We start from the raw sequence: 144,179 nt of genomic DNA on the forward strand, positions 1-144,179 counted from the left end.
TGAAGAGCTTTACCAAGTACATATGTGAAAAAGTAGGTCTAGGACTGAGGCAGAAATTAACAATGATTCAAAAATGACTACAGTATTGAACACAGTCTGGAAGTCTTAAGCACGTGGTAAGAAAAGATGAGCCACTAATGTAAGTAGATAAATGCAAGTAAAGGAACACACGAGGACCTTCACATTTGAAGGAAGTGCTGGGAAAATAGCATTAGACAGCTTTCTGCACTGCTCAGTATTTGGGGAGAGCAATCAGTGAAAGGAGGAACCAGAAAATAAACCCAAAATATAAAAATGGTTTTGAAAATTAAAGTCGGATTTAAAAAGACACTTTCAAGCCATGATCCCCAAAAGTATATTTTTAGTATTCACAAAAAATGCTGCCACTAATCTACCAGCACAGTTAAAGTAAATGGATATACTGAACACAACACTAGAGGTAGAAGACATTTTCAGAGATCAGAAATTATGCTGAGGAAAGGCAAATCTGGAAAGAATTACAACTGGCTTGAACCGAGTGAAAAATTTTAATGCTTTTTTAATTAAAACAAGTTTCATTCCAAAATTACATTTTCATTTCCAGTCAAAACGATACATTTAACACAGAGTAAATCCAAACAATTTTACATCTGATTTTTATGCTTGCCCCACAACAAAATCCATTACTCATATAGGTCTGGTAAGTACCTTTCATTCTGACTAAAGGAAGGAGTAATTAAATATTCCCATGTGTGATGACACCTGAAACAGAAACTCCTGCCCAAGGTTAAAGCCTGGATGGTAAGCAGTTAAGCCAGTTTGGTCAACAGGCTTCTCTGATTTCTCATTTGATTGCAAGGCAATGGGTTGAGGCATAGAAGTTTTTTAGCTCTGCATTATTAGAGGCTAAGGGAAACCAATGGGCTAAAAGCAACCCAGCAGATGGCACAAACTGTATTCATCAGCAGAAAATGCAGGGCTTAGTGTTGTACAGGACCAGTTGGAAAGTCAGACTTGGCTACCATAAGCTAAAAAGATAGTCGTGGAAGTCTATTTGTAAACTGTGTTAGACAATTAAGCACACAAAGTTGCAACAAATAAATACCAAGGATGATCAAATTCTGCTATTGATAGAGAGAAGCCAGAAGAGCCTCCAAATATTGGCAAACCATTTGTGCCAAAGGACAAGAAATTACTGTGAAGCCAATGTTTGGAAAAAAATCCCTATGAAAAGGCACAAAACCAAAGAAACAGAACCTTGCGGTAGTCATCTGAACTGGCTTCCCAGGGCACAAGGCCCTCATGAAAATAAATGCTGAGGGGGGGAAGATACATCTACATGCATAGAAGATATTTATACATATATATGTATGTATAAAATCCTTACTTCTGTCTTGCACCAGGCCTTTGGAAAAAGGCAATTTGCATTAACAGTAGCCCTGGTTATGCAGCACCATTCAGGTTTCTATGCCATTCTTCATGCCACGCTTTCAAATCATAACACAACAAGACAAGGAAAAAACCAAACACCACAGCATCTGTCATGTACAGAGCCCATCCTATTCCTCCTGATCAAAGTTGCATATGCGTTCATTCATCAAGTCTGTGAGCTTTTATATGTGAAGGCAGGCCTGGAGTTCCTCCTCTACCTGGCACAGAGAGTAATGAGATCAGAAGTGATCCTGAATCAGTCTCCAGGGAAGCACTGCCTCATCCCCTGACTTTTCTGTTGTGATAGTCAGATTCATTGTACCTGGGCTGACAGCTGCTGTCTTAATCCAGATGCATACCATAAAATGTCTTTAAGGGCCTTATAGAAGAGGAAGGTGATCTTGAACACAACATTATATTTATTTTGCAGAGAGAAGTCGGACTGTGAAGGTAGGACAAGTCACGTGGAAATTTAATGGAAATTTCTGTACTTGATGAGATATATTTGTGACAGCACTGAAGAAGTCAGGAGAACAACCCAACTTGCATTATAAAAGGTCCCCCTATCTGGGACTCAGCCATCAGCAGGGCTGGAAAGGCACCTCAAGTACACAAAACACTGAAGAGCAGCAATACTCTTTACTTTCTGCAAGCTCCCACTTGCACCACTAGAAACAGATCTTTCACATCATTATTCCTGGCTTTCTTGTAGCTTGTGTGTAATAGATTAAATGCTAGGAAAAGGATGGCAGTAGAGCTTCAATGCATCTGACCTAACTTAATGTTGCTTCTCTCTACAAATAACATAAAAGAAAGCTCACAATTTATTATGTTCATAAATATTTGTTTCCTAGGAAAAAAGTCCTCCTCAAAAGGAGCAGTCAGTAATTGAAACTTTGTTCAGCTTTTCAACTTTTTTGAAACATGCTGCTTTTCTCATGTAAAGACCTATAAAAATAGTGTCTTTTAATTCTCTCATTGGATATTTAATGAGATAATAATTATTTACTAACTACTTACACCTAGAAACAAAAAATTTTACTTCCCGTTATCAAGTCTTTCAACTACTTAGTCTCCTCCTGGTTTGGTGCAAAACTGGGTTATAATATCAGGTAATTTAAAGACTGTATATTTTTCTTGGCATTAGCCACACAGCCTCTACTCGTACATTAGAGCAGCATTGAAATGCACCTGACATCCTTTTGGTATTTGCCATCCACAATGTTTCTATCTACAGAAGATGAGTTAGAGATGTCACATCCAAGGACAGAGATCAGACTAGGTAAGGGTCTGATTTTCCCAAACTGTTTGTAAAGCAGTTGGGCAAATATAGAGATTAGATAATTCATACACACACTTACATAAAATAATTATGGGGGGGGTTTTTTGGCTCACGTTATAGACAAATCAAGCATTTTTATGCAGTACATACTAAAACCACTGTAAACAAGCAGCATGTGAAAACTTTTAATCTGTTTGGAGTTAGCAGATGCATCCACTCTGGCAACTCCTAATTACATCATCAGTTGTTTGCCTGGTTTTAATCTAGTATGTTCACATCTTACTATACTAAGCAAATGGCCAAATACCTTGAGCTAGCAAACATATTGGTCTGTAGTAACCTACCCGTCTACTAATACTTATTTCTAGGCCCATGTTTTTAGATAAAGCACATTTTGTTATTGATATACTGATATCTCTGTGCATGGCTATACATGAAAAGAAATACATATTCCTCATTTATGTTTGCTCAGAAGTAGTAACTCACATGCTGTACAATTCTGGAAAAGAATAACTTGTATTTTTTAGACACACTGGCAGACAAGTTGATATGGGGGAGTCCATTGCCTACCATCATCCTGGTTTTGATGCATCTGACAATTTTCTGTGATGCAGGAAATATCCCCAGATTTTCTTTCCAGACTTAAATTCCTTTGTTATTTCCATAGGAATGATTCTCCAAAACCTTAGGATTACTGCCAGCTATCTAGGATTCCAGCAAATTTTCAAAATCTTTTTAAACCTGGACACAGTATTCGCAAGTGTAAGCAAAGCTGCATGAAGCAGAATTATCTTCCTGTCCTTAAAAGTCACACCCTATTTATATATCTGGTACAGTACCCATTTTTTGCAACTTCATCACATTGTGAACTCCTGTCTCATTTGTTCTGCATCACCCTCAGGTCTTCCTCTGCATTACAGCGTTTTAAAACTTATGATTAGAGAACTGGCCTTAAGTAAAAATAACCAATTCAATCAGCCCTTGCCCAGAATTTTGAGAATTCAGACAATCCAACAGAATATTCCTCTACTCTCCTAACCCCATCTTCCCTAGTCATACTGCAAATAAGCATGCTTTCACCACACACCAATCCTATTAGAATTACTTCTCAGAAAACCTTTGCTGTGGGTTGAGAGGAAATGGAGGAGAAAATAAAAAACTGTGCCAGAGGCTCCAGTCCTATCAGGGAAAGGTAAGTGTTCCTTCCAGCGCCTGGTGCAAGCCTACCACTCTTTATACCTGAGGGTGAAAACAGGAACTGCTGCTTTGTTATGATCACCTTTGCTCCAGCATCTTTTCATTAGCAACACCTCTCTGAAGCATTTCTCTACCATCTCTGGTTTCCCTCAAAGCTTCACACAGTTGGAAAACTCCTACTTGGTGGCAAGTGGCCATTTTCTTCTGCATGGCAAAGGGGCTCTAAGCTATTTAATATGGGAGTATGCTGAAGTGACATTTTACATTACATTTCTGCAATCAGTACTGCTAGAAACTTCCACATAAAGCAGAGTAACGTGACATTCTTAGTTGATACGATGCTGAAAGTTGATGCTTCGTGAAAATCACCAAAATAAAACAAAAGCCATGCACCATATTACAGCATGATTTACTTTGTATCAACAAGCTTAACTGCTGCAAAATTAGCCTCCTGATTTGAAAGACAGGTTACTCAGTCTCTCCTCTGCTGATTGCATTCTTACCAAGCAGCAAACTTGTGAAAAAGGAAAGCCCATTGTCAGCTTCTATTTCTACTCATGTTACACTGCACATACTGAGAGACGCTAAGGGACCTTCATCTCTGGAAGTTTTCCAGACTCGGCTAGACAAGGCCATGGCTGATCTGATTTAGTGCCAGGACGAGTTCTGCTTCAAGCAGGAGATGGGCTAGATGACATCCACAGGTTCCTACCAAACACTTCTGGGAACCTGGTCTGTGAAAGCAGCAGGAAAGTCAGTTGTATCTCAGTGCTTTTTAGATGTCAGATACTGAATAAGGAAAAAGGAGAAAATGCATCTAAAAATAAAAATAGAGTCAAAGGATGCCTTGTTTTTCCTGTCTCACAACAGCAACAAGAGCCAGGAGCAGGCAGAAAATACAAACGATCTTTTTCTCTCTGTCAACTTGGGTGGGTGACTCACAGCCAGTAATGAACTCTCTGCATACTGCTCCTGTCAGTGCCAAGTGAATTTGCCTTCTGAGCCCTGACCTGGGCCATGAGACTGCGGACAGAAAGAGGGAGCTTGCCTTCCTCCTAGTTTTGTCAATAAGACATAGTGCCAAGGACAGCTGATGACAGCAATCACTGAAACTTAGACTTTGCAAAGCAGCTAAAAACCAAGTGACAGGAAAGCAGGTTGAGAAAATCCCAGCACTCTCACATCCCACAGCTGCTCTGATTTGCAGTAAGCTGAGTCTCTCCCTGGACTTTTCTTCCCAGAACTTGGGATGCCTTTGGATTCCACTAACCTTTACACCTACCTATTGCCAGCCAGAAAAATTATACGTGTGTTCTTGTGCTTCTCTATCAGCTAAGTTCCCCACCAAAACCTGTAGTTTTCCTTGTGACTTCTAACTCGCAAACCAAACCTAAAGGTTAAACAAAGGCAGCTTTTTCATGTGGGGAGCAGGAAACAGAATTTGAGGATGATTTTGCAATTGTCCAGTTACTATATATTGTAATTGCATGTAAACACTGAGGCATTGATGGCCTATTTCACTTAGAGTGCCATGCATGTTCACAGTGCTTATATACCCAGAGAAGGCTATTCATGCTCTTCCAGAGTAACAGGGAGACAAAGTCTTGCAGTAAAGATTTGGTTTTCAACTTTCACTTATGTTTCGCAGAACCGATGGATTTGTATATCAGCTAAACTTACTATTACATTTATTAGACCCAGAAAGTTTAACTGTATTTCATTTGACCTTCACCTATGGATACTAGCTTTTGGTCTCCATAGCTCAGCCAGCACTATACTGGTGTCTTGCTTCTCCATGTAAATAGGTTTTTTTCATGTATCTTACACCTAAAGGCAATGAGCATTATGGCTGTAACATCTGCTGCCAGTGCAGCTGTGGCTCCAGCTGGTTTTCTTCCCTGGGGTAAACGAACAGCACAATACTTAGATTCTGAGGGGGGGTTAATTTATTGTAGACAATATCATTATAATCACCAATCATATCAGTTATTGTTTTTGAAACAAGTTGTTTCACAAGAAGTATGATTTAAGAAGCATTCCCAAGATTTCTCAAGCTTGAGAATGACAAACCTGTTTTTTCTTGTCTTTACTGTATACAGTGTGTTACTGCTCGCTTGTACACCAGGCAGAACAAGAGCATCTTATGCCTGCTTCACACAGCTCGAGGCTAAAAAGAACCATCTCCACATTGCACAGGCTTTATGACTGGATGTTTTTCTTGTTGAATTCACCAGCACAAGGACCAAAGTGATTGTTAATATTAAATGTAGAGTTGGTGGAAGCTTTCAGGTTCATACCCTGGGAACAGATCCTTCTTAGCCATATTCTGGAAATGGCTCAGGAAGCGGCAGTGTACTTTCCTCTTTCCTGAGGTCTTCGTCCTTTATTTTAAAGAATAAGGTCCTTTGATACTGCAAGAGGTACTTTTATTCCATGCTGAAACTGTCCTTCCTAAGAAGTCTCTTCTTCCCTTATACTTTCTGACCTTCTACTTCAAGTCTAGTTCAGTTCAGTTTTAATCGCAGCAAACTCACAGTTGCACGTGACCATTTGTGGATGCTTGTGAAGTACACACATATCACAGCTTCTCCTGTGACTGTGGTGGATTAGTCCTAGTGAATGTGGTGGTTCCTTGCACCACTCCTAAAACAACCCACAGATGCCGTTAGTGATCTAGTGCCACGCAGGCACTTGCCCATTAGGAACTGTCCCTGACAGATAAGAAACTACTGAAAATCAGTCATGAGAAATTAATTGTATTTAATTCCAATTAGGATAGATCTGAATCTGTGACTTCAGGGTGAAGGAGAATGAGTTCTGTGAATGAATCTCCTACTGTAGGATGTTCTGAGGAAAGATGCATGATGCCAACAGTTGACTCCTTTCTGACAGCCAGTCTCTGCTCAAGGTCAGGTAAAGGCAAAACAAGTGAATGCAAAAGTAATTATTTAGGGAAAAAAGAGGCAACATCAACAAGACTTGGAATTTTAACTGACGTGAAAGGAGGTTATGCTTACCTTAAAGATGCAAATGTTGGTAAGTAAACACATTTGTTTTCATTTGAAGATAGAATGATTGATCTCTTTGCCTTTGCTGTGTTGTCTAATTGATCACTTAACTGGCTGATTGGATTGAAATGTGTTCCTGGTATGTGCCTTTTCCTCCTCTTAGTTTCTATTTCTTAATTTTTTAGAGCATATTAAAAATCAATTTACAATTCTTCTTCTGATTGCAGACCACCCTTATAGTATCTCTTGTCATTTGAAACACATTGTGAGCTTTAGAAAAATGTTGTATTCCTCTGTTATGTTTTCTGTCTCTAAGTGCTGTATTTACTTGGTCACTTCCCATTTACTGGTAATTGGTTCCTGTAAGAAATCTATACTTTTTACTTACAGGAAATCTGCAAGTACCAAAATTCAGCTTCACTAGTATAAATCAAACAATCTTTGTGAACCTGCAATCTCATAGATATTATCTTGACTTAGCCTATAGTCTTAAAATCAAAATGGTAAAATCTAGAAAAACAGATATTTAGTATAATTATTAATTTTTTATTTCTTCTGTGATTCATTAGGTCACCTCCCATCATGTATGAGTCCTGTAATTTTTTAAAAAATAATCAATACTTGGCTAAAGTTACCATTTCAAAGTATGCACTTTTTAATTATGAAGTAGTATTTTGCAATTAAATTATCAAATTGGGAGCCGGGAACCATACAGTATCAAGACCAAAAACCTGACTTATGGCCCAGTTCTTCATTACCTTGCTCTGCCTTAAGGGTCTATCGGCAGGCAGCAACTTCTTTCTCAACTATTCAAAGATGGATGGCTCAAAACTTGCAGTGCAGGTTAGGCCCCTTGATTAATTTTGGAGGGTGTCCTGGGAATTACAGGATCTCTGAGGCACTCTAGGAGAGGCTACCCTGTGCCAAAACGGCTGAGAGATGAGAGTCTTTGCTTCATCTCCGCATTGAAACCAGGTGGCAGGAGGAACTTGAGGACTTAAACGGCCCTCTGAGATAGCAGGTCTAACACCCTATATAATGCAAAGGATCATTTTTTTTCTTAGCCTGTGAACTGTGCACAAGTGACTACACAAAGTGTGTGACTTGACAAGAAACAGATGACTCAATCCTCTTGAGTTATAAAAGGTGATGGAACTAGACCCAGTTCCACCCCCTGGTTGCTCTTAAAGAAATCTGCTTTCTTAAAAGTGATATTCTGATCAACACTAGATTGAAGCGTAGATGCTACAGGCCAATTTATCTATGGCTTCTAAGGTGATGCATTTGCATCGACATCTTATTTTCTTCAAGAATATATCATTTAAAATATAGTCTTGCTCTTAAATTCTTCAAAGTCTGAACCACATACAATGAATGATGATTTTTTACCTGGAAATAATCTCAAAGGACAGTACTGAAGAGGGGAACTGCACTTGATCTAGGGCTGTAGTGTACTCAGAGCCCAGTTTGCCCTAATCCCACTCCAGCTGTAAACCTCAATTTATTCACAGACCTGTCAGATTTTCTAGGTTGTGTGTGACCATCACTTAACAGGTCTTTGCCTCATGCTTCCTTGCGCTGGTGTCCAAATTTCATTAATTTATAGCACAATGCTTCCCTTCCATGCTGGTAAGCCCCATGCTAGCAGAGCTGGGCAAGCTGTGTTTGCTGTGCTGGCATAAGAGGTGGTGGAGCCACGGAGGGGCCACAGTAGGATGGCAGGGGGTCACCCTTCAGCGAGGCCAAAACCAGAGAATACTTCCTACACATCAGGATTTCCCCCTACCATATGATCCTGAATATGGGGTCTTGCACATTGGCTGACATGCCCATTTTAAGGCTTGCAAGTTGCTCCTATGCCACTCATGACCACATTCAATAAAATTACAAGAATGGTAAAAAGTAGCGTAATGTGCCAATTAATTTGTATATAAGATAAAAAAATTGGTTCTTTATTTTTGGCTTTATTCAGTTTACAGATCTCTTCTGGGTGCAATCTCATCTGGTCTTCTTATTTAAGGACTCAACTCTACAAGTATGTTTAGAAAGAAATTTACATCAGACTTCTACTTATGTGAAATTATGAAATCACACAAGAAAGAGTGAAGGACTGAAGTGAGAAAATACTTCCTCTGAGCACACTGACTACTATTCCTGCAGTGAGAATTACAGCCTGTTCCAAAACTATGCAGCTATTTTGCCCATTTATCAATCAAGATTTGCATGTTTACACACCAGATGCCAACATGCGATCCAATGGCCATTACTGTTTTTGTGTTAGAGGAAAGACAGATTACATCATTAGTCTGGAGCCAACTGTTTTGAAACTATTGTAAAAAGAGTATATGCAGAGTAATAGTGATCACAAATCACTTACTAAGCATATTGACCCAAGCCTTGCTACTAAGTTTAAGGGATTCAAATTTAGACCTGATAAGCAACTGCTGTCAGAAGTGGTAGCTGTTTATGTCAGTCATCTCTAAGACCCAGCAAGCACATGTGAATTCAGCATTCTCAGTAGCAAAAGAATACTTCAGACTATAGCCATTTCCTTGTCACCTTCATTTAGGTGCCAGGTTCCATAGGAAGAGGAGTCTCAGAAACATTCACAGATGACCTGGTAGCTTGAAATATCAGAACAGCAAGTATTATAGTCACTGAGCATATACCCCAGAGTGGAGAGAATGTAGAAGATAATTTATTCGTAAAAGAATTCCATTAAAACCAGCACTCACTGAGGATTAGGTAACTCTTTTGGAAGTCTCTTTACACCATGCCAATAACACAGGCATTTTGGAAAGCCCCTCTCTTTACAGTTTTGAAAATCTCATCAAGTTGCTCAGATTGCAAAAAGGAAACCCTAGCACTTCTATAGAAGTCTCAGCAATGGAGAGCTTTAAAAGCTCACCTTTGTGTTGGTGTTTCTCTTATTGAGGATAATAGAGGAAATTATGCTGGAGTACAATTCAAAATAATAACAGGATCAACCTCAACAGCCCAAAGATTACATGTTCCCTTTACCTTTGGGGTGTGTTAGAAAAATCCCTAGTATGCAATTTCCAGCTAAGCTTCTTCAGGAAGAAATCTAGTTCCTGTCCTCCAAAGGCCTTAAGTGATGTAACTTAAAGAACATCAAGCATAGGAGATTCATAGGCAAGGCCCATTCACATCATAGAAACATTTATGGAGTGCTCTTAACCGCTAATGTAGGCAGACCCATTCAATCCCCGGGAGCAAAACGTTCCTCCAGCAAAAGAAAATTGGCCAGGGTCCCATTTGTGTTCATCTGCATGAAGAAGCTATTGCAAAACAACAAACCAGGTGTGAATTTAAAGTACAATAGCCATTTGTCTTGCTTCTTTTAGTGCTCTGGCTCCAGCAGGTTACATTGGGGTGGCTACAGAAGCTGCTGTTTGCAGCTGGACCCATGTCCCTTGTTCAGAGGTTTCTGCCTCCATTATAAGGCTAGTTCATGAAGCAGCTACTGGACTGCCACAAATTACAGACTAAAATTAAGGAGAACCATCAGGCGTAAAACATGATGAAGAATGCATCTTTGTCCTAGGTAATCCTAGGCATCCCAAGCAACATCAAGGCCACAGAATAAATGAGATGTGTAGGTAGCCTGAAAAAAATCTGTCAACAAGGATTCATAGGATGCCTTGTACTGGATCTGGGAACAGGGTGAAGTTCCGAGTGCCTCCAGGAGTCCTTGCCAAACACGATTTAAATAAAACCAGTGTCCATACCAAAAACAACGTCTTTCACACCATCTAACTTGAGCTGCTTCTCTCATAAACAACCCTTCACAGACCAACAGAATTCTGTTTGTCCCACCCAATTGGGTTTACAGGCAACTTCTTTTGAAATGGTGAATTGTGTAAAAATAACTACACACATGGATGACCCTCCAACAACTGCGAAGGCCAGCTAGATCTTTCTATGTATGTATGGGTCTTTAGACTTCAGCCTGAATGGTTAAAAGATGGAGGTAGCCTTTTACCAAAGGGAATTACAACCTGAAATACTTTTAAACCAAAAATTTCTTCCCACCTTTTCACACAGGTTTTAGTATTGTTCAGAACAACAACAACAACAAAAAAGTTAAAGAACAAGCAGGCTTCAAAATTATTTTTAAAATACATTTTTGGTCATGCTTTTAGTTCTGGTTCAGGGACCTTTAAGTAATGATGGATAAAATTCACCTTTATGAGTACAAATAGAGCTTGAAAGGTCATGAGTTATGTAAGAAAATTGGCCACAATTACTTTTTTTTTTTATGCTTCAGAATTATTTCTGTCTTCTAAGAAAAGACTATTTCTATTTATGTAGAAAAGCCTCCAGGAGACCATTCTAGCTTCTGAAAAGGCAAGGACAGCAATGCTTCAAGTACCTGTTAGGCTGTGTGATAAGCCTCATGCTGCATTTTGCTGATCATGCCAGGCTCCAAAAGAGGCAAATATTATAACTTTACAATATTAAATTATATTCCTGCTGAGCGTATGACCTGGGAACTGACAGCCATTTCACCTGGATTTAAAGGAGTCATTCAGCAAAAATCCACATTTCACGTTCCAGGAAGCAGGAGCTCTGCCTCTGGTTCTTACAACCTTCTTACATTACCTCCTATGTTATAATTTTCCCCATTTTGTAGTATGTTGTCATTATGGCTTCTGAAATGATGTCTTTTCCCTGGTGTCCAGTGCAGAAAAGTGAGTAGCCTCATTTTTATTATAAAAGCATTCTTAATGTCATTTCTCTGTAATGAAGCCATCAACATTTATAAGGAGTGTTTGCACCGGTTTGAAAACTTTTCTGACAAAGAGTATCTACATGCGATGTGTTTCAAGGAACAAGTCGAAATAGCAAATGTGAGCACTTCCATACTGGATCCCCAGCAAAATTTAGATGCTTTTGAAAAGCAGAACTACATTTTCTGTAAAGACATAGGATCCACTTGACCACAAGAAATTAAGTATTTGCAGTTAGCTCTTCCCCTCCCCTTTTTTTTTAATTAATGAAAAAGACATGGCACCTGTAGGGGCTGAAAAATACGTTGTGGTTGCAATTACAGAGATCATACAGCTGGGATTCTGCCAAAGCCAGATGAAGATGCAGGCTGCCGTGAGGCTTGGAGGTGCTTCCTCCCCCTCCTGTTAGGATGCCAGTGAGATTACGGCCGTGCTCTGAAATGTTTTGGAGCTGCCCCAGAAGAAAGCACAGCAGTGCTGTAGGTCTCAGACTCCAAAGGTTCATGCTTTGTGGTGGCTACCCCAACTTTGTGTGTGTCTGCACGCGTCTGCCTGCTCCACAGTTTGCTGGACGTGTCTCTCAGCCTGCATTTCCACATCACCCCATCCTCCCCGGATAAATGAGCCGTCCTTGTTTTCAGCGCTGCGAACTCTCCTGACAGCAGCAGTTTGAACCCTGCCATGAGGCAGATGGCAGCTTTTCCTCATGTGTTTCCTCCTTCCTCAACATGGCTGCCGCCTTCCATTTTGGACAAATGGGTTTACAGCAGCCATTTCACCTCCGTGTTTCTCTGCATGACTGAAGGCCGGGCTTCAGCACAGGCGCTGCCCTCCGCTGCTTTTAGTGAGACTGGAGTTGTGCCCAGTGACAAAGTGATGGGAGCTGTGGAAATCCTACAGGAAAGCAGGAAAATGAGACCGGAGTGGGCGTCAGAAGTCAGACTGGGGCCTTGGAGGGATCTGAGGGGGCTGAGGCGTGGGGAGAACGGAGGCCTGGTGCAGCATTGCAGTCGCAGGGGATCAGGTGGAGAAGATGGTGGGAGCCATGCAGGACGCCCTGGGGGAGGGAAAGCACATCAGAACAGCAAAAAACTCTGCGTGACAGCCCCTGGTCTCGTGTGGGACTGGGGCAGAGGTGCTGCTGCGGCCCCCCACGCATGAAATGTCCAACGGCAACTGAAAGAAGGGCGTTTGAAGATAGATACTTCCTTCCTTGCTGTTTGACAATTTTATTTTTTTAACCTGCATTTGTTGTAATGATTTATGTTATATGTAGCTTAAACACACACATTTTAAATTATTATCAAAATGTTTTCAGCATGTGAGAATTCATTATTTTAACAAGACTTAAGGTTCCAACCATAATTACAGCACTCAATAACAGAAGCTTATTAGTCTAAAGTTATTCTAGGATTTAAAAAAGATGGTTAACGTCCAAGAGCACTCTTACATGTAGAGGGAGGTTATAGACATTTTTATTAGCCAGAAATCTGAAAGACTTCAAGTCTTAACTAAAATCTGAACATCAGTATGAAATGTATGTCTCCATTAACTGCTACAGTACCTTTCTGTTCTATTTCCTAGTTTTTGAATGTAACAGTTTATCAGTGTATCCTCAACAAATTGAAATGGTTATTTCATTTTATCACAACTCTACCTATCTTTAAATAAGCATTTCAGAACTGTTTTCTTCTTCTGCAGACCATAGTCCCACTCATACCTCAGGGCAGCTGCTATCAGATCATTCTTAATCCATACTAATAGGAGATAAAATTTAAAAAAAATCTAGTGTGGAGAAGGCTTACTTCATGTTATTTGTGTCACAGTTTTTTTATTAGATGTTCTGGAGAAGAAAAAAGAAACCATTCTTCTAACAGTAGATTATCTGTGGTGCTCATATGGGAGAACTATTGTGAGCCTTTGTGTACTTACTGTCAAAAATTCTGTAACAGCATTAATATTCGTGGTTTCATTTGTCCTACCACCAGCCTCTAGGCTCCTAAGTCCTCATCCTTCAAACTGATGAAGAGAGTACAAACTCTTTTAATTTTATTGATAATATCTTATGCATTAGCGTCACTGAGGCCAGATTTACCCAAACCTAAAACATGAACTGTGCACAAGCCGAATACTGTGTGTGCAGGGTAGGTAAGAGCTTTGGCATTCCTTGCTCTTCCTGAAGTATATTATACCGCCCGCAATATGTTGTCCCGAAGATAGAGGTCCGTTTGATGTTGTATGAATAGACTTTGTTGTTGTTCTCTCATCTTCTTAACTGAAAACTTGACTTGAACTTCAGTAGAGTCCCAAATAAACCACATGACAGTATTCAAGAGGCAAGAGAGATTAAAAGGAGTTGGGCAATCTTTGGAATAGACAAGAACAGTTTATGCATACTAGAGATGTATTTCCTTTATAGGTCATATCTAATGATACCCAAAATATCTTCTCCCACACTCTCCCTGGATTTAGGAGGGGGAAGAAAAAGTGAAATGACGCAGCATACCCTGATCTATCCACGACATCACAGAAACAGACTATTCTCCATAGATTTTTTTTTTTTTTTTCTGTCTCAAAAATTCACATGCAGCTTAGTCTTTCTCTGGGTGCTTTTTAGCACCCGCAACTCCAATCAGACTGTGAGGTCATCTTAGTTTATGAGTAAAGCTATCATACCTGCAATACAGGATTACAGGATACTGCAGTATTTGCCGAGTTGAAAATGACCTAATATACAGCTACATTGCGATTGAGCTGAACTGGAATTTGAATCCCAAGAATTGAGAACATGTTTAAGGCTATCAGGTTCCACAGACACACAAATAATCAAACATAAAAGCTTTCCTACTAGCACCGAATTTTCTTAAAGTTACTGTGTCTGAATTGATTACTCAGCAAGTTTATGCATAGCAGCTGACAGAAACATGAATCAGTGCTAAAACCACATACTATTTTGACTGACATTGGAAGAAAACCAGTTAGACCTGCTGGATGTTTTGACATCTCTTGCTAAATCAAAGTGATTTTATGAGTTAATCTTTTATGGCAGCAAGAAATCAGCTAAGAAGAAACTCCATCTAGAAAGAGTAGCTAGCAGTCTTTCTTAAAGCAATCATTATATTGACTCTCTTCATTTAATAATTCATACATTCCAAATAACAGGGGAATGTGCTCAGACTGAAATCAATGAAAAACAGATTTTTAAGGGAATTTGAGATTACTTTTCAATAAGTTATGTTTATATTTAATGATCTTTGTTAATAGAGTATTAAGTATGTTTGCGATGCTCATGTTGTAAAGAAGTTGTACGATGAAGTAAATCATTTGTTCGAAAAATGCATTATCTGTTCTCAGCATTAAAGGATCGTTTTACTTTCCACGCATGCACATAAAATTGAGAATAATTCAAGTATAAAGTACTTTGCTGGTTTTCAGTAAACATTTCAGTAGCTCCATGGAATTTAATTCCCACTTCACTATTACACAAGTGACAGACTGAAGGGATTAACAAATTCTTAACTTTTCCCTCCTGTGTCAAAAGAAACAGCTCCTTTCCATGGACAGATACAGGGAGTATCTGCTGGCCACAATGGAGACAGTGAATGTATTATTTATCAGAAATGCTGACTACTGTTAAAATTATTCCTGCCTCATTGCAACACAAGCTAACAAGCCAAAGACACAATTTCAATAAATAAAATTTCCTATCAGTACCTAATTCTTGTGGTCTTGAGGATACATAATTAGAGTCCACAATGAGCCCCCATGTGTGAAGGATTTTTCAGCCTCCTCCAAGCTGGGTGTCTTTGCCTACTTGAGGAGCAACTTCAGTTGGTCCTCCAGTAGAAGAATCCTCTGTTTTCCAGAAACAAAATATTTATTTCTGTAAATATTGGGACTTCAGATGCAAACCGAAGTCAATATCAAGCCTATTTTTTCCACTAAAATACACAGGGGACTAAGTAAGGGTACTGCTGATGTAAACTTACTTTTAGAGGTGTCAACCTCCAGGAATGGAATTCAAGATCTGTAGTTATAAAATTATTGTTATGGGGTAGCAGTTTTAATTACTATGTAATTTTAATTACTAAATTACTAAAGTGTGTAGTCTGGAGAAATATAATAATGGACCAGCTCTTAATAATTGCATCAGTGCAAATTCAGGGATGTGACTCCCACTTTGTAAATCAAATTATCTTATTTTTGTGGCTTATACAACTCCACAATTAATGAAGAAAAAAAATCTTAAGTTCAAACCAAATATGCGATTGCTTCCTGCTTGTCTTCCCTTTGGATACACATAGCAAAAACAGTTCTGCATCTAACAAAGAACGTTTTATTCCTTTTACATTACCACAGTGTTTCAGTGTTCCATTAAAATCATTACATGCTTTTGGTAATATTTTTGCAGATTACATTGCATTAGAGGCTCTTATGATGATGTCATAACACTGGAGAGAGTGTTGTCTAGAAAGGTTTCTTCTCTTTGATGCTCTGTCATTTTTTTGGTTCCTTTTCAAACAACCAGCACCTATAAGATAGAAGGGATGAGGAGGCTGAGAAAACTTGATTGTCAAAAGTACCACTGAAATAGAGATGGAAGAAGAACACTGCTGATTTGCACAGCTCAGAAAGTTTTTATGTTACTTTACTTCCACAGTTTCCCTGGGGAGAAAGACTGAAAATACAGGCTGCTGTCACCCTTCCCTCAGGAAGGAAGAGCACTTCCACTTTGTATAATCTCATAGTGAAGATGTGGGTTCAGATCCCCTCGGGCAGAGCAGGGATGTGAACTGGTTTTCCCACATCCTCAGTGAATGTTCCAGCCACCCGAGTACTGGAAAGGGCTGGGGTTATTCCTCCTCCCAGCCGGTGAATTAAGACTTTTGTTTCTAAAGCTATTCATGAAAAGTGATGGGCACTGAAATATTGCAGAAATTTCAAAAGAAACTGTTCTAGTCTGCCCTAAATCAGCTTTTTTTTATAGAAAGTAACTAATACACAGAGGATCATTCGGCCATTTTCTACATTGAAGATAGTAAGTCCAGCTGCTCAAAACGATTCTTTCCCAGATGGTCAAACTCCATTGTCCCCATCAGGACACAGGTAGTTTATTGTCTTATCCCCTTGGAGTAAGTGCACGCATCCTTATCGCTTGTTCTGCTTTCATGCCTCAGGGACAATCACAAGATTTATGTTCATCTTCATTTGTTCCTTGACTCTTCCTGTACTGTGTTCAAGAAATGTACTGAGCACGGATAGTTTTACTCCACCTTGACAGAGCACTGGGTCATCAGTTCCAGGCCTGCCAGAACTGGTCCTGCTTTAACCACCTGCTCCGTCACCCCCCTGGGATCTGCATGCAGCACTCTCGGGAAGCGCCTCCTTCGATCATTTTGCATTCGGAGTCCATCACCGGGACCCAACTCTCACCACATATTCTAAGGTAAGTATCTGTGTGTCTTGAAAGCATAAAGCCTCTTCCTCGAGTAGTCTTTCATTTTTGTTCCTGGCAAAACTTGACATCTGGTAAACGTTGTTTGCTTGCTTATTGAAGCTAAACTTCAAAGCTACTTCTTTAAGAAAGAAGAATGTATTTTATATCTTGGTCTATTTTCATATAGAACCACTTATGTTAAAAATTCGGTACTTCTCTATTTCCTATTTTTTGATGATAGCTTTTACACCTAGATGTGAGTGTAGTCTGTGCATTAAAGTACTGAGTTGGATTTTTCCCTTGTTGATATATTTCTAAAATACCAGAAAATAATCAAAATACTGAAAAAATAAAGCAACAACATCATTAACTTTTATAAAAAAAGGAGAGTCATGTAAAAACTGTACAGTGTAAAATCATAGTAATAAAGTATGCCTAATATTCACACTGTAAATTTTGAAATAATTGTGATAAATAAAAATCACTTTGTATTTAAAATGACTTTGTTAGTTTTAGAAAGAATTCCTAAGGACTCAAAACCAACAGTGGAAACATCATTCAAATAGTAACTTTTTATTATCATTCTGAGAGAGTATATTTCACGTAAGTGCAATTTTCCCCCAATTTCCAATTCTACAATTAGACTTCCAATTTTCCAAACCACAGATACAGTCATATTTTGACTGTGTACCCTACACTTTCGAGTCTGGAGGCTCGCGACTGGGGGTGGGGGTTGATGCCACAGCAACATCTGTTAGGCATCCTGAAAATGCCTCCACCTCTTTTCTGTCACTCTGGTACTCCTACTCTTCTGAGGAGGCTCCTTCAGTGCTCTCCTAGTATCATGCCACACACAGAAGACTGGCTCATGTTTCTTCTCTTCATTCTCTGCTTCCCTAAATTCTACACAATGTAAAAGTGGAAGGAACATCAACCACTGTGTAGGCTATCCCTTAACCAAAAGGTTCCTAGTAGTTATCAATGTAATCTCTTTTTATGCCATCTTAATTCTTATGTGGACTTGCACATAAAACTAGAAATAGAAATATTTCAGAAAGTTATCATTAACCCCAGCACCAAGTTTTCTTTCTAATTCAGATTTAACTTCCTGGATCAGTTCAGTGAATATGAAATACAGTAACCCTTATGAGAAGCTGTTTTTTGGATGTTTTCCAAGTCAAAGTAAAATTAATATATACTGGTATTTTTTTCATTAACACATGATAATTTTTTCAGTTTCAAAATTAAAAGAAAAATGCAACTAAAAGAATAACTCAATCACTACACTTCTCTTTCCTTTCTTAGTGCTGATGTCAGTAGCACTAAAAATTCAGTAAAAATTTAAATTCTCCTTCCATCATTCTCTTCTATTTTGAGAAAAAAACCCAACCTGAAATATTCTGACAATAAAATACATAATGGCGTGTAAATATAGTGATGAAAGATCCAAATTACGTTGAAGTTTTTTAAGCACTTACTGAAAAATAACAGTACTGAAAAAGCTGGACCTTTAGGCACAATGCACAACCCACTTTCAGGGAGATGGGTGTGATGTAGTATGTGCCTGCATAGCTCAGAGTAAAGTGAAAAATGGATGTCTTTGCAGTCAATACCGATGAAAATCTTTTGTTTGGACATTGCTGTTTTGTCTTGATAATTACACCTTCAAAAATAAGTTTATCAGAAAAGCGGAACTACACCATGCTCTGTGATCAGCTCTAAAATCTTTTTGGCAGGACCAACAAGAGTGCTGATAAGGACCTGTTATACAACCCACTGCATAAAGTCGCATGTGTCACTGACTTCTCATTAGCATGAAATCTTGACCCTACCCAAGTCAGATTTGTCACCAATTTAATTGTAGCCGCAATTACCTCCTTAATGTTTTTGAACATCTTCAGACAAGACAATTAGCTGCTTTTGGCCAAGTCAAACAAGCAAGGAACTTCATGGCAGATTTCCCTGCCATGATCTTGTGAGGAGTGGTTTTGCCTATCCTATTTCCAACGACAACTGAAAGAGAGAATTGAAGTACTTTGGGTTTGGTGACAGGTTGGAGCTGGGCAGGGAGAGCTGCAGATGAAGGTCTTCCCCAGCAAGGGGCAGTTTTGCTGGCTGCAGGTGTTGCTCCTGCTCCGGAGTTGCATTTCCACCCAAGTAACATCAGAAACTGTACTCTGTCAAGAAACGGGCCCAGCACCTCTGTGAAGACAGCAAAAAGCCTGTACAAACCCATGCTCTTCAAGTGCCCACATCCACACCACAGACATCAAGGTTCGCTTTACCTTATTTTGAACTCAGTTTGTTTCAGCAAGATCTTTTGTAGGTGGGGAGGGGGTTTTACCACCCTGCTGCAGAGGGATTCCCACCCAGATCTTTTACAGGAGTCTCTGGGGAAGCATGTGAACTGGGGAAACACCAGGAGGAGAGAGGAGCCCCCACCGCAGCGGTGCCCTGGAAGACGTGCTGCCCCTGTATTAGGTGTTTTTCACCTAATTTCTCTCACTAGTTTATTAAGCACCGCAGGGTGACTTGCTCCAGACGTGGGGTGTGGAAAGTTTTGCTGGAAATAACCAAGCCCACACCTCCGGGTGCGGTCAACCCCGAGCCCTCAAGGCCGGGAAAGCCCCCTCGGCGCCGGGCATCCCGAACGTCCCCGCCGGCGAGGCCCGCTGCCGCCCGGCCGAGGGGCACTCCTGAGGCGGCGGGGGCCGCTCAAGACTCCATCTCCCGGCATGCCGAGCGGGGCGGGGCGGAGCGGGTGGCGCGCATGCCCATTCTGTCATAGCGCTCGGCGCTCACGCCTCCCCTTCAGCCGGGCTGCGCGCGGCGGAGGAGCGGTAACACCATGGAGGCCGTTCCCCAGCCACGGCCCCGGCCCCGGCCCGGCGGGGCCGCCGCCCCCCTGCTGCTGCCGCCGCCCCCGGAGCAGGAGCGGAAGCTGGAGCAGGAGAAGCTGTCGGGGGTGGTGAAGAGCGTCCACCGGCGGCTGCGCAAGAAGTACCGGGAAGGTAACCGCGGGGGAGGGGGCCGCCCGCTCCGCGCCGCCCTGGCCGGGCCGCCCCTCTCCCCTCCCCTCACCGCGGGAGCCGGGCCGGGCCGGGGGGGCGGTCCGGCGGGCAGCCGCCGTGCCGCGGTGGGAGGAGGGGAGCCCCCCCCCCCCCCCGCCCCACGGGGGGCTCCGCGCGGATCGGGGTGTCCCCCCGCGGGCGGGGCGCCGCGGGGCGGCCCGGTCCCCCCAGCCGGAGCGGCGCGGGCCGGTTGGGCCGCGGACCGCTGCCGAAGGGGGTGTGTCGGGGCGAGGGGGGGTGGCTGGGAGCAGCGGGTGGGAGCAGCTCCGGGCTCGCTTCCTGCTCCTCCCGGGCGACCGGGGGCGTCGCTGCCATCGCGGGGAAGCCCCGGTCGGGTCTGCCGAGGTTTTGCCGCTTTCCATGGGCTCTTGGCAGCGGAGACCCCTTCGTGGCTCAGGACGGCTCACGGCGCGTTTCTAGGGGCTTTTCCCGTGGGATGTAGAAGAAGGGGATTGGTGTGCACGGATAATGCTGCGAGGTGAAAACATGCGCTTGGCTAAAGGTGTGCTACGCATGTGTATGGACATGGGTCCGTGTGGCCCTTCGTTACCACTCCATGTGACATTTAATAGCTCATAGGTATAGCGAGGCCTTTCGCCACAGGCAGCTTCCAAGTCGTACGGCAATGTTTTCCAAACTGGGAATCTGCAGGAGTGGGAAGGACAGTAGGTAATGAATGCCAAGAGAGATTGAATGGTGATCTGGAGAGGCACGGGTCTTTGTGAACTGTTCGTGCCTCCTGTCCTTGAGACATGGAGGAATAGTTAAGGCTGGAGCACTAAGCAAAAGAGTTGGCGAAAAGCTGTTATAAAATAAATCACTCTGAGTCCTTGAAAAATCTACTTTGCCATCAGTAGTAATGCCCTTACGCAAGGTTCTTATGCGTGGAATTGGAATGCTTAAAACCTCCCAGAAATGCTTTCAGATGAGTGTCAGAGTTGAGATTTGTTTATTGAAATTTGTAGTCTCCTCAGGTCGATTACAATGATCTGCCTAATCCTTGTAAGACAGGTTACAAAAAAATCATCCATTCATTCTTTCAGTGAGTCCACAGCTCGTTGCTGACCTGGTGCATACCTCAAGAAGGACGCTTAGGAAATGAGAACTCTCCTGTTGCAGGCACTAGTTCTTGCCTCTCCTTTATGTCTGCATATGACACTTCTGTTAAAGTAACAGGGACATTCTGCTTTCTGGACTTCAGAAGTCCCCATGGGAGCCCATCCATGGGATTTGGGCACAGATATCTACCTACGTAAACACTGATCAACAGTCACTGTTTATTTTGGCCTTGGTGAGCCAAAACTGAAGGGAGGATCTCCCTTGTTCTCCTGACATTTAGGTGAAGGAACATAGTACTTTTTAACAGTCAAATCCTGGCAAAAGAGCCGAGCTTTGAGCAGTTCATATTTGTCTGTTATTTCAGAGTGCCTGCAGATTAAGGCAGACAAACAATGGCCCTGTTAACCTTAAAAAAAAAAAAAAGTAAGCAATCTCTGTAACAACTGAATTTTTTTTAGATGAGAGCCTAAATTATATGGAAGTCTATGTAAGCCTACTTCTCAGCAAAGAGCAAGTTAGTGTGCCAGGGTAAGTGGTGTTTTATCTTTAGTTCAGTGTAATTGGTTAAACGAAAGAGCGAATAGTACTCTTAACTAACTTCTTACGTCCTGTAAATCATGTGTTATTGAAAACTTTACAGTGATTTTTCTAGTCACTCTAAATTAGCAACATTGTATGTATGCTCATGGACAGAGTTAAAACCCAAACAGGTCTATACAACAAGGAGAGCTCCACCCATTACCTGTTCATCCAATAGTAGGTGGTCTTTACAAGTTACTAGTGATTAGTCGTCATAGTACTTCATACATGAGGTTGTTTCAACTTCAGCATTTTATTTTGGGAGTCTTCTCTCCCTACATTTCTGTATGCTTCTAAAAGCAGACTTGAGAATCTCCTTCCTAAATGCCTTTAATGTAATTCTGAAACTGTAATATTAGTACGTGCTTGACCTCTGAAGAATCTTTTCTTGGGATTTATTTGTTTTGTTTTCTAATACTCAGAGACACTGACTGGCAAGTACGTTACAAAGTTCGATAAAGAGAAGTAAAAAAAAAAAGCAACAAATAATCTGTAATTTCTCAATATGAATTGAATTATAACTTGGGTGTGAAAAGCAAAGGTAAAAAATGCATCTTTGGTTATATGCTCACAGCTTATTACACAGGGAAAGCCTCTTGTCTCCACAGTGCAGTGCACCCACCTCCATGTGAAGCAGCGACAGAGCTATCTGTATTATTCCAGAATCTTGTATTGCCCTTTTTTTTGTTTTGTCTTTTTTTTCTTTGCTCTGTCTCTTCTCACATTTACTACAGTTCTATGAAGCTAGTTTCCATTTTGTCTAAATAAGCAAACAGTACTAGAATTGCTGTTGCATGGACTTCGGTGCTTTGTTTGTAGATACTAAAATAGAATTGTGTATTAATTTTGTTGGTAGAGGAAAAAGCATGTTGAGTATCCTTCTGAAAGCTATATGATTATGTTGCGCAGGGTGGGTAAGTCTAAGAAAGCCCTTGGTATTGTAATATGATCTTAAGTTACTGCCTTCTGCTGAAGTGTTGAAGGGAAATAGATGCTTCCTTGAGACACCGAGATGTTTGTTGATAGAAGTTTAATTTTAATAAACTCATTTCTTTGAGAATTCATTTGCCTTGCTGACGTTAGCAAGCCTTGAGTTTCAATGAGGAATTGTAAAAGGCAAGCCAGTATATTATCTGACTTGCTTATAACTGACAACATTGTTATAATTTTGTTTCATTTCTTACAATGGTTCCCCTCTTTTTTGAAGATAAGCCAGTGGAAAAGTAACAATATGCTTCAAAACTGCAAGCTAACATGTTTCTGAAGAAGTTGCATGCTTGTCAAAGTGCAAAAGCAGTATTTCTTAACTAGGGATGCATCACAACAAATTTTTTGCAGTTACTAAGGAATTACTAGAGTAAAGTTTAGTCAGCATCATGGTTTTTTCTTGGTGAAAAACTGTAACTCCTAAGATTCATCAAAGCTGTATCTTGGCTTCTTTTTTTTAAAATTTCTGTATTTGTTGAATCATTTTTACTTGTAAGTGCAGTGAATGGATTTTGTATGTACTTACGTACTGTGGTTCATGTCATATCATAGTCCCAGAGCATGCCAGTGTATTTATGACAGGCATTTGCCATCTTCAAAATGGTTCAGCTCAAATTCTTTTAAGTTTTCACTGAAGCGCACTTTTTTGTTTTCTTCAACAATTTTAACTTTTTTACTGTGTGACTAGTACTTACTTTTTCCTCTTTTCAGGATATTACTAATCTTATATGACTTGTAGTGGGAATATTTATATTTTTTTCTCCTTTTTGATTTCCTTCTCTCTTCATCCTTTTTGATTTCCTTCCCTTCCGCTTAGACCCTCTCTGTTGTTAATTAGTAAATAAAGGGAAGCATGTAATCATAAATGCCACGGCAGATTTGGTATTTTGCGATTGTAGGATACTCTTTTCCACTGTGGATCCTACAATAGTATTATATGTCATATATTAGAATGGTTTAATGAAGTTTAACAAGTGAGTGGGATTTTTAGTGTGGAAAAAAAAGTGTATTTTTTTAAATAAGGTGATTGGTCCTTATCCATGCTTGAGTGAATGTGACAACTAAATTAGCTAATCATTAATAAGTTGTTTCAGACTACTTTAAGGCAGTGATAGAGACAGACAAAACCTGTCTAGTGGTTCCTAAAAATACACATCATTCCTCAGTTTAGCCTATAAACTTTGTCTTCATGAAGAAAACTAAGTGAGAACAAAACACACTGAGGTGTAACATGTTCGCTTAGGAGTGTATCTCATTAGCATAAGACTCATGTTTTTCTGAAGTTTTACTTCTGTTTCCTCTCCAAATGGATTAGTTTAATCTTAATTAACTTGCAGACCAGGATAAAAGCCAAAAGCTGAAACAGCTCTCAAGTGCTCAGTTATTACTTACGAGAAACTTCAGGGTTCTGCATGCTTGACACAAGCACTTAGAAAGTACAGAAATTAGGGTTTTTCATGAGACTTGAATTTCTCCTACTAGCCTGTTACAACATGGGGATGGGGAAAAAACAATGTTTGCTTTAGTCTCTTGCTTTTGGTTCTGTTGCCTGGTACCACAGGTCACCCCAAATTCTACAGGAATTTCCTCTACGCTGCTTTGAGGCACCTGCAGCCATGGGCTGGAGCATGTTGTATCAGTTCCATATATGCATATATGTTGCATTTATTGCACGTATGCTGAGGTCTGTCAAGCCTGACAGACAGGCTTGTAAAAGCAGATTTAGTCGTTCATAGGGAACTAAACATGATGTATTGAACATCTGCTATGTGATATTAGTTTGTTTGTTTCCAGTGGCTTGTAGCAGCCAAGTAGGTTTAATTTTTACTGTGATAAAAATCCCTTCCCCTGGTACAGAGGCAGCCTTTTTTTCTCCGAGTTGTTTATTACCTTTGTAGTCATGCAGAGCTGTATTTATCAAGTAAACATTTTCTGTGGAGCATGACCCTCAGTTATAGATGGTTTTGTATGTAGTCTGGAAAGATCATTTACAGGACCCTGTAGTTCTCCTTGGAAATCCTGTAATGAGTACGAGTGGAAGAAATTTGCTGAGGTATCTTTAAAGGTATTTTACAAAATATTTTGCTGTGTGTTCACTGAAACATTTCATTTCTCCTTCCGTACATCTGTTAAGGCTGTTCAGGCTTAGAATTGCACAGAACTGCTATTTGTCCTGATATTAGTTACTGTATCACAGAAGCTGATAGAAACATTTCTAGGTGGTAGTTTGATTCCCTAGAAGAAAGATTTGTTGAAACTTCAAAGAAATGGATAATGACTTTATTAAGAGGTTTTCCAAATCCAGAAAATTAGGAAGAATTTACAGGACCCTGCCTGACGATAATAAGTAGCCTGAGCAGGTAAGTGGTTTAGACATTCATGTGAGAAGTGTTGTTCTGAAGTCAGTTGCCTTATGGTCCCTTCCTCTCTCATGTTTTTTGTGAAAAATCTTGAGAGGGCTTAAGTTCTTCCTGATGTGAAACAGGAAACATTTTGAAATAGTGGGCATTTTTCACAGGACAGGAAAGCTTTGCCACTGAACTCTACACGATAAGCTAACAGTTGTTACTCCTTTTTGTTAAATATAACTGGTTTACTGTAGAAATAAACCTAAGTTTTCAAGATCTCCATTTGTCTTTCCTCACTTGCATTAATTTCTTGGAAGAGGGGGACATTTTGTAATACTAACTGTTTCATTTTCAAGCAATAGAAACTAAATGCCATCTCATTAAAATTAAAATTGATGCTATTTTATGACATGGGCATTAAGATATGATTGCCCCTACTATTTGCACACCACAGTTTTGCAGCGAAACTTGCATTAGAAATCCCATAATATTTTACAGTTTGGGGGATTTAATCATTGGTGTCATTTAGTTAGTCCACAAATTTTGAAAACCCACTGGCTATGGCACAGACTTGCATCCGCTGAACAGCTATATGTAACCTCCTTCTCTGCTTCTTTATTGCCTTGGCGGAGAAGATCGTGTTCCTATTGCAGGGTCAGCATAATGAAATCTGTACCTGTGCCTCGGCTCTTTCTCATTTTTTTTGCTCCTGCATTTGCACAAATCTACCAAAATCAGTAGTTTCTGTTAATGTGTTCATCTCTGCATTGGTGGTGTTAAAGTGCAGCACATAGTCCATCTGCAAAGTCAGGTTTGGGGAAGAGGAGAGACAGGTGAGAGTTTCCAATAGAGTAGATCCAACACCTGGGGGCAGTAATTGCTTAAACTATCACAAATAGGCTCCCCACTGTTTGTATGACAGCTGTCAGAGATTTATAGCAGATTGGAGACATAGATCATTCTTCAGGGTCATATAAGCTGACCCCGAGTAAATGCTTTAAATAGCAGACGGATTGTACCATGGGAGTCTCTTCAGTATAAACAGATAGATAGGAAGTTTACCTGACAGGTCAGATGTAGAAATCTGCATTTGATCAAATGAATTTTTTCTATGTGAGTGGAAGGGAGGAACATTGATATTGAGATAGATAGAGAAAATGAGATTCTTACACTTTTTTTTAAAAAAGATTTTGTTGTGAAATATTTCAGGTAAATCCTAAGAAATGTAAAGCAAACACTAGTCAGACAAGAGAAGGAGAATATTAGCGCTGATTGCTTGAACTTTGTCCGAGTTGAACTTCATGTTCTGTATTTAGACGTGTAATATTGGAAAACAGGGAAGCCGAAAATACCTAACGTTTTTCACAAGAAATACTGGCTATGCTGTTTTAGTAAGGCAGATGTTAGGTTAAAGCAGTGTTAGGTTAACGGTTGGACTTGATGATCTTAAAGGTCTTTTCCAACCTGAACGATTCTATTCTGTGTTCAGTAAGTTTCTAGTTTATCTTGTATACAATGAAAATTGTGAATAGCATGGTATTAGCTGATACTCCTCATGTAAGTAATTTTACTAATCATTGCTACAGCATCCAGACATTTACTAGTACAGCTAAATTTCAACTGAGAAGTCACTGTCAGTGAGGAAATTTTGTCAGATATTCATATGAATTTGATTTCAGCTTTAGCCTAGTGGACAATGTAGGATTGCTTTTCCCATTTACTGTTTAGCGTGCTGTAGAAGCTAGTTTACTGTTTCCAGCCTGTAAGTGAGAGGCAGTTTCAGGAGGCTAAAAATGAGATAGATTTTTTTTTTTTTTTCATTCCACAGTGCATTGCCATTAACAACAAAAAAGAAAGCTCAAAGATCTTGCTAGGCATTGCTATGGTCAGCAGCCTGTCATCTGAAGTTATGCAGCATTGTTATGGATACTTGTTAATTGTAGGGATAGGTTTGCTTTTTACAATGAGCAATTCAAAAAGCTTTATTAATAACTATTGTACAAATACGAACATGTCACTTTTGCTTCTGTCTTTCATTGTTAGTCACTGTATTGAGCATATTTTCTCCTCTATCATAGCCATCAAAGGTGTATATAGGAAGGCAATGTGCTGATGAATAGAAGTATTGAAAAGGGAGTGGATTAAATCTGGGTTTTTTTTACATTGCCAATTTATATCAGCATGTACATAGCCAAGACTTCAAACCCTTAAACCATTTTTGGTCTTTTCTTATCCCCCCCCCCCCCCCCCCCCCCCCCCAATTACAGCTGCTTTGAATTCAGAAAATTGTAGCTTTCCAAAAGGAAATAATGGCTGTTCTAATTCCAGTTTTCTTCAAGTGTTAAAAAAATGTTTCTTTTGGGGGGAGTTGTTGATTAAGATCTAAACCCACATTGCATCTACCTGAAGCTTAAGTGCACAGTGTCAGGTAAATTTTGGGATGCAAAATCTTGTTTGTGTCTTGTGTGACGGATGAAGTATTTTGTACTTGTTTCTGAGATTGTCACAGATGACTGCTCTGTTTTTCTGAAGAGCACTAGTGGCATTAAGGAAAAGAGGAATTACAAAACTTGTCTCGTCGGTGCAGATACTACTTCTAACTCTATATGACTTAACTATTTTATTGTTTGATAAGACAGAATGATTCAAATCAGTTATTTGGGGTTTTATCCCATTCCAAAATGAAAAATATTGCCTTTTGCAAAACTGGCCTCTGTTTCTTTTATATAGAGAGGGTTGTGTTTCGTTTAAAATACCAATTGATATGATTTGTTCTGTCAGAAGTTTCAGATGTTGAAGAGTAATTAACTAATTAATTTTTCTATTTATTTCGTAAACATACCTTGAATGGTAGTTCCATTTAACACTCTATAAAGAAATGTCTTTTAAAAATAAAAAAGACAAACAAAAAATAGGATGGAAAAAAGCTTAAAAACAGACTACCTGGAGAGAGGAGTTATGGTGTGGGATTGTCCCGCCAAGAGTGGCAAACCTGGTCTTCTCACACTGTGCTAGGGACCTTTGAGATCTTGTAAATAAAAGTGGAATGAGGGGAGTTCTTACTGAGCTTGCATGATTCTTTCCTCTTTATTAAAATGTTTCCAGTTGTTGAAACTTACAGCTAACGTTAGGTCTCTATTGTTACCCACAATTAAAACTATCTTGTAATTGGGATCGTTTAAAAGTAACTTCTATGTGCCTGACCTGTTCTCTCTGTGACAGGATTTGGTAACTGCTGATTACTCTGTGGTTGAGTTTGGGGGTGTGATTTGGCTATTCTGTGGGCAGTATTAATGTGGGTGGAAATTATTTAGAGGGTTTCATCTGTTCTAGGTAAATAGTATTGGATTTTTATTATTGCGTTAGAAAAGGCTGTGTTACGAAGAACCTACAAGTTGGTCAGTCATTTACTTACTGACAGAATTGCTAGAAAGAGGTGGGCTTTGGACTTTTTGTTTTTACAAGAGTGAGTAATCTTCAAGGTGAAAAGTAGGTAATTTATTTATTTTCTAGGCAATTCTGGATAGAGAGGAGAGCAAACATTAAATAATTTTAAAATAATGTCACTTGAATGATTTGAGAGGTGTGCGAAACTTGTGTTAGGAGCCAGTCTTGCCAATCACACTTTTCAGCTGGACATTGGTATAACTGGTTCCTCGATGGGTATCTGAGGTGTATGAAGATCTCTGAAGAGTCAGTACTCAAAAGAGGTTTTAAGTCACATAAAAGATGATCTCCAAGTGCATTATAAGAGTGTCGAGTAGCCTTAAACTTTATATCATGGTATGGTCTTGAGTATGTGAGATGAAAAGTGTAATGCACAAAATCAAATATTAACTTTAAGATATGATTGCAGATGCAAGACATTTTTTTTATTCCTTTAGATTAGCCTACCACAAACTTCTGTTTAATTTACAGCATTATTGATTGCTTAACAGAAGATTTTACTTATCTTATTTCTTTAGTAACCGTTAGTTTTGCGGTGAAACCTTCCTGCATGTTTTACTGCCTCTTTGGTTACACAAGCGATGATTCATAAATAAATGTTTGACTCCAATAGAGTTAATGGAGTATTTGCACATGGATTATAATGTATTGTTTGAAAAATTTAATACATAGCTCTACTGTGTTCTGGGTATCAGTTTGAAATTGGATGCTGCAAGACCTGTTGTAGTCACTACCTCAAAATCTCAATAGATAGGAAGCATTATTTGCATTTTCAACTCAGTATTGGAGCATGATTCTGGAATTAAAGTTCCTGTAACTCCGTCTAATGTGCCTCTCTATGCCTTCTCAAAGCTCACTCTGGAGAAGAATGGAGGAAAAACACAAGAACAACTCACTGCCGTACTACTTGCTCAAGGAAGACTGGACTTCAAACGCTTCTTTGAAAGTCCCTGCACAATGGTGCCAGTGTCTTTATCTGCAGTTGTTTTGGAGCTTGCATTAATGAAAGGGCATCATATCAAACCAGCATTGACAGTGGGTTAACAGCAGATGCTTAGACAAGAATATAAGAAAAGTGCTGCAGAAGTATCACTGTATGCTCGCTTACCATTCTGTCTTTCAGTGCTTTCATGGTCTGGGAGCTCCTGAATTAGAAATAGCATCTTTGAATATGGAGTTTGTAATGGATTTTATTCCCTTTGTTTGGCCAGCTACATGAACTTTAAGCTTAATTATACATTTTGTGAAGAAATAACTTTCTTATTGTTTTGAAGCTGCCCTTCTATGCTTTTCCTGAATGTCTCCTACTCTTAGAACAACCAGAAGTTGTTCCATATTTACATTTCTTGTGTCACTCGTGATCTTGTGGAGGTCTGTGCTCTCCTGCTTTCATCCATCTTTTTCTTGCCTCTATTTAGGTGTTCCTCACACAGAAGTTATGCTGTATTTGTCCCATGTTGCCATTTTCTGTATCTCTCTAGACCTGTTGTATTGGTACATGAAAACAAACCAGAAGTGCACACAGAATTGAGTTGATATAGGATGCGTGACGGAATTACTTAGGTGATGAATTTTTCACTTTTGTTCTGCATGTCTCTTCTAATAGTCTGTATCATTGAGTTTTATTTTTCTTGTCAGTTCAGTGCCAAGAAGCTGTTACTGTCATAGGCAGCTCTGTTGTAACCCAAAGTTCATGTCCCAGAGTGCTGGTAGTCAGCTCTGGGTCTGTTGCTACATATCTAAATTTAAGATCCCTTATCTGTGGACTCTCTTGCCCCTCATCTGACTGTCAGAGAGAGGTGCAAATCCCTGCCTTGTTCAGAAGGAAATAAGAGGAGTTGCTTGAGAGCAGGATTCGGAGTTAGGAGGCATCGCTACTTTGCTGTAAGAAAGGACTGGCTAGTTAAGAACATCTGGTCTTTGCACATTTCTTCTTCCCCATCTGTCTTATTTCTTAAGTTTTAAGGAAAAGTGATATTTGGAAATAGAATAATTGCTTAAGAATAGACCAAATGAAGTAATGGACTAAATGAAGAACGGTATTAAACTTGGGATTTTGCATTTGTGATGTTTTCCCTTAGTAAGTGTTCACTTGTTTCTTTTTCCTTTCTAATTATTTATGTGTTCTTCAACAAACTTTAGCAACTGCATGTCATTTGAGTGTTTCACAGCTGTCTGGAGCATGCAGTAAGAATCAGAGTACTGTGGCAGAGAAACTATGACACTATCTAAATTGCACCAGAATTAATTGGCTATTGAGAATACACTTTCAACTTGGCTAATGCTTTCTGGCTTGGTGCTGTGTAGGTTCTGCACTTTGACATGAGAAATAAAGATTCATAAGAGTTGTTTCTGCACTTTGTTGACATCAGTAGATAATTTTTATTCTATGGTTTTATATACGTTTATACTAGATGGGAGCACACATTTGTGATTAAGAAACGCAAAAGAAATTAGCGAAGATCATACCAGTGAGCATTTATTTTTCTTTCTTAGGGCAGAAATGTCCTTTTAGTAAGGTATACCAAGGGTTTGCGTGCTGTAGAAACCACAATAGGAATTGTGGGTAGCCACAACTAGCATTTATCTTGTTTTTGTTTAGCAGTACATTATGTAAAGCAAGCTAGGAGAAGTGGATACTTAGCAGCAAAAGAGGGAAAATCATCATGTTTAATTACTTTGAAGTGCCAGAACTTAACCTCCAAGACTTCTTTTCAGCAAGGTGAGGAGCATGGAAGTAAATCTGTCCCTAGAGATAAGCAGATGAGTTTATCTGTCATTTCCTGACCATAGTCGGTGTGATTCTTCAGTACTGTCCTCTAGAAGCTAGTTCACTGGAACTGGCTAGATTAGACAGACATCAGTGAAGGCTTGAATTCCTTTTCCAATGTATTCAAAGAAACCTGTAGTCTGGGTTAAACTTCCATTTTGCCATTTTTGCATGTAATATCATCCACAGTATTTGCCACGGACATGAATGCTACTAGGAAACCTTTCAGTCTTTCATTTCAAAAATGTTTGTCATGTTAATGCTTATGCACAGAAACCTGAAAGCAAAACTTCCCAGGGACTCGAATTTCACAGAACAAACTGAACAAAATCAGTATACTGAGAATATAGCTAGTTTCTCAAGTACCAGATAGCCCCTTCCTTCTCCAAAACCTGGAATTTCATGTTTGACTGGAGAAAGGGGACCTTGTTTTTGTTACATGCAGGTAAAGTAATCTCTTGGTGTGTTATGTAACTTCTTTTAATTGGAAGATGGGGATTTTGCCATAGAGATAATGAGACACTTTGTATCTAATGTGCAGTTTTTTCTGTTGTTGTTTTGTTTAGTGGGAGACTTTGATAAGATCTGGCGTGAGCACTGTGAGGATGAGGAAACTCTGTGTGAATATGCTGTGGCAATGAAAAACCTTGCAGATAATCACTGGGCAAAAACTTGTGAAGGGGAAGGCCGAATTGAATGGTGTTGCAGGTAAATCTTAATGTATTTGAAAGACGCAATTGCACACTTCTACTTGCAATTATTTGTAATACAAGACTTAAGTGGTTTTTGCTTTTTTTGCCAAGTTTCAAGATTTTTTTCTACAACATGTTAATGATTTATTGCTTCCTAAAACAAATACCTTCTTACTGTTCCAACTTACGAAGGAAATATAGCTTATGAAGTGTTTTGTTGTAAGGTGACTATTTTTTAAAGTATTTTCAACAGACAAGGCTGTTTTAGGCTTTTTTCCTCAAATACTGAAGCTGTTTGCAAGTAAACCTATAGAGTAATTTTCTATACATTCAAACCTAAATTGAGCAAATGCAGTGAGCGTAGCTCAAGTTTAGTTTTCAGGGCTTTGGTTTGATTTGTACGTGTAATAGTGTTTGAGCTCCTAAATGCAAATCTCTGCTGCATAATTTTCAAGTCTTAATCTTGACTTTAACCTCTGTGAAACTTATTTCAAATTGATTTTAAACTTTAGAAATGCTATCTGTCATAAACAACTCATTTTTATTGGGTAGTCGTAATAGTAAAGTCATGAAGTGAATTCAGCTAAACTGTTTCAATCCTTGAGGAAAATAAACTCCTAAAAGAGAAATGTTGGTCACTCAGGATTCCTGAGTACAGCTGGCATCCAAGGCATACCATGGAATCTGTACAGCAGAATAAAACGAAATATTATTGAGGTCTAACTGGGAAGAGAATTTATCAATGGTCCTGCCTTTGGGAATGACTTTAGACAGGCAAAATGTAATGTATGCCGGTCTGTAGGTTCTGCAGGTGAGTGTTGCAGTGTGATGAGCAATAGGCAACAAAGAAAAGCAGGCATGGTACCACTAAAGTTAAATTCATTACATTGATTTATGCATTGATTTATGCTCATGGGTGATCCCCAACTGCCTGTTTCTTTTTTACAGGCTTCCTCAGTTGCTAGTTGTTCTCTTGTATTTGTGCTATTCATTACAGCCATGGAAATGCTGATATTCGTACTTCTTTACTGAATTACTTTCTCTTGAATCATACTGAATTCTAATACTGCGATTTCTTGCAGCATCTACTACCTGCCCCCACTTGGCATGATTAATAGACCAGTTAAGAGGAGTACTGACTGTTCCAATATTCAGGTTATCTGTGAAAATACTAATTGTACTGGACCCAGGACAGATTCCCGTGGAACATGCTCAATATTTTCTTACAATTTGATTGTCAACTAATATGTGAAACTTTTTTCAATAGATCTGTGTGCACTTACTTTAAAGTAATTTCAGGTAAACAGTATGTATTCCTTTAGCTTGTGGCCAATTTGTCTGTTACCCTGTAGGACAGGATAATGTTCCTGGTGGACAGGGGAGGAACAGTTGATGACCTGTGTATTGAAGTTTTTTGGCGCTGTGTCTCACTCATTTTCTGTTTGTAGTTCCTACAAGATTTACAAAGTAAACATTTAAATAAAGTGTCCAGTTTGGGCCTTGCAGCATGAACTCATATTGAAAAGAGAATCCACCCGGTAAGAGACACTAAAATGCTCTGTTTCAGCATAAAGCTTCAATTAAAGCATGTACCTTTTCAGTTCACAAAGTCAAGGGGTCAGGAGTTTAACATCAGTAGAAAACGAGGGGTACTTTTCACTTCTGTGTGCCTGAGATTAAACTGAGGCCTGGATGGCTAGATACCAGAACGTATCAGATTGACTTTGTGTTCTGCAATTTTTTTGTTCCTTCTCAAAGGGCCAAGAGGTGTGCCAGACAGATGGCAGGTCCCATTGTTGTTACTCCTCCTTGTGTCTGTTTGCATAACTGCATGCAAGAGAACTTGACGTGCCTGAGACTTCATTGAAAGCTTTTGCTCAATGCTTTAACTGTGTCACCATGACAGCAGGAAGGTAGCAGATGTATTAGATGAAGTTTAATTTGGGAGTGGAATGCTGAAAGTATTTGGGAATGATTGGTGTATCCCTGCTGAAGAAAGGGTAGTCTGAGCTTTTGTGTTTTTCTTTGAAGGAAGAGCTTTTCAGAGATCTGAAACTGAGGAGTGTTTTTTCCACTAGTTAAAGAAAAAAACCAAACTTTTTTCTTTCTTCTTTCTTTCATTTTCCTTGTATTCTCTTATAAACAAGCACCGGATAAAGTAAATCAGAGAATGTGGAATAACCAGTAGAGAAGCCATGTGTACTTCTCAGGATCAAGAATAACAATTTTCTTGCAGGGTTCTCCTTTCAAAAATCTTCCTAGCTGTTTAGTTGACGACACTGGAAAAATGTTTACTCTGACATTAATTCTTAAACCAGATGACATAAAACATATTATTTTACTTCTTCATTAGTTGTTGATTTAAACAAGCACATATCCAGACTTCAGAAACTGTAAAAGATGGAGAGCATTACATGATAGACTGTGCTGATGACCATATGCTGCGTTGTATAGGGCCAGTTTTATTTATTGTTTCAGGGCAACATTATACAACTGTTAGTTGGGGAGAGAGGTGGGGGGAAGAGGGATTAAAACTTTGTCCCCTTCCAGATGCAGGTTAAAGATCCTGAATGGTGGTGTAAAAAGCCTGGGCAACACTCAACTGTCCTTCCTTTGCTTTCTTTTTAGATCTTTAGAAAACTGAATACGGAGTAGCAAAGGGTATTTGAAAATTAACACTTCTGTTTCGCTTTCATTTATATTACAACACAAAACTTAAACCACAATAGGGTAAGATGATGTTTACCCTGAATAATTGTCCTAACTCTTTATAAATTTTTGCTGGCATAGGTAGGCTGGTGAGCCTTTGTATGGACAATGAACGCCAGCCTGTTCTGGTTCTAGTTGGAACAAAATAAGCTAGACCAGCAGGTTTGCTTCTTTCTATTGCTTTTGCATTGGTGTTAAGACTTGTGTTGACTTGGCTGTTTTTTTAAATAACAAAACCTAAAATCTGCACTTCTAACTATCATGACAAAGCACTCTCTAGACCTGCATTTTTTAAAAAAAGTCTTTTGACTGTTTCATGAGCAATCTGAAGAAGTATGGTTTTGATGAAGTTAATGTCAGGTGAGTGCAGACCTGTTTGGAAAAACTGGTGGAGAATAGATGTTAGAAGTTTATCTTAAAAATATTATCTACTGAGAAGGACTCTGTCAGTGTCTGTGTCTGCATCCATTACTAATCAATATTTTCATTAGCCATCTGCTAGAATAAAGTCTGTTTATTAAATTTGCAAATGAGACCAAACAGAAAAGAATTGTCACTCTGAGAGCAGGATTAAAATTAAGTGTTGTTAACTATACCAAATATTATCAACTATACAAATACAGGCCAGGGAGTAATTAGTTATATCAGTGTTTTAGAAAAGCATTTGGATTCTGTAGCAGGCCACAAGCTAAATACGAACCAGTCAATGGGATGCTTTTGCAATAAAGGCAAATATCATGCTGGAGTGGTTTAATGAGATTGTTCACAAGATATGTAAAGTACTTCTCTGACTTTATTTAATATTGCTCTTAGCCAAAATACTACCTTGGCCACTGCATTTAAAAAATAACAAACAGCTCGACTCCAAGAAAGATAAAGAAGATCAAAAATATTCGAATATTTTTCCACAAAAGCCTTGTGTTTTTTTCGGGAAGCTGGAGCTGTGTAGTCAAAAGAAGAGAAGGCTAAGTGATCTCTTACAAGATCTTTGAGAATAATGGGTCTCTTGTAGAACTGTAAAGCTGATCCTGTTTGGGTTTGGAAGATTGAATGAATGTTTGAAGTTCTTTCAACACTGTTTTGCAGCTTTTTTGATGAATGCAGTTAGTTGAGCAATTCACTTTCAGGAGAATGGAATTAAGAGGGAGGTGGCGTAATCAGGAGGAGCGAAACCATTTAAAATAGAAAAAAAGACTTAATTGTCATTGTTCATGTTTGTATGACAGTCTTCATTTTTGTTCTTAAATAATACTTTGTTCTGACAAAACCATATTTGTTTGTTTGAATGCTAGAGCTAATTAGACCAGTGATCATATGATAACTGCCACCTATTTTCAAGTTCTTGGAATCCTCCAGTAATGAAGGATGTTGCCTCCAGAAGCTGGCTTGGGGTGGAAGGGTGGACACAACACCAGAGAAACATCTGATTAGACCTAATTGTGTTTCTCAAAAGGAAAATGTCTCAAAACCCTAAAACTGAGACCAAATACGAAAAATAAAATGGAAAAATGTGTACAAGTTTCTCAACCTGAAGTTTAACAAAATATAATTATGATAATAAAAAAATAGAATACTTTATGTTGAGAAACCTAGTGCTCTCACCTATGCTGAATTCAGGATTTCCTTAACCTAAAGCTGGGTGCGCATGACAATAGCAAAATACTTTCCAGTCCAGAGGAAACTTTTCTCCTCTTCTAGATATGATTAATGTGTACAAGGGAAATTGAGAAATCTCCATTCCTTGATTTTCTTTGGAGGTTGCGGGGTGGATGGGTTAAACCTGTAGAAGAGGTTTTGTTTTGGGGTTTTTTTTCAGGCCAGCAGCTCTGTTAGTTGACATTAATAAACTTATTCCTTAGTGTGTGGGAGGAGGGGAAAAACATTTTGCAGACGGAAACTGTCACAAGAAGTCCAGATTTTCCTTCAGTGCTGAAGGGAAGTATGTTATTTCTCTGTACCCTCACTGAACTTAATCTGCAGTATTAGGTTTTGGTTAGTAAATACTATAAGGAACATAAGCTCACCTTTTCCTCATTATAAAACAGAAAGAAAGAGATGGACTGTATCAGTTCTTAGCCTGTAAAACTGGCTGCTTGAGACCCTTGAGCACTGGTAACAGCTATCAGAAATTGCTTTTTGCCGTGATAAAAGCTGACCACACCAGCTTTAATTTAGTTGTTTGTTATTACTTGATGAGAAGAACTACCTACTGATTCTTTTCATGGCTTTTAAATTTCATATAGTGTTTCTTTGGCAAGTCCCCCCTCCTTTTTTTTAATTATATATTCTATTGAAACCCTTGGGTTTGGTCACTGTCTTTGGAAAAGAAGCTTCTCTTTCATTGCGGGAGAGTATTAACAAATAAATATATATTTGTATTGGCTTTTACTGAAACTTCCTAGACGTCTCTAGCCCAAATGGTGGAACAGGGGCGTCCACTTGAACAGGTTGTTTACCATTTGAGATTTGAAGCATGGAAAACAAGTTTTACTGAGGATATATCTAGATTATTTTTTTTAAAGTAAAGACATGAACTGGACACTTCACCTGTCTTTCTGCCAGCAGTTTAGACCTGAAATGTTTATTTCGCAGTTTGTTTAAAATGTAGCAAGTGTTAGCTCAGGTAGCATTTACATTGCACAATTCTTCACAAACAAGTATGTTAATTGTAGAGCTATTATTGTATCATCAAAGACTGAAAGCTTAAATGTTAGTTAAAAATGGAGCCATGTCAGTTCTCAGAATTATAAAATAGATTCCTTAATTTTATTCCTCTTTGTAGATAATTAAGGGATGTTCTGTTCATTACTTGAGACAGTTGTTAAATGTAGAGTCTTATTTAACTTCATAATCAAAACCACAGTGTGATCAATGATAGCTTTTAATGGCCATGAAGTTAAACATGTGGCTACATCAACAAGTTACAATGGGGTAAACTGAGTGCATTACCCTTCTGGTTTGCTACTGAGCAGCGACTGCCTTCATGCTCACTGCTACCTCGTGGTAGGTGTGAGATCTGCTTCCATGAAGAGAGTACAAAGACAGCTCCTCTGAAACCACGGGAGCCAAAAGGGCAACATGTAGGAATCCTGCCAGAATTATTGGAACTTCAGAAAGGTGTAAAATGGAGATAACGCTCAGTGGTTATGAAGTACAGTGTTGCCTGGGTCTTTTTGTTTGTATGGGTGGATTTCGGGTTGTGGTTTTTGTGGGTTGTGGGTTTTTTTTTTGCTTCCTTGTGGTACTGCACAGGTATGCAGACTGGGATGTGAACATGAAGAATTTTACCCAGTCTCGGGCATTCTTGTGGGTCTGGCCAACAAAAACCCAGGAGTAGGAGATGCTTCTCCTCATGGTTGACTTTGATAGTGTCTTATGTACAGACAAGGAAGGTCAGTGAAGAAGTATATAGAATTATGAGAACTCAGCTGACATGATCGACAGGGGTAGAACGATGGAAAAAATACTGATTTGCACCATTACCAAGAATGAGGAAGAAATGGCTTCTTGGTGACAAGTGAAGCTTATGCTACACTTTACAAGTAGGTGGTTCTCCTGTGCAGCAGCTCAGTAAGTGTCAAGCTGGGCAACATTCCAGCTTCTAGTGAATTAAAAAGTTGATAACATCCATAGTTGAGAGAAAAAACAATACATTCCCCCGATTTTTGGGAACTTTTTGATGTGTTCTGACTTAGATGTCAGCATCAATGGCAGTGCAACACTATTTAAACTGCCATGGATTCTGGATGTTTTAAAAGATATAATGAGAAAAAAGGCTTAAAATAAAATTAGAGAGACTGCAAGATGCTAACAAAGTAGTAAGTTAGCTGATAAATAGTGAAGAAAAAGATGTCTTTTTTAGTTTCATTTATTTGACTAAATGGCACAGAACTAAATATTTAGGAAAGACATAATCCCTAGATTGATTACATGCTTATGAACAAATAATAAAATATAGTGTAAAACACAACTTCTATTAGCACACCAGCAATAATTCAAGTGTTTTTCTAGGGTTCTGGTTTGTTTACTGATGTTTTTAATCTCTTTCCTGCTAAGTTAAATGACTGACTCCTTCTACTCTAACTTTTGTTAATTTTAAAATTGTTGTCTTTCCATACGTGCAGTCTCTAATGGATGGAGTTGGTATGGTTTCACAGTCTATGTATCTGGGAGTATTGCAGCCTCGACTGCTATTCATGCTTCTGCATGTGATCTTGCTCCATACTGTTAAGATGTGGATTTTATTTTTTTATTCCACCTAGCTTCTCTTTGGTCTGAAAATAGCTTTGGTTACTGAGGAATCGTAACTATAAACTTGCTAATATAATATAATGTTTACTGAGTTTATTTTCATATAGCTGTGTTTTCTGCTCAAAAGTTACTGTTTGCATTTTAGACTTCTAATATTTAGTGCAAGAGTGCCTGCTTGAGCAAGTAAAACCTGCTTGTGCTTTTGAGTTTGTTAGACGCAGGTCAGTTTTGATCTTGAGGTCCTATCAGCATGTCAGCACAGAAGTGTGCCTGGAATAACTTCTGGCCCTGCCCCCGGCAAGAATTAGTAACCTGGACATAATGTGCTACTGTAATTATACATTTACATATTCAGGGTGTTCATTTCCTACCAGTGACTTTTAGCTGTACCTGTTTGATTGGGTATGTTTCCCTTTAAGAAACTCAACTCCAATGACTTTTTTTCTTTTTCTTTCACATCTTATATGGTGGAGAGGCTGGGTATATTTGGTGCCTGTAATATCACCAACCCTTAGATAAGGCCTCTGTATTCTAAGGCCTTGTCTCTATTTGTGATTTAAATGCAGCATTATACCAACATGTCCTTTCCTGAATCTGTGGTGTGAAATACCACGTTATCTTGATCCTGCTTTGTGTAAGGTGTTATTAAACTATACTTGAATGTATGTTTTCTGGAATGTTTCCTTCAAGCCTGTGCAGCTTTGTTAGAAGAAAACTGAGTGAGTTTCAAGAAAGCATCATAAAAGTGGGTTGTTAGAAAACATCGTTCAAACAAGTGCTATTTCTGTTAAACTTTCAGGGCAAATACTTGGCTGGCACATCTAATTAAAAATACTGCTTTGTGCTGGGTGAGTCAGGCTTTTTAATTTCACAGCAACAAATTGTTTCCAATTCTAGTTCTATTTTGTAGACAAAATTCAGTTATTCTCGAACTTAATGCTTGCTTCTCATACACTAATGCTGACTACTGGTTGCAGTATGCAGGTGCAATTTAACTTTTTTGATAACAGTCATTCCTTTAAACTGGTTAGCATTTCTGTTTGAGTACGACCAGATTATTTTGTTCTGGTTCCTATTAGCAAAATAATTAAGTATGGGAAAAAATTGAAAGCTAAAATAAGTCTTCCAGAATAATACAGCTACTGAGATATCTGTAACTTAAAAACAAAAACCACCCCAGGCAAACTCAGTTAAAATTAAAAACTGGTGTATGTAAATTAGCCCATAAGCCTGGATTATGTTTCTTCCCCCCACCGTTACGTGCCTTGCAAGACACAGATGTTTCAAAGGCCCCTGCATTTATGGGGAGCTAGTTAATAACTGTTTGTACCTTAGTGAAGAACTGTGGTGCTCAGGTGACAGCTGAAGTTCACCCACTGGTAATGTTCTAGCAAGACTTCTGCTGTCTTGCTCTAAAAGTCTATCCAGATAAAACTATTTTGAATCTGTTTACTCAGCTGACTTACGGCCTAATTTCTGGAAATAAAACACCAATCGACTCCAAGTGTGTCTTTGGGTGTACTGCATCTTTCCTAAAGCTGATGTACCAAAGTTGCAGTAAACCCCAGATTTGTTTAAAAGCTGACAGCACTTGTATCTCTGAAACCTCTGTCTTGTGTCATATCTACAGTAATGACCAAAAATAGCATTCTGTTTTTCTGGGGAATTTTTCTTTTTGTCTTTTCAGTGTATGCCGAGAATATTTTCAGAACGGCGGGAAAAGAAAAGCACTTGAGAAAGATGAAAAAAGAGCACTTCTTGCTTCTAAGACCACTCCAGCTTTAAATGTTCACCAGGCTCCCAAGATTGAAGATCCCTTGCCAAACTTTGGCTTGACAAGTCATGAAGCTTTGACAGAAGAGTAAGTTTTACTTGTTCTCCAGACTTTTTTTTCCCTTCCGTGTGTGATAAGACTTACCTGGACATTTTTTCCCCATAACATACAAGATCAGTCTGATGTATTTTTAATAGTTAAGAAAGGGCATTTTCATGTGAACATGTATACATGTTTCAAAAAATATTTATGTTGTAGTATATTTTGGTGGATGCCATAAAAAAATTGCTCGAGAATGACAACTTAGTCATCTTCATTTCAGTGTTAGAGCAATTTCACTTTTGTATGTCATTGGTGTGCAATGCAATTTATATTAAACCTTAAGGTGAAATAAGGGAGACGCTAATTAAGTTAGAATCTAATGGCTGTTCAGCATTGTTGAAAAGTTAGTTGCTTATGTAAGTACTAAGTGCCAAATGTAAATATCAGAGTACTTAAAACTTTCTCTTCATAAATAATTGCAGAGAAACTCTTGATTCCAATTATACACTTCAAAAACAATTTTGAATTATAACCCTTAATTTTAAATGTGCTAGCTTTCTGATGACTGGCTCTGCAGAAGTTGTAATATCCTTGAGGTATTTTCCTAATATTAGTTTTAATTTTGGTTTTGACCTTCACTCAGGTAAGAATTTTAATTTTGGCATTCAGGAGTACCTTTATTTCAGTTACAGTCCCACCCTCCCTTTTTTCCTAAATAACATGGGTTATGTTTGTGGCTATTCCATGTGTGATGGAAAGATTTAGTATTTTGGAAGTATAATGGAATAATGAATGCGTAAGCATATTATCATTAAATGTTACACTTAGGACTTGCTTCATATTCTTTATACACAAGTGCCTACAACTGTCTGCAGTAGTGTTTTTTCTGTACTGCGAAGAGATTTTTATCATTATTGTAGCATGTCTTCTGTGATCAGCACTTACTTTTAGATACAGTATTAGTTAGGAAAGGAATAAGCATGTTACTAATGTTATTAGCAGATGTGTCTGTGCCTACCAGCTGGCATCTTTTGTGGTTTCTCATGTTTGTAAAGTAACTTGCAAAAGGCATAAAGATCCCAAATGTGTATGTAGTTGAATAGTTACATGCAAAATGAAAACATTTTCCCCATTGTTGTCCTATGATGACAAGACAAAAGAGATGCTTCCAAAATGAACGTCATGGCTTCTCATAAGCTGACTTCTCCTACCAACTCATGTTTTTAGTGCTCATTTTGCTAAGTCAGCCTCAAAATGAATACCTGTTTTTAATGAGAACTGCCAGGCACTTTCGCAGAATAGGCTGATGAGATACTAATACCTTATAACATCTCAATAACGCTGGCATTTGTTAACACATAATTTTAGCATTACTATAAATAGCAATTTGTTGGTACTTGTTTGTTTAAATCAATAGGTTTGATTGTGCACTACTTAAAGTTGATTTTTCTTCCAGTGGGAGGCCTTGTCATGATAAAGCATTAGCTCTCTCTTTGCAGGTGCTCTATCTTCATACTTTGAACAGAGCTTATAATGGCTGTTGCGGAGCTAACTTCCCATAAGTTTCTTCTTGCTACCAGTAGTCTGTAGCCTTACCTTTTCTTGTGGTAATGTGTGCTGTTTTAACTTAAAGATAATTGTTGCACTCTTTGCCGTGGTGATGCTGGTATTTTGATAGATGTATCCTCTGGATATCTTCTATTCCATGTAGAAGCAATATCGTTAAACTTGGCAATGTTATTGTGGTGAATGCAACAAGAAATCTTCTCTTGCTTCTCCAATGTCCTCTCTGTGGTAGATCACTGGGAGTTTAGGGGGAGCACCGAGAGCCCAGATCTCTCTATTGCTGCCTAAAGATTTTTTTTTCCCCCTGCAGTATGCCTTACTGCTTTGTTGTTGCTATGAGTACAACCATGGCTTTGTTGGACTCCATTGGCCCTGCAGATCTGTTTCTGAAAGTTTTTGCAGTTATCTGTCTCTCTAGGGTTGAATCTTTCCCAGAAAGATGACAAATGGTATTTTGGAGATGCCAGTTGGAATTGGCTACAGAAACTTGAAGCAAAAAGCAACATTTGCTTGCTGGAAAGTTACCATTCTCCTCCCTGTGAATTCCCTTTGAAAGCTGTGAGTTTGCTTTTGTTTGCCTCTATTAATGGACTTTGGGTATTCCAAGATCTTACAAATCATGATGGAAATTTTCAGGTGCAGCCCTGTAAATGACCTAATAGAAAGAGCTCAAACTGGGTGCTAGTGGTGCTGTATGTTTTCTTTCTTTTTTTTATACGTGGATGCACTCATCAAGTTGTATTTTAGAGAACAGGCAGATGTAAAGTCTCTACTAGTGGACTTGAACAGAATTGTTTAACTCAGCATTTACAGGTTTGTTGCAATTGCAAAGAAAGAATAAACAGCAGGGGCCTCCAAATTCAGAATGCAAGGAAAATAAAAAATTAAAGAACAATGTCTTTGATTGTAGGATGTATTCAATAGCTAAGTCCTTGATATTAGTGATAACTGACTGCAACATTTAAATTCTAATTCTTTTAAGGGGGATAGCATATCAGGTTAGACAAACTAAGTGCCATGGCAAGGCAAAACTTTTAAATGATGACAAGATAGCCGACTGCCAGTACTTTTGTACAGATGCACTGATCTTATCTGATGCTATATTATATATACTGGTAACTGCCTTTGTCATGAAGAAAATGCCTGTGGTTGCAGACTTGAGGACCACAAATGTTCCTCTAGGTATTGGTCAAGGAGACTATCCTTTGGAAGATAAGAATGCTTTCAGAGGCAAGGCAGCACTCACTGTCCTCAAAAGTTGCCAGGCATGTTTTTTTTTCTTTTTTAAACTATATATTTAACTTAAAGAAAGAGCAATGATGTCTTTATCTTCATAAAGGCATTTCAGATATTGGTTTTGCAGTTGGTCACAGATGATATCAGAGCTTCCCAAGAAAAGGCAAATCTCATCTGCCAGCCTCTGGCATATCTTCTGCTGTGCTACAATGGGAGCTTCCACCAGACAGTACAAGAATGTCCTCTCTTCATTTCTTAAGTCTGCTATTTTCTTTCTGATCTCCCACTCCTTCAGTTTTTTTTGACCCCAGGAAGTTTTGGATTCTGGTTGAGAAGATGATGGGCCAGTTATTCAGTGTGGGGTTTTCTTTTTTTCATTTTCCATGATGTTTTGGAAGGGTACATGTGCATCTCTGCAGCATTCTGGAACTAAAGTATTAAAGTGTCCTCAGCAGTCTGTCAACCTCTTTCTATCAGTCCAAGCAGTAAGTCATGATTTCTCAAGGTGTCATGGTTTAGTCCCAGCCGGCAACTAAGCACCACACAGCCACTCGCTCACTCCCCCCAGGTGGGATGGGGGAGAGAATCGGAAGAGTAAAAGTGAGAAAACTCGTGGGTTGAGATAAAGACAGTTCAATAGGTAAAGCAAAAGCCGTGCAGGCAAGCAAAGCAAAACCAGGAATTCATTCACTACTTCCCATGGGCAGGCAGGTGTTCAGCCATCTCCAGGAAAGCAGGGCTCCATCATGTGTAACGGTTACTTGGGAAGACAAACGCCATTACTCCGAATGTCCCCCCTTTCCTTCTTCCCGCAGCTTTATATGCTGAGCATGAGGTCATATGGTATGGAATATCCCTTTGGTCACTTGGGGTCAGCTGTCCCGGCTGTGTCCCCTCCCAACTTCTTGTGCACCCCCAGCCTACTCGCTGGTGGGGTGGGGTGAGGAGCAGAAAAGGCCTTGACTCTGTGTAAGCACTGCTCAGCAGTAACTAAAACATCCCTGCTTTATCAACATTGTTTCCAGCACAAAACCAAAACACAGCCCCATACTAGCTGCTATGAAGAAAATTAACTCTATCCCAGCCAAAACCAGCACACAAGGTAATCCCCCCCCCCTTTATTTTTTTTCTTAAACAATTCACCTTTTGTTGTTTGGTAGCATAGTTAAGTATTTACCATTACAGCCACTGGCCTTCTTATCTATAATTTCACCTTGAATAGCAGGGTCACACAGTGGCAGATGAGGAGATAGATTTTTGGCTTACTAAAATGTTCTCCCAATTCTTATGGCATAAATCTTCATTTTTGAGTACTTCAGAAGTACTCTGATTAGGACTCTTTCCTAAACCAGATGGCTATTTTTGACTATTTCTCCAAAAGATTGCATGGCATGGAATAGACTTTTTTTCCAAGTAGTTTTGAGGGAATACCTCAGTTCATTTAGATGTTTAGAATAACTTCCCTACAACTTGAGTTGTAGTTTTTAAGTTTGCAGCTCTGCATGGACTGATCTAACTCTTTTGCAGCATCCATTGAAAATAGAATTGGAGTGAACCTCCAGCACTTTAAAAAATACTAGCTCACATAAAGCAAATAAAATATTTTAAAATTTTTTTCAGGGAATAACTAAATGCTTTCATTTTTAGATTGTTTGTTTGTTTGTTTACCTTGGAATACCATTATGTGTTCTCTTGTCTTTATTAAACTATTTATGGCATTTGACTCAGATGCCCTTTAAAATAGGACTGACAAGTAGGTCAATCATGGAGTGTTTTCAGTCTCTTAAACTCCTGAAATTTTAACTCTAGGGACTTGTGTGACTTTAACACCAACAAATACCACAAAAAGGTAAGTGGGAAACACAAAGCAATAGAGAAAGCCTGCCTACTGGACACATAAGTTGCCATTTTAGTTTCTTACTACAAGTACATAAGTTAATAATATTACAGCTGCTCTGAACATAAACTCTTCTGCTTGAGGACCATCTGCTTTACTGATGGAGCATGGTTCTTTAGGTATCTCAGCAATTCAAGTAAGGCATTCACTTCTATTAATCACTAGTGCGGTGTTCTATGAGAAATTTCTTGCATTAGTTATCTGAAGTTGTAATTCAGAACATAGCTTCAAAAATAACATTTGATAAAACTGAATTCTTGCTGCTTCTTAGATTGCTCCACTCCTTGGGAAAGATCAGATTACTTGATGTTGGTAGCTGCTTTAATCCATTTCTGAAGTTTGAAGAATTTCTGACAGTTGGCATAGATATTGTTCCAGCTGTTGAGGTATGTAATGTTTGCTGCATTTAATATAAATTTGATTCTCAGATATTTTAGAATGCTTCAAAATGACTGTTAAAAAAGTATGCGTAATACTTAAGTATGTATCTTAAATATCTGCTTTAACAGGAACTGTGGCCCTCCTACGTCCTTTCCCATGATCAGGCTCTAAACTGTAGTTGTGTTTTGTTTTAAAATTTTTTTTTTTCAAGAGTTATGCCTTTATAATGCAGTTGTAAATCTTAAGATTGGAAAATTTTAGTAGCCATCTTTTAATGGCATTTCAGATGAGTCCTTGCATCTTAAAAGGCATAAATAAAAATTGAATAGGCTTATGGTTAGGCATGAGCCTCTCGGAAGTTGCATTCACTGACAGAAGGAAATGATCAGTGACTGCAGTTGGTGAGTTTTTCTGGGGAGTTTTAGTAATCAGAATTACACTGTAAAGGGCTTTTCAGTTTATTGCTACACATATTGAACTTCAGCAATCCTGAGGACAAATTTATCAGCACTTTTGGGGTAAATGGCTTCATTTTCTCTAGGTAGTAAGGGTCTCAAATGCATTAATTCTGCTGTAATCGTATGTTCTTTCTGTCTTTTGCTCTTGACCCAACTTTTGTCAGTCCTAATAGCATTTATCAACCAAGCAAAATCACAAAGTGGAATGAAAATAAGAAAATACAGAAAGGCAAGCATTTCTGATAGACAACAGAAAAACCTTTGACCACTTAGAGTTTAAAATCAGGCTCTATTAAAATCGGTGGCCTAAGGTAACCCTCTCTAGAAGTAGAGAGGTGGGAAGTGTACAAGTACAATAATACAGTTAACTTGAAAGTAATGTTCTCTTATTGCTGCAGTATGGTTTACATGCTAAATGCATGGTATTTTGTTGTGGTCACCAGGTTTAGTCCACTAACACCTAATTTATATTTTTGTGTCTATGCTTAGAGATAATGAAGGGTATTCTTGAAAGAAATCAGAGTCTGATTACTTGCTTTTTAAAGCAATTCAGTGTTAGTTTCATCTAAAACACAAAGAAACTTAGAGTGGACTCCATCTTGCCTAATTTGAAGAATAGGCATCAGTTGCCCAAACATGATTGCCTTCCACCACTTCAGAGGCTGTAGGACATCTGCATAGGGCTGTCGGGCGTGTGACACAGGATGTAAAGGAGACACATACCACTGAAATGGCAGCCTATCACATCTAAAATGGTAACACATGGCAAGTAAATTGCCAGCTAAGATACACAGAGCATGGGTGTCTACATCTGAGGTTCCATGTTCCAGTTGCAGTCAGTGGAGATCTATTAAAAATAGTCAGTGAAATCTAAAAGTCTGCTGTTTCATGGTGAGGTGAATTCTGGTCTGACCTCATGGGCTATATGGACTAGCTCTCCAGTGACTATAATGGAAGCCTAGGCACGTGAAGTTACATGAGCTGAATCTAACCATTAATTTTGGGGTATCGATAGTTAATAATTTGCTATCTAGTCTATCGTACTGTTTTCATAAGAAAATTACTTTTGTTCTCATGAAAATCAATTAAATGTACAGCAACCAAAACCATTATTGGAAGAGTCCCAGAAAGGTTACTTCTGTGTATGTAATGGAGCAACGTGACTAATCCAGGCCAGACAACAGGAGAGGGAGTAGTCAGGTAGCTGCAGTTTCTGTGTACTAACCAGTTCTTCAGGCTCTCTCCCAGTACAAGGCAACAATAAGATAATTGATTTCTTGTCATCTGACACAGTTAGTGGCATAGCTTGATGATAGGAACTCCATAGAGTGCTACTGTACAGATCAACGTAGTTACTGTGAGGTCTGTCTTGGGCTCACCATCTTCTCTTACTTCCATCCTCTTGGATGTGTTCAGTGCACCTTGCAACCTAACTAGCAAGCATCCTTGGAGTGACATGGAGTACCCAAGCTCATCTGCTGGAATAAGCTTTGGCCTACCTCCAAAACAGAATTAATAAGCCCTGAGGTATTCAAGATTACTCTACTTTGAGCTGCATCAGCACCATAGCCTCCTGAATAAATGTATCTTTAGGCCAGCAGTTGCCTGCACTGATTTAAGACTTCAGAATAACAGCCAGAGAGTTCTTATAGTAGTTAATGTCATCTTCTGACCTGAAAAATGGATCTGATAACTCAGTGGCAGAAGCTGAAAGTAGAAGAACTGGTAAAATCTTCTGATTTAGCGATCTTCTAGATAACATACCAAAATACTTTTTGAAACGCATTGAAGCATAGAGGCTTATTATGAAGTCAGTTTCTTGAATAATACTGAATAGAGGGTTAAATAATTCCTTCTTATTAATAAAAATAGGTTAATCCACTTTCTGCATATAGAAATGCTTTGGATATAGACCAAGTAGTTGAGTAAAATACTTGAGCTAACTTGAGGAATAAGAAGGATGTAATTGTGGAAAAAGTAGGAGAGGAACTGAAATGTTAGTTATATAATAAAAGAATGAATATTTTCAGACTGGTCAGAATCTGTATGTTTCAGAGCGAAAATGTGAACTGTATAGCTATGAATATGGGGATGTAATGGGAATATGGTAATCTGGTTTTGTTTTTATTGGGGTGGGTCTGCACCAAGAAAAGATTGGTATTCTCTCTAATTAGGCATTGTTCACTCATCACTTTCAGTATCTTGGTGTAAGGTACACTGAGGGAAGCATATGCAGTATTATAGACTAGGAAGAGGGAACTGAGACAGGGGTAAGCAGAGCAGGTTTCTTCTTGACTTGGTGTTTTTGTTGGCCATTCCTTCAAACATTATGCTTGTAACACAGATATTCTGGAGTATAATTAGCAGTGGTTATTTTCTTGGAGGAGTTTAATTTGTCTACACTTTAAAAAAAAAAATTGGAATGAAGGGAGAATCTCCATTTTGGGAAGATCCGAATATAACTTCATACTGCTGGCGAATATGTTGTTGTATTGGAAAAAATACAGTCTGAGACAAAAAAAAAAGAGGCTGGAAGAGTAATGGAATTAAAAATTTGAAAATACAAGTAGGATTGTGTTCTTAAATGTCAGTGGATGCAACTGTTTGCTGCTTCAGTGCCTAGAAGAACTTTCACATCAGGTCAAGACTTGTATATCTAGAGCTCAGTAGCAATCTGTAACAAGTAGTGTTCCCCAGGGGTCAGTACTGGGTCCAGTCCTGTTCAATAGATTCATCAATGACCTGGATGAAGGGATAGAGTGTGCCCTCAACAAGTTTGCTGATGATACAAAACTTGGGGGATTGGCAGACACACTGGAAGGCTGTGCTGCCATTCAGCGTGACCTGGACAGGCTGGAGAGTTGGGCAGAGAGGAACCTTATGAAATTCAAGAGTACTGAGGCAGTTGGCGGAGGAGCTTGCCAAGCTGCTCTCCATCATTTATCAACAGTCCTGGTTAATAGGGGAGGACCCAGATGACTGGAGGCTTGCCAATGTGACACCCATCTACAAGAAGGGCCGGAAGGAGGATCTGGGGAACTAAAGGCTTGTCAGCCTGACCTTGGTGCCGGGGAAGGTTCATGAAAGGTGCACAGGTTCATGAAAGGCAGGTCCTGCTTGACCAACCTGATCTCCTTCTGTGACCAGGTGACCTGCCTAGTGGATGAGGGAAAGGTTGTCGATGTTGTCTACCTGGACTTTAGTAAAGCCTTCGACACTCCCATCTCCCACAGCATTCTCCTGGAGAAGCTGGTGGCTCGTGGCTTAGACAGGTGCACTCTTCGCTGGGTAAAAAACTGGCTGGATGGCCGAGCCCAGAGAGTTGTGGTGAATGGTGTCAAATTCAGTTGGCAGCCGGTCACAGGCGGAGTCCCCCAGGGCTCAGTTTTGGGGCTGGTGTTGTTTAATATATTTATCGATGATCTGGATGTGGGGATAGAGTGCACCCTCAGCAAGTTTGCAGACAACACCAAGTTGGGGCAGGTGTGTTGACCTGCTCAAGGAAAAGAAGGCTCTGCAGAGGGATCTGGACAGGCTGGATTGATGGGCCAAGGCCAATTGTATGAGGTTCAACAAGGCCAAGTGCCGGGTCCTGCACTTTGGTCACAACAACACCATGCAACACTGTAGGCTTGGGGACAAGTGGCTGGAAAGCTGCCCAGTGGAAAAGGTCCTGGGGGGTGCTGGTTGACAGCCGGCTGAATATGAGCCAGCAGTGTGCCCAGGTGGCCATGAAGGCCAATGGCATCCTGGCCTGTATCAGAAATAGTGTGGACAGCAGGAGTAGGGAGGTTATTGTGCCCCTGTACTCGGCTCTGGTGAGGCCGCACCTCGTATACTGTGTTCAGTTTTGGGCCCCTCACTACAAGAAGGACATTGAGGTGCTGGAGCATGTCCAGAGAAGGGCAGTGAAGCTGGTGAGGTGTCTGGACCACGAGTCTTCTGAGGAGAGGCTGAGGGAGGTGGGGTTATTTAGCCTGGAGAAGAGGAGGCTGAGGGGAGACCTTATCACTCTCTACAATTACCTGAAAGGTGGTTGCAGAGAGGTGGGTGTTGGTCTCTTCTCCCAAGTGACTAGTGACAGGACAAGAGGAAATGGTCCTAAGTTGTGCCAGGGGAGGTTTAGGCTGGATATTAGGAAAAATTTCTTTACTGAGAAAGTGGTCAAGTATTGGAACAGGCTGCCCAGTGGAATCTCCATCACTGGAGGTGTTAAAAAAAAAAAAAACTTGTAGGCGGGGCACTTTGGGACATGGTTTAGTGGGCATGGTGGTGTTGGGTTGATGGTTGGACTTGATGATCTTACAGGTCTTTTCCAACCTTAATGATTCTGTGATTCAACGAAGGCAAGTTTAGGGTACTGCACCTGGGGTGGAATGACCCCATGCATCAGTACAGGTCAGGGGCTGAGCTGCTGGAAAGCAGCTTTTCTGGAGAAGGACATGGGAGTCCTGGTGGACAACAGGATGACCACGAGCCAGCAATGTGCCCTTGTGGCCAAGAAGGCCAATGGCATCCTGGGGCACATCAAGAAGAGTGTGGCAAGCATGTTGAGGGAGGTTATCCTCCCCCTCTACTCTGCCCTGGTAAGGCTGCATCTGGAGTACTGTGTCCAGTTCTGGGCTCCCCGGTTCAAGAAGGACAGGGAACTGCTGGAGGTGGTACAGCAAAGGGCTACAAAGATGATTGGAGACTGGAACATCTTTCTTATGAGGAAAGGCTGAGGGACTTGGGTCTTTTTAGTCTGGAGAAGAGAAGACTTGAGGGGGGATCTTATTAATGCTTATAAATACTTAGAGGGGTGGGTGCCAGGAGGATGGGGCCAGTCTTTTTTCAGTGGTGCCCAGTGACAGGACAAGAGGTAACAGGGACACACTTGGCCATAGGAAGTTCCATGTAAACATGAGGAGGAACTTCTTTACTTTGAGGGTGGCAGAGCACTGGAACAAGCTGCCCAGAAAGGTTGTGGAGTCTCCTTCTCTGGAGATATTCAGAACTCACCTGGATGCATTCCTGTGCAACCTGCTCTAGGTGAACCTGCTCTGGTGGGGGGGTTGGACTAGATGATCTCCAGAGGTCCCTTCCAACCCCTATCATTCTGTGATTCTATAATCCCCAGTTTAGCAGCGTTTTTGTCCTAAAACTGCCTGCAGACTTCAAATTCTACTTGAAACATACTTTAGTCCTGAAATTCTTTATTTCTGCATAATGTTTTATGAGTATTTTTCCGCTACAGAGAAATACTTGAGTCTAAATTGCTTTTTCAAATGTGTATGTATAACCTCTAACTTTTTAAGTCTTGCTTCTAAGTATAGTTAGCATGTTACTCTGAACAATTATTCTTCACAGTGCTTCTTTCTTTTAAAATTTATTAGAGGATATCATGAAATTACTACTGTTAATTTCCTGTTCTAAATATCACAAGAAAGCAGAATGTAGCCCCGCAGGTATAATGGTTGCAATTAAAATTTCTTGATTATAGCCACATAATGCAAGTCTCATTCTTGATTTTTGCAAATTGGAGGCCAAGATTAAAGCTACTGAAAAATGAATCACAGGGTTTTTTGAACATTGATCAGCTTTTCTAATTTACTGCATATTCTCAGAAGAGAATGTGATTTTATATAAACACAAATAACATTCTCTTCTACTTGGAAGCAACTATGCATATCTGTTGCTTTATGAATACCTTTATAAGCGTGTTCTAGTGATCTCTTTTTGAATATTGTTTGACAAAACACGCTATAAACATTTTTGCAGTTTGGAAATGCAACAGAGCTAACTTCACCTTTCAGATGTGCTCTGCAGAATGTTTTGTCTCTGGTTTCATGTCCACTTACCTGTTTAGAAATCTGTTGTTCACTGCACATTCTCTAGGCATTAGTAACAATTTTTGTTGCTATCATGTTGAAGCATTGTATCTTAGTATCTTTTTTATGAGAGAAGTCAGCCCAGGTTTTGATGAATATAAAGTGTCAAAACTTAAAAATAGTGAATAGCATACTGTTACTCTTATTTTTTTTTTTTTTAGTGCTCTGTGATTAAGGATGTTAAGAACTTACTCCTCTGTATGTTGTATTGTGGTGTCATTTCCAGTCTTCAATGGCTTGAGCACACAAATGATCAACAGATGAATTTAAAGCCCTTACCTTACTTTGATAACTGTGCAAATGTGTACCGCTACACTTTGCATTTACAGCAAGGTTAAAACAAGGACCTGCATCACTGCTGCAAAGCAGTGAGCGTGCTGAACTTTCTAACATATCTTGCCTTGCTTAACTTCTCTATGTTTCTATGCCAGTAAGGAATGTCACTTTTTTCCAAGTGACCAAACTACTAAGTTTCCTGGATTCTTTAAAGAACTGGTGGCAATACTGAGGTATCAAATTTTCTAATTACTGATTTCTGGTTTATTAAAAAAAAAAAATCAAACAAACCAAAAGGAAAAAAGAAACCACCACATAATTTAGATATAAGTTTTAAGAATTCCATTGTTTCATGCTATTGCCACATTTTAATATGCAACTATCTTTACAATGTATAGTATACTAGGGAAACATGGAATTTTCACAGACAGTAGGGGATACTTTTGGATTCCAGCATCTGGAGAAAGAAAAGCAATGTAGGCTTATCTGAGTTCTTTTAAAATCATTTGTGAGATAGTTGATTTGACACTTTGTTCTATTTGGGCTAAATATTTTTCTTCTAAATGAACAGTTCTCAGCTAGTAATCTTCAGTAAATTACTGAATATCTAAAATTTTTCTTTGCAACTGTGAAAGCTGGAAATATGCATTATTTTTAAATTATTGTTTTAGATTGTTTGATTTAATAACATGGGGAGGGAAGTTCAGCAGGCTTGAATTTTCCTCAAGGGAATGAAGAGGGTATCATTGATCGTTCTGTATTGTATTTGCTTTTTAAACTAACCTTGATGTTTGTTTGGCTTTTTCTGTTTTTCTTATTCCACCAGAGTGTATACAAATGTGACTTCTTAAATCTTCAAATTCAGCAACCGCTCCAACTGGCACAAGATGCTATAGACGCCTTTCTTAAGCAACTGAAAAATCCCATTGATTCTCTACCTGGAGAACTGTTCCATGTCGTCGTTTTCTCGCTCCTTCTTTCTTACTTTCCATCACCCTATCAACGATGGATATGCTGCAAGAAGGCACATGAACTTCTTGTATTAAATGGCTTATTGCTTGTAATAACTCCTGACTCATCTCATCAGAATCGCCGGGCTATGATGATGAAAAGCTGGAAAATTGCCATAGAATCCTTGGGTTTTAAACGCTTCAAGTATTCCAAGTTTTCTCACATGCACCTGATGGCATTTAGGAAGACTTCCCTGCAAACAACAAGTGACTTAGTTAGCAGGAACTACCCAGGAATGTTGTATATCCCACAGGATTTCAACAGTATAGAGGATGAGGAGTATTCCAACGCTTCCTGCTATGTTCGATCAGATACAGAAGATGAACAGCTAGCTTACGGTTTTATGGAGCTACCTGATGCTCCTTATGACTCAGACTCTGGAGAAAGCCAGTCTAGTTCAATTCCTTTCTATGAGCTAGAAGATCCTATATTGCTTCTAAGTTAATGTAGTTGTTGAAATGCCCTTTCAGTCAAACCTCTTGCTTAACTAATTTTGCTATACTAACATGGGCTCAACACACAAAAATGGTTTGCATAAAGAAAATGCAAAGGTTTACAGAGTTTGCTATTTTTTTCTACTTTTGAATTTTAAAATTTATTCTTGTATGAAAGTGGAAAAAAAACAAGTTTTATGCAAATGACTCATGTCATAGCATAAATTGCTGTTACTTTCTTTAGATTTGTATCACTAATTTTTTTCTAGAAAGGTACCATTCTTTTCTTTAGTGCTGTGAAGTGTGAATTCTATTTAATTTGCTAAATGTTGTTTCTATATTTTAACTCAATGTGGTTGAGCTTAAGGCACTGGAGTTGGTGGGCTTCTGAGAAGTATATGTAGGAAGAAATAATTTGCACTTTAATTAAGTGTGCAGATAGGTTAAGGCACTTGGTTACACACATCCCTTCCTAACTATGGAACAAAACTTTTTTCCAAAATTTGTTTCCCTCTGGTTAAGCCTGGGCTGGAGAAAGTATAATGCTTGAACATTTGATTTTATGTTTATTGTAGCCCTCTTGAGATAACACCAAATTGAGATAACACCAAAACACTGGAATATAGTCATCCATAGTTATACATACTGTGTAATTTCATTGCATAAATAGTAGTTAGAAATGAGATTTCTGAAGAGGTTATTCCCCCCACTCCCCAGAGGAGTATGGTACGTCTAGGCAATTATGTTTCACTTCAAAGCTGGAACATGGTTTTGCAATTTTATGAGTGTACAAGCACTAACATATATCAGTATTTGCCCAATGATGGTGTTCCGTATTCTCTTCTAACTGTGTTTTTTGGGGGACAGGGTGGGTTTTGTCACGTTTTAAAGTAAATTATTTATGCATTTTAAAAACAAACAACTTGTTCTTTAATTGTCCTTACTTGTAGACCCCCCAAGTTATATGGTAACTACAGACCCATTTTGTAAAAAGGAACATAATTACACAAGTTTTTCAAGGATACACATATTTGCACAAAAACGTCTATTCAGACCACGTGAGTGAAGTTAACATACACTATTTGTTTACTTATTCAGACCCAAAAATCTTCTGTTTAGTTAAATAAGAACTTCATAGCTGTCTGAAAACTGGTCTGCACTGTAAGGAGATGGAACAGACGTGTTTTACGTCTATTAAGTTTTTTAACTTGTGTAATAGATTTGTGAGGTTTTGCAGGGATTCTGCTCAGTGGTAAAAATAGAGGATTCAGTATTAGTTTTGCTTAGATTTCCCTCCATTTAAAAATAATGGCCAGAACTTTCAGATTTGAATATTAGGCTATTAAATCTATACGTAAGTGCCTAATAATAAATTATTTGAACTAGCTGCCACATCATGGTTTTAAGACTGACTTCAGCAATATGGTAGAGAAAAGTAATACATAGTTTCACAGGTGGTTGTGATGAAATATACCTTACACCATATTAACCTACCATGTTGTATTTATAATACAGAAGTTCCCAGAAAAACTGAAGTTGTGTGGATTTTACAGTGGTTAGTACAAAAACAAAATATACCCCTTCCATTGAAGTTTTGCACTGAAAGTATCACTGTTTGACCTACCTGTTTTTCTTTTATACTGTTTCCTACAAAGAGTCATCCTGCATTGGTCTTGCTGACACCTAAACATGAACTGGACTGCAATGCTTTATTCTTTAACATAAGCTTTTTGTGTCTCACTTCTTAAATTTGAAGCATCCCCTAATACCTGATTCAAATTTTGATATTCAATCCGAATGATATAGTTATATACAAACCAAGCAATTATATTCTGATGTACTAAAAAAAAAGTTTAGACATACAAGTATCATTGTTGACTTTTAAATTTTTTTACAGAGAATACTTCTCTAATGAAATTACACAATGGCTTCAAAATTGGCTATAAGTCAGTATTTGCATCTAATGATCTACCACTTCACTTTCACGAAAATGTTTGTTATTCAAAGCCTTTCTTCTTCCCAGTTAACCACTGACTCCAGCAGTGCTCATGTTAAAGCTGAAATATTGGTGCTATAAATTCAGCTGTTTATGGAAACTTAATCTGTGCAAACTTCAAAGTGTACCTAACATTTTCACTGATACTCCTTTTTTTAAGAAAAAAAGTTGTATACCAGCTAACATATGTTGGCATTGGTTAATGTAAATTGGTTTGTGATTCATACAAAAAAGCAATTCAGAACAAGATTTATCCCCCGAAAACAGTTTAAAATATTAACATTTAAAATTTAAACCATTTTGGCAGGTTGGTGACACCTCTGTATTTGTGGTTTAGGGACCTGAGGTTCATAACAGTTTGGTTTTCTTGCTGCTCATTCTAAATATGTGAAGTATTCTTTATTTTTTTTTTCTTACAAGGGACAGTAGATTGTGGTGGAGGAGGAAAGTGGGATTTACATAAATACTTATACGTCCCTGAACAATAAAGTGGTGATACCAGGAGTTGTTGGATATTTGGCTTTGCTGCAAGAAGAATGTTTCTAGGTTATGAAATATTTGAAAATTATGACTGTGCAAGAGATCTCTTGTTCTTAAGGTGCTGGAGAGGAAAAGGAAAAAGATGTGTATTTGCATTTCTGTTGTCTTTTTGTCACTACTTTTTGTGAACAAAGCACATTTATTAAAAAAAAGTGAAAACCTTTTAAAAATTGTTTCTTTGGGGTGGAGATGTCCTTTTTTCTTCCTTTGCAATCAGTTTATACTGATATCCAGTGAAACCAATGCATGGTTATTTTCCTTCTTGTCAAGAAAATAGTTGTGTTGGGTTTATTTTATAAACTGAATTATAGTAAAGATGTTAAATTTGGTAGCTCAATTTCAGCTTCTACATGTCAGTTGTGGTCTTTGCTTTACTGGAAGGGTTTTTGGAGTTCCTTCAGTTGATCCTATATCATGTTTCTTTTCCTGCCTGCTTGGGATGTGACCACTTTCTAATGCAGTTACTCTCTTCTTTTTCTAGAAGTTCTTAATTTCCTCTGTAGCTCTCTGAAGTATCTTTGCGGCACCCGTTGTACGTTGGCTCTTTGAAGTCATTGCTGTATTTTTCTACATGGTGACTTTGAGTACTGGAGGTGTTAGGAAAGGATGGCAATGGGAAAAGAAACCCAAAGAACCAAAAATGCAAGGCTCCTACTCAGATCCAGATTCTAAGAAAATTAGATTTCAGCAGAAGTAAAGTGTGTCCCTAGCACTGCAGAGCCTAGCTGGTATATGCTGGTCTCTTACTTGACAGTGAAGATCAGAAAATGTGGTTTCACAGCTGCTCTCAATATTGCTTCCTGCAGAATCTTTCTGTCCTTTTCTTCTTCAGGCAGACTTGCTGACTTGCCTTTAAAAGTGTGATCATTCTAAGTCTTTTTAATTTTATCTCCATGAATCAGCAGCCTACCTTTGATTCCTTGCAGTTGGGATATATGTATATTCAGGTTTTTTCGCCTTTTTCCTCATTTCCTCCATTTTCCTCAATTCATTGTTTTGTACCTGTAGAATAGCACAAAGATTTTTTTTTTTTAGAAGGGTTGCATTTCACAAACTTGCACAGAAATTTAGTTGTTTTTTTACATTTTAAGTAAAATAGTTTCCAAGAAGTTCAACAAATAGTTGCTTGAAGAGTATTGCTAAATTGCAGTTGGACAGATACAGTGCCAACTAAGTGTTGTTCATGATGCTGGGAAAGCATCTGAAGGAGGTGACATTTACTAAGCAATTGAGATTTCTACTGTTCTACTTCTTAAAGCTAAGAGGTTTTCCTTTTTTTTTTTTTTTTAACCCGTGTAGCTTTTAGGCCTGTTGGCCAGTTTTAAATAAAATTTGAAGAGGGGTAAGATTTTTGAGACAATTGAGGTTGTCTGAGTAACTGAGGCAGGAAAAAAGTTTAGATGTTTGAGTATCCAGCTGCTGCCAGTCAGCACTAGTGCTTCTTGACTAAGGGGATGAAGGGGCTGGTTGTGATGAAGGGATTACAGGAACAAAGGACATAAAAATCTGCAGCAGGCCAGCCGCCTTGCAGTTCAAAAAGCCCCTGTGCAGCAGCTGTCTAAACTTACTCAAAATCGAACTACCTTTGTTTTGCCTGTCTAAGCAATGGAGCTATGAAGATCCAGAAACTTCCCGCTCTTGCCCCCCTGCCTGTGAAGGCCATTTCAAAACATGCATTTCCAATATAGTGTTGTGAAACACTGATGGTCAAGGAAGTGTGAAGCCTTCTGTATAATGTGAGAGTGGTGAAAGCTTTTGTTTGGGAAGCACAAGTCCGTTCAGGACCAGAGCCCTGTCCCCCAGAAGGCTCCTGCTCGCAAACGATGGGAAAGGCTAGAGAAGGTTCAGTCTGTCTTGCAGTCCTGATTCAAACACAGCTTTCCCTCTTATGTGTCCTAAGCACCAGATGACAGTGTTTATAGAGGTTTAAGGGTTTTTTTTTTTATTATTCTTTCAGCCTACTAACCTTGCATTTTTTGTGTGTGTGAAGGTGAGAATGTGCTTTCACTCTTGCCTGTCTAGATGCTACTGAATTCCCTGAGAGCAAGACAGCTGTAGGGCTGGAGGGTGCTGACAGGAACACTGTTACAACCCCACTCAGGCCCATCAACACCAAGCCAGACGTGGCTGACTCTTCTTACAAGAAAATGTTGCTGTGGACCCCAGGCAGCTAGAGTAATGCAGCACAGCCCAGACCAAGCCTGGCCCTGGGATGGTGCAACACCAGCACTGCTCTCTTCTCTCACCTTCTGACAGACTGTGGACCTGACTCCTCAGTGCTGAGTTCAGCCACAGGGGACGGCCGCCTTGCTCTGGGGATCTCCTCTCCGCTCCAGGCACCCCCCCTTGCCCCTCACTGCAGCCCCCGCGGCCCCTCGTAACACCACCTTCGTACCTTCTGCTGGCACAGCGGTCACCAATCTAAATGAGAGCAGAAGTGATACAGTGTGCGATATAGCAATAAGTGTTTCTGTTAAGAAGGGTCTTATTCCCGCTAAAGGCGAGGATTTGTTTGCATTCTTGCAGCAGAGGTTACCCTAGGCCTGGGGGCTGTAGCGGCGGCCCCCCTTCTCCCCGCCGCCGGCAGCTGCGCCCAGCCAAACTAGCGCCGGCTGAGCGCAGGCTCCGTCCCACCGAGCGCCTTGCCGCCTGGGGCAGGCGCGGGCCCGGCCTGGCTGCTGTGGCGAGTTGGGCTCCCGCAGCACCGCGGGCCTCGTCGCCCGGGCGGCCGCGGCGGCGCTTGAGCCTTGGCGCGGCCCGTAGCCGGGACGCCTCTCTCAGCCTCAACATGGCGGCGGCGCTGCGCGGGGGGTGGGAAGTTTCCGGGATGCCTGTTGAGGTGAGTGCGGGCCGGGGCCGGGGCGACTCCCGCGGGGACGTGGCGGGGGCCCGCGGGGATTCGGGCGGGGCTTGCCCCGGCGCCGTGTGCATGGAGCAGGACCCCGTCGCCGTGGCGGGGGCGAGGGGACCAGGGCAGGCCCGTGCCCTGGTGGGGCGGGGGCCGTCTCCACAGAGCAGCTTCCCGGGGCGGCAGCTTGTGGTGGGCGGCGTTGCCCGCGCAGACCCGCGGCTGTCAGCGCCCGCTCCGCGGAGCCAAATGCCGTCATTAAACTTCCTTGGCCGAGGCAGCCCCGCAGCTGGTGCTTCGGCCGGGTGCTCTCCATTTGGCTGACACGGGTAATCAATCCGTAATAACGGGCTTGGTATTAACATCTGAAAACTAACGGATTGGTTCATCCGAGGTTTAAGCCTGCTGTAGTAATGCGTTAGGTAAATACCACTTTTTATTTAGAAAATGGCTCATGAAGCTGCTTTTTTTTAAAAAAAAGTGCTAAACTGGAAGAATAAAGGTGAAGGAAAGTGGGTCTACTATTTTAGATAGGCCTCACTTGGACTTTAAATCAACTACAGTTAAACTGCTGAACCATGTTTGAGTTTTGGTTCTTTTTTCTACTTTCTTAGACAAATTATGGTAAAAACTCCTTTGGGAATGCTGTTCCTTTACGTATAGGAAAGCTCTTACATAGTTCAGTGTCAAAATCTGTAGTTAGATTCCAGGTTTTGCTTAAAATTGTGTTTGCAAAACTTGACGAATATTTATGGGTGTACATATTTTTTTGTTTTGTTTCGTAACTGAGATGTTGCAACCTGAAACTTTAAGGCCATTAGTTTAAAAAACAAAGAAACACAACACACCCCCAACTTTGAACAGTCTTTGTCTAAACCGTCAAAGTCTTAACAGAAATGAGTAACAAACAGTCATGTTCTAAAGAATAAATCAGATAGTGAAATTTCTCACTAAAATTGTCTGAATTGCTATGTTACATTTATTTGGTAATATCTGTGTGATGGGTTACATTAATCATGAAAATGCTGCCTTTTTCTCTTTTCCCCAAAAAGTTGACTGTGTGTTTTGGTTAGAAAAAGACTAATGATGAATAGTGTGGTTTAGTAGTACACCTTTTTGCTAATTGGCTAGAAGATCAGGAAGAGGAGGTTGCATTCCCGATCTAAGCTGTAATTTTGTGAATGCTTTGTGCTCGAACAGACTTTTTGTCTTTCAGCAAGGAACAGGCGTGGTCCCCCACCCCGGCACCCAGCGCCCGCAGCACGTGGGGTGGCAGCAGAGGAGCTCCTCTTCTGTGTTTCTCACTATGTGATGGCAGCAAAACTCCGCTTGGCACGAGCTGAACCAGTCAGAGTAGTTTTCTGTCTGAGTGGCTGCTTACCTGCAAGGGTGTTTGCTAGTGTAACAATCCCACCAGAAAATAATTTAGTGACAGCAGCAAAATTTTCGGCCAGGCGTCAGGTGGGAGCTTCCGCCTTTTGCGTATGAGCCAGACTGCTGACTTCCGTGAGGCTGATGTTCAAGGGAATATGTACAGTGTTAGCCCCTTGACTTGGGCTCAGGAATCAAGATAACAGGAGGGGGTGACAGATGTGCTTCAGCGTAGCAATAGTCACGCATCAGCACTGTTGGTTGGAAGGAGACATGAAATCTATACTCTCTGATCCTCTATGATCTTAAAGGTCTTTTGCAGCCTAAATGATTTTATGATTCTATTCATGGTTTGAACAAGAGGTAACTGGGGGGGCGGGCATGTGTAGGAGTTGAAATAAATGGCTCAGGTTGTCCATAAAGCGAATGTTGATTGTAATACGAGAAACAGTGGGACTGTGGACAGTGCTGTGATACCTGATATATTGTAACCTGGAATATGATACCTAATGTTGGGCTGTGTTATCTATATGAAGGAGAAAACAAATGAAAGGTTGAGGGGAACAGTAAGTATGTTACCAACTGAGGGGAAGAATATTATGTGATCTTAAGCATCCAGGCAACTCAGAATTAAGTTTATATGTATAAAACAGTAATAATAATGAGTAGTATGAAAAGGCACAGTTGAAATACAAAGAACTTTAACTTGCAATGGCATCGTATAATAACCATTTGCTTTAAGTATATGGTATGTATTCTGTTTCAATTAAACGGATTTTTAATGCACAGTTGTTTCCAAAGTAATATCTGCAATGTTGTTAGGTAACATAATTTGAAAATATATGTTATCAAACTCAAGTAATTTAAACAGTAGGATTTCTTAGGCCTAGTTTCTCTCTATACCAATTAGGCTGGTTTTACACTGGGTGTCAGTCTTCAAATCAGCCAAAGCTTATGGGCAAATCAGTCAATTCACTTTTTCTTTTGTTCTTCACTGGTTTAAAAATGAGAATTTAAAAATCAAGAGAGAAAAAAGCCTAAGTTTTGAGTTTCGGTCAAGGTGTCCTTTCATACTTCCTCCAGTATTACAAATGAAAGCAGTAAGCGATAACCTAACGCTGAGTGTTCCTGACACACTGGCTGCTCTCATACTATTAACTCTTCAGAAGTCTCTGCAAGATGGGTGATTAGGTAATTACTTCCAAAATTATAGATGCTACATATGAGTCTTCTTACTTCTTGGGGATTCTGCCATAACCTGTATAATCATACGCTTCAATAAACTTTTCATTAATAACTTTAAAAACAAAAGTTATACATAAATATAAATACTACATAGGATTTCAGTAAGTTTCAACTCAGGAAATTTGGACAACTAGTTGTTCCGGGGCTCTTGGTAATTTGTGATATTTCTTAAAGAAAACCAGAGACAGAAAAATATTGATGCTGATTTTCTTGTTTCTGTATTTTCTTGTGGTCCACCTGTTGTTTTCTGCCCTATTCTCTCTGGAGGTATAGGCTCTGTTTTACTTGTTTAGTGACTCCTGGTGTAGAATTTCTAGGCACAAAAGTATCAAAAATCAGAAGTACATGTGGTTCTCTTTACATGTAGTTTCACAGAAAGCTTGTTCTCTGAGTAATTCTTACCAATTTGTCACTTATAACACATTTTGTGTACAGAACAGGGCTGTGACTTCAAAGTACAAAGCTTTTTTGCCTTTAACTAGAGGGCTTTGGACTACGCCTCTGACAACTCTGTGATAAGTAGAAAAGTATATAAATAGAGTGGAATAGACATTTTCAAGGAAATATAATTTCCTTGATAACTTTTTTGTTTTTAATTATAGCAATTAATAGTATTGTTTATGTGTAAACTCAGTAAGACTAAACACCAATAGGATTACAGTGGTCCTTGTGTTTCAAGACTGAGTTCAGACCAGGAAGAAGCTTATCCCATAAAATAGTAATGATCTCCAGTGAGATCTGTCTAGCCATGTTTTCTTAAAATTCCTGCTAAAAATATTACTATCTGTTCCTATACTATATTAAAAAGAAAAGCATGTCATTTAAATGGATCTGAGTAGGGAGAGCTTATGTTCTAAATATAATATTTATCCTGATAACTTTTTTATTTGTTTTTGTGGGGAAGAAAGTGGCTTGGAGGGGTGAAAATTAAGGCTTTGATTGTACATTAAGAAAAGCCTCTGAAAATGTTGCCAGATCAGTTGATACATCTATGTGTCCAGTCTTCTTCTGTGAAATGGAGATAATGTTAATACCCTTTTTCATGATCTACTGTGGGCTCGTTAACTGATTATGGAGTTCTTTTTGTAAATCGTGTAGCTATTTGACTACTAAAAAGAAGTCTTGCATAGCATACTGAAAAGGTTTAGTATAAAGTGAGAACTTACCAAGTGTAATGGTGAAGTAAACGAAAGTTTTAAAACAATGTTAAAATATTTTAGAAGGTGATGGGTATCGTGGGAATATTTGGAATACCCATAGATATCCAATATAGCTACCAAATGGGTGACTTTTGTGGAAAAAACTGCGCAGGCCAGGTTTGGTTTACCTTTTCCTCTAGTTCAAATTATGAAACAAAATTTATGCAAAACCCATTTTGTATCGGTTTTAATAATGAACCCAATTTGAATGACCTTTAACAACACACATACTTCATCTTTATTATGTGATTTTTGATTTAGATGTTAAACTCCTTGGTGAGAAAGGATGTGTCATGTTTATGCTGTTTATGATTAAAAGGAATTATTTGCCACTAACACTTTTTTTAATTCTTCTTCCAGGACTTCAGTGATTCTGGACCACTGTTACTGAAATGATATTACAGCAGGCAGCGATTGCATTGTGTTCGTTGGATGAAACCCAAATATTTACTTCCAGTCAAGTGGGTAAAACCCCCTAACTGCAGTTTACATGTGTAGGTCACTGCGTTACTGTGTTAGTCATTGTCTCTATGCAGCAATGACAAGGCTAGAAGAAGCAAACAGAGAAGTGAACATGCACTCATCAGTCAGATACCTTGGCTATCTTGCCAGAATCAACCTACTGGTTGCCATTTGCATGGGCCTTTATGTCAGATGGGAAAAAACTGCGGATGCACTGATTTTGGTAATATTTATTCTGGGGCTCTTTGTCCTTGGAATTGCCAGCATACTGTACTACTATTTTTCAATGGAAACAGCAAGTTTGAGTCTCTCCAATCTTTGGTTTGGTTTTTTGCTTGGCCTTCTCTGTTTTCTTAATAATTCTGCCTTCAAAACGGATGTGAAAGAAGAAGCTACTAAGTATTTGCTCCTTTCTGCCATTGTTTTAAGGATATTATGTGCTTTTGTTGAGAGGATTTGTGGTTGTATTCATCATCGACCGACTCTGCTGACAACAGTTGAATTTTTGGAGCTAGTTGGATTTGCAATTGCCAGCACAACTATGCTGGTAGAAAAATCTATGAGTATTATTCTGTTGGTCATGGCTTTGGCTATGTTGATTATTGACTTACGTATGAAGTCTTTTTTGGCAATTCCAAATTTGGCAATTTTTGGAGCCATTGCATCCTTACTCTATTTTCCATCACTGCAAATCCCCACAAACCCATTTGCCTTGGCGTGTTTCTTCAGCTGCCTGATTTCAGATCCGCTTCTCGACGTTTACTTTAGTGGACTTTCAGTTACTGAACGATGGAAGCCCTACTTGTACCGTGGTAAACTCTGCAGAAGGCTTTCTGTCATCTCAGTTGGAGTCATTGAACTAATCTTTTTCATTCTTGCAGCCTTTAAACTACGTGATTTGGATCTCTGGTATTTTGTGATACCTGGTTTTTCTATTTTTGGAATTTTCTGGATGATTTGTCATGTGATTTTTTTTATAACTCTTTGGGGATTTCATACTAAACTTAATGACTGTCACAAGCTATACTATACCCACCGTGCAGAAAACAACAGCCTTGACAGAGTTATGGCATCTAAAGGAATGCGTCACTTCTGCTTAATTTCGGAACAGCTAGTATTTTTCAGTCTTGTTGCAACTGCTGTTTTGGGGGCCGTTTCTTGGCAGGTAAATAATAATCTTTTGTGTCTTGATCACCCTCTTGAGAATGGTCCTGAGAATTGTTGACTCCTTAAAATTCCTGTGACATTTGATGGTGTGCTGTGGCTCAGCAATTCAGTGTTGGAACCCTTGGTTTCACCGGCATGCTCTTTGAATTTGACACCTTGTGCTGCCGTAAGGCAGCTGGAATGCACCAGCTTCCTTATATGGGCAGGATGGGAAGAATTAATGCTTCCAGGGCAAAAGTGTACAAAGTATTTAAAGTTTACCTACTTAGGAAATTATTTTGCTTTTGAATTTAATTCGGAGGGCTTTTCTTATGGACTATTTTAATTGAATCAAGGCAAATTCATGTTTTAAGAATGTATTTTTCAATAATTTTGGTTTGCATTTAACCATTAATGTGGAGTTAGAGATCAGCTGGTAAACTGGTAAATTGTTGGTATAGCTTGTACTCTCAGTGTCTTATTTTCAAATCTGGTTATGCACCACAGGATATGTCCTCTGAAAGACCAGTTCTTGAAATCACACAGCGTTCTTTGACTTCTCTTTCCATTTCTGAATTAAGGACGTTGTCTTTTCTTTAGCAGAAAACATGTATTTCTCTCAAAATGTTTGTTCAGTGCCCAAGTTAAAGTACATTATGTGTTGTTGCAGCAGGGTGAAAAGGGAGTTTGGTGTCTGTTTTCTTTTTTTAAGTTGATCTAAAAAAAGGCAACAATCATTTTTGTACCCATGCATCTCTTAAATGAATTACATATATATATAATATGTATAAATTATATATTATTTATGGCAGATCCAGTTTACAGAAATGTCTCTATAGTGTTTCCAAAACAACTTGCTGCTCATTCCTGCAGGTCTTCCTAGATTAAATAACCTCGTGGATGAAAGGTGTTAAAGAACTTGGTGGAAAAGGAAATTGACAGTTTTTTTGTGAGGTTTTGTATGTTGATTTTTTTGTTTGATTTGGTTTTGGTTTTGTATTTTTGGGGTTTTTGTTTCGTGGGTTTTGGGGGTTTTTTTGTCATGAAGAGCATTAGAGGTTAACACACAAGCCTGGGTAGTTTTGCTCTTTCTTTGGAAAAGTGTCAGCGTGCATAGCTATAGTGTGTGGGCTTGCAGAAAGGTCAAAAGGAAGAAATAGAACCAAAAAGAAGTAGAGAAGAAAAATCCTCAAAATGTATGTACAGAAAGTGAGGGTGCTAATGCACCGAAAGAAATGGGAAAGTAGTTTGGAGAATGGAAACAATAAAGATGGAATATCAGCATGCTAATATTGCTAACTTCCATAGATTTTCTTCTGAGACTTGTGTGATTTTATCAGAATGCAAGTCTCTGATTTTTATATGCTAGATGACTGTTTCTCAGTAAAAGCAATTTTTTGCCATCTCTATTAGATAGTCTTCTTAATATCTCTATCCTTGCCCGCCTCCTTTAACATCCTGAGGCACATTAGTTAATAATTATATAGTTTTAAAATTACTCGGATGGAGTCACACAGAGTCACACAGAATCATTAAGGTTGGAAAAGACCTCTGAGATCACCAAGTCCAACACCACCATGCCCACTAAACCATGTCCCACAATGCCTCGTCCACACGTTCCTTGAACACCTCCAGTGATGGTGACTCCACCACCTCCCTGGGCAGCCTGTGCCAGTGCTTGACGACTCTCTCAGTAAAGAAATTTTTCCTAATATCCAGCCTAAAGCTCCCCTGGTGCAACTTGAGGCCATTTCCTCTAGTCCTTTCGCTACTCACTTGGGAGAAGAGGCCAACACCCACCTCTCTGCAACCTCCTTTCAGGTAATTGTAGAGAGTGATGAGGTCTCCCCTCAGCGTCCTCTTCTCCAGACTGAACAACCCCAGCTCCCTCAGCCGCTCCTCATAAGACTTGTGCTCCAGACCCCTCACCAGCTTCGTCGCCCTTCTCTGGACACACTCCAGCACCTCAATGTCCTTCTTGGAGTGAGGGGCCCAAAACTGAACACAGTATTCGAGGTGCGGCCTCACCAGCGCTGAGTACAGGGGCACGATCGCCTCCCTACTCCTGCTGGCCACACCGTTTCTGATACAAGCCAGGATGCTGTTGGCCTTCTTGGCCACCTGGGCACACTGCTGGCTCGTATTCAGGCAGCTGCCTACCAGCACCCCCAGGTCCTTTTCCACTGGGCAGCTTTCCAGCCACTCATCCCCAAGCCTGTAGCGTTGCATGGGGTTGTTGTGACCGAAGTGCAGGACCCGGCACTTGGCCTTGTTGAACCTCATAGAATTGGCCTCAGCCCATCGATCCAGCCTGTCCAGATCCCTCTGCAGAGCCTTCCTACCCTCAAGCAGATCAACACTCCCGCCCAACTTGGTGTTGTCCGCAAACTTACTGAGGGTGCACTCCACCCAGGTACACCTAACAAAGCAGTCAGAACAACCAAGTGCGTAAGTTGTCCCGATAGTCACCCCATAGAGGCAGTTTCTTTGGGTGGCACCCAGAGCCTGTCTGCAGGGGGTTAACCACCAGACTTGGACAGGATCTCCTGCTGTAGCCCTTCAGGGAATGGGCTCCCTCTCCCCACACCATCTGTTTAAAGCACACAGGCGCTTTCTTTAGAACTGCTTCATTACTGCAAGGTGTCTGCATAAGCACGGAGGATTGGATTCATACTCATCTTGTTACTTTTTTTCTCTTCACATGGTTTGATAATTCACTGTAATTTTTTTCTGTCTATGTCCTCTGCCCCAGAATAACTGTCTGATGATTTTCAGGCCTCTCTAATTCTGAAGAAGTGTGGTTGTACTGTGTAATGACTTGTGCAGGGCTGTTCACAAGAAGCAAACTGGCAATGCATCTAAAATCTTAATATTTGTTACTGGCTAGTTTCAGTTTGTAGCAACCTATGTGTAAATAAGATACGCTGTTGCTCATCACCTTTGTCTGATAGGTTGCGTATTTCCCTATTCAGTGGGAAAGGAAGTAATTGTGGCAGAAGTGAAAGGCATCAGACCAAATACTTCTGCGTGTCAGGAAATCCATTTTTTTCTTAGAATAATTTATTTTTAATAGATAATTACATTTACATTTCTTTTATTGTATTTCTTTCATCATGTATTTGTAGTAATGAACTAGCGTAAGATTATGAATGCAGTTATCTCCAGCTAAATAGTTTCTACTTCAAAAGATGTTGTGATGTTTGCCTTGCAGATCCTGTGCCTATTCCATCTGTTGTTAGAAAATGGAATACTTTATCAGACCTGGCCAGAACATAGTTTAATAAATGGTTGTATCATTTATTATAGTGATTCCAGGAAACTGTGGCATTTTCTGTATTTTTCTGGATAATGTCAGGTTTCAAAATAATTAGAAGTAAGAAAGCAATGATGCGTAAGCACACAATTTAGTCTCTTGCAGGGCATTTGTTTTTTTCTAGAGGTTTAAGGAAACTAGTATTTTTTCTTCTTTGGAGGAGGAATTCAAGGCCTCAAGACTCCACTTTTGAATCCTTTGCTGGATTTTTGAGTCTGCTGTTTCAGGAGGTCTAACAAGCTCAACAGTAATGCAGAAAACAAGCTTCTCCAGTGAATATGCACTCTCCATATGGTGATTTATATGTATTGTAACAGTTAAAGAGACAAATCAGACTGTTAAAGAACACTCTCTGCCTTTCCCCTTTAAAAAGTAATAGTTATTGCTAAATATGTAGAGGGTTGGGATTTCAGGGTTTTGTTTGGTTTTCTTTTGTTTTTAAGAAAACTTTGCTGCAGAAAAAAGCTAGTGCATCAGTATGTGGTAGAAAGAGATCTTAGGCTGTGTTAGATGCCTTTCTATGAAAACATCAGCTTAATGTTTATTAGTGGTCAAAAAAAGCAATTATTAGGAAAAGATTAGAGGTATCATTATGTCGCTGTACAAATCCGTAGCTTCCATATTTTGAATAACAGTTCAATTCTTACTTGCCATCCTACAGGTAAGAAAACAGGCGAAGTTCAGAGAAGGGTGATGAAATTCATTATAGACATGGAACAGTTTACATGGAGGCAATGAATAAACAAGGATGCTTCAGTCAGGAAAAGAAAAGACTAAGTGAGAATATGATGAACATATAAAATACTATGTGTGATGTGGGAGAAGGTAAACAGTAAGAGACAACAAATGATCAATTCCAGTGCAAAAGTTGAGGGGAATCAAGTTGGCAAGGGGCAGGTTGGAGCCAGGCAGATGGGAATAGTTCCTCATACAGTGCTGAGTTAGCTCTGGGGCTGTGTATCGTGGCATACTGTGCGTGCTGGGTGGTTTCAGAGGCTCAGGAGCAAGCTGGACAAGTTCATGGAAACAAATTCACTGAGGTTTACGTGCTATATGGAAACCATGTCTGGCTTAGGAAGTCCTTGAGCCACCAGTGGTTGGAGTACTCAGGAAATATACATGCTTGGTCTGTCCTTACAGTCTTTCCTAGGCATCCATTTGGCCTCTTTGGAGACAAGACGCTCTTCTAGATCGACTTTTGGTGCAGCCTAATGCAGCCACTCTTACATTCTTATATTATGGAATTTTTTTTTAATTTAAATGTTCAACATGTTTTTTCCTTATATCCTTAGGAATGCCAAGTAGCCCTCTGTCACCAGTGCCTGAAAATTGCGCTTTTTAAAATCGTGTAAAACATTTTTCATATATGTAAGATTAACAGTTTTCAGTCTTTGCAACTTGCAGTTTAGGATTTATGTTGTCATTTTAGTAAGTGCTAATTATATTTGAAATCTGTGAAGTGTCACCTAGAAGGTGAACCATTTTTTATTTATATCTTTCCTCACTCTGAAGATGTACTGAAAGCTTGTTTAATGATACTGCATTTGATAAGAGAGATGGCTTGAAATCACTTCATGGTCTGCCATTTGACCTCCTATATAATGAATAAATTGGCTAAAAGCCTAAGCCTTGGAAAGGTACTTCCTAACAGTCAACTATAAATAATTAGCCGTAGCATATAAAAAGTCTAGCTCAGCTGTGTGTGTTAGATTATAGCCAGAAATGAGATAGTGGAAGGGAGGGGTTCTGTTTCATGGAAAACTTTGTTACAGGCACATTATATATGCCCTTTTAACGTTTTTAATAACTGTAATATCTGCGCATCATAGAAATCTCAAGTGTATGAAAGGTCAGGACCTTAAAGAGACAGTTATCCGCTAATTGGTGGCTAGAAGTATCCTATTTGATTAAAATTGCCAGAAAAATATTGAATCTCCTTTTTTGGAAAGGCTTTTAAAGTGAGGTCCATTAACTCGCTGGTGCACACACAGTGGTTTTCTGACTCATGCAGAACTGTTGAGGCTGGAAGTCCTGTTAGCCAAGGACCTTTCTTTAAGGGGAGCTTAGCCTTTGTAATAAGTCAAGGGTTGAAAGTCTCTGTTCCTGATGCTTTGGTATGTGCTTAGGAAAAACTGTGGCTCCTGAAAGCAGAATCTCTCTCCAACAGATAAACTTTAAATGTGAAAAGCAGAATTGTCAGGTCTGTCTGAAGCTGGAAGATGAGCTCAGGAAGCACGAGAAGTGTAAAAGTAATTTGTTAAAGCTAGTTGCATTCAAAAATGGAGTAACAGCTTTTCAGTGGGGCATTTTTCAGTTGGGATGTGGTCTGCTTCTGAGAATAATCCCTGCTTTAGCTGGAGATGAAAGACACCTTGCTTGTCGGTAGAAATACATTGACATTTTCCTTGCAAAATCCGCAGGAAGTGTTCTGCACCTGCCTTTACATTTGTGTGAGGCATTTCAGTCAGATCAATAGACTCTTTAACTCCCATCTTACTCATTTCAGCAATTACTCATGTGCCTGTCCATAATTAGGCCCTTGGATGGGACAAGACCCAGCCTAAGTCATGAAAATGACTCAGGCATTACGTCTCTCAAAAGCCAGTAAAATGATGAAAAATTTGCAGATGGAGGTCTTGGAATTTGCAGGCAAAGATCTTGAAAAGGTTTGGAGGAATCTTTTTCTCAGAAATTTAAAATCAGATTTTGTTAAGTGCTCTATGCCAAGGTAACAGTACAGTTTTTCTGAATTGCTGGCCGAAGAGAATTATTATCCCTTGAAGACTTGTATTCAGTATTACCAAGAGAAAAATTAACTATGTCAGAGATAGGTAAAGTAATGAAATGAAGTACTTTCAGTACATTATTCTTGTTTTTAGTGAATTTTATGGGTTAGTAAAATCATAGTCTTCATGATATGCATGAGTACTTGTACTTAGATGGACAGTACTATTGAACTCAAATTATTCATGGAAGAAAAGTCAGTTTATGTATAAGTATTTTCTTGTTTTGGAGAGAGTTAGTGATTTTGTGGTCTTTATTGTGATGTGATTGGCTGGTGTTCACAAGCTCAGTTTACAATGCCTTAATAAAATTGAAGAATAAGATTATTTTCCGAATAGTAAGAAGTTTTCCAAGTAACCTCTATATTTACCTGCGCATACTTTTGTTAACATCACAGATTAAATAATTGGTTTGAATGCAAATCATATCCAGTCTTTCTCTTTCATTTTCCCCTGCTTTTTTTCCTGACTTGTATTTTTAATCCAGTCCTCCTCAGCCTTTGCTCGTCCATTTAAATATTCCCCCCCTGAGGCGCTGCTGCACCCTCTGGTCTCTCTCCATGTTTTCTCAAATAGCCATTCCACTCCTGCTTGGTTTTTTTCCCTCTCTGCCTGTCTGGTCATCTTTAGTTCCCCCCTTTCTTTTCCTCAGTCACTTTTTCCCCTCCTTGCCGATTTGACTTGCATATCTGTGCCTCACTATTCCTGTATAGATTTGTCTGTTCAGTTTCTTTTGCAATAATGTTATTCCCTCTTTCCCAACTATTTCACTATCTCTTAAGCTGCATCTTAAATCCCCTTTGCTCACTCGTCGTCATTTCTTTTCAAATTCACCTGCTATCCTGTTTATTTTTGCTGCCCATCTTCCTCTCTGCGGTAGCTGCTCAGCCCTCCTTGGCTCGCTACCTCTCCAGTCCTGTCCCAAGGGCTACCTCAGGTTGTCTGCTCACACCCACAGTGGCAGCACACGTTGTTGCTGTCGCCACCACTTCCAGAGGCCCTGGGTCGTGCAGGGGATCTCTGGTGACAAGAGGAAGGCAGTATTCAGTGTTAATTTAAAGAATCTGATTTCTGTGTTAAGCTTTGCTGTCAAAGTCTCATTAATTCCAGAATACAAATTTTTTGTATTTAAAAAAATCAGTAATCCATTTAGAGTGCTTTCAAATTGACATCCAGTTCTGGTTTTACTGGGCCAAATGCACGTAGACTAAAGGCTTTCCTGTGGTTAGAACAGGAGTCAGGGATGGGAAACATAACTCATTAAATCCATCTGCCAGTGAACACGATCACTATTTTCTGCAAACTGTTTTCTAGATTTTTCCCAGGGCTGTTTTAATAGTCAGAAATAATGGATTATTTCTTGTTCTCTAGAGACTATTCTTTCATTCAATGATTTATTATAAGGCAGTTTCCTCTGGTAGTTGATCTACATTGTAACTTTACGAATTTTGTCTTTAAGCTTCTTTTTACCTGTAATATACGTATCTTGTTTTGATTTGGAATAAGCTATCCATCAAATACTTGTAGATGAGTTACCACATTATTGTTTTTCTCCTGAGCCTTCGCCGTCATGGAGCGTATACTTCTTTGGTTTTGCAGAATCACTGCAAAGGAGCTAAGCAGAACTTTTTATTTTATATTTACTTACATGTGTGTGTGATATATAAAAATAGGTAAATATTACTCAGCTTGGATAATGGAAAGCAGGGCAGAATTTTTGCTTGGAAATACACAGACATCTTTGTGAGCCTCCTCAGTTGTTGGTCTGTTGCATATAATCCCAGGCAGCCTCCTCTAGGTGGGCTGGACCAGACGATTTCCAGAGGCCCCTTCCAACCTCAACCATTCAGTGATTCTATGATCATCTTAGTTGACGTATGTTTAGTAATTTATTTCTATTTTAATCAGAAGGGCTCTTCTATAGGTCTTTGTAACTGGCTTCTAATTTAAACTAATGTTTCTTTTTTTTTTTCCCTTCCTCCTCGTTATTTTCGTCAGTCATATGTCAGTAATTGTTAAATACAGTTCCAGAATTGTTCCACTTCCAACAGTCGTTTACTCCTTGGGACTGAAGTTGTCCTATCCATGAATATAAAATTACATAACTTGGCTGTAAAATACCTGTAAATTCTTCTGGTGTTTAAATGGTTACACTTAACAGTAAGTCTTGCTTGAAAAGCTAAAGAAAGTGGAAAGATAATACTACTTGTGAATCTCACCAATCTTTTTATTGTCTGTCATTTCAGTTATCAGAGGTAAGAAGTAAATTTTTTTTAACTTCTGTACGTTACTTGAAATGAGAACACACTGTGTATTTCCTAAATATTAATTTAGAATAAGACAGACAAAGGCAAAAAACCCTAAAGAGTAAGAGAAAAAATGGCTTCTCATGTTTTCAGTGGGATTGCCGAGATGGTCCCGGTCTTCTGTTTGCTTTTTGAGCAGTCTGTCTGGAATCAATGGGCACTTGGAGTACAGGGATGTACTGCAGGCTGAAATTGCCAGTGCAGTTGGAAACAGAATGAAAATGGGTTGAACAGATGAAAGAACAAAATCCCTTTCTGGCTCTGCCTGTGCATCCATGGCCATCTGCTCCATTAAGTACCAGTCATCAAATCTTTTGGATTTAGTAAAGCACTGACAGTCTCCACCTGGCATCTTAGCTGTTATCTTGAAAGAGGAACCTATCTTCAGATTTACAGTAATTACTAACTTAATTAGATATTATATTTTGCTATTTCAATTTCTTATAGTTTAGGTGTCTTAAAATGCTACCAGTCATTTTTTGCAGCGCTGAATTAAAATATTTTATTATCTTACTATACAGCTGTTCTAAACATCATTAATCATTTTTATATTTGTTAGACGTATATTTCTTCTAAATCAAAACTTTTGAGAAAGTGCTGACAGCAAGTGCAGGCATCTTTGCATTAGATAGTTGTCTATAAATGTAAAATATCCATATTAACAATACTTTCCTATCTCCATATTAGTAGGAGTACTTTCAACAATTAAATGTGAATGTTTTTTAGAAGTCAGACTCAATCAGAAGTTTGGTAAAAACCATTAATATTTGTGATTATCTCAAGTTGCGTTATTGCAGAACACTGTGGGCTTAATAACTTGAATGTGTTTAGGGGATTGGGGAAGTGCAGGGAGTGTTTAGAACAACATGGCATGTTGTAAGAAAGCTTCTACAATAAAATTCATATAAAGTAATATAATAGTAATCTTTAGGATATTATGATTGCTCTAGTTTTTATGGGCAAATGTGTTTTTTATTTCGTAATATGTTCACTATGATCGAAACACTAATGCAATTTAAGAGCAGTTGCTCTAACAAGATCCAAGAAAAGTCATATTTATATATGTTGTATTTATATATGATGGAAAAGCTGAATTTGGCATAAAAATGCATTGTAATACTTCTTAGTCCATGCGTTCAATCTTTCCTGAGAGTCATGGTGAAAGGAGTGAAATCCAGCTGGCAGCCCGTCACAAGCAGAGTCCCCCCAGGGCTCAGTTTTGGAGCCGGTCTTGTTCAATATATTTATCAATGATCTGGACGAGGGGATTGAGTGCTCCCTCAGCAAGTTTGCAGACAACACCAAGTTGGGAGGGAGTGTTGATCTGCTCGAGGGTAGGAAGGCTCTGCAGAGGGATCTGAACAGGCTGGATCGATGGGCTGAGGCCAATTCTATGAGGTTCAACATGTTCAAGTGCCGCATCCTGCACTTGGGTCACAATAACCCCATGCAATGCTACAGGCTTGGGGACGAGTGGCTGGAAAGCTGCCCAGTGGAAAAGGACCTGGGGGTGTTGATTGACAGCCGGCTGAATATGAGCCAGCAGTGTGCCCAGGTGGCCAAGAAGGCCAACAGCATCCCGGCCTGTATCAGAAACAGTGTGGCCAGCAGGAGTAGGGAGGTGATCATGCCTCTGTACTCGGCACTGGTGAGGCCACACCTGGAATCCTGTGTTCAGTTTTGGTCCCCTCACTCCAAGAAGGACACTGAGGTGCTGGAGCGTGTCCAGAGAAGGGCGACGAAGCTGGTGAGGGGTCTGGAGCACAAGTCTTATGAGGACCGGCTGAGGGAACTGGGGTTGTTCAGTCTGGAGAAGAGGAGGCTGAGGGGAGACCTCATCGCTCTCTACAACTACCTGAAAGGGGGTTGCAGAGAGGTGGGTGTTGGCCTCTTCTCCCAAGTGACTAGCAACAGGACAAGAGGAAACGGCCTCAAGTTGTGCCAGGGGAGGTTTAGGCTGGATATTAGGAAAAATTTCTTTACTGAGACAGTGGTGAAACACTGGAACAGGCTGCCCAGGGAAGTGATGGCGTCACCATCACTGGACGTGTTCAAGGAGCGTGTGGACGAGGCATTGTGGGACATGGTTTAATGGGCATGGTGGTGTTAGTTGATGGTTGGACTTGATGGTCTTACAGGTCTTTTCCAACCTTAGTGATTCTGTGATTCTGTGATATAAAGCATAGTAGCACCTGGATATAGTTTTATAGTGGTTTCAGATGTTGGAATTTGAGAATAAAGCTATCAGTTAACAGTTAACAGTTACTTGAGAATAGTGCTATCAGTTAATAATGCTATCAGGTAGTTATCAATTAATATCAGATTCTGGTGTTTATTTGTGATTAGAAGTATTGCTATTACCATTTCAGGGACATATAGGTGAGATCCTTCCATCAGAAATATAATGGGACACTTTTTAAAACCAGGACAGGTAGCAAACAGTATTCTTCCTTAGGGCAGGAAGAACATTAGATGGGTAAAGCTGTTCTTTCAGACTAAGTCATGGAATATTTATGTGTTTAAAAACTGAATATAGTTGAGTTAGTGCCATGTGCCAACAAGAACTGAGTTGGTTTAGGTGTCATTTTTTTCAGTATAATTTACTTTCCATAGCTTTGTCTATGTGTTAAGCTGAACTACCAGTCCACATCAAATCTCAGAGAGTGGTAAACAAGGCAATATCCAGATTTTTAAAAAACATTGCTATTGTAGATTTATGCAAAGAGGGTGAATAAAACATAGATGTGGTCAGAGGCCACAGAACTCTTAAGACCGAAAGCCGTAGCTGTGAATTTATTTCCTTTGCTACATAACAAATATTAATATTTAATAAATGCACCATGGATATTAAAGTTCTTGGTTAATTCTATTATTATAATACTGTTTCTACCTTTCCTAAAGCTTTAATGCCTCATTAAACCCAGTCACATCATATTAAAGTAATTAAAATAAATCTTTGTCTGTTCGGCCTCTTGCTAACAGCTGGCATTTCAGAAGTCCATTTTTATTTTACTTGTACTAGTGCAACTTAACTAGTTACCTAGTTTTAGCATTTTAAGTTTCAACTTAACTTTTGAAACTTTTCTTTTTACAGAAATCATGTATGTATCAGTGAGTGTAATCTTTTCCAAAATTGCTTTTTACCTACAAAACAAGAAAGCTTAATGTAGAGTATTAGCTACAAAATCCTGTAGTGAATGTTCCTTCTCATCTGATAAATATGTAGCTGGTAAAGAATTGTCTTTTTAATTGCAATAATGTTCTTAAATGTTCTCGTAAGTCATCTTTTGTGTGATACATAGTATTCCACAAAGAATATTTTAAAAAGTCTTGGCATTAAAAAGAAAGAATAGTTAAATCTATATTTTTAATGATGCAATACAGTATGCTGTCATCTGCTGCTAGGTGCATAATATTCTGTGTTGTACTTTACTGATTAAGACCTGATCCTGCAGATATTAACAGATACGCTTATGCACATAAATAATTTTGTGGCATTGATTTTGTTGCTTAAATGGGTAAAGCTAAGCTATGATCAGGGCTTTCATATCTAAATCCTGTGCTGTCAGTGTTTTCAAATGCATTCCTTTCAGAAGGGTTGATCCCTGTTTAGCAGACACCTTCTCCCCAAACCCCCAAACTGGCATTTCATTTGTTTTTAGAGTACTTCACCATGTAATATATGTGGAAAAATAAGTATACATTACGTATAATAATTTGCATGTTTCAGTACCCAATAGTTTGATCAAACACTGTGAATTATTTGTAAAGCCGTAATCAACAGATAGGAAGGATTTTTCATGCAGTACCTAAATCTCTCTGTTTTCTTTTTAGCCAACCAATGGGATCTTCATGAGTGCGTTTCTCATTGTTTTACCTCTGGAATCCATGGCTCATGGGCTTTTCCATGAGCTGGGAAACTGCTTGGGAGGAACATGCGTTGGGTATGCTGTTGTGATTCCCACCAACTTCTGTAGGTATGGTTACCATGTATTTCAGCTTCACGGTAGTGTAAGTGTACTGTTAGCCTGTAGAGACCATGCAGTGGTGTTGCTTGTATTTTTCAATAATTAAATACAAATTTGTATTTTTCCTTTTTCTCACCTTCCAAAAAGAATGAGTAACTCTAACTCGGCCTTTTTATATGTATTTGATTTGCTTTTAGAAAGCCGATGAATTACCAATCATGCATGGGCAGATTCCACAGTCTGTATCTCACGCAAAGCAGGATTGGGGCACTTGACTGAGTGCAGATATTTTATATGAGGAGATTTAATAAGCCAAACAGATCAGTTCAAAATAGTTTTTAATTCTGTTAACTGAGATGGTGCCTACACTTAAAGGACATTGAAATTAAATTTGCAAGTGGACTACATGTCAGTTATTGGTATTGTGAATTTACAGCTGATTTTTGTTCAAATATAAATGTTACAATATGAGAAACGCTTGGGGGTGGAGTGATTGTACTATTTTTATTTGCCCATTTGTGTGTTTTTCTTATAAGCTTTAAACTTGCAAATGCTACGTTAGTTGTATAATTAGAATTGTACGCATTTTTGTGTAAATGATAAACCAAAGCTATGTAAGTTATCTATTTGAGTTATGAGAGAAACAGTGGTAAGTTGAAAAGTGAGGCTTAAAAATAGAACTGCCCAATTTATGAAAACTGCCCAGCTTGCAGTGTGTGTAATGGATTCAGTGGGTAGGGAAGAAAATTAACAGGCAAAGAAACGGAAGGTAGCGAGTTGATCTTAGATCGCTGTATCTTAAATAGTGTGAAATACTGTAAAAACAAATTTTATGAGCTTTGATCTACAGTCTTCAGCTGTGTACTCTTTTAAAAAAATCCATGTAGTCAATTATTGTTAGGGATAAAAAAAAATTCAAAATCTGCATTACAATATAAATAAATTATTTTTCTTTCCATGGCAATACTTTAATTCTTTCATTGTATTACATTATTCTGACTCTGGCAGTTCCCTCTAATTTCTGAGTGAATGAGATACTCTTGAGCAACTGTTTAGGACCTGACAGAATTAAACTTCCTTATTAACAAAGCTTGACTGTTTCAATAATGGGCCCAGTCTTCACTTGCTAAGACCAACAGTAATGATGATGTATTCAATAGAACTGTAGCAGTGGAACATTAGCCTTCATCAAGGCACTAGACAGGTGAGGTGCAAAATTTAATTAGACCAAAAAAGAAACTAGGCAGCTTTACACACTGACTTGCAAACAAAATACATGAAGAATACATGCAAACATGCATATATATAAAAAAACGGAAGTCATATTTTGTATTAGTAGAGTAAGACCGTCTCCATATTTTTGTCCACAAAATCTCTCCATGTCTGTAATAGAGCATAAATCAGGCCAATTTGGTACAGCTCTCAGCTATGCTCCTTATCATTACCACTATTACATTAACTGAAGAGTGATGAATGCATTTCTTTTTCTGAAAATACATCCTGAAGAGTGCTTCCATAATTGGGTGTCTTGCAAGACCAAAATGAGCACAAAAATGATCAGAGGGATGGAACATCTCTCCTCTGAAGAAAGGCTGAGAGAGCTGGGGTTATTCAGCCTGGAGAAGAGAAGGCTCCTTGCGGCCTTTCAGTACTTAAAGCGGACTTACAAGAAAGATGGGGGTAAACTGTTTACCAGGGCTTGTTGCAGTAGGGCAAGGGGTAATGGTTTTAAACTAAAAGACAGTAGATTTAGGCTAGATATAAGGAAGAAATTTTTTACAATGAGGGTGGTGAAGCACTGGAACAGGTTGCCCAGAGAGGTGGTAGATGCCCCATGCCTTGAAACATTCAAGGTCAGGCTGGACGGGGCTCTGAGCAACCTGATCTAGTTGAAGATGTCCCTGCTCATTGCAATGGGGTTGGACTAGATAACTTTTAAAGGTCCCTTCCAACCCAGACTATTCTATGATTCTATGTCTATAAATCTCTTTATTTTCATGATTAATGAATAGTTATGTAGACTTAAAAAAACTGTGTGTGTATTTTTTAATGTATATTCTTTATGTATATTCTTTATATATACCTTTATATATATATTATATTTATATATAAATAAAATGCATTTTGGAATCCAAGACTCTTGGATTTCTCTGTAGTCTGTTATTGGAAACTAGTTTGCATGATGTTTTGTGCAGACTAGCACTCATTCTCCCTGTGCTTCTTTCCAGTTGTGTGTGAACAAGTGCCTGTCTGAAGGCAGTGCTCATGCAGTGGGACTTCATGAAATCACTGAAGCCTAGCATGTTCACATCGCAGCTCTTCTCTCTCTCTCCCCCTCAGAGCTGCAGGAAACTATGCTTTGAAGTGAAGAAGTGTGACAGAAGGGAGGGGGAGAATAGTGGTCCCTCACTCAAATCAGTATTTTGAATTGTTTATAAACTGTACATTTCAAGTCAATTTGAATTTAGAGCAATGCTACTTCATAGCAGAGAAAATACACACACGGAAACAAAATGACCAACTGCTTAAAAGTCCACTAAGTATGAAATAATTATAATCATGGCTGGTTTTCTTTTCTTTAGTCCTGATGGCCAACCAACTCTTCTTCCACCTGAGCATGTACAAGAGTTAAATCTGAGGTCTACTGGCATGCTTAATGCCATCCAAAGATTTTTTGCATATCACATGATTGAGACATATGGTTGTGACTACTCTACAAGTGGACTCACCTTTGACACCCTTCACTCCAAGATCAAGTCTTTTCTTGAACTTCGGACAGCAGATGGACCCAGACATGATACCTACGTTTTATATTACAGTGGTCACTCACATGGCACTGGTGAATGGGCACTAGCAGGTAACTGGTTTGGGGATTTTTTTATTAATACTTTTGGTATTGCTAAACTTTCCAAATCAATTATTTCTTAAAAAAAAACATACTGCATTGCAAAACTTTGAAGTTTTGGTTACATTTATTATCTGGTAGTCCAGAATGGCAAAGGTCCACCAGTCTTTGGAGAACAGGTTCATACAAGCTCCTGGCAGGGAAGGAAGAAAGGAAAGGGTAATATACAGAACATGACTGCTACAAGATTCAGGGACTACAAGGAATCATCAAAATAGGCAAGGTTGCAGGCTGACTACCTCTGCTAGTGGAGAGAATGGAGAAATGCAGAAGCCCCTTTTGTATGTAGCTAACTTGATCTAAAGCAGCAGGTCTTTTCCTTACCTTGCTCTGTATGACAGTCAGGTATGTTACTGTATGAACTTCCATTCATTTTTAGTATTTCGTCACTTTGATAAAAATCCTTTTGCAGCTAACTATTCTTTTAGTTGTTCTCAAAATTGTCTAAATGTTTTTGACGCCAAGTGTACGCTTACAAGTTTAAGCATGATTTCTTATTCCCCTTACAATTCAACAAGGTAACTTTAAAGATCGCCTTTTTTTCCAGAAAAGTGAAGTGGAAATGATCCCCTTCAGCTCTAAAGACAGATTTCCCTTGTATTTTGAGGAGTATTTGTTCCCTGTAATGAGCAAGCAAATCTGTTCTTATTCCCTGGACATGGCAGAGCCAGCACACCTACTTCTGAGTAAATTATACAGTGTTCTGTGTCACTGTGTCAGCTAGGCTGTCATGAAGGAACGCATGCATGTCCTTAAGATGTGCTTTGTTTTTTGTAAATGATAGAAATAATAAAAGATACAGAAGGCAGGTATACAATCCACACTAGAAAAGCAGGTCTTCAAATATATAGCAAACCTTGTATCATGAAAACAGCTAGTTTGGTGACATCCTAGAGTTTGGGAGTCATTGTGGGTTCAGTGTAGCCTCAAGACTACAAAACCCTATATAAAGGGCTGGTTTAATGCCTAGTCATATGCTTGGCATAGGCTTCACCATTTCCCCCTTTCCTGGTCTGTTTTTGATCTCTTTATAATGGGCAGTTCTATCTCAACTGTATAAAAATTGTTGGTAAACCTGCTGAAGTTTTCAAATCATTGGTAGGTTTAGCCTGCTCTCCTGCTGTATGGAACTGGGCTTCTGACGTTGCTGTGTACAAAAAGTGAATCTTGTAGTAAATATGTTGAAAAATTGCAACTTCTTTCCTTCTTGGGACAGAATCACTTTCACGGATAGTGCTCTGCATGCAAGCTCCTCACTGTCAGCAGCTTCTCTCGAGGGCCATCTGCTCTTGGACAGTATAGACAGATTTGAGCTTTGTTGTGTGGTCATGCTGAGGAGTTCAGGCGCAGGTCAGTTTTCATCTGGAGGCCGTATACCTGTTCTGGTGCAACTCTCCACCTTAACCTTTAGACCTGCTGAAGAGCAATGCCTATTTTCTCAAAGGCTTCATCTATATCAGTGATTTTTAAAAAGCCACAGACGTACTTGGAGCTTAGCGCGAATGATGTAATGCTGTGTACGCCAGAGTGGCTGAATGACTTCTCTGAGAATAGGGTGGTCTTATCCGTAGGAGCAGCTGCCACCCTGTGCAGTTGCCAAGTGTGTCCACACATTGCGTGAAGCAGGCTAGCAGCGAAACTCTGCCTCCCACCCCTGCTTCAGCCAGCAGCATAGACATGGTTAGCTTACTGGCGTATATGGAGCTAAATGCAAAAATTAAACAGCTTCCAGCCCAGTCCTGGCTTACGTCTGGCCAGCCTGGAGTGTGACAGGAGAGCTCAGATTTCTGTATACCTGTTCAGGTAGCTGTAGCCTAAATTAAACTCTTCCTTTACTTTTAGGATAAGGGCCAAGGTAACCATTACAATAAAACAAAAGTTTCTGTGCTAAAAGATACAGAGTAAATATAGTGGTGTTCAGCTTTCTCACAAAGCTCCTTTTCAGTTCTCTGTCCAAGCACACCTTCAGCTTCTACTTGGAGATATGTATAATCACATAAAGGAGAGGAACAAGCTGCTGTCACATGTCTTGTGTCCTTTTTTGTGATTAATTTTAGATAAATCATGGTGTGTAACCTGATACTCCTTCCAGATAGCACTGCTCCTGAGCATAACTTGGAGTATAAACTGCAAAGGTGAAGGCTGTTTGATTGTGTACTTGTACCACATGTATTGGACAGTGGCATTTCGTGATAGATGGACTGTTTGGTCATGAGCTCTGTAATGTGTACCGTCCTCCGACCTCTGGAGAGGATGAAGAGAGATGGCAACAATGAAATATAACATTTGGACCTAACACAGAAAGTAGTGCCTTACTGCCAGCTTATGCCATGATACAGCACAGCAGTAGCAGTGTAGTCTTTGCTTTATAATGACATCTTTTAAAGGAGGCTTACTGAATTTATTAGTTCGCTAATGATGTTTCTTTGTTGTTGGAAGCTGAGATGTAACACAGTGGTGTATAAAAGAAATGTTAACTAGTCATGCATAAAGTATGAGCCATCATATGACCTGGGAGGTCATGTTCTCTGAGTGAAGGCAAAGGCAAAAGCTGGGCTAATGAAGCTTTGTCTCTTTTGCTGAAACTGTCGGCTTAACTGCCTGCGAAACCTGCCAAAGAGCCAGATGTGGCCAGATGCATAGATTTCTTACACAGCTTGGTACCTAAATCTTGCACTGGCCGATGACTCCATGTGTTTGAGGTCAGTAGAGTTGGAAGCTGAGCATGCATTCGTGTGGGTGTATGAAGGATGAGATTGTTTTCTTCAGGCAGATCTATCCAGTACAGTTTTGAAATCACCTGCACCCCTGCATAGTTACACTAAAATAAAGTTTATTTATAAGCCTTTAAAATGTGAACAAATAAAGACATTTTTACTGCTAATTGACATAGAAGGCTTACCTAGAAAAGGGAAACTGCTTCTATACAAGTCTCTGCTGTAAATACACTGAACTACAGCAATTCGGGGATCATGTACCAAGACAAGTCATTACTGTAGGTTTGTGTATTCTTAAGAGTTTCTTTGATACTAAATTTTCCAGGTTTGCATTTTTTTTTTTGAGAAAGTTGTAGCCTTGTAATTTTGCTTTTACTTTCACTGCAATAGGATGCTCAAAGCTTTAACTCTGAGCTATTAATTTGAAGCACTTTTTTGTTACCCCTTATAGGTAGAAAGGTGAGTGCTGAAATATGCAACTATTTTGTTTGAGATTCATATGTGCAGTTAAACTCCTACTAACAAGATTTAAAACACTGCTAATTGTACTTACATTCCACAATGAAAATCACTGTGGAATTAAAATGCAGTTATTTTAAATCACATTTTTCTACCTTTCTCCTAAAAATGTAATTTTTTTTTTTTTTAAGTTAACGTTTTCAAACTAGAGCATTTTTGTTGTGAATCTGTATCATAGATCCAACCTGCCAACACCTAGCCACGTCAGTTCTTCACACTAATCGTCGCTGTGGAGCCAATGGAGATTTATTCACTTTTTTGGTAGATGTTTTCCTTAGGCACTTGAGTAGGTAGTCTGCTTTTCAAAGCTACATAGATCCTGCAGTATCCATTACACTTAAGCAGAAGGACTGTCCACTGTACGTAACTATGTTTAATTACAATCTGCTCTTTCAAAGCATTGTTGGAGCAAGAGCTGAGACGGAACATGAGAAGTTGGACACTCTAGTTGCAAGTGGTTTATGAGCTGGAAATAAATACTGTGGAAAATTTCCTATGAATTTTTTGTTTCAATGAGTTGTAAATCCATATCAATTTTAATTTTCTTGAAGCTCTGAAGACAACTGTGTCTATAGAGTGAATCTCTCCATTTCTGATCACATGATTTTTTCAAGCCAAAGCAATGATTCTGCCTGTAGGTGGCTTTCCCATTGTGCTTCGAAACTGTTAGCATGTGTTGTGTTCAAAAGTCCTCTCTTTTCCTTAAAAGAGGAGTCCTTTCTAATATTAATAAAAACATATTAAAAAGAGTGCTTTTTCCCATTAAAATTATTAAGAATTTAATAAAAAATAACTCTATTTGAGGTTTTCTTCACTTGTTTAGCTATTTCCAGATTTCTTCAAGAGGCTGTAATTTCTTTTACCCTGTGAGGGAATGAATTTTTTTTATTTTTTTTTTAATCAAGGGTGAGTTAATGGCCTCATCTGCCACAGCAAGTCAGGTGGAATCAGTTAATACCTCTCTGGAGATCTGCAACACGTACAAACAGGGAGCATCAGTTGAAAACTTCTGTTATCTCTGTCCAGATTGTTAAAGTAGATTCTTGGAACCCGCAGTCAAAATTCCACAGAGGTTTCTATTTCTTCATCTTAATTTTAAGTCTTTTTTTCCTTGTGGCAGGGGGTGATGCTTTACGACTTGACACACTTCTGGAGTGGTGGAGAGAAAAGAACGGCACTTTTTGTTCTCGACTCATCATCATTTTAGACTGTGAGAACTCTCAGCCTTGGGTTAAAGAAGTAAGAAAAGTAAATGACCAGTATGTTGCTGTGCAAGGAGCAGAAATGGCCAGAGTTGTAGACATTGAGGAAGCAGACCCTCCACAGCTTGGTGACTTCACCAGGCAATGGGTTGAGTACAACTGTAACCCTGACAGTAACATCAGCTGGTCTGAAAAGGGACGTACAGTGAAAGCAGTGTATGGTGTGTCAAAACACTGGAGTGACTACACTTTGCATTTGCCAACGGGAAGTGATGTTGCCAAACACTGGATGATATACTTCCCACGTATCACCTATCCATTAGTACATTTGGCAAACTGGTTTTGTGGTCTCAATCTGTTCTGGGTCTGTAAAGTGTGTTTTAGGTGCTTGAAAAGACTGAAAATGAGTTGGTTTCTTCCCACAGTGCTGGACACAGGACAGGGTTTCAAACTCGTAAAATCCTAATTAGGAACCAAAGAGGAAATTAAGTGAGATCGCTGGGAACTTTCTCACTGTACCATACTGAAAACTTTTTATATGACTATTTTTCTCTGAAAAAATCTGCTACACTCACTTTATTCAGCTCTTTGAGCAGCTACAGTATATGCAACAGATAGAAACTGCAATCTTGAACAGAAGAGGGTAGGATTATGATATTTGAGTTTTGTTACTGATCTGTATGTACGTATGTAAGAGATTTATTTAATATTACCATGCATTTTGGAGACAGTTCGCATGTTCATATGTGTTACTTAAAGCAGCCTTCATTCAGGGTCACCACTTTGATGGACAACAGCTCCTGTGGATGTTATAACATGCTTATTTGTCATTTATATCCACTGTAAGGTTCAAATACAGGGAAGGAACCAAGCTAATAATTAAATCAATATGTATGTCCTTAAAATTATATGGTGGGGTCAAGGGTATTATAGAACAGCACTGAGCCAAAAAAATAAGAGAGAAGAATGAATAGCCATCGTAGGTAAGTAGCTACCAAGAATCTTTAGTTTTACTTGCTTTTACATCTTTAGCCCCTGCCTTAGTTCTCTACTGCCATCAGTGGAAATTTGCCACAGAAAACAAGGAAATCAGATAACATCTAGTGTTCTGATGCTGCCCAGACAACGTTTTCTGGAGTGCAGTTTTAAAAACTTTCAGTGTTACTTTCAAAATTCAGTATCTTGCTGGTGATCTTTTTTTTTTTTTTTTGTAAATATTCCCAGTAGTTAATTCATGTATGGAATAAAAAGTGCACTGAGAGTTTTTCCCTCACCTGTTAGGGTATTTCTATCTTTTCCAGGCTCTTACTAGTTTGTATTTTGAAAAGCTACCCTGAAGAAAAAAAAAAAAAAAACAACCAACCAAGGAATTTAACAAAGAAAATAATCCATAGCTAAAAAATGGAAATACAAGTATTGCCTTGCTTCCATGTTTATCTGAAGTCTTTGCTGTGCCCAAGACTTTGATTCTGTAAAATGTTGAGTACAGGATTGGACCGATGAGTTCATTATCTATTAAAACCATGAGCTACGTTTGTCAGAAAGAGTAGATTATTCCCTTACGGCAGGAGTGAATCCTGAGTATTGCTCAACTCTGTTCTCCTAGCCACAAGGTCCTAACCTTAATCCTTCCACTTACAGAGCTGGGTGGGACTCTAGAAATCCTGTCCTGGCCTTTTCTCTTCAGTCAGAGAAGCTGCATAGCTCGTTTTGTCAAGTGCAGAAAATAAGGAGTGAAATAACGAAGCAGCTAAGACAGTACAATTTGTGGTGGGTTTTTTGCATATGTGTGTGCAATCCAGTAGACCTAGAGTTTACTTTTTTCTGTTTCCATCAGTATTTTAACAAAAATGTCGGGCATTTGCTGGTATTTATCTAAAATATAACTTATTAATTTTTTTATTTAAATAACTGAAAAGACTTTAGGACCTCTTAAGTCTTTGCCATTAAGGGTTTTTCTAATTCCATTTGAACTTTTTAGTCAGCTAAGTTAGAGAATCTGTTGACGTTGATACCCATTGGTAACTCCTGAAAATAAAACGTGTGAATAAATTATGGAATCTGCAATAGCCAGAGCAATTTGCACCCACCAACTTCAAAATGGTGATTTTGTAGGATTTACAAGTGACAGCCACTAAGTTTCTTCATTAGTGTGTATTACACAGCTTTGTTTAGCAAGACACCACCCCCCACCCCGCTTTGTCTTTCTCCGTCCCCTTCCATAAAGTAAAAAGGGGATAAAGAAATGAGAGATAGATGAGACATCCTACCACGACTCAGCTCCACTGGGTCTTCTCTAAGTAAATGCTGTGATTGCAGCTCTGTCACAGATTCGAGAGGTGGCAGTTCTCAGTAAAGACAGAGGGTAATCTCACCATCTAACTTCAGGTATCCAACTTAAGTTCCTAACATGGGAGCCTGAGGTAGGAGTCATCTCATTTAAATACAGATGTCTGAAAGCTAGACATCTGAATCCATGCTAGTGACATGAAGTGCTCCACTGCTCATTAACAAAGAGAAATAAATATTTCCAGAGGAAGACTCATTTGATCTCTATTTTAGGATGAATTTTCCTGTGATTGTGCCTATTAGATTTGGTTTGGTTTTGCTTTCCTGTGCCAAAGGTCAAGCAGACAAATCCCTTATGTCTGTTTAATAACCTTAGAGCACTTCTGTTCTAGGTCATCCTCTGGAGCCTGAGCTGGGTATGTAAGCTCCTCATTCAAGCACATAAATTGGATACATGAAGTTAGGCTGAACAAGCATCCGTCAAGTTGCAGAAAAGTAGCACTGCCTCCTCTGCAGAAGTAATTTTCAGCCATTTCTGGCCAACAACCCTTGAGTATAGAGAAAAAATTGCATAAAGGCAATCATTTAGTTTGTAAAATCACCATTATTTTGACTGCTATTTCAGTAAAAGTTCATCTGATTGCATCATAAACTGTTCCAACTTGAGCACTAGAAATTTTTAACAAAGTCCCCTTAAAGCAACACTGTAATACCCGATAGTCACCCTGTGAACATTTGAAAGTCGAGAAGTTAGTCCTTTCTGTTTTGGAAAAGCTTTGAACATCAACAATAACACTTCTCATTAATTATAATAGGTAAATCTTACTCTGTACCTGCTACTGTTACATTTTTATGAACATCATCTGTATCTTTCTTTTTGTACATCAAGGGGAATAGGAAAAGTGGGGGACTCCTGACCTGTCCTGAGACTGTGAGCAGACTAAAATGGGAGTATCCCTTCTGCAGTGCAGCGATGGGCCTAGCTTTGGGCAGAACAAACGCAACAGTTGGTGCTGATCTTTTGCCTCTGTTTATTAAATGGTTTCCAGCTTGCTTATCAAATGGTTAGATTTTCTCTGGGATGGACTGGGTGGTCTTTAGCAGTTTGCTGAAAGTTAGATAAAGAGTCAGCTAAAAATATAGCAAAAAGACTATTTGCAAAACTAATCACGTGTTTGCAGATTTGTTTCAGTTTTCTCAATTAAAGGACTCTAGTTTTCTGAATTTGAAATAGTTTTAACATGAGCTAAGGTATTCCTACTTTTGGTTTTATTGTTTTTTTAAACAGCAAAGGCATGGTGAAAATGCTGATTTAAACTAAAAGAAATGTTTACAGCCATTCAAAACTGTGAGGCCTTTTTGGACAAAAAGACTGTCTTGTGTGTTTCAAAACACAGTACACCTAGGGTGTGGGATGATGAGCCTCAGGAATTCAACAGTATTAATTCCCTGCTTCTACACGAACTAATATCAAGGCATCCTACTGTGACCCATGTTCACAGGTGGAGATGGAGTTCTCTGGATCCTGGCACTCGTGCACCTCTGTGGTCTTTGCCCAGCCCCCGGCACATGCCGGAGGGACAAGCTCAGCAGGAGCTCCTAATCCCAGTGATGAGTTACACGTCCGCTGTTCCCTGTATGAAATAAAGGGGCAATGCCTGAAAGAGAAATGGAAATCTAATTCCAAAGAATGTTATATATGCTATCAGTTATGTACAAGTTGTTTTTCTTTACCAGTAACATGCTTACGAATTAATTGTCTGGATGGAGAAAATCTACACTTTTATTTTTGAGGCTTGTCTCTGTACTGATATTCAGGCATTTTATTATAAAGGTTGTTATAAATTTGTATTATGACAGTAATTTTATGCTGACTTTGTTTCTTTTAACTCCTGTATAGTATCAACCTTGCTGAAACATGCAAATGCACTAAGTCCTACAAGCTTAAGTCTTTAAAAGGAATTGAAATTGCAAATTCACGGTAGTATTTTTCTCTGAACAAGTATTGGGGAAAAAAGCCATTCTTCATTTTTGCACTAACAGAGTTACGTATTTGCAGTTCCTTATGCTTTGTATGCCTTGTGATTTTTGTTGTCCAGCCTTCAGTTCAAGGTTTTCCCAGAAATAATTTCTTCATCTTTATTAAGTTTCCCCTTTATTTTGCAAAGGCATAATTAGCGCTGTGCTAGCTCTAAAGCACCTCTGTTGCCAGCAGCAGACAATGTAACTGGGTTAAATTTCTTGTTTATAAATACTTTTTTGTGGGAGGATTTTTACTGGACATACCAATTTTAGATCTGTAAATAGATTTTCTTGTGTCTATTTGTGATATTGCTTAAATATAGTTTGCTGGTTTGGATGCTCATTCCCATTTCATGTTTTTGTTTATGCCTTGATCACTTCCAAAATTTCTGTGTTCCCTCTTGAATTACGTGGGGTTTTTCTGTACAGCTGGTTTCAGAGTATTTTTTTAGGCTAGAAATTACAACAGAGTTTACTGAAAATACTCTAAGGATTATCTGTAGTTCAACAATTTAATAGAAATTAGAAGTATTAGCTTAATTTATTAACACCTTTCATTTGTCATTTTTTTATCACTTAGTGAACAAGCTAGTAAAAATGTTCTTCATGCTTTGAGACATTGTTTTAAAGAGCCTTAATTCAAGACTTCATTTACATGAGTATTTGTGTTTAGTCAAACTTGTCATCTCCAGTAAGATCTGACTCTAAAGTTGATAGAGGGTTCCTGTCTGAGAGAGAACAAGCCTGGGAGAACAAAGCAGAAGGACTCTGACACGGCCAAATGCTGAGGAGGTCAGAGCTGCACATCTGCTCCTCTGAGAAACTACCAGGGAGGTTCCTGCAGTCCCTCCTCATGAAACAGTCCCAGCATTACTCTTAACAAGCCAGGGCTGAGCCGTGCATCTCTCAATGAAGACTTCGATGGGAAATGGAGGAGAAGCAAAGCTGCTAGTGTGATGAGGGGTGACGGGCATGTCAGTGGTAATCCAGTGTCCAGAGCTGCAGAGAAGGGCACTGCACCATTAGCAGTGCTTTTAGCACAATGACTAGCTGAGTACAATGAAGATTTAGTAGCACTTTCTTCTTTTTTAACAGAAGGAATTTAGTTTTGACTTACCCTTCTAATTCATGATTGAATTTATTACTTTTACAACTTATTAATCTGTTCCTTTTTTATTAAATTTCTGTAGATCCTTTCTGTTTGGTCTCAAATCCAGAGGTAACCCTTGAGAGCAACACAGCTCACCCTCAGTGCTGCCCTGCAGCCATTCTAAGTCTCTTCAAATGCAGTTAGGCAACCCAAGGTATGTCTGCATCCATGGAACAAGGTTTGGTGGGTTTGGAGGTTTTTTTGGTCAACTCTTTTGGTGACCTCGGAAATAAAAGTCAGCGTAAATGGACATATGAATGTTCAAATACTGTTTCTTCTTAGGTGCTGTTATATATTAGCATTGGAAAACAAGTGTAGCAGAAAAATTCAAGCACGTTGATTTGGAGCAAGGAGCGCATAAAGGCTTTGATCAGTGTTACCTGCTGCACCATCACTGCACTCAGCCAGTTTCCGTCAGCTCTTGAATACATTTTCCACTACCACTGTAGAGTAAAACACAACTATGCTATTACCACTGTATTATACTGGAGACCGGAAAGCTGGATCCAGTATTACAGAGCTCACCTTTAGAGGTTCAGGCCCAGAACAAGTACAACATCCTTGCACAACCAGATGCACATCTTTGGCATTTGTGAAGGGTTGGTCACCCTGCAAGGCAGCAGTCGGACTCTTCGCCGATACTGAGTAGGAAGCTATTCCCAACAGGCACCTGCAGCATCCAACTGCTTACCACTAGTGACATGGAAATTTAAAACTTTGCTCCTCATCAGCACTGAATTATTTTCTCTATATAGTAATTATATAGCCACTTCAATGTATAGTGAAACCTTCTGGGCTCTTGCCTCAGGTACTGCTTTGCACAGAGCTAGGGAACCACCAGTGCTGACTCATGCCAGTGTTGAAGCTGATGGAGAAATGCACCCAGCTCTGTTGATTACAGACAGTTCTATAGTTAATAGCTGCTAAAATAAATCCACGTAAACCTGACTTTGCCATCCCAAAAATGCAAAGCCAGGATACAGTAAGTTTGTGTCAGGAGTCTAAAATAGACAACTTGGCTTCCTTTGCAAATCAAAGAGAACAGCCCGATTCAGAGATTGGCAATAGCCAGGAAAGAAGTAGAAACTTTTTGCAAAACAATGTTTGCTTTATAAATTGTGTATAAGGTCTCTAGATACCATGGTACTGAGTACATTATAAATGCATAAGGGATCCATTAAGAGACATGGGGAGGGGGGAAAAAATGACAAATTAGGTTTATATAGCTGAAAGCCCTAAAGATTTCTTCTGCCTTGCAAAAGAGTATGAAGATTTTTATCCTTAGAGAAAGGTTACTTCTTTTCCCAGGAAGGAAAAGGTGGAAGAAAAGGAGAAAAAAAAAAGAAGCCAAGAGGAATGGTAATACTGTCAGATGGGTCAGTTTCAGCGCTGTGGCCAGGAGAACAGGCTTTGCAGACCTAGAACTAGAGTGAGGCTTCAGAACTGATCAGTTTTCTTTCTTACAGAAGTGGCCAGTGAGTACTATCAGACTGTCTTACCTTCCAAACCAGGGCAGCAGCATCAAAAGTGCCTACCAAACACGTCCCACACCAGCTCCCAAGCCCTGCCAGGGAAAGCTGTCAGCCCGGCTAGAAGTATGCCGTGGCCCATCGTAACAAACCAACAGGACAGACGGGCAAGCTTCCATTCTGGGCTTGTGTCCTGGCACCATTTAATTTACTGTTTCAAAGATGGCTTCTAAAAAATTATGATTATTATATTTTTAATACAGTGCCTGAAACCAGATAATGCTGCACAGCTACAGCTGGTCGAGTAGTGAGGTTTTTATAGTACGAAGGCAATAGTGGATGCTACATACCCTCAGGCACGTTCCCACAGCATTATTTGTGCGTAAAACTGCTGCTGCGGCACTGAAGAAGGTTCCCTGTCTTCTGCCATCACTGGTGAGGAAGGTGGCTCAGACCATTTAAGTAGGTCTCCACCTCTGTTTCATTTTTACTCTCAGGTGAGGCTCCAGATGCTTCTCTGGATGAGGAAAGGTGGTACCTTCCCTGCTGAATTTGAAGCAGGTTTCTAATATCTAAAATTACTCAGGGAAATAGATTGTTTAAAGATTGACTATGTTCTGATAAGAGATTTGATGAATGCAGACAGAATACAGTGCTGGCATACATGGACAAGGTACATGAACTACAGAAGAATGGAAAGCGGGTCTGGAAGGAGAGCAGGAAGCCCTATAAAGGAGCCACATCTGCTTATCTTGCACCCAAACGTACCACAACACTGCTTGATTTAGGGCAGGAAGTAAAATATTTTGTAATGCCTGCTTGTTTGGCATAGCTGTATAAAAATAGTAAAACTAAGATAACTACCAGGAAGGATTCAGATGACTGACCTACAGCCTACCTAATCTACAAATGCAGAAAGTACGTACTGGGCCAGCACTTAGGAGATTGCCCCTATATGAACAAGCCAGAACAGACTGGTTCCACCCAAAGACAGGAGGACGTAAGCCTTTGGACCAGCTTGCTCTTGATGCACAAAAACTTGTACATCAACACCAGAATTAGCTGTTGGGAGACTTGTAATAGATGTACAGAGTCTTTGGTCTTGCCCGGTTCTGGGTAAGCAATTTGTCCTGCTGTGGATGCCAGACCTCAGCTTGGCAAGTGTGGGGCTCCTGGGAATCTACTCCAAAGCTTCTAATGCGTATTACAAAACTGTATTATTTAGAGACAATTTCTGTGAAGGGGAAAAAAGCCCAGAACCTCAACCATCTGAAAAGCTAGTATTTTTCTGGAATTCATTGCTGGGCATCAGCTGCCCTGTGGCTCTTCTGAGGAAATAACAAAAGGAATTGATGGCAGCCAGGAAATTGCTACGCACAATTGCACAGTGAACTGTTGCCACTGGAAAGTCAGCAGCTCTCGCTTGCGTGTACCCTGGAGAGAAGGTTGGTTGGTCATTGCCTGATGCTAGATATCAAGTTGCAGCTGGACTACGGTTACCGTAGTTAATTTTCTAATTCTTTCCCCAGGTCTTCACTAAATAACCTTAATAGAGAGTTAAGCTGCAAGTCCTGCCAGAGGATGTTGCAAATGTTTATATGGATTAAAGAGATCTAGGACAGACTCACGGGAGATGGCTGCACTGCGAGCTCTGAAACACAAAGCTAGTAACTCAAGTTCAGGACTCCTCTCAACTACAAACTGCTTGACCCCTTCTTGTGGCTCGTCCCATTTTTGGCCACTATCAGAAACACAGCACTGGACTGGATGGGGCTCTGACCAGACCCGGTGCGGCTGCTCTCATTTTACATTCTCTACCCCCTGAAAAGCCCGCAGCCCTCCTGTCTACCCAGTGAGCAAAGTGTGAAATGACCCCTGAGACCCGCATGCTGCTTGGTGTTTGTCGAATGGTGTCTGCCAAGTGTCACCTCATGGCTGACAGAGTGTGAAAGGGTTAGTGGGTATCTATTTGAGGATCCCAGGATCTTTAAGATTGGTCAGTAAAATAATACCCCAGAACCATGAACTGTGAAACTATTTTCATTTTTAGGTCCATATTAGATTGTAGGACAGTCATTGTGTGACCCCGAATGCCCACAATTGTGTCAGTGTGCTGATTCAAACTGTAATGTCAAAACTGAAGTAAATACCCAAAAATACCATTTTGAGGAGAGAACTCACTCCCTTTTCTCTTCTCTTGTCTTCTAGTTACAGTCACTGCTCTATATTTCCAGTCATCCTAGGATGGTTTCAGTTGTGTTAGTTACAGTTTTGATGTCTTCAGAATTTATGAGGCGCTCAGCTTTAGACCGCAAAAAGGAAATAAGTCAAAACCAGTCACAAAGCTGTCAGTTCACAGCTCATTCCAGCTCATCCGTCTTTCACTTCTCATTTATTTATTTGGTTGTCTTTCCCACAGCAGAAATCCCCAGTTTGAGTGCCGTAGCTCAGATACAGCTCCTTTTCCAGCCATCAGATTTACCCCAAACCCCACTCAGATGAAGCTGTGATGAGAATGGTATCAACAGAAGGCTGGGGTATAACCACTGAGCTTGCAGGCAGCAGACTAAAAGCATCCCAGCGCTTACACAGGAGCATCCTATATCTGCACATCTCTGGACACCCACATCGGTGCTTCTGCCAGTCCGTATATCCTACAGTCTAATAAACATTGGTTTATTTACTGAAATTCAAAGGGAGATGTAACATACTTCAAAAACTCCTGATTTTGTGGGATACAAAGTGAGACCCAGCTAACACTTTTCTACCAAACATCATCCTGCCACCTAAGCAAATCCAACCCAGCTTTTAGCCCTCTGTTAGGGTTTCCTCAGCATACAGAAATAGCTCATTCCTTCACCTGAACTGTTTGCAGCCTCACGTGCATTGCACAGCAAGCCTGCGTGTTTAAGTGTGCACAACACTAGAGAAGAGCTGCCCTCCTGAGAAACCCTGCTGTCTGTTGCCCTCCCTCTAGGAGAAAGGGGGCCCAGCCCCAAAGCCCCCACCTGCTATCGGTGCATGGTGTGACGGTGCGGTGCTGCCCTCACCCAGGATTTCAAGCCTTCATACGTGGAAGGCAAGGCATGCAAGCAGGCCTCCAAGGCCACCAGCAAGGCAGCACGTGATTGATGAACTGTCAGTAACGTCAACTGAAAGCCCAGCCGCACATGGGTAAGCAGCTTGGGACCGGGAACTGTGAACTCCATTCTGGAGTTAAATGTTCAAGTTGATTTCTGGGGTTGTGTTTCACCATTAAAATTGTATTTTAAAACCATACTGCAGGAAAGAGAAGGCGGCAGCAAGAAGCCCAGCTGGCGCTACCGGCAGTAAGGCTGTTGGTTGGCACTAAGGTCGTGGTCAGAGCAGTTTACAGTGAACAGGCACAAGGTTCAGATCACTGAGGTGATTTCAGTGCTTATTCCTCATCTTCCCAGAACCCCAAGGTCTGAACTCTGCGCCGGTGCCTGCATTTGTCAATGAAATACCGGTGTCCCCTCAATTCTGCTTCTGCATCCGGCTAGAAGCCTGCAGTCAGCAGCGGGCTGTGTAGCAAACCACCCAGCTTGGGGTTACGAGCACCTCTAAGTCTGTAAAGTTTTACCCTGTTCATCTCTATTGGGCTTGCATGGCAAGGTTTTGGTAGCAGGGGGGTTAATAGGCTGTCTTCTGTGAGAAACTGCTAGAGGCTTCCTCCATGTCCGATAGAGCCAATGCCAGCCGGCTCCAAGACGGACCTGCCGCTGGCCAAGGCCGAGCCTATCGGCGACAGAGGTAGCACCTCTGGGATAACATATTTAAGAAGGGGAAAAACACCTGTGCAACGGCAGCCAGGGAAGAGAAGAGTGAGAATATGTGAGAGAAACAACTCTGCAGACACCAAGGTCAGTGAAGAAGGAGGGGAGGAGGTGCTCCATGCGCCGGAGCAGAGATTCCCCTGCAGCCCGTGGTGAAGACCATGGTGAGGCAGGCTGTCCCCTGCAGCCCATGGAGGTCCACAGTGGAGCAGATATCCACCTGCAGCCCGTGGAATACCCCACACCGGAGCAGGTGGATGCCCAAAGGAGAGACTGTGAATCCATGGGAAGCCCATGCTGGAGCAGGCTCCTGGCAGGACCTGTGGGCCTATGGAGAGAGAAGAGCCCACACCAGAGTAGCTTTGCTGGCAGGACTTGTGACCCCGTGGGGCACCCACACCGGAGCAGTCTGTTCCTGAAGGACTGCACCCCGTGGAAAGGACCCACGCTGGGGCAGTTCGTGGAGGACTGTCTGCCGTGGGAGGGACCCCACGCTGGAGCAGGGGAAGAGTGTGAGGAGTCCTCCCCCTGAGGAGGAAGGAGCGGCAGAAACAACATGTGATGAACTGACCACAACCCCCATTCCCCATCCCCCTGTGCTGCTTGGGGGGAAGAGGTAGAGAAAAATTGGGAGTGAAGTTGAGCCTGGGAAGATGGGAGGGTTGGGAGGAAGGTGTTTTAAGATTTGGTTTTATTTCTCATTATCTTACTCTGATTTGATGGGGAAATTAATTTAATTTATTACCAAAGTCAAGTCTGTTTTGCCTGTGATGGTAATTGGTGAGTGATCTCCCTGTCCTTATCTCGACCCATGAGGTTGCTGTTATATTTTCTCTCCAGCTGAGGAGGGGGAGTGATAGAGCAGCTTTGGTGGGCACCTGGCGTCCAGCCAAGGTCAACCCATTGCAGTCTCCTTGCAGAGCTTGATCTTGTGGGTACGATTAGACAAGACCTCCAAACGCATGCTCTAAACAACAGCTGGTAAGAGGGGAAAGAGACTTTCCCATTTAACTAGATGACTGGTTCCAGTACTCACTGAGGGCATTGGAAACTGGCCTTGATTGCCAACACTCCAGCTTCTTTAAACAGTATTTAAAGATATCTGGGATTAGGTTTCCCCACTCAGGAGAGTCTGATACTCTTGAGTAGAGTACATCGCCTTTTTCCGAGCCAGCCCATCACACCATGTGAAGTAAAACACTTCTGCGATGAGAACTGGAGAAGATGCTCCACTAGAGACTACGGTAACACCAGGTGGGAGGTGCTGTTCTCATTGAGCAGCCACAGGAAGTGAACTGTGACCACCCACACCATGGGGGAATAGCTGTTTACCCAAGTTTTGGGTAAATAAGAAAATTCCTGTCTCCTTGCCAAACAGCTGTTGATTTATTAGGCCAAGGGGGTGTAAGGTTCCAGAAGCAGCTTGTCCTTGTGTACAACAAATCCCATCCTGTACAGCCTCGTAGTGTTCGCAGGAAAACCAGCAGTGAGTATTTACTTACCACCCTTTGTCTCAGGAAACCATGCATGAACGCAAGCACAGGAAGCTGCATTTTTAAATGTCAAAATATGCTTTAAAAGCTTCATGTCAGCTACGCTTTTCCAAGCTAGAAAAAAACCAACAGCTTTAAGGATAATACAATGCAAGAAGAAATTAAATTACTTGCATTTTTTCTTTCTTCCCTTCATAAACCACACTCTCCTGAAGTCAAGCACTAATACATTAAAATGTTTTTCACCAGTGGCATTTTGCACATCAGGAAAAGCTCATAATTTTATTTTGAATTGGCATTTGCATATTCAGCTAGTTAAATCCATTTCCTCTCATGATTAAGCATGCTATATAATTGATATTCTTCTTCCCTGTAGTGTGACACAGCATGTGACTCAAAACTTGCTTTGCTCATGAATGGTAAAGCATAACACGTGCAGAAAAGCATATTGCATTCCTGTATGCTCAGGCTAGAGGAAAATAGCTGTAGTGCTCCCTAACTTAGCTTTCTTCAGAGGACTGGATGGTGTCTTTGATCTGAGAGAGAGAAATATTTGCAAGGCGATACCAAGGAAGCTCTCTCCACTTGTAATTTTGTGAGTCTGAGGCATGCTGAGGGAAATGAGCTGATCATACCAAGAATGTATCCATTTCTTATAAGGAGGACACCAACCCCAAAGGCTGGTTTAGGGTTTTTTCCTGGTTTTTGTGGTTTTTTTTCAGTTTTGTTTTGTTTTTTAAGTATTGAATTCACTTCAGGAAACAAGCCAAACTTATACTTAGTGAGTTGCTCCAAAAATGCACAACCACCCCTGTGGGTTTTTTGCCCCATGCAGAGTATGGGCAGCCAGAACAGAGTTCTGTGCTTCATCAAACATTTAGAGAGGCATCACATGCCCAGCTGCCATCTCCCTGTATTTAAAACTTTCTTCCACCTAACCTAGACTTTTCAAACTTGTCCTAATTGAAAAGTAACCCCTGGCAAGTATAAAATTTTAATATTAAGCCACCTGAGATGCCCAGTGAAGAAGAAAAGTTTTTACAGAAATTGAACCTGAGAAAGAGATAACCATTGGAGTAACAGAAAACCTTAGCAAACAAGGATCCAGGTGGTGAACAGGCTTAGAAGCGGTGCACTGCTGCAGCGCTGGCACAGTGTGCAGTGCATTCTTCACATGCATATGCCTACAGGCCTGAATGTCAGCTGTACATGTTTCTCCATTTCTTAAGAAGAAGTCTTAATTTCTTGTTCAGATCAATGTTTCTAATTCTAAAATGATTCTTAATACTAGGTAATATCATTATGTTACAAGACAGCTTAATTTGCAAGTTCATTCCATGCCAAGAGCAAGGCAGCAGAGTCCCAAATTCTGAATAAAATCTATTTTATGCCAAATACCCTTGCCAAAGCCCTCTAATGAGCTGGCACCAAATGGCTTCATCGGAACATCCTACTGTCAGCAGTGCTTTCCAGGTACTACCGGTACCTTATGATGACTTTTTTTCCCCCATATGGTTGTCGGTTTGTTCTACCCTTCTCCCAGTAGTAAGCATAGGAATTTCCTCTTTCAACCACCACACACATCAAAAAGCAGGTACTTCAGCTCTGTCATGTCTGGAAATATTAAACATTACTATTAAATATTTATATAGTGAAGCAGTTCTGCCACTGATAGAGAAAGCGGTCAGTGTTGGAGTCTGAATCACAAATATCAACAGTAGACCTCTCATTCATACACAGACAGGAGAAAAACTTCATGTGGGATTCAATTGCTTCAAGCACTTATATGAATTATCCTGAAGACTTTGCTCAGCCCAAATGCTCTTTGCCTGTGGAAAAGCTGAAGGTTTCACTTACTGGCCTAGTGGGAGCTGAGGATATGAGACTATTTTAAGGCCTCTCTTGCAAATAAGCATGTTCCTCTCAGGAGGAACCAAAAAATTAGATCAAAGCACTGCCTTCTCTCTATTAATTTAATCATCATGAGCCAAATTATAAGCTAGTTTCTTACAAACTCCCATTAGAGGAACCTTTCCCTAAGAAGTAGCTGAATAAACTCCAGAAGAAATCCCACTGTCTCTCCCCATTGCCCGGCACACACAACACATCCCTGTGGTACCAAAACATACTGCCCAAGTGCTTTAACATTACAGGTAGAGCATTTGTTACTCAGGAGTAGTTACAGACATTAATTGATGTGTTTTGTGCTCTATTGCCATCCACAGGCACTAATAGCTGAGTACAGCAAAACATTAAAAAAAACCCCCAACAAATAAAAAAAGATACCACAGAAGAGAATGGTTACCTTCTTACCCGAGAGCTTACTGACATGGAGGTCTAGTTAGCGTCAAGCTGTGGTTTTCAAAAGCTGCTAACACATCTCCATAACCTCTCTCCTCCTGAGGTAGCCAGTCATCTCCAGGTCATTGCCAGTGTGCGTGTCAGACACAGTGATCCACTCCACAGCCCTGCGAACACCCACACAGTCTTGTAGAGATGCATTTGACAGCCTGCTCCTTACAGCCGCCACTCTGCTCATCAACAAGAAGCAGCTTTGCCGGCAACTCCAGCAGATCACAGATGAGGAGCATGGACCTGTGTCCAGTAACAAGTTTTCCCGGATGCCCTTGATGCAGCGTAAAAAGGTTTCAGGGCTCAAGGAGGGAGAAATCGATTCCTCGGATGTGGGGTGACCTGCCCTGACTGAAGAATCTCATCATGAGACAGATCACGTCTCTAGAGATACGACAACTGGCAAAGCTAGGGAAGCAGCACACCAATACCAGACTCCTAATCTCTGCAAAAGCCAGTCACCAGCACCACCCAGAAACCTGCTGCCTCTGCTCATCAGCAATCAGTTGGGCCTGAGAAGGTTATTTGCTGCCTGGTGACAGGACTGTGCTCTGCTGATGTAAAGAAAGTACAGCTGGTGCAGGTAGGACATGATATATTTTCAACAGGGTGGAAGTGATCAAAGAACCTTATCTATTCCTCCTTGCTGTTACATTATGTGTCTGTCTTTGTTAGTGGAGTCCCTTACTCCAAAGTATGGTTTAGCACAGTCATGTGTTTGTCAGCATTAATGCACTGTGCTGTAAAACATCTACTTCTTCACACAGCTACTGTAATTGGTAGAATTGATGGTCTTCCCTCTGGAGACCTGCCTTATCCTCTGCTTCCCTGATCAACAAAGCCTTTTCCTGAATGGCTGGTGAACTAACGTCTAATTAGCTTCAAGCTAAGTATGAAGTATGAATTTGGAAAACTGAAAGGCAAGTTGCAATGCTGGAGAGTTCCATTTAACAGCCTTTTAGTGTTAAGATTACATACTTCAAGACACAGAGGTAGAAATTATGAGCAACTAGAAAGCTGCTCTCTCCAGAAGAACATTATGCAGCCTCTGATGAAGGCTGTCAGAGCAGCATTCCTGCTATGACAGGAGGGGGCTATTTTTTATTATTATTAATTTAAAATAAATTCCAGTGAAGCTGTGGCTGTGCTGTCTTTATGCTTTGTGTAATTTTGAACGGCTAGCCTATGAATGGCTGGGGAGAATTTTAAGACCTATTTTGTGAATCTACCATGAAACATTGCTTGTCTTTCTTCAATGAAATATAAGAAAAATGAAGGAAGATGACTGTTCTCTTACAGCTCAGAAGGAAATTTACACTCCTGTGATTTATTAAGTTTGTGGCTTTGATAGGGCTTTTTATGCTTTGTTTAATATTGTATGAATGTTGCTATTAAATGTCGTGAATATTGCTATGAAACTTAATGACTATTGTAAAATATGGGGTCTGAACAACTCATGAAATGCAACATACAATTTCATGAAAGCTGGGCCTCTGGTTTCTTGGAGTCTGCCCAACTTGCAACATACTTCACTGAGATCTTAATTATTTTCTTCATACACTGGCATCTATATTTCATGAAAACATCAGGGAGCCTTTTAAAATACTTTACTTTAGATACTTCGTGAAAATTGGTGAATATGAGAGCAGAACTTCTTCGGCTGAAAGTTGCTCTTTTATAGAACTTTTTTCAATTATATAGATGTAAAATACATCTTCATTTCAAAACAAATAAATAGAATTCGTTTTGCTGTAATAAATTATACCAAAGAGGAAAGCTTGTAAACTTAAAAGGAGTAAGTAATTAAATTTTGGTGCTTACAGAAACTATTGTGTGAATTTGTCGAAGTCCAAGAGACTACAAGTTTCCAACTTTACAATTAGCTGGCCACTTTGTTTCAGGTACCTTGAGGACCAGGATCTTGTGTGGGAGAGAGCCCTCAGCTGGATGTCCTGTTTCAGTACGACCTTCAAACCAAACCTTCAGTTCTTAATGCCCTATGCTATGACTAACGCAGAAAATAAGCTGTGATAGAAGGGGGAAAAAAAAGGGAGGGGGAAAAAGCACCTTGTTTCCAGTGAAGCCATTTGCCTGTTCTTTATCTGCAGGAGTGATACTCACCTGCCCCTGTTTTCCCAAGTCTTGTTGTTTATGGTGAGATTTTCTTGAGTCATAACGTGGCTAACCACTCATCTTTCTCTTTCCAACCTTGAGAAGTCCTGAAAACAGTCCTGAATACACTTGCTGTCAGCCTTCTTAAACTACTAGATGTTGTTCAAGTGCTTCCTCCTTTGATTTTTCTCTCCTTGTTCAGATTTGCAAGGAAGGAGGAAATTGTGTTTGACAGCACCCAATGGCTTATGTTCCAGTACCGTGGAAGGCCGGTAGCTTAACATGAACTTCTTACTTGGATGACTTAAAAGATGCAGTCTCCCACACCTTTAGTTAAGAGATGTTTGCATCTTCCCTAGACTGGAGACAAAAAATTGTTTCCCTGCCTTGTTTCCCTCAAGTATGACACTATGTGGTCCAGAGTCCTCTCTATATACTCCTGTGATGGGTGGCAAGTGGGGGTAGGTGGGGGATTTTTTGCTGTTGACCATTGATCAAGAAGAGATGACTTTCAGCAGCAGTGGGTCCCATCACTGCAGTGGGAAAGGGAAGAAGAGCTTTCAGAGGACATTGGCAGGGAAGTACTTGGGAAAGCTACGGAAGAAATGTCATGCTTTGAATGCCCGCAGGAAGTAAGCTAACAATTGTACAGTGGTTTCTACTGGCAGACTGCATCTAGTATTAAAAAGCACAGATGGACTTATTTAAGAAGGTAAATGGAAACTCAGCGAGACACAGGCAGATTGATTCCCTCCCAAAATGCTGCTGGCATGTAAGGGTGTAGCTTGATGTAGTGGAGCAGATGAGAAGGGAGTGCTGCCTGGCAGTGTTACAGCTGTACCTTCAGTGCATCCTGCAGATAGGTACAAAGTTCATTCACTGATTATAATAACCCCTGTAGGATTTCCTTGTAGAATTGCCTTGTTAAGCAATTAAATGCTCTGTCACCATGACATAATTCTGTGAGTCATCTGTCATAAGTGTCATCTCAACAACCCAATGACAAAACTGAATGAAAATGCTTTAAATGGTGCCTCGCTTCTAGACTGCTCCAGAAACTTACTTCACTGTAAAGTATTATTACTCTAAATCTAGTATGTGGCACACTAAAAACATTGTCAAGGTAGACAGGTACCTCAGAGGGCCCAGCTTTGTCCGCAGCCGAGAGAGGCTGGCTGCGGGCTGCTCTCTGACAAAACACCATCCAGCTTGTCAGAACATGAATGCAATAAAAATACTGCTGGAAGTCTGGGTTTTGCCCAGTTTCCTATGGAGATGACACGTAACAACCCTGCGTGTGCATGCTGATGCTCCCAGTAACTTCCAAATGTAGTGATCAATATAACTCGCATTTCATGTCAGAATAGAGATATTAAAGATGTTAGGTTCCTACAGGTTTCATGAAAGTATGCAGAGGAGATGGAGAGGGACCTCCCGTAAGTGTCCCTCTTGAATGAAGGGCTGAACTCACTTCAGGTGCTAGTTACCACATACAAGAGTGAATACATCTTGAATGTCCTTATTGCCATAGTGTAAATCATGGCTAGTGTCATTAAACACCAGAGAGTCCAACTAGAAGATTCAAATCCACAGGTTTGAACCAAATTCCTTTGGTTTCTGCTACTCACGAAACCTGCTGTTTGTTCTTTGTGTCTTCTGCTTTTACCTCACTGTGTTAATAAAACAAGCTAGCCCAGATGTCTCCTGGTTCAGGTACCCCTTAAGGGGATACTTCTCAAGCCCATCCTGAACCTTTCCTTCTTCCCCAAAGTCATGGAGATCTGTCCCTCGCTGGCTGACACAGAGCTGGAGTACTGCGGACATATTCTGCTGACGATGATGCCAGGGATGTGAAGGTAAAAATGCCCACAGTTTTCTCCACAGCTGGATAAGGCCTGAAGGCAAAAGAACTACTTGGTCCTGATGACACAATGGAAGGGCTGCCATACATTAAAAGCGTATCTTTGTCTGTACTACATCAATAAGCAGTGAACTTAAAGCACCTTCAAAACACACTGAGGAACAAACACTGTCTTGGCAGTGAGTACATTCTAATTATTTTGCATTGTTATTTGTTAGCTGCAGCTGCTTTCATGAACAGTAGATAAGCTTAATGTGAAATAAATACCCCTGTGAAGACAGAGCTTTAGTTTTAGACTTGTCATGTCATCCGGACTGCTGCAGTGTCACAGGAAAATAGCTATTTTAAAATGTTCATTCTCTATACCCCTTTCTTGAACTGTTTTGTAAAGTAAGCTTCAAGACGCTTTTGTGGGGCAGTTAATAGTATCCAGTGAAACGACAGCCAAAACAAAGCATGTACTCTCAGATGGGGATTTTTCACAGAGTGGCTAATGCAGTATCCCAGGCCAAGCTCAGGAGAGCCCAGAACAGCCCTCGTAACTCAGCAGCGGACCCCTGCCCTCTGCCCCCCAGCTGGCTGGCTGCTTTTGTGCCGAGCACCTGCGAAGGAAGCAGGAAGCTGGAGCCTGCCAGCATTATTCTTTACTGACAAAACAAAAGTGGCTGGCAAAAGTTGAAGGTTGCTTTGCGGTGTCTAATGCCCTCCTCAGCTTGCTCAAGCGGGAGGCTGGGACAAGAAGACTGAGGTTATTAGAGGGTTAGTGGCCCTCCTAGTCTCTAAGGTAGAGACCTAAACTCAGGTCTTGCAGAAGGACCCCAGGTCTGCAGGCTCATGAAAGATGAGTTCCTCCAAGATCCTGGTACGCAACAGATCTTGGTAAGGGGCAACTGACCTCTATCCCCCATAAACCCAGTTCCTCCTACTTCTCCAGTTTCCTTCCACTCAGCCATTCTCCCCAGAGTTGCCCCAACACTTCACCTTTTACCATAATTTCCCCTTCTCTTCATTGCAACCCCAAGTTTTTTCCTCCCCAGCTTTTCATCCTGTAGTCTCTGCCCCTGACAAACATCCACACATCATTTCTTTTCTGAAGTAGCTGAAATGTGACCCATGTAAAGCAGGCAATTTCATAAGATATTTCCTTTAAGTAAAAAGAACAGAAACACAGTTTTCTCCAACAGTCATTTCTAAATTCAGCACCCATTTCTGTCAGTGAGAAGCATGAACTTTACATAGACTGGATGGTGTTGCATTTCAGTGGCTACAGGATGTCCCCACTGGAGTCATTCTCAAATGGCAGCTTCACAAGGCCACATTTTATTGGCCTGGGAGACGCCCTCCAGTCTCACTAAAGAGAGAATTAAGCTGTCCATACAGGTCCCTCAGAGGCACACAAGATGCTTTGCTCTCGCTAGGATAAGTGTTGAGTGACTAAGAACATTTAAGATATAAATAGATTAATGATTAATGACTTGCTAGCACTAAAAAAAGTGCTGTTTTATGAAATGGAAAATGAATTTCTAGGCTCCTGCCTGAATTTGAGTCACAAGTGCTATTCCACATCAGCACAGGACATACCAGACTTCAAGGTAATCTTGAGTACATGCGTGGAATTTAGACTTCCGAAAGAGCCAATCTTTACATTTTAAGGATATATCAACTTCACTCTAGCAAAGTCAGCACTGTAGTATGATCCCCAGATGAAGCTGAAGGCTGTAATTCATGAATGCACAGAGATAACCTAGGAATTCCTGTTGTGGTGACTTCAATCTCTTGGAAAATCCTACCCCTGCTTCAGGTATGCCTCTGCTCTTCATGCAACAGCTGCTAAAACCTCGGACTTACAAAGATTACCCATAAACTGCAGTGGTTCAGTTGCTGCAACACACACATCTGAGACTGCAATAACTACAGAAGAAGCAGGACAGAAAACAGGAGTGTGGCAATTCCTCTGCATTACAAGGAAAAACTGGATTATACTGGCCAAAGGGATACATGCATTTCAAAGAGGTCTTCTTGTAAAGCTGGCACAGTGCATTGCAAGCGATTCTGCTTGACCTCATCATAGTCTGTGTTTTCTTTTTGTTTAAAGGTACAACAAATCACTACAGTGAAGTAAATAACAGTCATGGATTTTTCTGGAGTATACACCACTATCTGTTAAAGCTGATAAGGTAAACTGCACTGCTATTAAGTCTTCAATACCTTGTATTAAAATGCTCCTGAGCTCAGGCACATTAGTCTCTTAATTTCTCCCTGCTGTGTTGGACTAAATGGTATTTTGCTGTCCTCTTCTGTTATAATTTTTTTTTTTTTTAATGCTATCAATAACAACCTTTTAAATAGAGAGCTTTGCTGTAAGGACTCAGTTGTATGCACATGAGAGGCTGGCAAGTCTCCCGTTATGGCTAAACAGAGCATCTAAGTTGAAACATAGATTTTGCACTGAAGAGGGAAGAAATACTGTCACTAGTGTTCCTTTAAACATCTTTCCTACACCACAGATGTAATCAGTATTTTCTTAATAAAAAAACCAATTGGGTCTGCAGAATCTCTGAAAACTAGGCCACATGTTTTAGTGACTAAATTTAAGAATGCAAATCTTTGGTTTAACTTACATCAGCCATGAAATTTTACCTTCTTATACTAGACAAGCCTAGCACAGACCTACTGTCTTAAGACCACCTTCTCTGGCTGCATTTTTTGAAAACTAGCTGACTCAGGATTCTGTCCAAAACTGCTGAGATATAGTTTAAAATTTTCCAGCTGTATCTCTGAGATCCCCTCTGGAACAGGCGAAGCCGAGTAGGAGGTTATGTGTGCACCAGCAGGACATATCCTGGTAGAATGCTTAAGTATTAACCAACACGTGCAAAAGGCAGCTAGACTTACTTCACACTGTGATACCAAGAGTTAGGCCTTTCTCCTCCTGATCTCACTCAATCAGTTTACGATGCACAAAAAGGAAAGAAAAGACTTCATGCCTACCACTTTGTTTTATTGATTGAAATGAAAATTTGTCTGCTGGTTTGGTTTTATCCATCCAGTACTGAATAGACTTGTTTTTATCTACAGCAAAATTCAGACGTGCTGTTTCCACATGTTAAAAGCTATGAAAGCTGCATGTTATGAACTCTCTGTTATGTATGCAATCCCCAAATCATCCATTTTGCTTTCTGGAGTTTTTTTTAAATCGGAACTGGTATGCTTCAGGACAGGACATTGGAAACCAGATCTTCTCCTTACGAGACAATCAGTAACTGAAAAGGTGCAGGGAGTTAGGTTAGGAAATTGCTTCTCCTTATGTTGTCCATAGAGATATAAAAGAAGAAAATTAAAGAGTTGAGGGAATGAAAACAAGTGTCAGAGCTGATGTCAGATGAAAGGTTTAAAGGACATCCTTTCTTGGGTAGAAGAACCATCTTGATTGTCAAAAGAGTCCAGGTCTAGATCAAATCCCCCAAAAACACTCAAGAGGAAATCAGGTGCGTAAATTCTACTATTTTGCATAGTTCTGGATGTCCTTTCTGATTTAATGTAAGAATACAGAATAACTGCTTAGAAATCTCTTTGTAAAGGTCATCTTTCTTCTTCATCTTGCCTGAAAGACTTCAAAATTTCTGCAGCAAGCTCCGCTGCACAATGTAGCTATTTCCCAGGTACCTCACTCTCCAAGAGTAAACGCTGTAAAACCTGAGTGAATGTGGGGAGACTCTGAAGTGAAGGACAACGATCCTGCAGAACCACAAGAACGCCCTGTTTTTGCTGGCTAGGTCTGGGTAACATATGTGTGCATTGTCTAGGGAGCCAAAGCTTGTAGCTACAAGGGTCTGGATTAAGCTTTGGGGGACAAGACAGCAAACTTCAGGCTCAACCAGGTTGCTAGCACATAAATTCCTTCTCAGACCTAGGGCAAGTCAGGGTTTCAGGTGTAGATTCTGCCATACAGTGCCTAAAACTAAGTGCTGCAAAATCACCTTTATTCTCTTTATTTTTGCCTTATATTCTTGGGAGGATTCAGATCCCAATTGTTTTACTAATATTGTCTGAAATACACTTCACACAGCAAGATATATTTGGTTCTGGCAGAGTAACACTTTATCTTGTCTCAGTCTTATCATTCAGGAAACTGATCTTTTTTAGAATCAAGGGCTTTAGTCTGAGAGTTGCAAAAACCTGACGCAAACAGGAGAGACCAGCTCTTCCTGTATTACTGTTGGATTTGGGAACACCCCAGTCCAAATGGGCTTTCTACATATTCAGGGAGCAGAGTGAAAATCCTTAGTGCACAAATCTCATAATCTGAGCAAATCAACAGATCAGAGGGGATTTTATTACAGGTTAAACGGGGCATGCTGCAGGAGGACATGGCGAAAATGTTTTTAGATGGATCTTAGAAGCTGACAAGATGTAGCTGTCTTGTAGCTAAACTCAGAGATGTCTTGACTGTTTGGCAGGCCTGAACAGGTAATATGCTATATTATCTGTACCAGAAGCTAGTGATACAGTGAACCAGGGCAGTAAAGCTGCCAGCAAAGGGGACAGTGCAAAGCCACATAATCAGACGTCGGGACCAAGACCTGCAGAGTTAGCGCAATGCCTGTGAAGCAATTAGCTTTGCTGAGAAGGTTCAGTAATGTAGTGTTATGCAATTGCACAAAGCTATGCAGCTGGTCAAATGCTTCTTCCTACTTCTACTGCTATTTATATATTCCCAGACTGAAAGCTGGCATGCAGACACTAGTTGGCCTGAGAGTTTTGTGTGCTTTGTTTTCATAAAAAATGAGCTTAACTTCACCTCAAGAGCTTTGGAAACTTCCTAGGCTAATAGATCTGTCAAATTTAGGCTCTGAACCAAACTCTGCAATCCTGGGTTTTCTGGGCACTACAGCTATCAAGCAATGTTGAGAATCAGGAGCTTTTCTTTAGATAACCATAGTTTAATAAAAATCCCCCAAACCTCAACATTAATATGTCACACCACTAAAAGACAAAAGGAACTTCAGTGTAAACTAAAAATGTCTTTTGAGAATGTTTCTAAAATACAATATTATGATGCTACAACAAGCTGAATTAAAGCCTGAAACTTAAAAATAATACTAAGGTAAAGTCCTTTTACCATAAAGTTTTAGTGCTGCTTAAAAAAAGCAGCTAAATACTTGAAATGGATTGAGGTGATGCAATAGGCATGCTAATTTTTTTAAGTATTAAAAAGCATGAAAAATGGAACTATGCCAAAATCCAATTTAACCTTTGTTTGTATTTTTTTTCTACTATAGGGTTGCCACATAAACAAAACAGGTTTCTAATCTGTGCATAAAAGACAGAAGGACCTTTTTACTGCAGAGGTGAGAGACATGTAAGCTTAGCTGCAGAAGCTATTCCACCTGAAGCAAGGGCAGTAAGAGAGCTCTCCAGAGCAAGAGAAGGGAGAGAACAGAAAGAGGTCAGTGGTCCTCAAGACCTGCAAAGAGTAACTGCCCCTGAAGGATCCAAAGCAGGTACCGAGGTAGCCGCAGTAGTTATCTGAATTATTTACACCGAGAAAATTAAAATCAAATACTATGGTGCCACAATAATGTCTCTTTTTAGCAAGCTTAAATAACCACCAAGCATCCAAAAGGTTGACAAGAAAAATATGAAGACACTTACTTTATTGATATGGCCTTGGGAAATCTGTTCTCTTTACATTATTTGTCCTCTGAAGGAACAGAGGATCATCCCCAGATCTTGCTGCATTATGGTCATAATTATGCCAGTTAAAACAAGGTTAAAATAAAGATAAAATAAAGTGACTGAGATGGTTTTCTTGTTTAGTATCATCGTGGATGGATGTGCTGTCACAGAGACAGTTAAATGTAGAAATAATGTTTTGTTTTTCTGGTTAAAATCTTTCATTCTGTACTGGAAAGGGAAATATGCAAGGGTTTATAATATTTTTTTGAATTAGAGAACTGATCTAAAATGAGTAAATATAATATTTTACTGCTTTGAATATAATGAGTATAATGCTTTTAAGAGACCAGTTTTTCAAGACTGCTCCTCATCAGCTTCCCCAAGTTCAGTAAGAATAAATAACATTCAGTGCCTCCTTAGGAAGATAAGCCCCACAATGTACAAGCTGGGAATGCAATACTGTAAAGCACTAGCACCTCCCAGAGGGTGCTGACTGCTATCAGCCCTGTAGCACCCCAAATAGTCTTTTCTCCCAGCTACTAGTCCCATTTTAGAGGCACAAATGTTGATAGAGGTGTGAGTTAAGATGTGAAATATCTTGCAAATAGTAGACAGAATGTCCTCAGCTGCAGCCCTCACACAAGTTACTGTCACACTGCCCTCAGCTGCAGCCAGTGAATAATCTGGTGAGACAGAGATCTTCCTACTCCAGGAACGAGACCTAAGAGCTGCAGAAAGCTGGGGCATTCAGCTCAGCTTGGAATCAGGAATACGAAAGAAGACGGTTTCACTTTCTAAATGGAAAATGTTTTAAAATAAATTTCAAATAGAAAAGAACTCTAGAAATGTAGATTTTGTATTTAATGGGAACACAAACTTCTTGAAGTCTCAGCATTCTCAGAAATTCTCAGTTTTGATTAGGCTGCTTAATCAGTAGTAGTATTGGCTCTGCAGGCTGAGGCTGCGGTACTGGATTATAATACATTACAGCAGTGCTCTCCATTCAAGGAATGGACAGAACAGAGTGCTAAGATACATCTTCATCCCACAGCAACATACTGGTATCTTTGATCTAAAAGCTGTCATCCATTCTCATGAACCTGATTCACTCTCCATTTAGATTAAAAGATAAAGACTTTGCTGCCTTCAGTAGCAGCTAGATGTGGTCTCTGTTGTCTACAGAACCATCATTGCCACAGAGAAAATAAAAGAAGAACCAATGGAATTATTAGGCTTTCCCTTTTTATAACTGAGAACGTGATAGAAGATTTTTAGTCCTACAGAAATCAAGGGGAGGGACAGATTCCAAGTCCCTGAACAAAAATGTGTCCTGTATATACACAGGGAATGTCATTGGTAAAAAAATTATATGCAGAAAATAATAAAAAAAAAGTAGTTAACCCAGAATCAGAGAATATTTTAAAAACAGAAGTATTTTAATACACTCCTAGATAGATTGTATTAGATCACAAATAAGAAATATAATTTAGGCATCAATGCCTTAAATGTAAAACAAAGAAAAATAATGCAAAAGAAACTTTGTGCATTCCTCCATTCTACTATATTTATGATAAAAGTATGCAAGCAGTATAGGACAACATTGTTTTGAAAATCCATTCCACAAAGCTTCTTGTCAAATATTTCAAAATTATTTGAGACAAACAGAATCTTTTTTGATACTCTAGTGAAAATAAATACTGTATTTAGAGAAACTTACTATGATGATAAATTTTTACTGAAGTGGTTTTGGCTTCCTCAGAAATTAATAAATACTGGTACTGATGCTCTGATGATCAGATAAGCCTTGACACCAAGAGCTGCGACATAGTTTAAGTTAATCTTTCTTTAACAAGGCTAATTTATGCAAATGCCACCAAAACGAATACCAACCAGAGACATAAATATACACACGAAGATACATGCTGCCATTTCTTAGAATCTTTCCATCTCCAATATGCAATGCTGCTTCTCCATTGCAAGTCTGCTGCTGACTGCTCTGGAAAGTGTGACTGTCTGAGCTTTTACATGGCTGCAAAGTTGTTCTAAACCGCTACACCAGATAGCCAGACCTCTGCTAAACACAACAAAAGCAAGGCAGAAGGTTCCACCAAGGACAGCAACTTTCTTCAATTATTTGGTAAGTACCTATATCTTAAGTCAGGAAGCCTGGTCTCTCAATGCAGGGGCACATGCTTGCAATTCCAACTCTGCATGGTACTGAAAGACTTCAGAGGAACTTTTGATACTCCACATCACTTCAGTCCCAGTTGTAACTACAGGCCACAAAATTCAAATCACTTCTGCAAAAGTCTGAATATGTCAGAAGTTAAATCCTCAAATTTGGAAGGAATTAGGCTCATTAAACTGCATTTCAAACTGAGATGTGACTAAGCATAAAATAATCTCAGTCCATAACTAAAACTGATACATATTACTGCAGGAAACTTGTTTTATTTTCCTAGTAACAACTAGACTGAACAGTAAAGTCTAGTCATTTATAATCCTACAATTCCACAATATTAAAAAATCTTCACCAGATAATCTATGCCAATAATCCAGGAACTGGTTCTCTAAAAAGGCTGCATGATCATCTTACTTTAGCTGACTGCTGGCACTGTACCACACACACGTCAACATATTCTCCTCTTTGTCTGTGTAACCAAATGGATCTAAATGAAAACATAGACTTGATGAGATTCATGTACTATTACCTAACCCTGAGCCACAGCAAGCATATTCTACGGTGAGATAACAAAGACTTCCTGTTAGAGGATGGTACTTCCTAAGAGTTAAGTCTATTAACCTTTAAACAAGTACTTTGAAAAATAGCTTGGAAGGCCACCAAAACACAATCAATTTAAAGGAGTTCAAGAAACTCCTTGTTTAATGTTGAAGAAACAATTTTTTTCATAATTCAAACAAAACATGCAAACATTCCTAATCCTACAGCCATTGATTTAAATAGAAATAAACCAGCAAGACTGAAATACAAGGTGTATGTATGCTGAAAGGGTGTGAGTTCACAATAGCTTTCTCAAACTTGAAGTTAGGTAAGGGAATCAGAATGTCTAATGCTGATTAATCAAATAACATACTTGAGCTAAATGGAAAAAAAATTTAAGATTATAAGTAGTCCAAAAGTTCACACGTGTGCAAGACAAACCGTCGCAGCATTTAGGTACCTCCACTATATGTCTTCAGTGCCAAAGTCCAAAATTGAGATTCTAAAATGCTTGTTCAACTGTTGTCTAAGTTGGGAAGCATTTAACTCCAGTTTCATAGAAGGATGTAGGTGCCCAAAGTGGACTTTAACTCAAACACATGCACTTAAATCAAGCAGTGACAATCAAAACAACAGACCCCCACATTTTCACCAGTAGAGGAGATGCACACAGTTCTTCTTGGTAGAAAACACTGAAACAATCAAACTATTGGGGATTAAATCCAAAGTCTCACCTTATAACACACATTCTCTCTTTCCAGCCCAAAGAATATTTAAGTATGCTATTTAAAAGTGGAGCAATTTCAAGTGGAGTTTGAGAGCACTGTTTCACTGAGCTAAAATTGCCTGCTTCAGGATTTAAGTCCTATGAGTTCAAATCCTCTTCAGGAAAAGGGAAGAACTGAAACAGTTCTCCAACATCCGAAGTGAGTGGCACGAGCCGTGAAATAAAACATTTGACATTTTCAAGAAGTAGTACTGCTTACTGCAGCATTTCTAAGAGTGTTCCCAAAGATATCAATTTCTTACTTTCAGGGGAAAATACTTTGTTAAGTAAATGTAAGGTTACAAGCATTCATTAGTGCTCAGAACATATATTGTCTTCAAAAAACTGCTTAATTCTTCAAAACTAAGTAAATTAAGGATAAGTGTGCTTCCTACAGAAACATCAAAGCTACTTTAAAATAAGAACCACAGCCTTCAATTCACCTAAACTGGGAAATACAGAATAAAATTTCATGCTAGTGCAGAAGGTCAGTGGGAGGAGGTCCAGAAGACCTGAGAGTAAGTCAGAGTAAATCTGCATGTCAAGCATACAACGTTAGGCATTGGCAAACACAAGGTAGTGCATGCAGAAGGGAACAATGTGTCGAGTCCCAGACTAACCGTACCTCTCACCAAAGAAAAAGTCTTGAGATTAAAACCATAGTTCAATTTGCTGTGACAATAATGCAGTGTTAGAAACAATAAAGATGGTGAGAGGAAATAAGAGTGTATTTCAACTTTTTTTATAAATCACTGAAGAGTCCTACAATACTATTCTGGACTCACTAAGTGAAAGAACACATAAAGAACACACATATGCAAAGACAGTCAGGAGAATGATTAGAAAACAAAGTTGGGAAAGGCATCTGTATGAGAAGACAACCAAAAGACTGCAATACTTTAATTCAGAGAAGAGTAAAAACATTATAAAGGGACAAGAAGTAATAAAGAAGGAAAATTGAATGCTTCTGCCCACTTGTTAAAAATACAAGAAATAATGTATTTTTAATAAATACCATCTACAAGGCTTCCCATTTCAATTTAATGTACCTTAAGTGCTTGTCATCATATTCTCTTTGGCTTGCAGCAATCATGAGGAACCTCAGCTGAATTCTGAATGCCCTTATGCTTCATGTTGGAGCAGTCCTATTCCTCTTGGAGTATATAATGCTCCACAGAATTACAATGGGAAGCTGGTCTGGTCATGGAATCCATATTGACAACATGACTTGAACCATCATCCTTTCTGTAAAGTGAATACCTATTCTTTCTTTTTCAAGTGAGTTCCTGCATGGATTACAAGATCAGCAGACAGCAGCTACAAAACTGCTGTTCAGATTTGGAGATTTGCAAAACCAATCTAAAATTTCACTTATATTAGTGAATTTACAGAAGCAGTCTGAGTCACAATGGAATGGGCTCTAGTCTCTGTAATTAGATCAGTTAGTTGTCTCATAATAGTATCTACTACAGTAAGATATACATTTAAACAGTATTAAACACAAAAATCTTGACCTCTAATCCATTTGTAACAGGCCAAAAAGCCAAAGTGAGCTCCAAAGGGTTCTGTCCTGTCCAGGTTGTCTTAAAGATCCCTGACCACATCACTGGATAGAAAGTCATCCTAGTTCAAATTGAGCTTGGTCAAAGATAAATGAGAAAGTTAATCAACAGTGAAAGTAGAGATTAAGTAATATCTTTGGTAAGATACAAAAATATGAAATTGGTGAGGAAAAATCTGTTTTGCAACTATGTCATTTTTTCCATAAAGTTATATTAATTATCATTATATTTTCCTTCTTTAACTATATATTAATCAAGTGTTGTATCAGCATCCCTCATTTTGCCTCAGACCAATGTCAGAGAAGTCTTCATTGCTCTATAGAACATTTCAACTAATAAAATAATTGAAAGGCGTTGCTTATACCTATAAACCTTCATTTTCTTACATCCTCAGGCTACCACAGCTACAGTAACACTATTACTAGATAACCCACTCTCTACAAAATACATCGTTAGCTTTAAAGAATACAAAGTTGTAGAGGCAGAAACACAAGGGGAGCTTTGTCAAATTGCGACTGTGCTTTAAGAGCTGGAAAGAAAAAGCCTCAATACAGAGAGTGAGAGATGTTCTAACATCTCATGGGGGTGGCTGTGGCAGAGAGACAATGGAGCTTTAGAACTGATGCGACAGAATCTCATCTGCATTTCAGAGCTGCACGTTGCAGCTGCAGAGCTGTTGCACTGAACAACAGAGTTGCTTCATTGCAATTTTTCATTAGAAAGAGAGAAGAGTTTATGTTCAGGAAATGGATATAAAGCCCACAGAAAGAGTACCTGGAACATATTCAGGAGAGCTGAAAAAACACAGATATCCAAGCGTTTTGAGCTAACCAAATTCCAGGTATTATTTTTTGTAGTATGGTTGTTCTGTATGTTATTTGGGTAAACAGATATGGACTAGTCTGCTTTATGCCTCTTCCATTGATGATTACACCTAGTCACTAATTCTGTGCTGAGATAAACGGTTCTTGCCTGAAAAACAAGATGGAGCAATAGAAAAACAAGATGGAGCAATAGAAAAACATTACTCTTTTTCCAAATTACTTTCATCTTTTGAAACCAACAAAGATCTGGTAAGCAGTCTCAGTCGACATCCATTCTTATAGTACAGGGGCATCTGGAGAAGCCACATGCACTACAGCAAACCTAAATTGTCATGACTGATGTTTATGTCTAATCAGCCCCACAGATGTGACAGGATAAATCTGCCTGAGTTGTTTACTCTCAGCACTCTGAGTCATATAAAGTGTCAATTATATCGAAGTTAATAAGAAAATATTTAATTTACTGACTGCAGGATCATACAATGAATCAGCCTCTGAAGAAACAGGATTAGTTAAAAAACAACAAACAATAATTGCCTGTAATTTTTTTTAAAAAACACTGTAACAGTATAAAATCTAGTTCAGTCTTATTTTCCACATGCAAGTCAGATTCTTTAAATTCATGAATAATGGATATATCTCTTTTATGATGTCTCGTTGCTTTCTATAGTATGAAAAGACAAGCATTATGCAAATATAACATCTTCAAAAACAGTCTCTTGTCAAATAGGCATAATTTTCTATTTTTCTGTTGCTAACATAATCGACAAAATACTTGATACTACTGATTATGCTTTTTCTTGTAAACCACTTATTTTATGGGCTTAAAGAGCTGTGGATTTGCCTCTATGAGCCTGTGATTTCATTAAAGTTGTAACCATGCTGTGAAAGAGCAACAGGCAAAGTCTTAGGCATACTATCCTATCAGCTGGTAAACAGGATTTGATAGCAATAAAGGTATAATTCAATCAACATTGGTACACTTCTAAAAAAGGGAGAAGGTTAATATTCTAGCCCCGCCCCCCCCCCCCAAGTAGTTGAACCCACATGAAATGAACAGAGATTTGAATTGTAGATGTTCTTGATTTATATAGAACCTCTTCAAAGATCTGCAAACATTTGTCATTGTTAACAATTCTAGGTCTCATCCTGGGACACTTTGAATCAATTCAGCTCTCTTCAAAATTTCTGTTAAGGACCCATCTTACCTGCTATAAAATTAGACCACAGGCTAATTCAAAGCTACTGTCTCCAAGATTAGGGAAAATAAGGTTACAGTTAAGGTGTAAGTCTTGTTCATTCCTACTTTACACGATTTCTGCAAATGAAACCTAACTTTCATGGCAATAAAACAATTACAACAAAGTGGAAAATTCTGGCCACAGATTTTGTTTGGAAACACCTGTTATAAAGTTATTTGCCGCTAAAAGTACTTAAAACTTTTCAAGTACCACACCAGATTAATACTACAGTGTTACAGACATTGAATGAAAAACTCTATTCGGAAAAATATCACTTTCAGTTCGGCGAGTTATTAGGGACCAAGCCACCAGAAACCTCATGAAGTTCCACGAGAAGTGCAAAGTTTAGCACCTGAGGCAAAAAACTGATGCATCGCGACAGAGTGGGAACTAACTGGCTGAAGAGAAACCCTGCTGAAAAACTTCTGGGGTCATCACGGTGGATCTCAAGTTGCATTTATGCTAATAGAGTGCCCTCATATAAAGCAACCACCACACACATTCGGATTATGGCTAGCAAACTGCAGGAAGTGACTACATCGCTTTCTGCTTGGCATTGGTGAGGCACACTTGGAATAGTGTATCTAGCTTTGTGCCACCTAGTTTGAGCAGGAAATTAAGATAACTAGAGAAAGTACAGGAGAGAACTCTTGAGGCAGAGGACACGTGGCCTACAAGGACAGGTTGAGGGGAAAGGCGTGTTTAGTTTGCCAATGAGGAGATGAAGGCTGAGAGGAACTAACTGCAGCCTACAAGAACTAACTGAAAGGGAGGTACAAAAATGATGGTATCAAACTTTTCAGACAATGGCCTCAAGTTGAAGATCATACTGGGCATTAGGAAAAACTTAGTAACCAAGAAGATACTGAGCCTTGGAACAGGTTACCCAGAAAGGCCATGGAAACTCCATTCCTGGAGATTTTCAAGACTCAGCTAGACAAAGTCACAGCTGACAAGACTTAGATTCGGCAACAGTCTTGCTACAAGTGGAAGGCTGGACTAGATGACTTACAAAGATCCATCCCAACCAATATTTCTATGCTTCCATGTGAAGAACTGAAAAACTAGCATGGAGTCTTAAACATGCTTGTACCTGGAAAAATAACAACTATTTTTTTTTTCTTTTTTTTTTTTTTACAGTAGATAAAATGGACTGCAGTTTGCATTACACAGCAAATTGTAATTAATCCAGTGTCATCTTTAGAGCTACCTTTCATTTTTTTCAGCTACACTAAAATGAAGCTACTTCAGCAGGGAGAAAGCTGAGATCTAAGAATCCCAACCAGAGGCAAGCACCTTTGAGAAAAGGAATTCAGGCCTTATTTCTCTCCTCTGCATTTCTCCGCTCATCTTTGCATCTTCTTTGAAGTCACTTCTAAGGTGCTTCATTTCCCCTGCTGTGTGTTAGGCACCTGTGCTCTTAACAGTTACTGGTAAAGTTAAAGACCACAACAATCAGGCACCATTTGCCAATGCAGCTTCTGAACTCTGCAGTACCTCTGCTGACAAAGATGGTTTGAAGACATAAAGCAGAATGTGTTTTTGCTTTTAGCTATTTTGTAAATACAAAACATATAATAAATTAGAATACACTACACAGTAAAGATTCAGAGGATGTATTTCCTACAAAGGATACTCTAATTAGCTGCCAGCTTTTTCACCAGTGTTAAAAAGTTGCAGGACCGTCCTGGTTGGGTTTCCTTACCTTCAAGTGTATACCATGGCTGGAGGAGGTATGGAAGACAAATAATAAGCTTAAAATCAAGAAGCCATTTCTGGTGTCAAATGTATTTTTAAAAAGCACATAGCTCACAGTTGTTAGTGACAACCAAAATCTGTCATTTCCGGCTATGGCACAAGGGCCAATGTTTTGCCATCATTTGCCTGTCTTACAAATTTTAAAGTCTTCCCTCTACTGGGGTTGGGCTTTTTCCCTTAGTGATGAAGCAACACAGTTTTGTCCCTGCACGTGTATGTATGTGCATGTATGTATACTGACCACAACAATTAACTAATCATCATTAACTTCACAGATCTACAATTACCTGAAAGGGGGATGTGGTGAGGTGGGTGTGGGTCTCTTCTCCCAAGTGACAAGTGATAGAACGAGAGGAAACAGCCTCACATTGCACCAGGGGAGCTTTAGGCTGGATATTAGGAAAAACTTCTTTACTGAGAGAGTGGTGAAGCATTGGAACAGGCTGCCCAGGGAGGTGGTGGAGTCACCTTCACTGGAGGTGTTGAAGGAACGTGTGGACGTGGCATTGCGGGACATGGTTTAGTGGGCATGGTGGTGTTGGGTTGATGTTGGATTTGATGATGTTACAGGTCTTTTCCAACCTTAGTGATTCTGTGATTCTGTAATGTTTGCCGTGCAGGATATCCCTGTGATGACACTTCCACTGCTATTATTGTCTTTGGTTTTTTTTTTCATGGAGCTAAAGGCTTCCTTCTCTCCTGGCCACTCCGAATCAGTCTTGGCAATTCACAGCATCCTTCCTGAAAACTCACCTTCTGAAGAAAATAGGGCCAAGTAATTTTATGTTTGAACAAGTTTGTACCTGGACAACCGTTTAGGAATGAAATCCAATTTGAGCTTCTGTTCTACATTTTTTGATATAATTCTGTCTGTTTCAGTTTTGCATTAAAATGGGATATGTTTCTTATTCTAGTTTTTCCAAAACATATTTTTGTGTTAAGTAAATATAATTTGTATTTAGTTTTTTACTCTTAGTCTAGTTGAGCTCTAAAAACAGTGACACTGGGCATGCTAGGATTGCATCAACAACTCTGAAGGTCGCGTGCCTTTACCACTAGCCTAGGTATGGTCTGACAGCACAGAATCAATGCCAACACAGGTACATTGAAGCCATCTTGAATTTTGTCTGGATTCCCAGCAACGATCCCTAATATTTACAGAGCTACCTTGTGGTCTGAAAAGATTGGCATGGACTAGAATGACCCAAAGTTTCACTTTCTTTCACATTTCGTGATGGTAAAATGTGGAAGAAACACTAGGAAAGGAAACGTGTAAAACTGCTTATACCAGCACTGCTCTTCACTCCTTTGGAATAGCAGATTTTCATGAGGCTATTTTACAAATAATGTTTACAAAACACATTACAAGGAAACAACAAACAGAAATGAGTTTACATTTGCACTTCAATTAGTTTTAAAATTTTTCCCTGTGTTGTTTCACTGTTTGACTTACACATGCAAATACACTCTATATTTTTAAAAAAAATTAAAAATCTGTTTTGAACCTTCCCTGCGGGTATAATACTTCTTCCTTGTGCTTCTAGCTAAGAAGTGTTACTATTCTTTAACTGTTTAATTCAGTTTAATCAATTTGACACGTTCAATGAAAAAAAAAATTTTAAAAAAAAATCTTTCTCAGCAAATCAACTTAGTAAGAACCACCTCTACCTCAGCACAGAATCACAGAATCACAGAATCACTAAGGTTGGAAAAGACCTGTAAGATCATCAAGTCCAACCTAAAAAAAAAAAAAACCAAAAAAAACCACACACACACAAAAAAACCAAAAAAAAACCCCAAAACAACAACAACAACAAAAAACCCCAAAAACCAACCCACCCAACACCACACAGCACCATGCCCATCAAGCCACATCCCACAATGCCACATCCACATGCTCCTTGAATACCTCCAGGGAGGGTGACTCTACCACCTCCCTGGGCAGCCTGTTCCAATGTTTCACTACTCTTTCAGTAAAGAACTTTTTCCTAATATCCAGTCTGAACCTCCCCTGGTGCAATTTGAGGCCATTTCCTCTTGTCCTGTCACTTGTCACTTGGGAGAAGAGGCCAACACCCACCTCTCTGCAACCCCCTTTCAGGTAGTTGTAGAGAGCGATGAGGTCTCCCCTCAGCCTCCTCTTTTCCAGATTGAACAATCCCAGTTCCCTCAGCCGGTCCTCAGAAGACTTGTGCTCCAGACCCCTCACCAGCTTCGTCAACCTTCTCTGGACACACTCCAGCACCTCAATGTCTTTCTTGTAGTGAGGGGCCCAAAACTGAACACGGTATTCGAGGTGCGGCCTCACCAGTGCCGAGTACAGGGGCACGATCACCTCCCTACTCCTGCTGGCCACACTATTTCTGATACAAGCCAGGATGCTGTTGGCCTTCTTGGCCACCTGGGCACACTGCTGGCTCATATTCAGCCGGCTGTCAATCAACACCCCCAGGTCCTTTTCTGCGGGGAAGCTTTCCAGCCACTCGTCCCCAAGCCTGTAGTGTTGCCTGGGGTTGTTGTGGCCAAAGTGTAGAACCCGGCACTTGGCCTTGTTGAACTTCATCCGATTGGCCTCAGCCCATCGATCCAGCCTGTCCAGATCCCTCTGCAGAGCCTTCCTACCCTCCAGCAGATCAACACTCCCTCCCAACTTGGTGTCATCTGCAAACTTGCTGAGGGTGCACTCTATCCCCTCATCCAGATCATCAATAAAGACATTAAACAAGACCGGTCCCAAAACTGAGCCCTGGGGGACTCCGCTTGTGACCGGCCGCCAGCTGGATTTCACCCCATTCACCACAACTCTCTGGGCTCGGCCATTCACCCAGTTTTTTACCCAGCGAAGAGTGTACCTGTCTAAACCACGGGCCGCCAGCTTCTCCAGGAGAATACTGTGGGGAACAGTGTCAAAGGCTTTGCTGAAGTCCAGGTAGACAACATCAACAGCCTTCCCCTCATCCACTGGGTGGGTCACCTGGTCATAGAAGGATATCAGGTTGGTCAAGCAGGACCTGCCTTTCATGAACCCGTGCTGGCTGGGCCTGATCCCTTGGTTATCATGCACGTGTCCCGTGAGCGCCCTCAAGATGAGCCTCTCCATAACCTTCCCCGGCACCAAGGTCAGGCTGACAGGCCTGTAGTTCCCCGGATCCTCCTTCCGACCCTTCTTGTAGATGGGTGTCACATTGGCAATCTTCCAGTCGTCCGGGACCTCCCCCGTTAACCAGGACTGTTGATAAATGATGGAGAGTGGTTTGGCAAGCTCCTCCGCCAGCTCCCTCAGCACCCTTGAGTGGATGCCATCAGGCCCCATAGACTTATGAGTGTCCAGGTGGCATAGCAGGTCGTTAACTGCTTCCTCTGGGATCATGGGGAGCCTATTTTGCTCTCCATCCCTGTCATCCAGCTCAGGGAGATGGATACCCTGAGGATACCTGGTGTGGCTGTTAAAGACTGAGGCAAAGAAGGCATTAAGTACCTCAGCCTTTTCCTCATCCTTCGTGACAATGTTCCCCGCCGCATCCAGTAGAGGATGGAGATTCTCCTTGGCTCTCTTTTTTTTGTTAATGTATTTATAGAAGCTTTTTTTTGTTGTCCCTCACGACCGTGGCCAGGTTGAGCTCTAGCTGGGCTTTCGCCTTCCTAATTCCCTCTCTGCATGACCTAACGTGGTCCTTGTATTCTTTTTCACTTGCCTGCCCCTTCTTCCAGAGGTGATAAGTTCTCTTTTTTTCCCCGAGCCTCAGCAAAAGCTCCTTGTTCAGCCAGGCCGGCCGTCTTCCCCGACGGCTCTTCTTACGGCACATGGGCACTGCCTGCTCCTACGCCTTCAAGATTTCCTTCTTGAAGAAGGTCCAGCCTTCCTGGGCCCCTTTGCCCTTCAGGACCGTCTCCCAAGGGACCCTCTCGACCAGTGTCCTGAACAGGCCAAAGTCTGCCCTTCGGAAGTCCATGGTAGCAGTTTTGCTGACCCCCCTCCTTACTTGGCTAAAAATTGAAAACTCTATCATTTCATGGTCGCTAAGCCCAAGACGGCCTCCGACCTTCACTTCTCCCACCAGACCCTCTCTGTTCGCAAACAGCAGGTCAAGCAGAGCACCTTCCCTTGTAGGCTCGCTTACCAGCTGCGTGAGGAAGTTATCTTCCACACACTCGAGGAACCTCTGGGACTGTTTCCTCTTAGCTGTGTTATACTTCCAGCAGACATCCGATAAGTTGAAGTCCCCCACAAGAACAAGGGCTTGCGACTGTGAGACTTCTGCCAGTCGCTTGTAGAACGCTTCATCGGAACCCACTATTGCTGGCAAGTATCACTGAAAAGCATTAATTTAGATGTTTCTAGCAAGAAAATAAAAATCTATGCCTAGATTTAAAAAGTCATAACTTGGTCATTTGCCTGCAGTTATTTTATTTGCAAAGTTTTGCACATATTGTATTTTACAGATAATTCAGTAAATGTAATCTACCTACCTGTCTTCAAACTCCACCACTCCAAGCCTTTCATTCCTTACCTGTCCGTTCTTTCCATATTGTCAACTAAAAAAAAAAACAAACAAAAAAAACCCCATCAAAAACCAGCCCACACTTTGGGTAGGGACTAAGTAGAACTCTGCTTTATGTTCCATAAAAGCACTATGTACTTCTGTATTTCCATAGAAATGCTTCTCAATAAAAATAAGAAACCGGAACATTCTAGAGGAAGAGAAATAGGCCTTTGGGGTAGATTTTCAGTCAATAAGAATGGCTGTATTATTACCTTCTGATGTTGCATCCAGTTCCTTCATTGTCTCCACATCTGATATCCTCCTTAAAAAGGCATGTTGTCTGGATACCTAGTTGGAGAGCCACACCTAAAAGGCTGCACTTTTTAATGTGGAAGTGATTCAGTTGCATGCTCTTTCCTTAATGCTGCACTGAAGGAAAAAAGACTTTCTCAAAAAATGAAACAATTTAAATAATTTAGTAGAGAAAGTTTTATAGGTCAGAAACATGTTTCTTGAAAAAGTATGTAATAAAATCTTTAATGTGTTCAGAACAATGGCCTGTACATAAATAACTTTAATGATAGAGTTGAGAACATAAACACACTGATATGTATGGAAAATGTTAAATACTGTAAATACAATGCTATTTTATACTGGTCTAGTTGTAAGTCTACCTCTCTCTAACCACTCCTGAAGGCCTGCCACCAGAGCTGCCTGGGACCGAAGGTCTGATACAGCCAGCTGTGTAACCTCAGCTCTGACTGCTGAGAAAATTGCAAGGTGAGAAAGAGCAATGAGAGGATCTGTAGAGTAAAGCCAAGCAAGATAAGAAAGGTAAAATTGCAAATAGAGAATTACTAAGATAGAGATCCTCAGCAGTTTAAAGGGAAAAGAAAAACAACATATAAAGGTATAAAAACTTTCAGGAAAAAACAGGGAATCAGAGGATGACAATTCAGCACCATCAAGGATCTATTCCAAGGAGGAGCAGAAGTCAACCTTCCCCCACTTTGATACCTGTCTGGCCAGAAAATACTCTTCAGGCGTCTTATTGGGGTGGGGAGCATACTAATGCTTAGCTGAGTAGCTCGTTAATCCTAGTGATCTTTTGTGTGTTTTAGCCAGTAAGAAACTGATTTCTGTATTTGACTTGGATGCATTCTGTATGCAGAGTGCTCTTTGTGCATGGACTCCTCCACAATCACAGAGGGACGGTAACTTACACAATAAGGGGTCTGCAAGTACAGTGCACAACCTAGTTGCAATAGAAATAGAGGTCTGGCTATACACAGTAGAAATACCTGAATTTAAAATAGTGAGGGGGTGTTCTCTGGAGAAAAAAAATGGAGTTTTGCCTTCAAAGGAAGCTATTCTTCTTTAAAATAGTAATAAAAAAATAAACTACATTTTGAGGCCTGCAAAAAATCTTAAGACAAACCAAAAGGTTACATGACAATTACATGCAAGGTTACATGCAATTTCAAGGATCCTGATTCAATGACCCAAAATGTCCTCTTCCAGTCTTAAGTTTGTGTTTTCATCATACCTGGTTCTGTTTCATGGTCAAACAAACAGAAAACCCAAGCTTTGCAAAATCAAGCCAACTTGCTCCTCTAAATTTTACACTATCAGGTGTTAAGAATTGTAGGCACGCATATCAATTTTTGCCTTTGGCTTGAAGTTTATCTACACAAAAAGGACCTAAAAAGGAACAGGCAGGTCAGGAAAGGACTATCAGTCGTGTTTCGTTTTTTGAAAGGAATACTTAGACAACTTCTGCATCCTTATTTGTAAGCCATGCATCCTGAAACTTAGGATAGGGGGCATCGGAACTAGCTCTGCTGCTTCAATGGAAGAAAAGGAAATGACTGATTTATTAAAGTCAAAGTTATAAATCAGTGAGGAACATTTCATTGTTTTAAGTAATAACAACATTGAAAGAATTAGGAGAAAAGGGTCTGATCAAGTCCTTATTTATGTTATTCTTACTCAGTATCTTATGGTGAAGTCTGAGCGCAGGCATAAACTTAATTCCCAGGCAGCATCCTCTGACTAATAGAAAGTCTCAAAAGCTGAGTCTATATTAGAGAATTAAACAGGGCCAGGACTGTCTCAAGCAGTGTCTTGCAGTTCTTTATACTGTTTAACATATTTAACTCTTAGCATGCTCCTTTACTATGGCTTTGCTGTGTCAGCTATCACTCTCCCAAGTTACGCCCTATTGCTAGGACAGCATGGGCCAGGCACTTACTCCCAATAAACAGTATGATATAGCCACAGTGTTTAATGTAGGTAAAGAAGAGAAAGGTTGGTCATATGAATGTAAGAAGTCATAATGTGACATTTGCTTTAAGAGTCAGAGAACAGATTCAAGTGTATTTCGTTTAGGAATGCAGTCATAGCCCTGTGGTCTGGACTAGCAAAGGACAGGAGTTTTGCAGAGACAACATGCTGAGGACTGTATTTCATGTATCATGTTTCCCCAGAGTGGGTTGTAGAGCTTTAGAAATTAATATCCTTCAGTATTGCTAAGTTTCAATGAAGGCAATAGAAAGGTAGGCTTGTCATAGGGATAAGAAGTTGTAACTCTCCCTAAAGACATAGTATTTGTAGGACAAAATAATTTTATTGCACTGTTGATCGTAAGTAATTATAATGCCCTATATTATAAGAAACATTGCTGATAAAAATATAGTTCCTATTGAAGGTCTTATCTAAACAACAACAAAAAGTATCATTATAACTAAGTTGTTAAATTACTAAATCCCCACTACAGTATAAGTAAAGAAAATTCACATAACATACTAATGTTGATACAGACTCCTTCCTCCAGAAGGAATGGCAATAAACCATACTGGTAATACACCTTCATAACATAACTTCAATCACACTACAATTTGTACCACTTACCAACTACATTAGCTAAAAATAAAATCACATTCTTAGTGGACATTGTCATGGCAAGCAAGTACCCTATTCAACAAAATTGGCTTATTTTCTATAATAAATGCTTGCAGTAATAAATAAATGTTTCCTTGTGGGGTTGAAGCATCTGCTAAATATCAAATGAATGACCTGTCTTAAGCAGTGTTAAGACACATGAATTTGGGGTACTTTAACTTAGACCTGTATTCAGATCACCTAAATTCTGACTGAACTGGAATGCAGGTAAACTTTCAGTGACCAAAAAAATTTTCACCATTTTCAGGACACCCTTTAGATACTTATTTTGGGAAGGCAGGGAACAAGACAAATGTTTCCACCTTCTTTTTTTTTTTTCTTTTTGTCACTATACATTTTATAATGTCAATTGAACATATAATCCAGGATTATAAACTGCTGTAAACATGGAATGAAACTGCACTCAATATTTTTTGAAATACTTTGGGGCATGGAAATTAGTAGATGTGAGTTGTCTAAAAATATAAACCATTTCATAGTATTCTAAACAATTCATTGATTCTAGGCAGACAAAGGCAAAATATGGAAGATGATAGTACACTAAAATAAACACTTTAATAATTCTTACAAAAGAATGATGACTGTGGAATAAATGACTGTCCAGCCAACAAGCTGTTGAGTGTCCAGCCAAGAAACCAATTTCCGTAATTGTGTGAGGTACACTTAGTGACCATAGGTGTCTGAGAAATAGAAAAGCCATTGAAAACATTTCTTGTTATTATGAGGATTCAGTTCCTTGCCATTCTTCAGACAAGTTTACCTAAACAAAACAATTCTTTTTACTACAGCCCAATTCATTCTTTAAAAAAAAATTAGTCTTTCTTCTTCAACAAAGTGCTGCTGTAAGAAAATGAAAATTAATCTTATTTGGTACTAACAAATATTTTAATTTTATATTAATTTATGGATAAGTCTTTGAGAGCATAGGTTTGTTCTCTTTGCATTTCCTTCTTACTTTTCAAAAGATATTAATAAGTACCAACAGAAAAAAGACACAAGTATTCTGCTTGTCTTGCGTTCTTTATTAGGTTTCTAGGACAAAACACTTATGTTTTCTCAGCTGTTCTCTGTCTGATAAGCCATAGGTCTATGATATAAGTTTCTAAAATATACTTGCATGTACTCTATATCAGATTAACTTTCCTGTAGGCAATCTTTGAGGTACTGCTGCAAAGTACGTCAATGTTACAATATTTTTGTGACTTTTTTAGAAGCAGTTCTTGCACATCAGAGATGTTCCTAAGTCTTTTAAAACAAAGCAGTATTTGCCTAAAACTTAACTGATAAATTAACCTACTCAATGTAAACCAAGATCAAGATACAAAGTATGGACTTACAGATGTTTCTGTGTTTCAAGGAATTCCATCTGTTTATGCCAAATGTTACAATTCTTTGTCCTGATCATTGACGCCAATTAATATCTCTGCTTACAGGATCCCCCTAAAAGAAAATATTTATATATACCTTTTTATACAAAGGTCAAGCTGAATAAACAGAAGATGTCATTAATTGTTCTTAATTCCTAAATCTAAAACATCAATAACCTACAGCTAGATCAGCAGACAGATCAGTAGTATAAAGATCACAAAGTAGGAATACGGTGGTTAAATAAATGAATAAAGACAAAATCAGGCAATTCAAAATTAAGGTCCCAATTAGATGTCCAACAAGTTGAAAGTATGGACACGCACAAATAGTAGTAACCCATACATTTTTACATTGCTTTCTGGCATTGCTTGCCTATCTCATTTTCTTTTAGTTTCTTTAAGGTAACTGTAAAATTTGGATCAGAAATTCTTTCTTTAAGGACTCTTTATTGAAAAGTTACTGCAACAGAACAACAAATTTGACAACAGCACAATCTTGCTTAATAACTTTTCATAAAGAAGATAATGACTGTAGAAACCTAAATTGGAAGACACCATGCTTTTACAGCCTGAGAGGGTTATTAGAAATGTGTTAGCACTCCTTTTATAGCTGACTTCATAACATGTCTTTCCTATACCAACTCTGAAATTATCACCAAGCTAGGCTTTCATGTGAGTACCATAACTTCCTAACTGGAAATATCAGGTACATAATCCCAACTGTATGAAATCTGTTTGCTGCATAGAGAAGGCCCTATTCCATGGGCATGGAATTTGCCATGGAGGTGACACGTGACTGTGTTTCCTTCATTAGAAATAAAAGAATACCTGTAGCTTTCATAAGCCATGTATGAACACACTGTGAATCCACATGATCGTATCACTGCAAATTTTCACATGCCTTAAATGAGAGCATTATCATCCAGAGATGATAATTTTAATACCAGTATTTTTAACCGTCTTCCTACTGATAACTTTTAGCAACTCTCTAATTAGTGTCAAAGTTTAGTGGCATAGTCACAGTTTCTTACTCCTACCTACCCAGGAGGCAAAAACTATTCCTAGCCAACCTGCCAAATCTTCAGCTACGGCTGATAACAACATTACTACAGTTAGTCGTTTTCAGTATAAAATCTACAGCATATCAAAAACCTCAAGGTACCTAGAACGTCATAAACTGATTCAAATTAAGTGTGAAAACAGATGACGAGGCCCCTGTAGATACATTTCCACACTTAATTAAAAAAATAAAACTGGCTGGACAGCCGAGCCCAGAGAGTCATGGTGAATGGAGTGAAATCCAGTTGGTGGCCGGTCACAATCGGAGTCCCCCAGGGCTCAGTTTTGGGACCGGTCTTGTTTAATATCTTTATCGATGATCTGGATGAGGGGATTGAGTGCTCCCTCAGTAAGTTTGCAGACAACACCAAGTTGGGTGGGAGTGTTGATCTGCTCGAGGGTAGGAAGGCTCTGCAGAGGGATCTGGACAGGCTGGATGGATGGGCCCAGGCCAATTGTTTGAGGTTCAACAAGGTCAAGTGCCGGGTCCTGCACTTTGGTCACAACAACCCCATGCAACACTACAGGCTTGGGGACGAGTGGCTGGAAAGCTTCCCCGCAGAAAAGGACCTGGGGGTGTTGATTGACAGCCGGCTGAATATGAGCCAGCAGTGTGCCCAGGTGGCCAAGAAGGCCAACGGCATCCTGGCTTGTATCAGAAATAGTGTGGCCAGCAGGAGTAGGGAGGTGATCGTGGCCCTGTACTCGGTGCTGGTGAGGCCGCACCTCGAATACTCTGTTCAGTTTTGGGCCCCTCACTACAAGAAGGACATTGAGGTGCTGGAGCGTGTCCAGAGAAGGGCAACGAAGCTGGTGAGGGGTCTGGAGCACAAGTCTTATGAGGAGTGGCTGAGGGAACTGGGGTTGTTCAGTCTGGAGAAGACGGGGCTGAGGGGAGACCTTATCGCTCTCTACAACTACCTGAAAGGGGGTTGCAGAGAGGTGGGTGTTGGTCTCTTCTCCCAAGTGACGAGTGACAGGACAAGAGGAAATAGCCTCAAGGTGCGCCAGGGGAGCTTTAGGCTGGATATTAGGAAAAATTTCTTTACTGAGAGAGTGGTCAAGCACTGTAACAGGCTGCCCAGGAAGGTGGTGGAGTCACCATCACTGGGAATGTGTGGACGAGGCATTGTGGGACATGGTTTAGTGGGCATGGTGGTGTTGGGTTGATGGTTAGACTTGATGATCTTACAGGTCTTTTCCAACCTTAGTGATTCTGTGAATCTGTGATTCTGTAACTAAATCATTCTGAATGGCCTATTGCTGTGTATTTCTTCAGCTGCAATGAAAAATTCATCTGAAGTGGCTACAACATAACCACTAAAGTGATACCATGAAGATGACGAAGAATAAATCTTGTCTGACAACGTGCATTGGCCCTGACGTTGAATGTTAATGAAAATGCCTTTGATGTGCTATTTGTTTAATGTGGCACTGCATATTTTTCGCTGTTTTGTCTATCTCAATCCAGTACTTGTAAAAATCAAGCAGTTGAGGCCAATGAGTAAATTAATTTTTCTTATAGCTGAAAAAGAAGCGAGAATCCCAGGGCTGGGTCCTTGATTCCCACGGCTATTAAATGGAAAAGTGCAGGAGCATCCTCTTTAGAAAACACAGGGAAAACACCTTAGAGATACTCCCTCTCAGTATGAGTAACCTTACTACAAGGCCACAGAGTTAAGTTCCCTTTTAAAAGCCATTGGGACTGATGAGGTTTGCACTGATGTCAATGCACACTGAGCAAGAAATGGTCTAAGCTGACTAACGGATTTAGGTTGAGTTAGCCATTTAGATGAAATTCAGTTGCTTTGCTACACAGTATTAAATCATAAGAGATCTTACAGAGGACCTACATAACTGCTTCCCGAGTCAGAATGCCTCTAGGCTTACTCTAGCAGCCATCTCGAGGCACTGAAACTTTGTAAACCAAGGTAGAGGAAGAAAATACTTGATTCCATTTGTCTCCACAGCTAGGCAATGCCAGAGAACAATCCAACAATCTTCCTGAGACTTGACCTTTAAACAGTAAGATACAAGAAAGATACAAAAAGTATTTAGGCAATCTGAATCTGGCCCCAAGCCTTGAATTCAAAGGGACTAGGAGATTCTTCTTTAAGAGTATAAAGACCCATCATTCACTGGGGACATCAATCAAGTAAAGATGTGTTATCTGAGAGTTCAAATTCAAGAATGAGGACAGCACTGTCTGAGGTACAACGCCAAGAAATAATGACTACACCATCCAAGAATAATGAGCTGTAGTCTAGACCTTTTATTTCTGAGTTGCAGAATACATTCTATTAAAATGGAACAAAACATATTTGTGCCATAACTATTGAAAGAATCCAGTGGTAAACCACGAGATCAATACTTAAGTAATAGAGATGATTCACATATTGGTATAGCTAAATTGTAAAAGAGAAGTATTTCAGGTTTTGGTATTTACCATAAGGTGTTTTGCAGAATACTGTGTGAACTGTATTTTAATGATGGTTTTATTTACCCCAAAAGTGATACTTGTGTTGCTGTATTTTCAGAAGAGCATTATTTATAAGCTCTTCTCAAATATAGAGAGAGAAACAAGTATACTTATTTGGATCAACATTAAAACCACAGAATACTCATTCCTAATTTAGCTTTATTTTAATTGTTCACAATCCTGCCATAGTTTCTAGATAAAATGGTAGCCATAGCAACTACATATCATCTATGAGATAGAAATCAGTATCAAATCCATCCACCATACACAAAAAATTTAGGATAGAGAGAAGAGAAAACAACTGAGAAATATTCGTGCATCAAATTTGTCATATTGAGAAGCTAAACTCGTATACATTACCACAGCAGATTATGTTTTATGTATAAGGAACTGTTGCAACATGTTACTCTGATGATCAAAATTCAGACCTGAGAACAACTCTGAACAATAAAGAGTAACAGCTGAGGTACAGAGCTTCCCTTCAGGACAAAACAGCATCTGTCTCCACCAAGTGACCATTTCACTAAAAAGTAATTTTACTTATGTAAAAGCACTGTCAAATATACATAAAATAAGACATACTAATTCAACCACAGTGTGGCTATATGTTAAAAAAACCCCCATAAACCAAAAGTGGGTTTACCTAATTCTGTTCTCAATAAACAAGTGCTACAATTTCAATTTCAGTGAGATATGACTACATTTAAGGCCAGCATGGTGGTAGATGCAGTTTTATTAAACATTCAGTTTTCTGAACAGAAATTCTCAGTCATGGGAAACATGAAAAGAACAGTCAGCTTAAACAGAACAGCTTCCAAGGCTGTTCTCAAAGCACAAAAGGACAGTATTTTTACCTAGCTTTATAAAATTACTTTTTATCACTCTCAGGCATAAGCAAATGACTAATCCTTAAACCCTTGCTAGTGTAACAGCCTGGCCTGGCTTTTTTTCCTAACACTATTCCTATGGGAGATCAGAACTATTCATTGTTCCATTTTGCAGCCTCATTTATGGCCTTTTAACACAACAGATAACTTACAGGAGTATTAACAATCAATCCCTTACTGAACTTTCATTTAAAGGTACCGATTAAGCAGCTTTTAGTCGAAGAGTGTGCTTGTTCTCAAAGAAATAATGCATTTTACCCAGCTAGCCAGCTATACAAAAAACTGTCTCTGAATCAGGACTCAGTATCTCAAAATCTGGAAGACCAGTTCTGACCTGTTACAAGAAATGAACATGCTCACAGCCTTATTTCACCACTCACTACATTTGTTTGTCTAATGCCAGAGTGCAGCCACATTGAAAAAGCAGCAGGCTATTAGCAGACCAGCAACTTAGTTTTTCTCATCCTTCTTTTTTGTGTTCATTTCTAACCACAATCCACGTATGTGATGGGTCAAATTCCTTAAGAAGCAAACTAAAAGATCAAGCCAATGCACATCTCAATCTAACCACATTAATGGTTGAAAAGTTCATCACATCAGCTCATAGGTGGTAAGTTCAAATGAAAGCTTTTATAATTAAAAACAATAGGTTTTATCATGACAGCAAAGACAGGTTTTTTAAATTTAGTTCCTAATTATAGCATGTATTTTCACATCTTTGGACTCAAATCAGAATATATGGGACTGGTAGTTTTCAAAAAGCTTTGGAAAAATATACTGGCAGAAAGCTAAAGTTAGTTAAAGGATACTACTAATTTGAGAGGTGACATTAATCTTTTTCAGGGAGAGAAGAAATTTTGAGAAGTTACTACATGTCAGCTCAGCAGCAATTAATAGAATGTCCAGTTCCACTTGAGCTGATGACAGTCAAGAAGAAATTTTAGATAACTAGTTTCGCTAAAATTTCAATAGATTAATCTTCCTCTGTGTCAACTTGCCCAATATTATTGCTGTATCACTGCAATTTTATTAGTTTATTCATCTCATCTAATTCAAAAGACACTATCACAAGGGGGCTGGCATGCAGCCTATTCTTTTCTGAGAGGTAATGTTTACCCAAAAAAAGCAATATGGTACACAAGTCTGCATATTCTTTGGGTTTTGTTAGAGGTCTGCTCAGTTAGCATAATTTCTTCTCCTGCACCCAGTAACACATCAGCATTTTTCCTCATTCTGCATCTTAGCACTTTTTATAGGGAAAATTACCATCATAAAGGAAGATCTGTATAAGCAAAGGGTGAGTTATCGTCTATGAAAACATTTGAAAATAGTGTGTACCACCTAACCCACATCTCTCTGTCTCCTCGCAGGTGTATTCTTAGCCCTTGATTATCCAGGAACTGCATTGGAGAAAAGCGGTGCTATAAAGTTCTGCATGTGAGAGTTATCTACATACAGACACTGGGGAAAAAAAAATCCCGTAGGTGATTCTACTATGACATTCCCATGGCCACTGGGAAAAAAACTGGAATAACCAGGGACTCTTATTACCAAAAAGCAAAACCATAAGAGATCAAAGCTCGTTCTGACAGGTCATTTCAGATGAGCTCTTTACTTCTCTAAACAATCAAATGAGTTCTCACTTATAACAGAGATATGCCATTTTAAGACTAGAGAAGTCCTCCACATCGAAGAACTGGTGACTTTTCTTGGACGGTTGAAAGGCCTGTTAATGGGAAAAGAACTGAAATATTAACTAGATTATCAGCAGTATGGAATTAAATGCATAATAACATAGTGATGATTCCTTGAATAAGCTTGAGCATGTGGAGAAGCTACAAATACCAGATTCCAAAACCACCAATCCCTTGAGGGATTAATGACAAGAAATAGGTGTCCACCTGGCCAGTTTTAATACACATGATGTCAGTGGTGATCAAGAATCACTTGACCTGTGAAAACTAGCTAGTTGCCTGAGCAAATCTTACAGCCTTAATCAAGGGGTCCTCATACTGCACTGGCACTTTGAGTCTCAGCAGTCCCACCAAGTAACTATCTATGGGTGCTAAGTGGACCTTATATTTCCCTATCTTTTGCCTCCAGACCAAGGACAAAGCATAATGGAAAGGCATTTTTGGGAAGGCAGAATATATATTCACTACGCTACATCTGTTCTGTGAAATAACGGAGGATTCTCTACAAATTTTCTGTGCTTTCATAGAGCATTAGAAGTAAAATGTTTATTTACTAATTGCATGTTAATTAACAGAGTACTTCCAACACAATCCTACACTGTAATCAGCAGCATATGAAAATTGCAAGCTATCTAGCATATGAACTTGAAACACTCTAGATGTACGTGTTTAAGTCCAATTGCAAAAGGTTAGATTTAAAACGTTGGTTCCAGGGAGCATATAATTAAGTCACACTGAATTCTATAAAATTAGTTTTGTGTTTAAAATTAAGCATATCCTTTAGTGTTACTCCTTCACAGCTTTAAGTCTCATCATTCAGTTTGCTTAGCAAGACTCCCTTGAAATCATATCTTCAATTCCCAGCCAGTAAGGTGACTTCATTCCTTTAGCTTTAAAGAGTGATTAATTACATTTCAGATACTTCATCGTCATTGGCCATGTTGGTAACATAGAAACTGATGTTTTATCTGCCCAGTGTAGATACTAACAATCTCATAAAAATAAATTCGTACGGAAAAGGTTTATCTTGCTATTGGAATACTATGATTTATCTTCTAAGGTTTGCTTGTAAGAACTATTCCAAAAATCAGTTATTCATGTAGTAAAAGAAGTGTAATCTTCAGTAAACTAGCTTGAAGTTTTCCTGAGGGACTTTCAAAATTTTCCTTTAGTGTGTTTCACATAGATGCAACTTGAATTTATCACCTGCAAAAATTCTATGATGTTATAATATTATCCCATTTCGAGTAATTTACGTCTAATACAAACCGTGTTGAAAAGACCTATGGGTCCTTCTTAAAACACAAAGGAAGGGGGGGAAATACAATAAAGATTGATCCTCATTTATTCCAAAATGTACTTTCTTTACTGATTCCCAGATGTGTCAGGAGGTGATGAAACTAACTTAGGTTTGACACTGATCAAGCATTTTACTCTGTGAACTGAAACATTGTCTAGAACAGTTCCACTGATGCTGTATTATTATAATGTGTGCACACACACACTGCTCAGTAACCATAAATCTTCATATTTCTTAATATTTTTCAATTTTAACCTTAATGATAATGTTCCATCTACCCATAATTCCTTTTTCTCCTTAAAATGAAAATACCATATTTAGTCACGCTGCCAGAAACAAAAGACACTCCCAATTCTTTGGCAGTCTCAATTTCTTTCCATCCCACTTTTGCAAGTATTCTTTCAGTCAACTCTTAAACAATTTCAACTTTTGAAAATATTGTCTGCCACAGTGGAGGGTAGTATCAGAATGGCAGTTCTTTTGGGGCTGGCATTCTTTCATCATTGATATTATCCCAACTTTTCAGAGGATAATCAGTTCAAATTTCAATGTCTCATCACATCAGTGCATCCTGGGAAATCACTGCAAGCTTCCCATTGATTTCAAACTATAATAATCATTCCCTTGGTCCCTCTGAAGGGCTACGCTCACTGTAAAATCTCCACTGGTACCGCTTTTCTGAAGGACAACTGTTTTCAGAGAATGGCTGTGGAAATGGGAAAACCTTTATTAAACAGGCAGATTACTGTGAATAAAGTGGAGGTCAGAGAGCAGATAGTGATGGTCAACAGTCAGCTAATTCAGTACAGCCCTTCAACAGTTGCTATATATTGCCCTTCTATTGTTTTATTCTGTGCATGTTTTTATATGACGCTTATCACAGTAGTATCTGAATGCCTTCCAGTAGTACATGTAGCAATGTGACTAGCATCTGTCATACATTGTTTGTTCCCTTGTCTTCTCCCTAGGGAGAACTGTATGTGCTGAAGAGCATTCTGCTTTGGTAAGGCTTGGATTTTTTTAAGCAAGCACTAGTAGTTACTAAAAGAAGGATGTGGGAATCATAACCGAAATGTGATCCAGAAACAAAGCTTTTACTTAAACACTCCATAATATGAGATTAGAGCAAATCAAAACTCAAGAAACAAAGGCATTTGAGGTCCATTTTAGTTTCAGCATAAACAGTGGCTTAGAAAAGACATGCAAGTGCTTAAACTAAAGCCTACTTCAGCCTCATGTTCTCTTTTTTTAAGCAGAGCATGAGAAGCAAAACAAACTAAAATTTCTATACCTTTTCATGGTCTTCATTTTTTTCTGAAGGCTGCAGGTTCCCTTTTGCCACAAGGTTATTTATGATGCTCCCCACCTTACGATTACAGCACAGACACGAGAAGGATTCAGCCTGTCTCTCTTTTTCTGTTTTACAGTACTCCGCACAGAGCTCTGATACAGTATGTATCCTGTAAAACAAAGCATAACAGCAGGCTCAGTTTGCTCCATCCTGAAGGTAATGATTATTGCGGAGCACCTTTTTAGTGCACAGACTGAAGCTGTAAAGAGGCCTCTGAAGCAGATGGAAGCCTCAAAGAGCACCATCTAGCAGGGTCTCTCCAAGTGCCTCTTCTAAGACACTCCCAGCTAGTGTCTAACACAATCCCTTCAGATGGCATTTCCTCACTCAGACATGAAGTTGTACAATATATTCCAAATGACTTAACAACTTGCTGCTGCCAAGAAGCAAGGTCCCATTCCTGTCACATTCTCCCACTACCATGCCTGGTCTCCAGTTAATTCTTCTCTTGTAACTGGCTGACTTTTTAACTGAAGCATACTAAGTCCGCTAAGTGAGTTTAATCCTTAAAAGACAATAAGAAGTCCCAAACTGAGAAGTGATATTATAAACACAGGGAATGTTGCAAGCATAGTTTGTGCCATGTTAGACAGCAGAAAATCCACACAGAAATGAAGTTTTGGTTGAAAGACAGATTTTACAGTGTGCAAGACCCAAACTCTGGGTGCAACTTCTGTTGGAGTTGGGTACTCATGTCTTTCTCTCATGCCAACTCTTTCATGTCTAATAAAGTTTACACTTACTTTGCCACTTCAGGGTCCCTTTAATTCCACCAGCCTATATTTTCATGAAATTTGTGGGAACTGAGTATCTCTGAGTTTCTGACACTTTGACACTTGACTGAAATAGGTCAACAGGATCAAATTCCTAGGTTAGGGATCTGGAGTGTAATTGCATGAGCCACTTTTCCTTTTGGAAACAAGCTACAGGTACTCTTGGAAGAAGACAGAAAATGAATGAACCACAAGTGACAGGCGTTAGTCACACTACCTTCTGCAATACTGGCACCAGCTTACGCACAATGCTGACAGGACAGCCCACAGCAGAACGTGTATATACGAGAAGAGAAGATGCCCAGTTTTCACTGGCACCCATACCAGGCATAACGTGGCTCCAACAAGATGGCATTGTACACACTTGCAGCAAATTTTTACTGAATTCAAATTTAAAAAAAAAATTCCTAGACAATACTCATGGTGGTTTTGCTCACTCCAAAGTAAATTCCAGAAGTAAAAAAATCAGGCATGTTTGAGCCAAATTTGTAACCTGCAGCTTTTTAATGAGTTGTGACCTCTAGCTGCCAATGGGGCTAAACAAATACTTGGTCTACTGCATCAGAGATATGGCAAAACACACAGTGAAAATGCACATCATTCTTACCACTAAAGCTTACAGTTACAATAGAAAAAGCAGACAGCTGGAAATAAAACAAGAGACACAGAAAAATGCAGCTACACCTTCATGGTCACAAAATAAATTGAAAGCAAGCGGAGCATAGAACTTAAAAGCCCTGAGTTCCAAGTCTTTGGAAAGGAGAACAGCTGGTGTTGCAATGGAGTTTTTTTACTGATGTATGGTTGTCCCCAACCACCTACTGATGCCTTTCTGAAAAGGTGAGTACTCCCTTCTTTCTCCCCATTGCACCCTCTGCACATCTGCAATGACTTATAAAGCCAAAATATACAACATACCTCACCTTTCATCTTCTCCTTTACCTGGTTTTAACAGGTATTATTGTCATTATTATTGGGTTTAGATTTAAAAAGTACATTTCATAAGAAGACAAGTAGATTTATACAGTATTTTAATTTAATTAAAAACATCAGAAGGACATGCTGAATAAGGTCAGCAAATATAAAATTAAAAAAAAATAAAGAAAATAAAATCTAAATGCTGGTATTTGAATACATGTTATCATACATAGCACATACATCTATAACATATATATTTGATTACAAAACAATATAAAAAAAATACATAAAATGTAGACTTTTTTTAAGAAATTATTTTTACAATTTACTCAAAAAATTACATAATGCCTTTCTGAAATGGACTACTATCTGCAGGAAATACAGACACATGAATACTGATAGACTCTTCGCCACTGTAACACCAAAGGTTTAGCGAATGTCACAAAATACTTCACTTGCATCAACCCTCTGACCTAAATAAACCTGCAAATTCGTATCTGGAGCCAGCCAAGTAAACATGCTTAACAAGATTAGCCATGACTGCAAATGTTAGTTTTGTTTTGATACCTGTAGTTTTGAGTCCTGAGAGCACAAATAGAAATGACAATCACATGCATGCACTACTGTATTGCCTGAGTATATGAGTATTTAAGGCGGAGACTTTTAAAATCCATTTAAGCCTGGTCCAGCCCATTGGAAAAAAACTGAAAACCTGTGTGTCAAAATCAAATCTATAGCACTGCCCAATCTGTACTTCAAAATCTGAAAATCAAACTGCATTGCTGTACGCATGTATTCAATGAGAAGAATAGAACTCACTCAAAACCCGAAGTAGACTCTAAGGAAAAAGTTTTGCCACTTGTAAAAATTGTTGATAATGCAATGATTGTGTTTATGAATGAGAAAAAGCTGCACACAATCAGTCAGTCAAGATTTCCACAAGATATATTCCATAAATGAGCCGCTATTCTTATATACAGTAACGAAAGTAGATACCTGTAAGGGAGGATGAGGACAGAGACAGACTGAGGGCTTGTGTGCCTTTTCTGGAGACGTCTTTTATTTCTTTAATTCCCTTCTATAATCTGTGATTAACATTGTAAAACATAACATATAAAAAGGTCAGTTCAACAAGCTTCTCGTATAAACTATTTTAAAGTTTTATTGCTGTTCAAAACCAAAAATTAAGCAGAAGTGCCTTTTACTTTCAAAAGGAACCCATGCCAATTTGACTTGTCCAAGCTGCACTGAAGTCCCTGATGTCAGAAGCATTTCTCCCAGAAACTTTTAGACCTTGTACTCATAGCACTCGTATCACTGAAAAGTAGTGTTGTATCTACACTTGCAGCAAATAAATCTGTGTTACAGACTGCACAAAGTCTAATCTTGCTCCAAGATCGGTTCAGAAATTATTAAAAGAGTTAATACCATCAAATTTAAAAAAAAAGTGTTCTAAAGGTTTGGCTGTGTTTATGCAATGAACATTTTGCATTCATTTTTGCATAAACACAGCATGCTTTCAATTACACAAGTTGCTTTACATGCATGTTCCCCAACATCTGCAAAAAGATTTCATGGAAGATAAATTTCTACTTTAGAAATGTATTTTATTTTTAAAAAATAGATTTTATTATACTTTTATTCATATGATATTGCTGAATTTATTCTGAGGGAATAAATATTTTGTGACAAGATCATCTTTTTAAAGCATTTTCTACTGTGTAATTTGTACATGTTAAAACCATAAAGATTAACAAAAATCCCTAGAGTAGTTCCTTTTCAGATTAACTGTTTTCATTTTATATCTTAAACTCATACTTTAATTCCCCTGCAGGCCATGGAAGGAACAATAGCTTGGAGTATGAATGAGAATTAAGAACTGGTGAAGAAGCTATTGCAAGAAGGAATCCCACTAGGCTGCCCAGCTGCCAAATTCACGCTGTGCTGAAGTGCAAAGTGGTCTAAGACCCCTTTCGGACCCAACAACAACACTGCTGTATGTGGATAAATGTCAAATGAAAGTATTTTTATTGCCCGATTTCCCTACGCTTTCTAACACTCTGAGTATGGTAAGAAACAGGAAACAAAGAACAAAATTTTCACCGTGAGATATTTTTGTACCTGGAATTTCAGTATTTGTTGACTAAATTTAACCAAAGTTCTAGAGAATCTTACCACATTTCACATATGCATATGCTCTTCGACAAAGTGCTGGTGTTTGGAGGATAGATGTGGAAACACAGCCAACCTGACGTACTCTCTGAAGAAAAAGAGATGGGATCATGAACTGTAAAGTTATGATTTAAGCAGCAGCATTACACTACATTCAATATCATTACACCAAGTAAACATTGTCATTACAAACTTAATGGTATTCTTGAGACATCCACATTAGCACCATTGGTCTTTTATTTATTTCAAATTACTGTTCTTATTTACCTCAGCAGGGCTCTATACAATTACTCCCCAGACTGCTCAGACTCCTATGGGGATGATTTATGTTGTCATTCCAATATAATGTTTCCCATAATTGTACTGTGTTTAAAAAACATTAGAACCCAAAGGGCTAGACAAGGAGTTATAATATTAACAGCATGCTCATATAAATCAATTTACTCCCTTGGAGGGGAAAAAAAAAGAAAAAAGAAGTTAATAAGATTACAGAAGAACTGCAAAGCCAATGCAAACCTACCATTTTAAGTGTGTTTAATCAATAACTGTAAATGCAACACAGATAAATTCTGGAAATTAAAACATAAGTGGGAATCCATTTCCACATGTATACTATTATATTACTGACATTAGCAGACTGATCACAAGAATCAAAAAAACATCATTTCACTGAAAAGATTCACTCCCGGAAAGTGGCGAGCTCCCCAAACACTGTAAATGCACAGTATTTTTAAAAGCTCTCACACTCTTGTGAGATCAACCTAACATTAGTGGCAGACATAATTTCATAATCACATAATTTTAAAGATTCCAAGTATATTGCAGGGATGAAGAAGTAACCCATGATTTCAGAAACACTGACCATTAAGGATAAAATCTAATTATAAGGCTTATGTGGGTAGAAAACCAGGGAACTTCAGCCTCTCTTTTCCATTACCTACTAAAATATATCATTTTATTTTAAAAAAGCTCACAAGTTAATTTTTAATACGCTTAATGCAATGTGCAAGCATAAGATAACCTAATATGTTCAGAAGATGGATTACTTGTAGCTCAGTCTGATCTGAGCCTCTAAATGCAGTATTATTATATTCACTGATCTAATTATGCTGCACTGTAGCTATATTCTACAGCTGTCAATCACTTTAGAATAAATTTAGTGAAATAAAAAACTACAAGACTGAAACAGGACAACAAATATTAAAAAACACTATTCTGATATACTCCCTGATCAAAAATGTAGCCGCTCACTAAACCTAGGATATTCTTCTCCCCTCAAGAGAGCAGGCTGTTATGCAACATACATACCATAAATTCCACTGCAGATGTACCTGAGGGATAGACGAAACTTCTGTTGCTTTGGTGAGTTCATTCAAAGCTTCTTTATGATTCTGGTTTTGCGAGGCTACAACTAAATGATCAGAATCACCAACTAGTTTTTGCAGTTTTGGTCTTGTTTAAGTTCACTTTACCCTAATGTAAACTACATTTTTTCCTGTGCAGCCATTATATCCAAGCATCTGTCTACTTCAAAAACCTCCTCTAAGGTACTCTCAGGTAATGTCTATCTCAGGACAGACTCTTAGCTTCTGTAAAGCAGTCTGCTCTACAGGATTAAATGGAAATATACCACTTCACAGCAGCTGAAGGTCTAACCCTTCAGTCATTAACTAGAACAATGAAACTTGCTGCTGATGCGAGAACTATATTATCATTCCACATTACAAAATTTTCAGTCCTTCTAATTGGAAAGGAGATGTTTCATAAAGCTGACAAATTAATTTTAAATGCTACAAACTTATCACAACAGTAAGCCACAAAAAATTATTTATTTCAGGGTTGTAAAAAAAAAAATCAGTATTTTGAATTCCAACATCAAATCACACATAAGCTGCAAACTGAACTGCTTAGGTAAACACAGGTATTGTCATGGTTAAATTTTGGCACCTGGGAAATAAGTAGGAGTGCAGCTGATCAGAAAGTGTATTACCAAAAAAAGTTTAATCAGAAAACATTAGGTTGTTCAGCACAAAGTATTTCATTTAAGCAACTACTCTAGAAGGAGGAAATCTGGAAAATCCAGATAACCTACTGCAGGACAGGTTACCTCAAGATTTCGTCCTGGAGCCAAATCCCTGCGGGCCCAGACACCGCAGCAATTGCAAAATGTGCTGGTGGGAACTGCAGCAGAGGCAGGAGCTCTGAATGTTCCATGATTTAAACTCACAGCAAAATAAAAGATAATAAATAGAACTAATTCCCTCATCAACAGGAAGACCAGTAGCCGGAGCTTGGCTATTGATTAACACTTTTTAAAAGGTGTGGGAAGAAGAAAGTTGAAGACTTGGAGGGAAATCTGAGAAGTGACATGAAAATTAGTCTTCATGTTTTTAAATTTATAGCCAGGCCTTTCATAAGAATTTTCTCTTGCACACAGGAGGGGTATCCTGCCCATTTATACCAACTCTGGGGACAATAACATGGCTAGTGGTGCTGGCTGTATTGCCCTGAATTGATGTTCATCAGTCAGTTTGAAGTTCTCCTCCTTTTCTCCTGCTGACCCCACCACATGTCCTCCCAAATTTCCTAGCAGCTCTGCAGGACAGTGTGTTTCCAAAATACCACTTACTCAGGATTTTTCCATTCAGACTCCAGAATCACAAGCCAACTTCCCTCCCCCAACAACATGTAATTTAAGACTGTTGAACTTCACAAAGCAGTCAAGATTTTTTTCCACCTTGTGGGTTTTGGAGTCCTTGGAGATCACTTTAAAGTTATTGGGTTTTTTTTCATTTGTTTCTGAGGAGGGAAGCATTTGGGGAACATCACACAGAGAAGCTTCCAGATTTTATGCGGGGCAACCATGGTGGCGGCGGGGCGGCCACGGTGACGCTGCTGTCCGCCCGACGTCTCTCTGTGGGCGCCATGGTGGCGGCCTCCTCCGCTGCGGCGAGGGCAGGGGGGTGGCCTGCGGGACCTCCAGTGTGCTCCGGCACACGAGAAATTGGTAGAAATATTCTACCTTAACTGCTGTGTATTTGCTTGTCTCTCGTTACGTGAAGCAGATATAGAAAACGGCAATCAATCTTCTTTACCTGTTACTGTTATTCCCTTTTTATGCTTTAATACTTGTGTTTTAATAAATGGATATATTATTACTACTGTAATACTGAAATAAAGTGTTAAAATAAAGTTAGTCCATTTTGGACATTAAATCAACGAATGTGTCAATGATTTACTCGTATAACTGAAAATACCATAAATGTTCTGGGCTTTAAAAATTAGCCACTGCGATTTAATAATTCTAAAAATGGTATATGATATAAAAAGACATCATTGTGATACTGCCTTTGCAAAACACTGTTGTTTTTTCAACATAACCCGTCTCATGGCCGATGCATGTAGGTTTTTTTGTGAGACCTTCAGAGAATGGCAGTAGAAGTGACCACTGAGGGAGTAATCCTCGACCTAATGTGGAAGATAAATAGGGGCAGCACGAGAGCAGCACCAGGCAGAAGGTGGGAGAAAATTAAATTCCCTGTGGCCTGCCCACTGGGTGCTGATTAGTATCAGCTGGTATTGGAGGAAATCAGAGTTCTTTCCTCCTGTACGGCTGCCTTCTGAAATCGGGTTAAAAATTAGGCTTGAATAAGGTTGTCCTTCTGAACAGCCATAAGCATCACTGTGATCTGTGCATGTTTCAGACTGGCACTGCCCTGTCTTAAGAACAATGAAAGAACAGCACAAGGCTAACAATTGTCATACAAAGAATATCACACACATGTTGATCAGTTGGCCATGTTACCTTCCTTAGGAAGAAACCAGGTAAATCACGTGAGTTAAACAGATATGACATTTACTTTTCATAGTAGGATTTTAATGTCTTCCCAAACCAGTTTTAAAAGTTAAATTAATTTATGAGCATGGTCCCATTCCTTGGAAAATACAGTTGTTCAGTGTTAGCCATGCAGTTTTGTGATTCCTGGCATCTGGCTTTCATTTAAAAAAAAAATAAAGAGCACATCTTAGCATGAAGACACATAACAGATAATTTAAATGTCTGGATAATTTAAAGGACATCATAGACTATATTTAAAAGCTTATTTTAGATTGTTAGAGTGGACTACATTTGCTTAATCATAAATACCTCAAATTTATTCAATTTTATTTTAAAAAGGAGCAAAAAGCTCAAGATTTCTCTACAGTGAAGATGCCAAGAAGTTAGAAGCATATAAAGAAGTACCATTTTTCTGGGGTTTTTTCTAACTTATTTTCTCCTGCTTCACTTAAGTGTTGTATGCTTAAGCATCAGGCTGCTGTGGGTTTCCCGAGTGCAGCTGCACACTCCTACGACAAGGAGCTGCAGTCTCACTGCCTTTCCCAGACTGAGCAGTCAAGCCTCTCACTTGCCCCAAAGCTGCCGTTTATCTGACACTGTGGTAAGGCAGTTCATGGAGCCGGCTTGCCAGAAAATTGGAACCATTTCCTTGCAGGACCAGATAGGCACCAGTACCAACAAGAGAGAGACAACCGGAGCACATGGATTAAAGAAGGGAGCAGAGTTGGGAAAACAGAGCTGTCCGGCTTTTGCAGCATCTGGCTCAGTTTAGCTGTACTATAATACCACCCTGGATGCAACAGAGTATCTAACACTAACAGGAAAGACTAAATGCAGATTAGGAAATCCAAAATCCTATTACATCTGCAGAGTTTATGTTCCTAAACTAGCTTTCATCCATATAGGAAGCAGAGGCTAAAGCGTTATCCTAAGAGCTAGCACTTATAAATGCTATTACCAAGAACAGAGCAAGGCTTAATACTATTATTTTTCAATCACAGTGAGAGGTATTTATTAGTGAAAGCAGGCCTGTAGTATGTGGGAGACCAATATGGAAATCCCTTTTGAGCATGAAGAGGTTCAGACCACATCTTCCATTTTCTAAAATAGTACCCTCTCCATCAGGCCTTATTCAGAGCAGAATAGGAGACCAGCATCTACAGCTTACAATTCGCAGTGCCTAACCTTGCAGGACGTAATCATGAGCACATGAAAAATCACATTTTCTTCAGTTGGCCAGACTAGCAACTGTTATACACAACAAGCCAGTTCGAAATTATTAGCCCATCTGGGTTCAGAATAATACCACTAAAATGGCAAAATAGGAGTCCTTTCA

At 39.5% G+C, this 144,179-nt stretch overlaps 2 protein-coding genes across 2 annotated transcripts; both read left to right on the forward strand.

The window, feature by feature from the left end:
• The first annotated feature begins 19,933 nt into the window (after positions 1 to 19,933).
• Positions 19,934 to 53,966, forward strand: BMT2 (base methyltransferase of 25S rRNA 2 homolog). Its single transcript, XM_059817079.1, has 5 exons — positions 19,934 to 20,096; positions 31,913 to 32,054; positions 40,686 to 40,859; positions 45,785 to 45,899; positions 53,325 to 53,966. Exons 1-5 carry the CDS (start codon positions 19,934 to 19,936, stop codon positions 53,952 to 53,954), a joined length of 1,224 nt encoding a protein of 407 aa, XP_059673062.1. The 3' UTR covers positions 53,955 to 53,966.
• A 9,598-nt stretch (positions 53,967 to 63,564) lies between these two features.
• Positions 63,565 to 85,178, forward strand: TMEM168 (transmembrane protein 168). Its single transcript, XM_059816884.1, has 4 exons — positions 63,565 to 64,769; positions 76,987 to 77,129; positions 79,703 to 79,977; positions 84,382 to 85,178. Exons 1-4 carry the CDS (start codon positions 63,633 to 63,635, stop codon positions 84,927 to 84,929), a joined length of 2,103 nt encoding a protein of 700 aa, XP_059672867.1. The 5' UTR covers positions 63,565 to 63,632; the 3' UTR covers positions 84,930 to 85,178.
• Positions 85,179 to 144,179: the final 59,001 nt, after the last annotated feature.

The sequence above is a fragment of the Gavia stellata genome, chromosome 4, assembly GCF_030936135.1.
Source record: "Gavia stellata isolate bGavSte3 chromosome 4, bGavSte3.hap2, whole genome shotgun sequence".
In the NCBI taxonomy this organism is placed as follows: domain Eukaryota; kingdom Metazoa; phylum Chordata; class Aves; order Gaviiformes; family Gaviidae; genus Gavia; species Gavia stellata.

What these genes read in the sequence shown, in the direction of transcription:
- BMT2 (XM_059817079.1), top strand. Translation starts at nt 19,934, where the DNA reads ATGGAGGCCGTTCCCCAGCCACGGCCCCGGCCCCGGCCCGGCGGGGCC. An exon ending in GCGCAAGAAGTACCGGGAAG is followed by an intron (nt 20,097 to 31,912) that starts GTAACCGCGGGG and finishes TGTTTTGTTTAG; the next exon opens with TGGGAGACTTTGATAAGATC. An exon ending in ATATTGTTCCAGCTGTTGAG is followed by an intron (nt 45,900 to 53,324) that starts GTATGTAATGTT and finishes TTATTCCACCAG; the next exon opens with AGTGTATACAAATGTGACTT.
- TMEM168 (XM_059816884.1), top strand. Translation starts at nt 63,633, where the DNA reads ATGTGTAGGTCACTGCGTTACTGTGTTAGTCATTGTCTCTATGCAGCA. An exon ending in ATTCCCACCAACTTCTGTAG is followed by an intron (nt 77,130 to 79,702) that starts GTATGGTTACCA and finishes TCTTTTCTTTAG; the next exon opens with TCCTGATGGCCAACCAACTC. An exon ending in TGGTGAATGGGCACTAGCAG is followed by an intron (nt 79,978 to 84,381) that starts GTAACTGGTTTG and finishes TCCTTGTGGCAG; the next exon opens with GGGGTGATGCTTTACGACTT.